At 36.5% G+C, this 144,179-nt stretch overlaps 2 protein-coding genes across 6 annotated transcripts; one reads left to right on the top strand and one right to left on the bottom strand.

Moving 5' to 3' along the window:
• Window positions 1-35,703: 35,703 nt before the first annotated feature.
• On the top strand, window positions 35,704-91,596 carry KLF8 (KLF transcription factor 8; the record flags this gene model as incomplete). 5 transcript variants are annotated; one of them, XM_079124118.1, is made up of 8 exons in its annotated part: window positions 35,704-36,729; window positions 49,702-49,774; window positions 50,441-51,096; window positions 64,704-64,777; window positions 74,196-74,760; window positions 77,630-77,741; window positions 78,398-78,537; window positions 86,120-91,596. In XM_079124118.1, exons 3-8 carry the CDS (start codon window positions 50,820-50,822, stop codon window positions 86,299-86,301), a joined length of 1,350 nt encoding a protein of 449 aa, XP_078980244.1. In that variant the 5' UTR covers window positions 35,704-36,729; window positions 49,702-49,774; window positions 50,441-50,819. The 5 variants fall into 5 exon arrangements, with proteins under 5 accessions (XP_078980244.1, XP_078980247.1, XP_078980248.1 ...); XM_079124120.1 differs by lacking the exons at window positions 35,704-36,729; window positions 49,702-49,774 and adding exons at window positions 58,507-58,531; window positions 62,571-62,595 and having other exon boundaries at window positions 51,017-51,096; XM_079124119.1 differs by lacking the exons at window positions 35,704-36,729; window positions 49,702-49,774 and adding an exon at window positions 58,507-58,531 and having other exon boundaries at window positions 50,978-51,096.
• Window positions 91,597-125,060: 33,464 nt separating this feature from the next.
• On the bottom strand, window positions 125,061-125,385 carry LOC306650746 (microtubule-associated protein 1 light chain 3 beta-like). The gene has a single exon (XM_079122991.1). The coding sequence runs from the start codon at window positions 125,362-125,364 to the stop codon at window positions 125,086-125,088; it is 279 nt and encodes a 92-aa protein (XP_078979117.1). The 5' UTR covers window positions 125,365-125,385; the 3' UTR covers window positions 125,061-125,085.
• Window positions 125,386-144,179: the final 18,794 nt, after the last annotated feature.

Below are 144,179 nucleotides of genomic sequence, written 5' to 3'. Positions count from 1 at the left end.
CATTACCCACTACCCAAGGTTCCCTGCCGATTGTCTGCTGGTAGCCGCAGACTGCCTTCAGACCACCAGTGGATTGCCAACTGCCTGCTGTTGCCTGGAAGTGCACTTTCACAGTGCCCTCAGGTTTGGTTACATGTGGCTGCTGCATTCTGGGACAACAGCCAGGACCTGCGGGACCCCCCTCCACTCTACTGGCCATGCCCACCTCCAGGACACCGCCCCCCCCATGTGACCAACTGTGCCCCACTATATGACTGTTATAGTGTAGATTTTTTTCTCCTTTTTGAAAATTTTCAAGTTTTTATTTCTTTATTTTTCTCACTCTATTTTTCTTTTGTTTATGTGTTTCCTTAGAGTGTCTTTCTCCCTTTTCTAATGCTAACAACCAACTTCTTTTGATTCTGCTTTCGCTCTTCCTATAATCTAGTATTTCTATACACTCTTTTCTTATCCCATTAACAGTTTTGTCCTATGCCCCTCCCCATCCTCTTTGTCCATCGTTAGATATTGTAGACCTCATTACAAATGTATTTGTTATACTGAAGATAATAATTGAACTCAGCCTCTCTGTTTATTATGACAATATTGTTAACATCTTCATAGGGGCTACTTTGTTTAGGACTGCATATTGTCTGTACTGGGTGCTACCAATATTGATCTCCCCGTTAAAGAAGAGGTTTTGGAAACCTGCAGGGTCACTACAAGCCTATAGCAGGAAAACTGCAAAACCCCAGATCTGCACTGCTGGAGGGGAAGATACATGAACAACATGAAAAAACAAGGGAAGAAAGTGCTCCAAGCAAACGAAGATTCTATATTAATAGAATCTAATGACAGCATGGTAGAAGAAATGTCAGAAAAGGAGTTCAGAATATATATAATTAAAATGATTCCTGAAACAAAGGATGAGATAAGAGAGCAAATGCAGGCAATGAATGAGCACTCCAAAAAAACAGTTGAAAGAGCAGCTGCAGGAAGCAAAAGATCATTTCAACAAAGAGATAGAGATTATGATAAAAAAAACAGAAATCCTTGAAATTAAGGAAACAATAAACCAAATAAAAAGCTGTATGGAAAGTATCACCAATAGACTAGATCACTTGGAAGATAGAACCTCAGACAATGAAAATAAAATATTTAATCTTGACCACACAGAGAAGATGGTAAAAAAAATCATGAAAGGAAACTCCAAGAACTATGGGATATCATGAAAAGACCAAACTTAAGAATTATTGGGATTGAGGAAGGCAAAGAGATTAAAAGTCAAAGGAATGAACAACCTATTCAATGAAATAATATCAGAAAATTTCCCAAACCTGAAGAATGAAATGAAAAATCAACTACAAGATGCTTACAGAACACCGAATGCACTAAATTACAACAGATCCACACCAATACACATTATAATGAAAATGCCTAACATCCAAAATAAAGATAGAATTTTAAAGGCTGCGAGAGAATAGCATCAGATTACATATAGGGGAAAACCAATACGGTTATCAGCAGATTTCTCAGCCCAGACCCTAAAAGCTAGAAGGGTCTGGAACAAAATATTTCAAGCTCTGAAAAAAAAAATGGATGCCAACCAAGAATCTTATGCCCAACAAAACTAGCCTTCATATTTGAAGATGAAATAAAATCCTTCCATGATAAACAAAAGTTAAAAGAATTTATAAATAGAAAGCCTGCGCTACAGAACATTTTCAACAGAATATTCCATGAGGAGGAAATGAAAAACAACAATGTAGTTCAGCAAAGGGAATAACTGCCTTAAAGGAAAAGTCAATCAAAGGAGAAACCAAGTCAAATTAAAAACCAAAAATAAGCCAAAATGACTGGGAATACAAATCATATCTCAATAATAACCCTGAATGTTAATGGCCTAAACTCATCAATCAAAAGACATAGACTGGCAGATTGGATTAAAAAGAAAGACTCAACAATATGCTTCTTTCAAGAGACTCATCTCATAGAAAAAGATAACCACAGACTAAAGGTGAAAGGATGGGGAAAAAAATACCATGCACATGGACTCAGTAAAAAAGCTGGGGTTTCCATCTTCATATCAGATAGAATGAACTTCAAGCCAAAGTTAGTCAGAAGGGATAAAGAAGGACATTTCATACTGCTTAAGGGAACCATAAGTCAGGAAGACATACAATCATAAATATTTATATCCCCAAAAATGGCACATCCATGTACGTCAAACAAATCCTTCTCAATTCCAGGAATCAAATAGACCACGACACAAATTCTGGGTGACTTTGACACAGAATGTATGAGAAAATGCTTTCCCCTCCAGAGTCTTATCAATAGAGTATGTTAGCTAACTTTGGATTTTTGCCAATGGAGAGAGAGAAAAGGGTCTTTCATCCATAGTTTTAATTTACATTTCTCTTTTTTAATGAGTGAAGTTAACTGTCTTGTTGTTTGTTAATAGCAAATTTTACTTCCTTTTTCTATGTTTCAAAAGGGTTACAATTTTGTTAATTTACCTGGTAGGAAGGACAGCTCTTTGTCATATGAGCTTTAAATGACTCCCATAGTGGTCTTTTTTAAAAGTTTGTTTATGATGCTTCTTTCCATAAAACGTTGATTTTTATGTAATAAAAAGTACCAGTGAAATAATTAATGACGTGGGGATTTTGTCATGAAAAGTTAGATGATTCTTGCTAACTCCAGATTTGTAAAGAAAAAAACTTCAAGTTTTTTTAATTATTTAATGGTTTGTTATTTAAAAAATATCTTTGGTACATATGGAATTTATCATTGTATATGAGGTAAGGCAAGGATAGTACTTTACTTATCCCTGTAACATTTATTGACTACTTCTTTTTCCCAGTGATTTGAGATGATGTCCTCTTTATACAGTCAATTTCTATATGTATCTGAGTGTACTTACTTCTGGACCTTCTGTTTTGCTAATAGACCAGTATGATACTCTTAAGTTATTTAGGCCTTTAAAAATGCTTTAATGTGTTTTAGTGCTGGTCCCACTTCTATGTTTATTTTTTTCACTAAATTTAACCTCAGGTGATATAACTTAAAACTATTAAGTTTTCATTGTGATTTTGTTAAATTTACAAATTAATTTACACAATAATATGGTCCTTCTATTTGTGGAAAGGCTATTTTTTGCCTTCAATGGTATTTTAATTTTTGTTTTTAATGTCTCACATTTTTATTGACAAACAATATATTTTTGTTACTGTTATATATGAAATCTTTTCTTCCATTAAATCTTCCAAAAGATTGTTTAAATATATGTAAACTACTGATTTTTATATGTTGATTTTGTACTTGACAATCTAATTGAGTTATCTTACTGTTTGTAGTAGCTGTTAATAAAATATCTTGAATCTTCAAAAGAAAAAAACATATAGTTTCAGTAAATACAGAAAAAGTCTTAAATAAAATTTAACATCCTTCCCAATAAAAGCCCTGAATAATTTAGTTATAGAAGGATCATATTTCTATATAATAAAGTCTATATATAACAATGTCTCTATATAATAAAGTCTATATATATATATATATATATATATATTCACCATCATTGTGAATGAGTAAAAATTGAAAGTGCTTCTGAAATCAGGAATGAGACAAGTATGTTCACCACTCTTATTCAATATAGTACTTAAAATTTTAGCCCAAGCAGAGAAAGAAATGAATGGGATATGATTAGGAAAGGAAGAAGTTAAATTTACCCTGTTTGCAGATCACAGAATCTATGTCACACATACACACACACACACACACGCGTGTGCGTGCAGAAAATGTATGGAACCAGAGGAAAATGTTAAGAGAGATAAGTCATATACCAAAAGACCAGTGTCACATATTTTCTCTCCTAAGTTTTTGTTTGTTTCTCTTCTAAGAAACACAAAGATGACCTGAAAGTAGAAGAGGAACTATTAGGGAAGTGCAGAGTACAGAGGTGTGCAATAAGAGAAAGGAGGGCAAGAAAGGACAGAAGGGAGGATGGACAGGATCCAAGCACAATATATGCATGTATGGAAATGTCACAGTTGAAACCCATTAATTTGTACAATTAGCATGCATTAATAATTATAATTTTTAAAAAAGCATCTTGACTCATGTTGAACATTTTTAGTTCACATTCATCTAAGCTAGTCATTGACTTTACAAAGCCTTGATGAAAAACAGAAAGTGATATTTTCAAAACTTTTGAGGTAACCAAAACAGTCACCTTATTAGCAATTCCTCAAATTGAATAAACGAAACCATCTTTATGGCCATCTGTTAGAAACTCATTGTTATATGATGTTAAGAACCTCTCATATTTCATGATGTCATTAGTTTAAGCAATCCTAAAATTTTTGAAATATTTTAATGTATCTCCAAACTTTATTAAAAAAGAAAATATAAAGGAAGAATACTGACATAGTCCAGAAAGAGAATAAATATTAGTAAACTAGGCAAACCAGAACAAACAGCATTCCAAAAAGAGGGAACATCATGTTTGGAGCAAGAAGTAATATGGCAAATTATAAACTGAAAGAAGTCAAGGATGGTTGTTGCTGAGAGAATAAAGAGAAGAGAAACAAGTTGGGACTGAGGATGCAGAGGAAGAGTCAGACCATGAGGGGCTTGTACACCTTGGTAAAGACAATATATTTTCTTCTAAGAGTAAAGAGAAGGCCTATTAGAAAGTTTGGAGTAAGAAAGGGATATGGTCTGTTTTTCCACTTAATAGAATCACTCTGGCTGTTTATGGTGAAAATGACTTCAAGGGTACAGGTGGGGGCCATAGGAGAACAGTTGAGGCCACTATGAGCCCAGATAGTAGTAGTATATTGGAATAAGGTAGTAAAAGTAGGGAAGAAGAGAAGTGCACAGCTTTGAGAAAGATTTTTTGAGTACAATTAACAGTATATGGTGATGGAATGGGTATGGGTAGGAGGAGATATTGGAGAAATGAGTGTCCAAGATACTTCTTATTATTTTGTCTTGTTTAACTTAATGTATGATGGTACCCACACAAAGATAAGTATCAATGGAAAACTACACAATGAAGTCAGGGTATCACATAGAGATGTGGGAATTATGAGTTCTTTTTTGAATCCATTCAGCTTTAAAGGCATTTGAAACAGCCAAGTAAATAATAGTTTAAATGGGTATGAAAATGGATGAGATATTTGAATTGGAGATATAAATGTGAATGTACTATTTTTACATATTTTAGAATTTAATTTCTAGGCATCGATGAACATTTAATTAGACTACTGAAAATATAAAAAGGTCTAGAATTTATCCACAACAAACTTTGGCATTTAATGATTCACTTTGCTAAAGCATAAAGGAAATAGATAATTTTAATCTCTATTATGGCATACAAAACCCCAAATAATTCATAATTTCAACTTGAATTTTTTTCTTTCCCCCAATAATTTTGTTCTAAATTATGTTTACTCCTTTTCTTGTTCTTTTATGTCTTTTCATGGTTAATTTAGAGCTTCATTGTGTAGTTAGAGAATATGGTTTGTGTAATTTCTAATATTTAGGAATGTGTAGGGATTTTCTGTTTTTTTTTTTTTTACTTCATGGATTTTTCTGAGTAATGCTGATGATATATTTCTTTTTTTTTTACTTTTTTTATTGTAAACAAATGGGATACATGTTGTTTCTCTGTTTGTACATGGAGTAAAGGCATACCATTTGTGTAATCATAAATTTACATAGGGTAACGTTGTTTGATTCATTCTGTTGTTTTTTCCCTTCCCCCCACCCCTCCTACCCCTCTTTTCCCTCTATACAGTCCTTCTGTCCTCCATTCTTGCCCCCCTCCCTAACCCTAATCCTAACACTAACCCCTCCCACTCCCCCATTATGTGTCATCATCCGCTTACCAGTGAGATCATTCATCCTTTGGTTTATTGAGATTGGCGTATCTCACTTAGCATGATGTTCTCCAGTTTCATCCACTTGCCTGCAAATGCCATAATTTTATCATTCTTTATGGCTGAGTAATATTCCATTGTGTGTATGTGTGTGTGTGCTACTGAGGATTGCTTTAGCTATTTTGGGTTTCTTATTCTTCCAGATGAATTTCATAATTGCTTGCTCTATTTCTGTAAGGTACATCATTGGGATTTTAATTGCAATTGCATTGAATCTGTATAGCACTTTTGGTAGTATGACCATTTTGACAATATTAATTCTGCCTATCCAAGAACATGGGAGATCTTTCCATCTTCTAAGGTTTTCTTTAATTTCTTTCATTAGTGTTCTGTAGTTCTCATTGTAGAGGTCTTTCACCTCTTTTGTGAGATTGATTCCCAAGTATTTTATTTTTTTTGAAGCTATTGTGAATGGGGTAGTTTTTCTAACTTCTCTTTCTGAAGATTCATCACTTATGTATAAAAATGCATTGGATTTATGAGCATTGATCTTGTAACCTGCTACTTTGCTAAATTCACTTATGAGTTCTAAAAGTTTTCTGCTGGAATTTCTGGGTTCCTCTAAATATATAATCATGTCATCAGTGAACAGGGATAGTTTGAGTTCTTCTTTTCCTATTCGTATCCCTTTAATTTCTTTGGTTTGTCTAATTGCTCTGGCTAGAGTCTCAAGGACAATGTTGAATAGAAGTGATGAAAGAGGGCATCCTGTAGGGATTTTCTTTATAGCTAAATCACAGTGAGTTTTTATTTAAATGTTCTATAGGTATTCAAAAGGACTACATATACTCTATCTTCCTTTTCTTTATTTTTATTTCTTACTTGTTGTCTAATTGAAAGGATTCAGGAAAGTTCTTACCTCAAACTTGTTGAATCAGATTATTAAAGTTAAGTGTATTATGTGACCAGAGTATGTGGCAGATGGTATCTCAGCATAAGATGTACTTTAGAAGGTGGGTATTAGATATTAGGGACATGGAGAGGGCCTGAGGCTAGGGCTTTGTAGACAAATGGGTCCCTTTTGATGTTCCGCTTGCATGATCAAAGAGAGTACCTTTGTCAGAACATATTGACTCCTTCAAGACCTTCAAAAAAGAGGTTAACTAAGCATTGTAGGCCCAGATATTTTTTCTGCACATAAGACTAAGGTAGGAGTAAGGGGGGGGATGGCAAATATAATATCTTAATGTGGCATTTTCTCAATGTATTTAAAGGTAATATGTTAACATGACAAGTTGGAGGAAGCTGTGTGGAAACATGTGAAACAAGGAATGTGATGGCAGGAGGGTAGGGGAATCAAAGGTAGTGCTTCATTTGTTTGTTTCCTCCTTGGATCCACCTAAAGTGGAGGCCCCATCATGAATTCTACATTCCTCAGATATTGAACTGGTCTATGCCCCTTAAAGATATTGTTAATGTGTGTTATAAAATTTTGGGATTTTATTAATACAGTCAATCCTCATTATGATCCAGTAAGCATTATAATCTTTTCCATCTTACAGATAAGAAAATAAGCCCAGAGAGGTTAATAAATTTGAATGAGATCAAAATGAATCTAGCATCATAATAATTCCTCAGGTTGTTGAATGGTAGTTCTCAAACTTTGGTCTCAAGAGTTATACATTTAAAAATTATTAGAGACTGAAGAATTTATGTGGATTATATATATCAATATTTATCATAGTAGAAATAAAAATGAGAAAATTTGGGAATATTTATTTATTAATTTTAATATGACATAAGTTCACATAAATAACATTTTATGAAAAATAGCTTTTATGTTCCAACAGAAATTAGTTTTCAGCATTGCAGTTTTATATTATAGCAGGTTTCTTTAATGTCTAGTTTAAAAGAAGACAGATACAGTTTACAAAGTCAACATAAAAAGATCAATAACTTTCCTATGTGTCAATAATGAATTACTAAGAAAGGAATCAGGCAAACAATTCTATTCATAATAGCCTTAAAATAAAATAAAATGCCTCAGAATAAATCTAATCAAGGAGGTGAAAGACCTGTACAATGTAAACTAAAGATCAGTGAAGAAAAAGTTAAAAATACCTCAGGAAATGGAAAAGAAAAATATCCCATATTCATGAACAGCCAGAATCAATATTGTTAAAATGGCCATATGACCAAAATCAGTATACCAATTCAGTACAATTCCCATCAAAATAACAATGGCATTCTTCATAGAACTAGATAGAAAAGTCCTAATATTTATTTGGAAGAATAAAAGACACAATGTCCAAAGCAATTCTAAGCCTAAAAAGCAGTGCTGGAGGCATCACAAACCTGACTTCAAATTATACTACAGAGTTATAGTAATAAAAACTACAAGGTGCTGGCATAAAAACAGACATATAGACCAATGGTACAGAATAGAAGACAGAGACAAACCCACACATCTATAGCCATCTGATCTTTGACAAAGTCACCAAAAGCATATATTGAGAAATGACAACTTTTTAAACAAATGGTGTTGGAAACTGCTTATCCATATGTGAAAGAATAAAACTAGATGCTTATCTGTCACCCTACACTAAAATCAACTCAAAATGGATCAAAGACCTAGGAGGAACTAGACCGAAATTATGCAGCTCCTTGAACAAAATGTAACAACTTTCTCATTACGATCCCTAAAGCTCAGGAAATAATGCCAAGAGTTAACAAATGTGATGGCATCAGTTAAAAATCTTCTGCAAGCAAAGGAAACAATAAAGAATGTGAAGAGAGAACCTACAGAATGGTAGAAAATCTTTGCTAGCTCTTCTTCTGACAGATGATTAATATCAAGAATATCTAAAGAATTCAAAAAACATAACAAAAATCCCCAAATAACTAATAAATGAATTAAGCAGACACTTCACAAAAGAAGAAATAAAAATGGCCATCAAATATATGAGGAAATGATCAACATCATTAGCAATTAGGGAAGTGCAAATCAAAACTACCCTGAGATATTCACTCTAGTCTGAATGGCAGTCATCAAGAATACAAAAACTAATAAATGCTGGAAAGGCTGTGGAGAAAAAGGAACACTTTTACACTGTTGGAGTTGTTGTAAATTAGTATGACCCCAATGGAAATTAGTATGGAGTTTCCTCAAAATACTAGGAATGGAGCCACCATATAACCCGGCTATACAATTCCTTGATATTTATCCTAAGTTAAAGTCATTATACTATAGTTATACATGCATACCCATGTTTATAGTAGCACAATTCACAATAGCCAAACTATGGAGCCAGCCTAGGTATCCATAAATGGATGAATGGATAAAGAAAATGTGGTATACATACAAAATGGAGTTTTATATGGTGATGAAAAGTTGAGACCATTATGTTAAGCCAAATAAACCAAACTCAAAAAGTCAAGTGTGGTATATTTCTCTCATATGTGGAAGCTAGAGTGGAAAAGGAAAAGAAAGGTGGGAGGAAGGGATCTCATGAAAATCAAAGGGAGGTTAGTAGAGGAAAGGGACCAAGGGAGTTGGAGGCAGGGAGGGAAGAAGGAGAAATTGGCCAAATTATATTGTAACATTGTGTGAATGTATGAATATGTAACAACAAATCACATCGTCGTATACAACTATAATGCACTAATAAAAATATGAAAAGAAAATAATAAAAGAAGACATAAATTTTCATAACTGCTTCTACATTCAATTTGTAGTAATACATTGTTTTGACTCAAATATATGAAGAAAATATAATGATTTAAATTTAGAAAAAGATAGTTATAACCTTTTCAAATAATCGTGTATATTCTTTGATTAGAATTTCTCAAGTGGTAAAACCTTGGTTGGATTGTGGAATTTGAAACCATATTAATGAACTTCTCATTTAATCATCTTTTCATACTCTTTTGCATTAAAATCCATTGAACTATGTTATATTTTGAAAGAATCTTTTACCTGTGCATCATTTTATGATATCATCATGTTGGTCACTAAATGTTATTATGTTTATTATATTTCCTTGTACAGTATCAAACAATTGCATACATTAATATTACCATTAATCTCAACAGAGATGACTTCAAGTATTAAAAAGTTGTTAAGCTGTTAAGCTCATAGAGACAGATACATGTCTTCAAATTTCTAATTTTTGCTTAAAAAAACAAATTTTACTTTTGGTAAAATATCAGACTTGAGTCTTAATGATCAGAGTTTGTTGGACAGTTGTTCTTTCAAGTAAAAATAGTGTTGGATGAAAATTGCAGCTGGTTCCATTAATACCTATCATACAAGTGCTTTTCCTTGAGACAACCATTATACCAAAGTGTATAGCAGAAGTGCTTTGGCCACACAGAAGAAAGAAACTCATACCTAAAGATTGAGAAAGATAATTTTATAACTTAATCAAAGTGTTATTTTTTAAAGTATATTATCTGTTTGTTGAAAAGTGAAACAGTTACAAGAAAAAGGAAAAAATCAATCTCAATAATGTTAGTAGACAAATGTAAGCCTGTTAATATTAGGTATATTTTTCTGTATACTCACATATTCCAAAATTATGGAATTTAGTATAATACATTCATACATGCACACGGCATAATTTGGACAATTTCATTCACATTTCTTACCCTCATCTATATCTTCTTTCTCCCCTGATCCCCTTCCTCTATTCCACTGTTCTCCCTTCTCTTTTGATGAGATCACCTTTTAAAAATTCCTTATATCTCTCTACCTTCCACAAATGAGAGATAACATTTGAGCCTTGGCTTTCTGAGTCTGGCTTATTTCACTTAGCATCCATTCAGCAGCAAAGGCCATAATTTCATAATTTATTGGTGAGTAAAACTCCATTGTGTATGTATGCCACATTATCTTTATCCATTGCTCTCTTGATGGACACGTAGGCTGATTCCATAACTGGGCTATAAACATTGATGTTCCTATATGACTGTATTATGCTGATTTTAGTGCTTTTGTGTAAATACCAAGGAGAGGAATAGGTCGGTCATAATGTGATTGCTTTGCTAGTCTTTTCAGGAATCTCCATACTGCTTTTCATAGTGGTTGTACTAATTTTCAGTCCCCAAAACTATGTATGAGTGTACTTTTACCTCACATCTTTGCCAGCACTTATTATTATTTCTATTCTTGATGACTGCCATTCTAACTGGAGTGAGATAAAAATCTCAATTTTTTGGCATAAAAAACAGACAAGTGGAATAGAATGGAAAACACGGAGATAAATTCACATAGATACAGTCATCTGCTCCTTTACAAAAATGCCAAAACTTATGTTGGAGAAAAGACAGGCTTTTTAACAGATCATGCTAGCAAATTGGGTATCTATATGTGGAAAAATGAAGGAATGAGAGACAGATCCCTGTCTCTCACCCTGCACAAAAATGATCTCAAAGTGGATCAAAAACCTAGGAATTACAACAGCAGCACTGCAACTGCTAGAGGAAACATAGGCTCAATACTCCAACATATCAACATACCCACTGGCTTCCTTATTAAGACTCTTAAAACTCAAGAAATAAATCCAAGAATTAATAAATGGAATGGCTTCAATTTAAAAAGCTTCTGCATAGCAAATAAAAAATGAGTGTGAAGAAAGCCTACAGGAGAAAATCTTTGCCAGCTACTCCTCCAACAGGGGATTAACATCCAGATTATATAAGAACTGAAAAAATTATCCAAAAAATTAAATAGGGCTGGGGTTATAGCTCAGTGGTACAGCACTTGCCTTCCACGTGTGAGGTGCTGGGTTTGATCCTCAGCACCACATAAAAACAAATAAATAAAATAAAAGTATTCTGTCCATATACAACTAAAAATATTTTTTTAAAAATTAAATAACCCAGTCAATAAATAGGCATAGGAACTGAACAGTCATTGCTCAAAGGAAGAAATACAAATGGTCAACAAATATAGGAAAATTTTTCATCAAGATATTCATAAGTGAAACTGTAATTTTTAAATCTACAAATATTTAATATTATTTAACATAATAGCTACTAGTTTATTTTACTGCTGCTGCCTTGATTTGTATTAAAGTGCCAGTAATTTAATGTAACATTACTTTTGTACCATCACAGAAAATATGAACACAGTGCAAATGAAGTCTTCATACATTATCAAAATATTTTGGCTTCATGAATCCTCTGAAAATGTCATGAGGCCCCTGAGATATTTGCAGATCATACATTAAGAAGCACTGTTATAGAGATACAGAATGAATGGAACCCAAGCTGCAAAACCAGCATGTATAGGTCACATTTCCATTATTCAGTATTCTTTAGTGCCCCCAAATTTCCTGATCACTAGCACAGGGGTAGACAGAAAGACTGTGCAGTCCGACTCTTACCAGCTAGTAAAAGCACTAGATGTTTCCTGGGGGTACGATTTGTTTATTCATTTGGTATAGAGGATGGAACCAGAGGCACTTAACCACTGAGCCACATCCCCAGCCCTTTTTATTTTTTATTTTGAAACAGGGTCTTGCTAAATTTCTTAGGGCCTCACTAAGTTACTGAGGCTGGATTTGAACTTGAGACCCTCCTGCCTCAGCCACTCCAGTCTCTGGGATTACAGATTTGTGCTACCACATCAAGCTCCTGGGGGTATGATTTATTTCTGAAGAGGAAGCATTTGTGTTCTGGCTGAAGCCTTTTATAGAGATGCTCCAGATGTGACAAATGTTAGGCTTTGATGAATACAGTCAATTAAGAAGCTGAGAGGTCTGTCTGAGGCCTCCATTCCTATAATCAAGTTTCTACAAGTTCTGGTTCATGTTTGGGAACATGTGTTGCAATGGCCATATGTGCTGAATTTCTAGCCACTCTAAAAGGAAGTGAATGAATTCTTCAGGGACTAGAGAAACAGCTGAGAAAGGCATTAGGTTTGCCACATGTGAGTCACAAAATTTTAATCTTGGGTTTTTTTCCAGTTTTGCCCAGTAGGAGAAAACTGGGGTGTAAATTGACACTAGAGTATTGGCTAGAAGAGCCCATTATTGTTGACCTTCCTTCATGACTCTTGGTTTCAAGACAGCCACCTAGTAAATTCCCCAAGACTGAAATTATGAACCTGTGAGCTCATGTCAAAGGACGGTTGGGCAGTGACATTATTTTCAAAATCTAGTTTAAGAACAATAGTTTGTAACAATAACTGAGCATTTACCATGCCAGGCACTAAACTGAGCACTTACTATGCATTATCTCATTTAATTCTCACAGTAATTATGTGAGTTAGGTACTATCACCATTCCTACTTTACAGAAAGTGACATCTAAGTATAAGGAGGTTAAGTGACTCATCCAAAATCATACTCCAGTAAACGACAGAGATAATATTCTAGTGCAGGCAATCTTGATTTTAAACACATATTTTAAAAGGTAATACTTCTTCCCTATATATGAAATTATTAAGGAAAAATCAAATTGTTATTTCATAGAAGTTGTGAAAAACAAAATAGATCAATGATTGACTCCATATTCAGTTATTCTCAATGCTGAATTTTCATAAAATATATGACAAGAGAGCCATGATATGAGGTATATCTCAACACAATTTTGGCCAGGTGATATATTATCACTTTGAAATCCTACTCTAAGGGCCTTTAAAAGACAGTGGTCTGAGGAGTCTTAGAACAGGTGATGAAAGTCATACATTTCATGAGAATATTTGTGATCCTACATGATATTATAGTTTAAGGCAAACTTTCATAGGCTTACAAATAGACTCCTCAAAAAATTGTTAGAAATTATAAATGAATTCAGCAATGTTGCAGGATATGAAACCAACATACAAAAATCAATTGTGTATCAATACACTAACAATGAACTATTTGAAAAAGAAATTATGAAAATGTCCCCTTTTGTAATTGCATCAGAAAGAACAAAATAGTTACAAATAAATTTAACCAGGGAGTTGAAAGATCTGTTTACCAAAGTCTCTAAGATATTGATAGAAGAAATTTAAATGACACAAAAAAGTAGAAAGATAACCCATGTTAATGTATTAGAAATAGTAATACATTTAAAATGTCCATACTACCCAAAGTATGCCATGCAGTCTCTGTCAAAAGGCTAACGACATTTTACATGAAATAGAAAAAAAATAGTAAAATTAGTATAGTTCCACAAAAGACCCAAATAGCCAAAACAGTCTGGAGCAAGAAGTGTAATGTGGAGGCATCACACTTCATGATTTCAAACCATATTACAAACTGTAATCCCAGTGACTCAGAAACCTGAGGCAGGAGGATCACAAGTTTGAGGCCTCAGCAATTTAGCAAGACCCTGTCTTGAAAAGAAAAATAAAAAACACTGTGAATGTAGGTCAGTAGTAAAGCACAGTTGGGTTTACTCCCCAGTACCAAAAAATGTATGTTAACCAGCATAAAAATGGACATGCAAACCAATGGAATTGAATAGAGAGCCCAGAAATAAAATCACAACCAATCTTTGACAGATGCACCAAGAACACACAATGGGAAAGGATATTCTCTTCAATAAATGATGGTGGGAATATTGGATCCTTATACCATGTTTAAAAATTACCTCAAAATGAATTAAAGTCATAAATATTGATCTGAAACCATAAAACTAGACTAAAACATAAAGAAAAGGATCTGTAGTATTCATTTTAGCAATGATGTTTTTGGGGTGTGAACCCAAAAGCACAGGCGAGAAAAGCAAAAAATAGACAACTGGAACTACATCAAACTAAACAGATTCTGCACAGCAAATTAAAACTATACTGAGATTTCATCTCACTCCAGTCAGAATGAAAACAATGAAGAATATAAGTAACAATAAATGCTGCCGAGGATGTGGGGAAACAGGTACACTCATACATTGCTGGTGGGACTGAAAATTAGTGCAACCACTCTGGAAAGCAGTATGGAGATTCCTTAGAAAACTTGAAATGGAACCATTTGACCCAGCAATCCCACTCCTTGGTTTATACCCAAAGTGACGCAGCCACATCAATGTTTATAGCAGCTCAATTCACAATAACTAAGCTATGGAACAAACCTAGACACCTTTCAATAGATTAATGGATAAAGAAACTGTGGTATATATACACAATGGAATATTATAAAATTATGGCATTTACAGGTAAATGGATGGAGATGGAAAATACCATGCTAAGCAAAATAAGCCAATCCCAGAAAACCAAAGGCTAAATGTTTTCTCTGATATGTGGATGCTGATTCATAAAGGGGGGGCTAGGGAAGAATAAGATACATTCCATGTTTATATAAATATGTCAAAATATTCACTCTACTGTCATTTATGACTGAAAAGAACAAATAAAACAAGTAAAAATACAACCTATGGAATGGGAGAAAATAATTACAAACCACGTATTTGATAAAGGCTTAACATCCAAAATAAGTATCACCAAAACTCAATAACAGAATAATATTAACAATAACAATCACATGATTAAAATAGGTAAAAGACCTGAATAGACATTTTTTCCAAAGAGTATATACAAATGGTGAAAATCCATGTTAAAAAGTATTCAGTATCATGAATCATCAGGGAAATTCAAATAGGAACTGTGAGATATCACCTCACAAGTGTTAGGATGGTTATTATTTTTTTAAAAAAATAGCAAATCTTGGTATAGATGTAGAGAAAAGGGAACCTTTGCACACTGTTGGTGGGAAGGTACATTGGGACAGCCTTTGGCAAAAACAATATGAAATGTTCCTCAAAAATAAAAATAAAGCTACCACCACAAGTAAAGAAAAATAAAACTACCAGATGATCTAGAAATTCTACTTCTAGTTATGTATCCAAAGGAATTGAAACAATATCTTGAAGCACTCCCTGTATTCCCATGTTCATTGGGACATTATTCCCAATGGCCAAGATAAAGAAACAAGCATCTGCCAAAGAATGAATGGATAAAGAAACTGTGATATAGATACATATAAATATAGATATAGATATATCAATGATGAAATATTGTTCTACCCTTAAAAAAACAGAAATCCTATTATTTGTGACAACATGGATGAGTCTAGAGGACAAGACGCTATGTGAAGTAAGCCAAGCACAGAAAGACAAATGCTGTATGGTTTATGATGTACATAAAACAATAAAATTAATAGAAGTACAAAATAGAATGGTGGTTGCCAGGGGGTGGGGGTGAGGAAATAGGAAGATGATGGTTAAAGGGGAAAACTTTCAATTATGCCTGGAGATGACTATGTTAAGTAAAATAAGCCAGGCCCAGAAAAACAAGTACTACATGATCTTACTCATATGTGGAATTTAAAAATGTTCATCTCCTAGAAGTTGAGAGTAGAATGGTGGTTACCAGAGGCTGGACAGAGTAGAGGTGGGGGAAGGAAGGGGAAGTGTTGATCAATAGGTAGTTACACTTAGATAGGAGCAAGAAGCTATGGCATGATATTGCCCAATAGGGTAACTATAGATAATAATGTACTGTACATTTCAAAAAGCTGAAAGAAAGGATTTTGAAAACTTTCACCATAAATTGTAGGGAGCCATCCATGTCTAGCAGAATCAGACTTGGCTGAGCCATGAGATACAGAGGTCTGACTCCCAGGAACTGACAGTCATGGGAGACTGTTTCAGACAGCCAGGGAGTAAGTGGCTCACCTTCTGAGGATATGCTAACTCCCTAAGCAAATGACTTCCCTAACTCCACCCATCCTGTTCCTGACAGAAGAAGCCCCTACCATCTGGGCCCCTTTACCTATGCAGCTATAAATAAAGGTGAAGGTAATAAAGGTGGGGTTCTCCATCTTGTTCTTGGAGGCCAGATCTGGTATGGCCAGATCCGCCACACCCCCTTCCAACTGAAAAGATTATTGGCTCTTGTGTGTTTATTGATTAGATAAGCTCATTAGTTAATTAATCGATTTATTGCAGGCAGCATTGTCCTCCAACAGAAATTCTTCCTTATCCACATGAGATGTGGAAAACCCCCCAAAATAAATGATAAATTTTTAAGGAGATATGCTTAATCTAATGAAAATATTACACAATTTATACATGTATCAACACATTACATAGTACCCCACTAATATGTAGTTTTTATGCTTTATATGTCAGTCAAAAATTATGTTTTAATTATGAAGGATGAATAAGTTCTGGAGATCTAATGTACAGCATAGTGCCTATAGCTCACAATAGTACATTGTATACTTAAAATTTGCTTAAAGGGTATGTCTTATATTGTGTTTACCACAATAAAAATGGTAATAATGAGGAGGTTGGGAGGAAAAACTGGGAAGTGATGGGTATATCAATGGCCTTGATGGCAATAATGGTTTCAATTTTTTTGAGCTGTATACATAAAATTGTACAGATTTTTACATTTTTACATGCCAATAATATCTCAATAAAATGATTTCAATACATACACCATTCTGTATAATTAATATGCTCCCATAAAAATTAATAATTAGAAGTTCCTCAGAAATCCAGTAGGCTAAACGTGGCTCACCTAAACCATTCCCTAGCAAATTTTCATTTTTATGGATTTAAATAATATATATGTATACAATTTATCAAGTAGAACAACATTGAGCCAAGAAAATGTTGATCATTAAAACCTGATTAATGCCATATCAAATACGGAGAATAAAGAACATTCTTGGGAGTTATGTCAGTAACTCCTCCCTTACTGCCAATGCTTTAAGATTCCAGTTGCAAGTATCAGAGCACAGTAGAGAGGAAAAGAATACCCATCACTAGAGAGAGAGCATGAAAATGAATGAAAATTTCTAATAATCTTCCAGGTGGGCTACTGGGGTTTTTATGAGAAAAGAGGTATAAATAGAGTTTTGAGACCCCAAGTGTTTTGCCACATTGTTTGGCCAAGTCTTTTATTCTCAGTAACACTGTTGTTAGCCTGGGCAACCTTAAGGTATTATTATAATTGGTTGATAAAACTATATATAAGTAATTGCTTTCACATATCAGAGTTGCACAGAAAGTAAGATTCTGGCACTGATGCATGAAATAATAAGGTATATCTGAAAATAATTCTGTGATAGTCAGTTTCAGACTATTACCTAGTCAACTGGTGATGCCTTATGATAGACTTTGGGATCAGTGTAAGGTATATTGGAATCCTGGCTCTACTACTACTACTTGTATGACCTTGAGTTTAAGTGTCCTCATCTTTAAAAAATGACCTACTTCAAGTTGGGTGCAGTGACACATACTAGTAATCCCAGCTACTCAGGACACTCAGGCAGGAGGATCACAAGTTTGAGGCCAGCCTAGGCAACTTAATGAGACCCTGTCTCAAAAAAGATTTATAAGATGGGCTGCAGGAAGGAAACAGTGGGAAGGGAGGAAGGGAGGGGGAGGGGAAGTACTGGGGAGTGAATTAGAACAATCCATATTCCATGATTTTTTGGGGGTGGGTACTGGGGATTAAACTCAGGGGCACATAACCACTGAGCCACATCCTCAGCCCTATTTTGTATTTTATTTAGAGACAGGGTCTCACTGAGTTGCTTAGTGCTTTGGTTTGACTGAGGCTGGCTTTGAACTCATGATCCTCCTGCCTCAAACTCTGGAGTCGATGGGATCACAGGCATCTGCCACCACGCCCTGCTCTATATTCCATGCTTTTATAATTGCATCAAAATGAATCCTATTGTCTTGTGTAACTAAGGTGAACCAATTTTAAAAAAGATCAGGAGGAAGGAGTAGGGGAGGGAAAGAGAAGGGACTGGGGAATGAGATTGATCAAATTATGTTATGTGCACATACAAATATGGCACAACTAATCCCACTATTATGCACTAATAAACATGTTAAATATTTTTTAATTGTCTGGGAATATAACTCAGTGATAGAATACTTGCCTAGCATGAATGAGGCCCTCAATATAATCCCAGTGCTGGAAAAAAAAATTACCTACTTCATATAGATATGTATAAACATTAAATTAGATAATAGACACTTTCATAGTTAACATGGAGTGTGTGTGCTGTGTTCCAAGAACAGTTTTAAGCACTTTATGGATTATCTCTTTTAATATTTACAATGATCCTATGATCTACTGTTATGAGCTGAATTATGTCACTGCATCCTCAAATTTATATGTTGGAGTCCTAATGCCCAGTAGTCAGAATATGACCTTATTTAGAACTAGGGTCATCACAAAAGTAATTAGTTAAAATGGGGTCATTAGGGTGAGCCTAATGACTTCAGTCAATCCAGTATTACTAATGTCCTTATAAAAAGTGGAAATTTGAGCATAGAAGCATACATCATAGAAGAAAGGTGATATGAATAGATATAAGAAGACAGTCATCAACAAGCCATGGAGAAAGGCCTGGATTAGAACTTTGCCTTATACCTTGTGAATGAAGGAACCTTGTGAACACCTTGATTTTGGACTTCTAGCTTCCAGACTGTAAGACAATAAATTTCTGTTGTTTAAACCAATTAGCTATTGTATTTTGTTATGGTAGCCCTAGAAAATTAACACACAAAGGTACTACTATTAGCCTCATTCTACAGTGGAAGAAACTGAGGCACAGAAAATTTAAATAATTTACCCAGTATCACGAGCCAGGATTGAAACCTAGGAGTCTAATTCTGAAGTCTGCACTCTTAACCACTACCCTATACTGCCTTCCACTCAAACACATGCTTATTTCATATTGAGCAAACAATAGATACTCAAAATGTATCAGTGACCTATCAATCTAACTACTGATACAGAGCAGAGGTAGGTGGCCAAAATGATTGGTAAACTTTGAGTCTTCTTCTGACAGTGGCCAAGTCCTAATTCATTTTGGTATCTCCAGAACCCATCAAATAAGACACACCACCTCTTAGATGCTCAGTAACTATTTTTATTATTCTTGTTCTATGAAGGAAATGTAACTGAAAATTTGAAGCTACCATGATTACATTGATGATTTGTATAATAAGTGAGCCAGTCCTCACTATTGATGAGATGCCTAATTAATTCAATAAGTTAGAAAGTTCAACAGACAATTTGTTTCAACAAAAGAAAAAAAATGTTTGTCTTCATACTAAACAAGTCTCTTATTATTAATTCTAAAATACTTTCAGAAGAGAGGTCCAAGTGGAGGCTTGGGAAAATGTCCACTTAGAGAGTAAAACAAGACCTGAGGTTTGTTGAAATAAGGTTATCAACAAAGGTTTAAATTCTCCACAGTGCACATGCAGCTCCTCATAAATTCATATAACCAGCTGCTTATTTGGCATTCCCTAAAAAAATCTTAAAATTCTTAAAATCTACACATCTAAAACCAGTCATGATTTTCTCTCCCCAAACCTTTCCATTGTTTCTCATTGAATGATACCACTATTCATCCATTTGCTCAAGTTACAACTCTAAGAGTCATCCTAGATACTTCCTTCTCCATCACCTCCAGCATTCAGTCACCAAATTCTGTTGGTAGGGCTTCCTAAATTGCTCTAAAGTCAGTCTACATCTCTGAATCTTCATTGCCCTTCTCTAGGATAACCTACAATCCTTTATTTCTAAACTCCTGTACCAGCCTCCTGATTAGTTTCCGCAAAATTACAACATCACCCTCCAATCAGTACTCATAATATAAGCAAAGATATATTATCAAAATGCATATATGATATGTTACTCCTTTGTTTAAAATTTTGGTTCCTCTTTGAATAAAAACAAAACTCTAGGATATCTAAAAACTTGTATAATCTGGCCTCTTTTTCTCAACCCCCAACTTACACTACATGTCCTTTTGCTCACTTTCCTCCAACCTCTCTGTCTTATCATTAATGATCTCCATTTCCATTCATGTTGTTGCAAATGGCAGAATTTCAGTGTGTGTGTGTGTGTGTGTTTGGTACTGGGGATTGAAACCAGGGGCACTTAACTACTGAGTCTTATCCCCCAAACCTTTTTATTTTTTATTTTGAAACAGGGTATTGCTAAGTTGCTTGGGGCCTCACTAAATTGCTGAGAGTTTTTCTGAGTTTCTGAGGTTGGCCTCAGCCTCCTAGGTCAATGGGATTACAAGTGGGAACCACACACCCATCTCAGGATTTTGTTCTTTTATGGTTAATAATATTGTATTGGGTATGTATACCACATTTTCTTTATCCATTCATCAGGTGATGGATACTTAGGTTGTTTCCATTTATTGGTAATTATGAATAGTGTTACAGTGAATATTGGAATGCAGATATGCAGATTTCATTTCTTTTGTTTACATACCCAGTAGAGGAATTGCTGAATTATATGCTAGTTCAATTTTTAATTTTTTGAGGTAACTCCATATGGTTTTCAATAATGTCATTTCTAATTTGCATTTCACCAACAGTTGCAAGGGTTCCCTTTTCCCTATATCCTCAACAAAACTTGTTATTATTAGTCTTTTCGATAATACTAATTTTTCTGGCATGAGGCAATATTTCATGGTACTCTTGATTTGCATTTTCCTGTTGACTGGTGATTTTCAGCAATTTTTCCATATACCTATTGGTCATTTGTATGTCTTCTTTTGAGAAATATCTATTTAGGTATATAGTCCATTTTTAAAATCAAGTTATTTACTTTTTGTTATTTATTAAATCAGTTTTTGTTTTATTGCTCTTTTTTATTGTTTTTACTTTAAGTCCATACTAAATTTGGCTTTAGGTTGTTTTCCTTTTTTTCTAATTCCTTGAAATGCAGTGATAGGTTGTTTATCTGAGATCTTTCTACTTTTTAATATAGGTATTAATTGCTATAAACTTCCATCTTTCATTGTATTCCATAGACTTTGGTTTGTTGTATCTCCATTTTCATTTGTTCCAAAATTTTTGAAAATTTTCTTCTTGATTTCTTCCTTAATTCACTGAATGTTCAAAGGTAAGTTTTTTAAATTTCCATGTGTTTTTATAGTTTCCAAATCTTTTCATGTTATTGATTTCTAGTTTTATTTCATCATGGTCAGAAAAGATACTTGATATGACTTAAACTTTTTAAAATTCACTGAAACTTGTTTTGTGACCCATTCCATGATCTATTCTGTAAAATGTTCCATGTGCTAATCAGAAAAAATGTGCATGCAGCATCTTTTAAGTGTAATGTTCCGTATATATCTGTTACATATATTTCATCTGGGATACAATTTAACTCTGCTCTTTCTTTATTCATTTTCTGTCTGAGATATCTGCCCATTGTGGAAAGTGGGGCATTAAAGTCCCCAGATATTATTGTAGTGTAACCTGTCTCTCCCTTTATATCTATTAGTACTTGATTTATGTTTTTGGCTGCTCCAGTGTTGGGTGTATATACATTTAGAATTGCTATTTGCTCTTGCCAAATTGACCTCTTTATCATTATACATTGACCTTCCTTGTCTCATTTTACTGTTTTAAATTTATAGTCCACTTACTCTGATACCAGTGTTGCTACTCCTTTTTTCTGTTGGCTTCCATTTGCATGGAATATCATATTCCATCCATTCACTTTAAGTCTGTGTGTGTCCTTAGAGGTAAAGTGAGTTTCTTTTAAGGAGCATATAGTTGGTCTTTTCTTATCCATTCCATCACTCTATCTTTTCATTGGAAAATTTAATACATTAACATTCAAGATAATTTTCAGAAGGTAAGGTCTAACTCTTGTCATTATGTGACTTGTTTTCTAGTTTTCTTGTAGTCTCAGTCTTCATTTCTTATAATCTTCCCTGATGATTAAGTGAATTATTCTAGTAGTGTGTTCTAATTCCTTATTATTTTTGGTTTGTCCATTATAGGTTTTTGCTTTACGGTTAAGCTAACCTCACAAAGAACATATTTTTATTATAAGGAGCTAATTTCCTTAGTTCTTGTACTGGTAGTTTTGTCTGTATATAGCTGTTCGACTTATTGTGTCTGTGGGGAAAGCTTGATGGAGAATCTTACTCAGGCTGCCATCTTGCTCTGCCTTCTCTCTGTCTCATATCATATAGTATGTGCCAAACACATTTCTGTTAAGTAATTAGATACGTTTCAAGAAAGGAAGATCTTCTCAATGCTCAAAATCTGGTTCTGCTGGCCTATGGTATCTGGAAATGGCAAATTGTGCATGACTCTTTTCAGAACGGTAATGTGAATATGTGTTACTTATTTGGACAGCATACCTAATAGGAAAAATTTGTACCCTTTGAATTCTTGACTTGGAGATATACTCAAGGGTAGTGAGCCACATCTTGATAATGCCTTCAAATGTAGTATGCATTAGACACCAGAACTTTCCCCTTTTAACTCCAGTGGTATAAGAAAGAATCCATTATTTATATTGGTATCTATAAAGAACCTATTGAAACTAAATTAAACACTAATTACTTCAGGTTTTATGTAATTAGAATTGTGGAGTCCAAAATTCTTCTGTGCCATTCTCAATTGTATCTTTAAAAGACTAATGATAGAGCTAGGCATAGTGGTATAGCCATTAATCCCAGCTACTTGGGAGACTGAGGAAGGAGGATCACAAGTTTGAGGCCAACCTGGGAAATACAGTAAGGCCCCCAACTACAGGGAAACAATTTAAAAATTTAAAATAAAAAGCTGAACATATTGGGTGGACCCAAGAGTCAGGGTAGAATTCCCTAGGTGTATAATAAGTCCTGCACCATTATTCTACTAAACACTGCTTCTAGGGAGTATATTGAAGTTTCTGAACAGAGAGAAGTATGCCTTTGAGATAAGAAAGTAACATGGAGAGTTAGCAGATATTCCAATAGGTAGAATATTGAAATGAAAAAGTAAATTAATATCTGGAATATAGGTAGAAGACAACAATAAAGGGGTCATGCACTGAAGAGGTGTGACAGAAAATCCAAGTTTCTACTCCCCTAATACTATCTAAGGTTACTTGTTGCACACCAGGTGGGAGCGGGTTGACTACTGGTGGAAATGACAGAATCTCAGCAACTAATCTGGTCAGAGATAGGACTACTGAGTGGCCATTGCAGTGGTGGCAATAGTAAAAGGTGGAATAATTTGACTTGCTCCACATACCAAGAGCAGAGAGGAAAACCTATACTAATGCTTATATCTTTGTCCCACCTCTACTCACTGCTTAACAGTCACTTGAAAATGTTTTCCATCACCATGGTAATTCTGGTTCTTGTGAGACTCACCACCACCCATGGGTCAAGTGATTTGGGTGACTTTTCCCCACAGTCTCTAGGTCAGGTAAAACTCAACCTCCATCTGTATTCCACAGGTTTCCACAAGTCAGTTTTATTTGCTGCACTTCTCTCTCTCTCTCTCTCTCTCTCTCTCTCTCTGTCTGTCTGTCTCTCATTCTCTCTCTCCCTCCCTCCCTCCCTCTCGCTGTGCTCCCTCTCCCTTCCGCTGTGGGCTCTTGGTACTGACGACTCCACCTACACTTCCTCCTCATCCTTCTCCTTTTCCACAGCCATCACCAAAGCCACTGCATCTCCAATGTATTATTTTATTATGTTCAAAGTTTTCAACTTTCTGTGTTTCTATTATTATTTTACTGTCCAATGTTGAATTTCAGTGAATTCCCTTAATCACTCACCTTTCTGAGGTGCATTCTTCCTGCTGTTGAAATCTTGTGTTGAAGAACTGCTGGGCAGTCTACCCTTTCTCTAATCTGTCATATTCAGACCTCCATAAATATTTTTGCTTCTGCATAAATAGCCCTTTTCACAGAAAATCAGGGTTGTGCTTTCTGGGTCCACATAAGTTCTTTTAAATTTTGCTAGAACTTTTAAGAAGAAATACCAGATTAGACTTTTAAAAACCTCTTAAGATTAGGAAGCCAAATCAAGAACTAACCATTAGGCTGTATCTGTAAAGACTTATATATTTGTACTCTTTCCTTTCTTCTTGAGGTTACCAAAATATTCTAAGTTTTCCTATACGTGACAAAAAGTGACATCCTTTACATGTAAGTATGATGCTATAGTTAGACTGTTGAATGTCTCCAAAGTGTCATGTACTAAATGCTTATTCCCCAGGGTAGCACTATTGGGAGATTCTGTGGTATTTTAGGAAGAGGGGCCTTATGAGTGGTCCTTGGGTCATTGAAAACATTCCCTCAAAGGGAACTATAAGAATTCCCTTCTTTTCCTCTTCCCCTTTCATTTTATGGCTGATGAGGTGAGCATTTTTTCTCTGCCATGTGCTTCCACCATGATGTGCAGCCTTGCCACAGGCACAAAGCAATGGAGCCAATTGATCATTCATAAGGATTATAATAATATTCTTATGTATAAATGTAAAATTACATAGTATACTATAGAAGGTGTGGTCCAATTATGACTCCAAATTTGAATTTGTATGATGAAATACTCTTTCAATGTTGTGATTTGGCAATAAGGGTAGAAGTTTAGACTAGATATCCTTAGGGAATGTGAGGCCTTGACCAAATGATTTTCAGGCTCCCCTGTGAGAGGCCTTGGGAAAAAAACTCTTGTAATCCTTTCTGAGAAATTTAATATTGTTAAACATATATAGTAGCTAATTATCACAGTTTCCCTAGCAAGTTTTCTAGGTATTCTATAGAGACATACAGATTATTAAAAGCAAGAGGCTCTAAGCCCTAGACAACTGAGAATGAACTGTTGCTAAAGATATCAGTCTCACTTTTTACCTCATACTAAGAAAAATCTTCCTAAATTAAAATAAAAAAGATCCTTAACTAAAATGAGGCTGGAATCCAGGAATATTCAGATGGGGACAAATGCTGGAGAAGCCCACTGATCTCCAGCCTCTGCCCAGCATCTCCACTCCTCCCCCTCTTGTCCACTTCCTCTTCCATCTAATTTAAAACTGGTGAAATGTTGAGAATGACTCAGTATTAGGAGGCAGTAGAAATGAAGCACCTATACAAACTGGTATGTACTTGGGTATAAAACAGGGATAATAACTCTGAGGGTGGTTTCATGGATTAAATAAGACCAATATCATGCTTAGCATAATGCTTCATTAATGTTAGCCCATTGTCATCATTGTTGTTCTCCAATTGTGTCCCTCAGAACCAAATTTGTCTTCCCTCATTTATCACTGGAAATTCAGGATAAAATAGGAATCTCAGGGTAATGAGGTATAAATGAAGTAATATATATAAAGTGTCAACATAGTAATCATTATTATTAGCTGTTACAATGAAATGGATTTTTAAAATTAATGGGAGAAAGTATTCTTTTCTCTGAAGAGCAACAAAAAGTACATGCTGGGGATCTGTCAACTATTGGTTTCTAATATCTGTAGAGAAATAACAGATTAGCAGGATGTATATTCTCATTCCCTAAAGAGTAAGAACTAGACCATTAATTCACCAACTGTGGTCCCTGAAATAGCAACATCACTATTACATGAGAACTTCTTAGAAAAGAAAGTTCTTGGCCCAACCTACGGTCTACCATATCAGAAAATCTGGGTGTAGATACCTGTAATCTGTGTTTTTAACAAGACCTCCAGATGACTCTGACACATGCTTAAGTGTGAGATCCGTGACATACTACAGTTTTAAGGGCTGTGACAGAATCTGAGTTCTGTGTGAGGTGCATCTTCTTCAAAGAAGACAATCTAGTCACATAAGCTTTTTATCTTATTTAATTTATTCTTGTTTCTCTGACAAATGTGTATTACAGAATACTCTTATGCACCTATTGTGTGCTTTGTAACATTTTAAATAATTATCTGAATAAAGCATCTGACATTTTTGGCTTCCATTTTTAATACAATAATTGTATTTTTGGCAAACAAATGTAAGTTAAATTATACTTTCTTACTTGCACATAATAAAACATATTGATTATTTTATACACAAAAAAACCCAGGCCTTTCTGTCATACTAAAATGGGAATAAGTGATACTGGTTGGAATTGTCAGGACTAGTTCTAAAGCAAGCTCTAAATATACAAGTAATTCTATAGCAAGTGATCTGTTTTAAATTTCTTAATAAAAACCCTAAAGAACAGAAGGGGTTGGAAAAATGTATTTCAAATCCTGAAAGAAAATAACTGTAACTCAATGTGGTGGCACACACCTGTAATTCCAGTGACTTGGGAAGCTGAGGCAGAAGAATCATAAGTTCAAGACCAGCCTTAGCAATTTAGCAAGTCCCTAAGAAATGTAGCAAGACCCTGACTCAAAATGAAAACTAAAAAGGACTGGGAATATAGCTCAGTGGTAAAGCACCCCTGGGTTCTATTTCTAGTACCAAATAAATAAATAACTGCAAAGCTAGTTTGCCATATCCACAAAAGCTATCTTTCAGAATTGAAGAAGAAATAAAAGCTTTCCAAGGTAATCATAAACTAAAGGAATACATGACCACTAAACAATTACAGAAAGCAGTGAAAAGAAGCCTACACACAGAAGATAAATATAAAAACAACCAAATGATCTCTGGAAGGAATAAATCTCATTAGAATATTAAACAGTCAAATGAGGTTAGGACCAAATCAAACATTAAAATTAAAATGAAATGCCAGGAAATAATACATACTCCTTACAATGACTATTCTCCAATTAAAAGGCATATACTGGCAGACTGGATTTAAAAATACACCCAAGTATGTATTACAAAGAAACATACGTCATTGGAAAAGACACCTATAAAGTGAAATGGTACTGAAATGGAATGGAAATTGTATTCCTTGTAAATGAAATCTTAAAGCAAACAGGAGTATCTACTTTCATATTCAACAAATCAAACTTTAAGCCAAAATTAATAAGAAGAAACAAAGAAAATCACTTTATAGTGGTAAATGAAGATACCACAATAAGAAGATATCAAAATTGTAAATATTTATGCCCCAAAAGTTGGTGCTCCTCATTTCAGCAATAATAATGGGTGATTTCAATACAGCTCTCTAACTAACAGGTTGATCAACCATACATAATATCAACCAAGAAATCGCAGAGTTAAACTATACTATAGATAGAGTGAATTTTGACAGACATCTACAGAACATTTAATCAACAACTGAATACATTTTCTTTTCAGGCTCTCATGGAATTTTCCATGAAGTAGATAATATTTTAGTGAACAAGGCAAGTGTTAGCAAATACAAAATAGTTAAAATAATTCCTTGAACAGATCATAGAGGAATAAAAGTAGAAGTCAATAGCAATAAAACTACGGAAATTATAAAACACATAGAGATTAAATTAAACCACTTTGAAAGATGATTGGGGCAATCCAAGATGGCGGACTAGAGGGTGACTGCACCTCCAGTCGCTCCAGAACCCAGGATGCAAGAAGGGGAGGCATTGAGAGACTCGGACTAAAATAGAACCACGGGGTGAGTCTCCCCCACACGGTGAAACTCAGCTGGGCAGCAGGCCCAGATTCGGGCAGCTTATTAGAGTAGGGCAGGGCAGATAGAGTCTCCCCCAGGCGGCCCTGAGCACTCTGGCCGTGGGCTCCTACCACAGGGCCAGATTCTCCAGCTTCACGGAGCAGGCCCCCCAGTGAGAGACTTTCTGCACAGAACCAGCACGCAGCCAGCTCCAGCCCACCCCACAGGTTCCTTCAAAGACCAGGACAGGGCAGCCAGGGAATTCCCCAAGCAGCCTGGCTCCCGCAAGTGGGAAGCACCTTTCTAGGGTAGCTTCTCGGAGCACACCGCCCAGTGAGAGCCTTTTGACACAGAGCCAGCCACAAGTCCCCAAGACAGCGGAGACCTCCAAACCACAAGCAGCCTCTACGACCAGGGTAGGGCAGCCAGCGAACTCTCCAGGTCTCTCTCCCTGGAGCCAGTAGCGGGCTAGGGGCAGCGTTCTTCGGAAGCACTGCATTATCAAGTTACTCCAAGATTTCAGGCTACTGAAGGATGGGAGGTGATACACTGGAAATCTACAGGGACACTATAAGCCAATAGAGGAAATCTGCAATATCACAGAGTCCCACTGACATCTGACCATTATGAGAAAACAAGGGAAGAAAATGTCCCAAATAAACCTAGATACTATATCAATAAAACCCAATGACAGCACAGCAGAAGAAATGTCAGAAAGGGAGTTCAGAAATTACATAATTAAAACAATCAGGGAAGCAAACGAAGAGATGAAAGAGCAAATGCAGGCATTAAAAGATCGCACCAATCAACAGTTAAAAGATCAAATATGGGAAGCAAAAGATCATTTCAATAAAGAGTTAGAGATACTGAAAAAAAAAAACCAAACAGAAATCCTTGAAATGAAGGAAACAATAAACCAAGTTAAAAACTCCATAGAAAGCATAATCAATAGGATAGAACACCTGGAAGACAGAACCTCAGATATTGAAGAAAAAATATTTAATCTTGAAAACAAAGTTGACCAAACAGAAAAGATGGTAAGAAATCATGAACAGAATCTACAAGAATTATGGGATATCATGAAAAAGCCAAATTTAAGAATTATTGGGATAGAGGAAGGCTTAGAGAAACAAACCAAAGGAATGAACAATCTATTCAATGAAATAATATCAGAAAATTTCCCAAATCTGAAGAATGAAATGGAAAACCAAGTACAAGAGGCTTATAGGACTCCAAATATACAAAATTACAACAGACCCACACCAAGGCACATTATTATGAAAATACCTAACATACAAAATAAAGACAGAATTGTAAAGGCCACGCGAGAAAAGAATCAGATACAATTCAGGGGAAAACCAATAAGAATATCAGCAGATTTTTCAATCCAGACCCTAAAAGCTAGAAGGGCCTGGAACAACATTTACCAAGCCTTGAAAGAAAATGGATGCCAACCAAGAATCTTATACCCAGCAAAACTTAATTTCAGATTTGACGATGAGATAAGATCCTCCCATGATAAACAAAAGCTAAAGGAATTTACAAAAAGAAAGCCAGCATAACAGAACATTCTCAGCAAAATATTCCATGAGGAAGAGATGAAAAACAACGATGCAAATCAGCAATGGGAGGAACTAGCCTAAAGGAATAGCCAAATAAAGGAGAAACCAAATCATGTCAAAAAACAAAAATGAGTCAAATGACTGGGAATACAAATCATATCACAATAATAACCCTGAATGTTAATGGCCTGAACTCATCAATCAAAAGACATAGATTGGCAGATTGGATTAAAAAGAAAAATCCAACAATATGCTGCCTGCAAGAGACTCATCTCATAGAAAGAGATACCCACAGACTAAAGGTGAAAGGATGGGAAAAAATATACCATGCACATGGACACAGCAAAAAAGCTGGAGTATCCATCCTCATTTCAGATAATGTGGACTTCAAGCCAAAACTAGTCAGAAGGGATAAAGAAGGACATTACATACTGCTTAAGGGAAGCATAAATCAGCAAGACATAACAATCATAAATATCTATGAGCCGAACATTGGCTCATCCATGTACGTCTAACAAATCCTTCTTAATTCCAGAAATAAAATAGACCACAACACAATAATACTAGGCGATTTTAACACACCTCTCTCACCGCTGGATAGATCGTCCAAACAAAAATTGAATAAAGAAACCATAGATCTCAATAACACAATCAACTATTTAGACTTAACCGACTTATATAGAATATACCATCCAACAAAGAACAAATACACTTTCTTCTCAGCAGCACATGGATCCTTCTCTAAAATAGACCATGTTTTATGCCACAAAGCTACTGTTAGCAAATACAAGAAGATAGAGATACTACCTTGTACTCTATCAGATCATAATTGACTGAAATTAGAAATAAATGACAGAATAAAAAACAGAAACTTCTCCAATACCTGGAGATTAAATAATACATTATTATATGATGAATGGATAACAGAAGACATCAGGAGGGAAATAAAAAAATTCTTAGAAGTAAACGAGAACAAAGACACATCATATCAAAATCTCTGGGACACTATGAAAGCAGTACTTAGAGGAAGATTTATTTCATGGGGCGCATTCAACAAAAGAAGTAGAAATCAACAAAATAATGACATAACACTACAGCTCAAAGCCCTAGAAAAAGAAGAGCAGCCCAACACAGCCCAAAGTAGTAGAAGACAGGAAATAGTTAAAATCAGAGCCATTATCAATGAAATTGAAACAAAAGAAACAATCAGAAAAATTAACAAAATAAATAGTTGGTTCTTTGAAAAAATAAACAAAATTGATAAACCCTTGCCCACACTAACAAAGAGAAAGAGGGAGAAAACTCAAATTACTAAAATTCGGAATGAACGAGGAAATATCACAACAGACACGAGTGAAATACAAAACATAATTAGAAGCTATTTTGAAAATCTATACTCCAACAAAACAGAAAACCTCGAAGACATCAACAAGTTTCAAGAGACATATGAATTACCTAAACTGAACAAGGAGGACATACACAAATTAAATAAATCAATTTCAAGCAATGAAATAGAAGAGGTCATCAAAAGCCTACCAACAAAGAAAAGTCTGGGACCAGATGGGTTCTCAGCCGAGTTCTACAAAACCTTTAAAGAAGAGCTCAGTCCAATACTCCTCAAAGTATTCCATGAAATAGAAGAGGAGGGAACCCTCCCAAACTCATTCTATGAAGCCAATTATCACCCTGATACCTAAACCAGACAGAGACACATCGAGGAAAGGAAATTTCAGACCAATATCCTTAATGAACATCGACACAAAAATTCTCAACAAAATTTTAGCAAATCGCATACAAAAATATATTATAAAGATAGTGTACCATGATCAAATGAGTTTTATCCCAGGGATGCAAGGTTGGTTCAACATGCGGAAATCAATAAATGTCATTCACCATATCAACAGACTAAAAGTTAAGAATCACATGATTATTTCAATAGATGCAGAAAAAGCATTCGATAAAATACAGCATCCCTTCAAGCTCAAAACACTAGAAAAAATTGGGGTAGTGGGGACATTCCTTAACATCGTGAAGGCCATCTACGCTAAGCCCATGGCCAATATCATTCTAAATGGTGAAAAACTGAAAGCATTCCCCCTAAAAACTGGAACAAGTAAGGGATGCCCTCTTTCACCACTTCTATTCAACATCATTCTTGAGACTAGCCAGAGCAATTAGACAAACCAAAGAAATTAAAGGGATACTAATTGGAAAAGAAGAACTCAAACTATCCCTGTTGGCTGATGACATGATTATATATTGAGAGGAACCTGGAAATTCCACCAGAAAACTCTTAGAACTTATGAGTGAATTCAGTAAAGTAGTAGGTTACAAGATCAATGCTCATAAATCCAATGCATTCTTATACATAAGTGATGAATCTTCAGAAAGAGAAATTAGGAAAACTACCCCATTCACAATAGCATCGAAAAAAAATAAAATACTTGGGAATCAATCTCACAAAAGAGGTGAAAGACCTCTACAATGAGAACTACAGAACACTAAAGAAAGAAATTAAAGAAAACCTTAGAAGATGGAAAGATCTCCCATGTTCATGGATAGGAAGAATTAATATTGTCAAAATGGCCATACTACCAAAAGTGCTATACAGATTCAATGCAATTCCAATTAAAATCCCAATGATGTAACTTACAGAAATAGAGCAAGCCATTATGAAATTCATGTGGAAGAGTAAGAAACCCAGAATAGCTAAAGCAATCCTCAGTAGAAAGAGTGAAGCAGGGGGTATCACAATACCAGAGCATCAACTCTATTACAAAGCAATAGTAACAAAAACGGCATGGTATTGGTACCAAAATAGAAAGGTAGATCAATGGTACAGAATAGAGGACATGGACACAAACCCAAATAAATACAATTTTCTCATACTAGACAAAGGGGCCAAAAATATGCAATGGAGAAAAGATAGCCTCTTCAACAAATGGTGCTGGGAAAACTGGAAATCCATATGCAACAGAATGAAATTAAACCCCTATCTCTCACCCTGCACAAAACTCAACTCAAAATGGATCAAGGACCTCAGAATCAGACCGGAGACCCTTCATCTTATAGAAGAAAATGTAGGTCCAAACCTTCAAATTGTTGGCTTAGGATCAGACTTCCTTAAGAGGACTCCCATAGCCCAAGAAATAAAAGCAAGAATCAACAACTGGGATAGATTCAAACTAAAAAGCTTTCTCTCAGCAAAGGAAACTATCAGTAATGCGAAGAGAGAGCCTACAGAGTGGGAGAATATCTTTGCCACTCATACTTCAGACAGAGCGCTAATTTCCAGAATCTATAAAGAACTCAAAAAACTCTACACCAAGTTAACAAATAATCCAATCAACAAATGGGCTAAGGAAATGAATAGACACTTCACAGAAGAAGATGTGCAAGCAATCAACAGATATATGGAAAATGTTCAACATCTCTAGTAATAAGAGAAATGCAAATCAAAACTACCATAAGATTTCATCTCACCCCAATTAGAATGGTGATTATCAAGAACACAAGCAACAATTGGTGTTGGCAAGGATGTGGGGAAAAAGGTACACTCATACATTGCTGGTGTGGTTGCAAATTAGTGCAGCCACTCTGGAAAGCAGTATGGAGATTCCTCAGAAAGCTTGGAATGGAACCACCATTTGACCCAGCTATCCCACTCCTTGGCCTATATCCAGAGGACTTAAAATCAGCATACTACAGAGATACAGCCACATCAATGTTCATAGCTGCTCAATTCACCATAGCCAGATTGTGGAACCAACCTAGATGCCCTTCAGTTGATGAATGGATAAAGAAACCGTGGCATATATATACAATGGAATATTACTGCACCATGAAGAATGATAAAATTATGGCATTTGCAGGCAAATGGATGAAATTGGAGGATATCATGCTAAGTGAGATAAGCCAATCTCAAAAAGTAAAGGACGAACGATCTCGCTGATAAGCAGAAGAGGACATATAGTGGTGGGTAGGAGGGGTTAGCGTTAGGGTTAGGGTTAGGTTTAAGTTTAGGGATAAAGAGGGTGGTAAGAATGGAGGAAAGAAGGACTGTATAGAGGGAAAAGAGGGGTGGGAGGGGTGGGGGGAAGGGAAAAAATAACAGAATGAATCAAAGAACATTGCCCTATGTAAATTTATGATTTTTAATTTTAAAAAATGGGGAAAAAAAAAGAAAGACGATTGGGTCATCAAAGAAATGATATTTTAAAATTTCCTAATATTGAATAAGAATAGAAATACAGCATACAAGAACCTATGGAATACACTGAAGGCAGTCTTTTTAAAAAAAAACAAAATTCACATTATATTTAGATTGAAATAAACTATACAAAATTCATTTTATTCACTAAAAATAACAGCAATACTTTATTATTTCTAGGTAAACAGCAGAACATTTATTTTGGAGGTTTTCCAAATTTTGCTTATAAATCAAGATGAGGCAATAGATATAGTCATGAAAAAAAGAAAACAGGCAAGTTGTCCATGTGAGTGGCCTCTGATTCTGTCTTGAGCATGAAGTAGAAGTGTTCAATATTTACCTGCTTAATTGAAGGTGTAGGCTTATAAAATGTAGACTCAACAAAGGAATGTAAACCGCAACAACCAGATGTGGAACAATAATGGCAGGCTCTTCTCAAACTTTACTGTAACTCGTTCTTTAAGTTCATTTGATAAAGACAAAATCTATACTGAAATCTGTTTAGTGTGCTCACAAATCTGGTTAATTTCCTTAACTGTCCATTACAGATTTTTAACACATTAAAACTCCTAATAGTCAAAGGTCAATAGTAAGCTTCATTGTAACATATCATTAGATGCATTCTTTTTTTTTATACCTCCTCAATATTTATTTCTTCAAAATTGATAACAATACCTGACAACTGGATCCACAGTAATAATACATTATATATCTAAAAGATTTAACTAAAACAATTCCAGAGTGATTAGCAGAGGTCACACAGACATGAAATGTGGTACTTCCAATGCTGACTTCTGGAAGAACCGACAAGTTTTCAAATCATGAGAGTGGGCTGGGGATATAGCTCAGTTGGTAGAGTGCTTGCCTCGCAAGCATAAGGACCTGGGTTCAAATCCCCAGCACCGCAAAAAAAATGAATAAATAAAAGCGTGAGAGCTCAAACAGGTGCCCTGCATATAGGCAGATTACCAATGGCTAATGTATTCATGAGAAGCCTTTAGGCAAAGATATTCAATGATTAAGTGACCTATACACACCTTATGGCTTTTCTTCCAAATATCAAATATAAGAGAAAGCCCATTTTTAAAATCTATTACGTATTTTCAACAGTTTCTGCATTATCTGTAAGAAGCTCTGACTTAGTTATATATAGTTTGACATATGTGTCTACACCATTAAATCCAGATCATAATTTATATCAAAATTTATGTTAAGCAAAGCCAAGTTACTTGGCCTTTGGCCTGTCAAAGTGTTCCTCAACTATGCTTTGAGACCCTTTCATCCATTTTCATATCATTCATTCTCAACCTTCATCGCAGGAAGAATATACAGGATCTTCTATATAGGAAAAAACTTGATATCAGGCAGATGGAAGGCTTCATAAATGGTGGCTGGAAGATTGATATCTTTCCCTATGTGTTTCCATTTGATTCTCTAACAGTGAGACTCGGCTGAAAGCATGTAGGGATTAGGGAAGTCACTTCTATACATGTCAGTATGGTGCTCCTCTGATGTACTGAATTTGAGCTGTTCCATGACTGAGGGTACCAGAGATAAGTGTTTAAGTGCTTTGAGGTGCTGTTCTGAACATATATCTTTAAGTTCCTGAATGATATGCTCCACTGTTAGAATACTTAGGGTTTCTTTATAGTAACTTTCAGAGGTTAGTTAAGATTCTAGGTTATCCTGCTGAGCCCTACAAAATTTCCCAGGGAGTTTTATCTGAATATCAAGTTTAGTTAACAAATTTGTTGCTTCCTCATGATAAACATCAATATTTTCCATTACTTCATTGAGTGAATGGAGCACTGCAGTCAAGCTACTGGTGGCAAAGGAGATATCAGTAGTTTGTACCTGGAGATTTTTCCCAAAGGCTCTTGTAAAAGACAAGACATTTTTAAGAACAACAATGGTAACAATTAAATCAAAATATGTTACTACACTACAGAGTACAAATGTTTCACCAGTTATACAGTAATTCCATCCAATATTTGTGTCACTATTTATACCATCTAAACATAAAACAAGTGCTTGCAGGAGATCCACCAAAATTTCAAAAGCGTCATGCCTCCCTGTCCACTGAGAATGGCAAATTTCCCTCAGTTCTTTATCCCTTTCTTCACTGATCTGAAAAAGGACAGAAATTACATTGTCAGGTTCTAATAGCAGTTGTGGTTATTGGAAAAAGAGAACAAACTTCCTCAATTGTTCCTAATGCAACAGACACCCCCATCACAGGCACTGATTTTGCCAACCACATGTTTAAGGCACAGGAAGAGCAAAGTGTGTAGATAGCTTGGGGATATTTCTCTAAAAGTCCAGAAGCAACAACTTTCATTTTGGAAGAGAATCTGCTAGACACAATGTAAGCCTGGCCATAACAATACTCCATATTTAATCCCCACTTCCAAGTAATTATAGTGTGAAATTTTACAGCCAAAATTTCTGCATCAGCTTCATAAGGCAGGAAGCCCAAAAATTCCTCTCTCAGGTTATGAGATTCATATAGAAACCTCACCAACACTGGAAGGTGTTCTTCCCCCACTATGTCCACCATATTGTCAGTGATAATGGAAAAGAAGTGTGAATCTCTCACTTCCCTGAGGATTTCTTCCCGAATGCAGCTCTGGCAGATCTCTAGCATCTGTTTCTGCTGTGTTTTTGAACAGAACAATGTGTTAACTGCTGTGGTCTCAAAGCGTTTTCTCAGGACCTCTTCACCAGAATTTATCCGGCACTCCAACAGGTTCTGAAAGTTCTCAGGAGTGAAGAGACCTTCTGGGACTTCATCAGTCTCATGCCCATACAGAGGTATGTTTTGTTTTCCAGTAAGAATCAAAATTTCAAATAAAGACTGTAAGTATTCTTTGTTTTCCTTCTCTTCAAGGGTTAAAGTTAAAATATCTTCATCCTTCTCATCACCCTCTTCTTCTGCACTGGGGTTCTGAGCATTGCTATTGTTTGTTTATGTTTTCGGAAGTTTTGTCAATGTTTTTCTGTTTCAATGTCCTGATTTCATCTTCACTCAATTCTTTTGTTCATTTCCTGTGTCTACTATGTGGATTGTTCAGATGACTGGTAAGATCAAATATTGTTGGTATTGCATTATCTCAAAGAACTGTCCTATACGGACTCTCTCAATGACTTCACAAGTATCTGCTCCAATTAATTTTGAGAAATAAAATAACCCAATCATTCTTTAGTTTTCTGATGCCTCTGCAAAATGTATAATTCTACAAATCATAGCAGTCTCGAAGTGTTTGGCACATAATTGGTAATGTTACTTAGTCAATCAAGTGTTTTATCTTCCAAGTCAATTCTCCTACAATTTTCTACCCATTTCTGGCATCTAGCTAGATCCCTTGGGAACCTGAAGAAGGCCAGGTGGGACAGCGCGCTCTTCCACTTGCAGTTAGGGGCAGCACAGAAGTTCAGCTTGTCACTGGCCTGCAGGCCTGCATCCAGCCCTCCCCTCCTGGCCTCCTTAGGGCAACCACCTGCCAGTAGAGGCCAGGCTGGGAGGGAAACCAGTCCCACTGGCCAGCTCCAAAGGGTTGAAGGCAAATCTAAGAACAAGTATGTAGCTATAAGTACCTACCTAGTAAGAATCAGAAAGGTCACAACTAAGTAGCCTAGTGATTTATCTTAAGAGTCTTAGAAAAAGAGAACAAATGAATCCCCAAAGCAGTGTAGGGAACAAATAATAAAGATCACAGCTGAAATCAATGAAAAATTATTGAAAAAGTAAAAAGGATCAGTGAAGCAAAGAATTGGTTCTTTTAAAGATAAGATTCAGAAACTCCTAGCCAAATTAACTAAAAGAAAGAAGACCCAAATTAATAAAAATGGCATTGAACAATAGAAGATCATTAGGGACTATTTTGAAAATTTATATTCCAATAAATTGGAAAGCCTAGAAGAAATGGATAAATTTCTAGACACATGAAATCTACCAAAATTGAAAAAGTAGATATAGAAAACCTAAGTGATGAGATGGAGATAGTAAGAAAACGCCTCCCAAAATAGAAAAGCCCAGGAACAAATGGATTCACAGCTGAATTTTATCAGATCTTTAAAGAATAAATAATACCAATGCTCCTCAAATTATTCCATGAAATAGGAAGGTAGATAATGCTTCCAAACTCATTCTACAAGTTCAGTATCATTCTGTACCCCCTAAAAAACAGAAAAAGACACATCAAGAAAAGAAATTATATACCAACATCCTTGTTAAACATTGATGCAAAAATTCTGAGTAAAATACTTGCAAATCAAATTCAGCAACACATCAAAAAGATCATACATTGTGATCTACTTGGTCTCGTTCCAACAATTCAGGATGGTTCAACATTCAAAAATCAATAAATTTAATAGACCACATAAATAGAATCGAGGACAAAAACTAAGTGATCATTATAATAGATGTAAAATCTTTTGCCACAAGTCAACAACCCTTCATGATAGAAACCCTGAAGAAATTAGGGGTAGAAGAAATTTATCCCAACATAAGAAAAATTATGTATGACCAACACAAAGCCAATATCGTATAGAATGGGGAAAAATGAAACCATTTCCCCTGAAATCAAGAACAAGACAAGGATGTGCACTCTCACTACTCCTATTTAATTTAGTACTTGAAATTTTAGTGCAATTAGGCAGGAGTAGGAAATTACAGGGATGCATATAAAAAGGAAGAAGTCAAATTATCCCATTTGCTGGTGATATGATCTATACATAGAATATCTTAAAAACTCCAGCAGAAGACATCTAGATCTGATAAATTCAGCAAAGTAGCATGCTACACCATCAACAAACAAATATCAATCATTTTTTAAAATTTTTTTCATTTGTTTTAAATAGGTTTTTACACACAAATAATTAACCCACTAAGAAAGAAAACAGGAAAATAATTCCATTCACAGTGCCCTCAAAACACCTAGAATAAATTTCACCAAGGAGGAGAAAGATCTCTATAAGGAAAATTACAGAACATTGAAAAAGAAATGAAAGGAGATGCTAGAAAATAGAAAGACATCCCATGTTAATGGATAGTCAGAAGTATTATGGTTAAAATGGTCATATTAGTAAATGTGATTTACAGTTTCAATGGAATTCCAACAAAATACCAATGACATTCTTCACAGAACTAGAAAAAAATAATCCTAAAATTCACAGAGAAGAACAAAAGACCTAGAACAGACAAAGCAATTCTGAGCAAAAAGGGCAATGCTGAAGGCATTGCAATACCCTATTTCAAATTATACTACAGTGTTATAGTAACAAAAAATACTGCATCATACTGGCATAAAAACAGACATGTAGACCGATGGAATAGAACAGAATAAACAGAGACAAACATGCAGATACTGATATCTTATTTTTGCCAAACATGCCAAAAACATATATTGGAGAAAAGACAGGATATACATATATAGCAGAAAGCAGATCCCTATTTTCACCTCACTTAAAATTCAGCCCAAACTATCAATGAACTAGTAATTAGATCAGGAACTTTGCATGGTAAACGTATGTAAAGAAAAACATAGAGGAAACACTCCAACATATAGATGCAAGCAACAACTTCCTCAACAGGACTCCCGTGGCTTAGGAAATAATACCAAAAATACATGAATAGAATTGCATCAAATTAAAATGCTTCTGCATAGCAGAGAAAACAACAGCATAAAGAAAGAACCTACAGAATGGAAGAAAATCTTTGCTGGTTTTTCTTCTGACAGTAGATTAATATCCAGAATATATAAAGACCTAAAAACCTAAACAGCAAAATACAAATAACCTATTTGATAACTGGGCAAATGTACAAAATTGACGCTTCTCAAAAAAGGTGCAAATGACTAACAATTATGTGAAAAATGGTTCAACAGCCTTAGCAAATCAAATCAAAATTTTACTGAGTTCTATCTCACTCCAGTCAGAATGGCAGTCATCAAGAACACAAATAACAATAAATGCTGTCAAGAATGTGGGGGAAATGGAACACTTATATGCTGTTAGTGTGAATATAAATTAGTATAGCCACTATGAAATCAGTGCAGAGGTTCCTCAAAAAAACTAAAATTTGAACAACCAAATGACCTAGCTCTACCACTCCTAAGTATTTATCCAAAAGATTAAAAAACAGCATACTTGCACACTATAAAGATACATGCATTCCCATGTTTATAGCAGCACAACTCATAATAGCCAAGTTATGGAACCAGCCTAGGTATATGTCAACAAATGAATGGATAAATTGTGGTACATATTCACAATTTTTATTCAGTCATAAAGAAGAATGAAATTATGTCATTTGCAGGAAAATGGATGGAATTGGAGAGGAGCATGTTAAGCAAAATAAGACAGACTCAGAAAGAAAAACGTCATGTTTTCTCTTATATCTGGAAGCTAGAGGGGAAAAAAGGATCATGAAAATAGAAGATAGACTAGTACAGTAAAGAAAAAAGATCAGAGGGAGGGAGTCGGGAGGGGAAGAGGTGGTACTAGGGAACAAAATTGATCAAATTATGCTATGTGCATTAAATTATGTGACACAATGAAACCCACTATTCTGTATAATTAATATGCACTAATAGATTTTTAATGGCCTTTTCTGTCACCATGGAAACGTACCTCTTGCTTTGTTGCTACTCGTGCCAACACTAGAGGAACCACCCCTGTTATTTCAATACAGCATGTCTAAGGACAGGTGTGAGCCTGCAAAAAGGATTGTCATTTGCAAAAACTCACACAAGTTTAAAATAATCCCTTATTCGGACCTAAAGTTTCTATTTTTGAGGTTCCTGTGGTATGTCCTGTATTCTTTGAGTCCAGATTCAATCAGGACAAATGAAAAGGCCAATATGTTGTGTGAACTTGATGAAATTACTTAACTTCTCTCTGTTTCTATTTTCTTTTCTGTAAAATGGAGATAATAATGCTTATAAGGTTATGGAAATTAAACATCTTACTATATGTAAACTGCTTAGAACAGAACTGGCACATAGCAGGTATTCCATTCATGTTTATTCTTGTCATAGAAATGTATATGTATTTCAACCCCACATTCTCACTCCAATTCTCATTCATGAGAGAAAAAAACTACTACAACCTACCCTACTCCCATCATTGTAACCCATTGCCATCTAAAAACTTTCAGGAGCTTGTAAATCTAAGAAGTCAAAGATGAATACTTAAAACCAATGAGAATTATTATTCAGTTAGCCTGGCAATGAAGTTAACCAATATTTTTTAGAAAGTTCTCTTTCAAGTGAGTAAAGTTGACCTGGATTCTGCCTACACAAAAAGAGGTCTAGTTGGAGAGATGGGCATAAAACAAATAATTATACACATGCATAGCATATCTAATTACAGACTGTGATTATTGCTACTAAGGAAAATAATTCTGCTGAATATGTAAGTGAGGAGCAACATTCATCCAAGATTTGTGACTTTGGCTTGCAAAGCATTGTCTGGAATAGGTGGCAAATCTTCACTGAGGAGATGAGACTAGGGAGTGTTATTTTCAAAGGCCTTTCTTGCAGTTCATACTGGAAATTTAAATTTTTGTCTTAACAGTAATGAGTCACTTTTCAGAACTTTCTGATTTAGAATGGTCGATCCTAGTTGTAGTTCAAGAGGACAAATATGGTCAGTGAGATCAATTAGGAGGTTGTTTTGATAATCTAAGAAATTATATGATTGCTCCCATTAATAGTGTTATATGCTCATGCTCCTTTGATATCCTCTTCTGAAGCTGATATGACTCAGGTAAGTGAGGATTACGCTATGATGATGCTTTACAAATAATCATCTTATTTTTTGTTCTAATTATATAAATGAAACCAGGCATGGTGGCATGTACCTGTAATCCCAGCATCCTGGGAGGCCGAGGCAGGGTTGAAAACTCAAGGTTGGCCTCAATAACTTAGCAAAGCCCTAAGAAACTTAGAAAGACCCTGTCTCAAAATAAAAAGGGCTGGGGATGTGACTCAGTGGCTAAGCACCCCTGGGCTTGATCACCAGTAGCCCCCGTCAAAATACTAAATACTACTACATAAATGATACAAATCAGGGATACACTTTCTTAGTAGGCAACCACTTTCTTTGTAGGACTCCTACCTCAGAAAATAATATGAAGAATAAATAAATAGGATGGTAACAAATTAAAATGTGTCTTCTGTAATATTTGTTTCCTTATAAGGGCTGTTTTATGTTTCCAAGATGGTGTCTTATTGCTGTGTCCTACAGTGGTATTAACATTGACTTTATATGGCACAAGGGATGGAAGGGGGAAAAGGGACAAACCCTTTCCTTAAAGCCATTTATAAGGGCACTAATCCTATTCATGAGAGTGGAGCCTTCATGGCCTAATCATCTCCCATAAGAGGTACCTCTTATTACCATCACCTTGGGAATTAATATTTCAACATATGAATTTAGGGGAGGGGGCACATATATTCAGATCATAGCACTGTATTTTATAGATGTACTATAATTTACCTACCCAATGTATTATTGCTGAACATTTAGGTTCTTTTCAATTTTTCATTACATTTAAATATGGGGTGATCTTCCTTTTTCTTCATTTCTGTTTTTATGTTAATAGAAACATTTATTCTCACTCTTGCACTTGTTTACCTGGTAAACAATATAGTAAAGCATCTTAGGCTGAGATGGCATCCCTGCCCCAGGAGGTTTTAATTATCTTTCTCTAACCAACCAGGATAACAGGTGGTAAGGGATATGGAAACTGTGTTATATAAGAGGTGGATTAAGCAATCTGGGATGTTCATAGCAGAAAAAGGAAGATGAGCTATTTCAGGGATCATGACATGGGAAGAGTAGACTTGCTCTATACTTCTCCAGAGTTGAGTTCCCAGAGCAATTAGTAGAAATTTCTAAAAGACATAATTCATTGCAATATAATATAGGTTGAATATCCCTTATCCAAAATGCTTGGGACCCAGGGTATTTTGGATTTCAAACTTTTATCAGATTTTGGAATATTTGCATACATACATAATGAGATACCTTGAAGGTGGGACCCAAGTCTAGACAAAAAATTCATTTATGTTACATATCCAGCTTATACAAATAGCTTGGAGGTAATTACATGCAATATATTCAGTGGAACTTTATTTTGACTGCCACTCATCGCATGAGGTCAGGTATGGAATTTTTCATTTGATGGTGTCATGTCAGCCCTGGAAATGTTTCAGACTTTGAATCATTTTGGATTTTGGATTTTCAGATGAGGAATACTCAACCTTGTAATAGAAAAAACTGTACATACTGCTTACTCTGTGCCACGTCCTGTTATAATCATGGTACATGTATACATATTAAATTACACAATCCTCTCAATGTCCTATGTAGTAGTTACTGTCATAATCTCTATTTTATAAATGAGAAAACCAATACCCAAGTATATTATATAATTTGTCCAAAGTCAACAGTTAGTAAATAGTGATGCCAGAATTAACATCCAGGCATCTCTAGCTCTAAATTATTTCATTCTACAAACTTGTATTGGGTACTTGTCATATGACAGGATTTGTAATAAGATCTGAAAGCATAAAGATGATTGACCTACTGGTGAGTCAACTCCTGACCTGAAGTATCTGACAGTCAAGTGGGTAAAATTGCCACATAAATGGTATATTACAATGTGGTGAGCCCTAAGAGAAGTACCTCACAGTGCTGTAAGAGCCAGAAGAGGGTTCCTTAGCACAAACTGGAGGTTCAAGAAAGAATGGAAGGGTTTACCTAGGCTCAGTGGAAAAATGACATGTTCTGTTAACAATTCTGCTATAGGCACAGGAGTAGGCAGCAAGTTTATGTTGTATTTATTGATTTCAGGTTACCCTTTCCTCTAAATCAAGGTGTCTAATAAAGGAATTTTTAAATTGGGAGGAGAATTGGATTCACACTGTTTTTAATAAAGTTCAATTATTTATGTTTCACTTTCATGATTTAGACCATATCTGTGTACCACCTGCACTATTATTTACTTCATATGCTTCTATAAATGAACTTACTTTACTAAAATAAAATTCATCAAAAATAGCACTACCATAAATGGAAAGCCAGTTTTACTCTCTATAAATAGAAGGTAACCATAAAAATAAATACATACTATTAGAAAATATTTATCTATGTACGACCTAAAATAATCTTTCATACCACTATTGGCATGCATGCCACATGTTGAAAAACACTGCATGAAATAACTTCTTCAGGCCCTTCCTACACCAGAACTCTGTGATTGAGTAAATAACTCTTGCTTACATGTGTGACTCCAATGTTTTATTTTCAACATATTTGTGTATATTCTCTCAATTTGTTTTTCACATAATCCTGATTATTTCAGCACATCTCCACCATGGGTGCATCCCTATGACAAAATAGACTCTCAATCCTGATCAAACAATTTATCTCACTGTAGGAAGTGAATTACTACTGATAATCTGCCTGCTGTACTCTTTTAAATTCACTATTGGCCTGACATGAGAAGGAAGTGTCCTGTCATTGTGGCTCCATGGTAGACTGCTCCAGCTATATTTGTGGTATTAACCTGAGGAGAAAGGACTACAGGTCTCTTTGGACAAACAAAGAACAGGAAATAAAGAACAAAGCTACAATATTTCAATAGGTGTGTTTGCAGAAAGGTTTAAAGAAAGCAACAAAGACCCTCCCTTTCTCTTCTCCCTTTCACTTTCTGAGGGAAGTGATATGACTTCCATGGGCAGAAAAGTAAAGGCCAATCTCCTATTGGTTTGGGGGACAGAGGGAGATGGACACCAGCCCTCTGTTGGGGAAGTGAAAACTGCTTGCAGTAAGTAACATAAGGATGATAAGTATAAGCCTGCCTCTGGGGGCCTGTAGGGCCCTGGCACTTCTCTGGGTTAGCTCAGTGATAAAGGAGTTCCTGTTCTATTTACACATTTCCTTAGACAATCTCGTATTTATTTGTTTAATATTAAAGTGAGAATGCAAGTCTTTTTTTGTACACCCAATAGGATCCTTCCCTGACTCAGGAATATACATTTTGGGAACAAGGCCAAGGATGTCATCCCTTTCCTGCAGGTGAGGCTGAGGCTCCTAGTTTTTCTGGTTTGACTTGGTTGCTGATTATGAAGCCTCTTCCCTCCCCCAATTTATGGGTGTGGTAGCTTTCTAGGGTATAAAATGGTGTGGAAAATTCATGTACACCCAACCCCCTACCCCTATCCCCACATACACAGACACACACACACATGCACACACATACACACACAGCCCTAGTCAAGCTCTTTGCTCATAAAGTTAGCAGCCTGAGGCACAACTAACTTATAGGAGTTATCAGGCCTGCTAGAGCATGTCTAGGATGGTGGTATGCCAGTAGAATTTCAAACCCTGGCCACATGCTCCTGGTCCATTGGCCATTCCTTAAGTGAATTTAATCATGCCTCCAAATGTCTTGAGCAAGCAGTTTAGTTATTAATTTTTATTAATTGGTTTACTTATATGCACAGGGAAAGGGGTTATGTGGATCATGGAATATGTTCTCAATATACTTAGCCAGAGACTCAAAGTTCATAGATTTTATAATGGCCATTGCTAAAAATAATGGTTAACTTTATTGAGAGCTTCCTTTGTGGAAGGCACTGTGCTTTGTAGACTACAATCTGATCAGGCGCTGATCTAGATTTTGTAGGGCCTAAAGTTTGTACAACAATGGGGACCCTTTCTAAGAAAAACACAGGTTCATTCCTTCCAGAGTTTTGGGAAAGGGACTGAAGGCTTAAATTCATTAGTGTCACTGTAAAGCCACCTCTGCATCTTATTTAATCATTTTGACAATTCTGTTAAGTAGGTACTAGCAGTATCTCTGTAAAAGAAATAGGTGAGGAAACATGTTTAGAGATGTGAAGGCACTTGCTTAAGGTTGCACAGTTTATAAATTAAGCCAATTCCTATAATCTTCGAGGTTTTCTCCTCTTAGCTAAATAGATTTCCTCCCCCAAACTATCCTTATCCTTTGCTGGCAGTCACATGAGGAACTTAACACTGGTTCAACATTAGCAGAGGAGCAAAAGGTCTCCTTCTAGCTGATCTTGCAGAGGGAATAGGACCTCTGGGAAACAGCAGAGCAAGAAGAAAAGTGGGTAAGAAGGGCAATTTTGTTCCCACTAGGTCTGAGCCACACACTAGGTTTAGCAACATTTTTGTTGTTCTGTGAACAACAGTGACTTAAGAATGCAAATTTTTCTGTTTATGTACTGCTTGACTTCTATTCCCCTCCCCAGGCCAGCTCGCCCCAGCTGGGCCCCTAATTCCCCTCCCCTTACCCTTCCCTTCCTCACTTCACCCTATTCCGCCCCACCTCAGTCCCAGCTCTTCAAGCATTCTTTTTAAAATTGTTGTTGTTCTACTGGAAGCAGGGAGGGTGGAGTCCTCTTACTGAGGCTTTTCCTCCTCCCCTCCCTCTAGTCCTCAGACTGGGCTCCACCCTGGTAGTTTGTCAGTTGTCTTTCAGGAGGAGAAGCAGCAGCAGGACAGGGGAAAGAGAATAGCATCTTTTGATCCCTGAAACATCGTGTGTCTACATACTTCTCAGCTATCTTTCATTAGGTTGAACACATAATTTAACTCTTATCTCCTCATCCAATTATTTGGGTACACAGAAGAAAGTGCAGGCTGCTTCCTCAAGCAGTGGATTTCCCTCAGGATCTGGGTGGAATGGACAGAACTGAAGATATTTCAGGTTGCTATTTGGTATATTTCTTAAGTCAGCTAAAGAAAGGAGAACCTGTGGTGCTTCCTAGAAGGAAAGGGAAAGTGATCACAACTTTTAGTTCTCCATACCTGCTCCCTCAAAATCTTTCATCAGACATAGGCATCAGTCACATGCTCATTATTAATATCAAGAAACAAAGAATATAAAGAGAAAGTCATGCCTTTACTACTAAATGTGGTCATGGAGTATATAGTTTCCTTTGAGTCACTTTTGACTCCTAATTTAAGTGAGACAGAGGTCATATCTAAAACATTCAAAAGGAAAATGTGGACTAATAGACTAAATATGATAAAACCAGGGATCCTTCACTGGAGCCTCTTGGATAAAATGAAGTCTATCATTTCTGCCTGTAACACCTAGCATGGTTCTTGATACAACCCACATGCTTAATATACTTTTATTTACTAAACAGATGGAAGAATGGATGTGAAAGAATCTGGAGTTTGTTTTCAAAATGTTCAAGAATTTACTCCATGTTTTTCAAAAACTGAATTTGTCATATGAAGTCAAGTTTTCTACACAAGTAAAATTGAGGCAGAAAAATAATAACTAAGGTTAAGATAAATTACTTATTTAGAAAAAAGTTTAATAAAAAAATAGATTGTTTAGCTATCTGCAAGATAGGTTTTTTTTTAAAACCAGGGACTGAATCCAGGGATGCTTAACCACTGATAACATCCCCAGCCCTTTTTATTTTTTTATTTTGAGAGAGGGTCTAAGCTGCTAAGGCTGTCTTTGAACTTGTGATCTTCCTGCCCCAGCCTGCTGAGTCACTGGGATTACAGGTGTGCACTACCATGCCTGGCTGGATAGGTCTTCTTGAGAAGCCTTTCCAGATTGAACAAGGAACTCATGATTACCTTAAGGCATACCCGAACTAGATAGGGAATTCTAGTGGCTACTCTTCAAATTTTTACTATATTTATCTACTGATCTTCATCTCCACATCATAAAAATGCATTTGTGATATAAACAACCTAATATCTTGTCATACATTTGAATCTGAAACTCTTTCCAGTGTTGCTAAAAATAGCCTTGGATGGAGTAGTGAAAATCTTATGTTAAGTAGTACTTCCTAAATTTCATATATTAAGAAACTAAGGCTCCAAATAACAAAGTGATTCTTTTTAAAGAGAGTTGTACTCATGTCTATATGATTCCATGTCAATATATCTTACCTTGTAAGCAGGGAAGGGATGCAGAGAGTGGTGGAGAGATATGGTATGGTGAGATAAGGAGTTATTTATAAACCCATACTATAGGAACATTCATGCAGCAAATACGTATATATGTTCTCTAATCGATGTCCCTCAGTTTCCTCATTTGTAAACTGGTGATAATAATACCTACTCATAGCATTGTCAGAAGAATTCTAATGACTTCATATACATAGAGAGGCTTACAACAGAGTTTGGCACATAGTTAGTGCTCAATAACTATTATCATTGTTAAACATAATAATCCCTGTCAACCATGTTACAGAAATTATAGTTTCTAGTGTCTAACCTTGGAGACTTTATAGTCTAGTAAGGGGAAGCAATTATATCAACAAATATATGTGCAGAGTGGAGAAGGCACAGAGGAAGAAGTTTTGCCTGAAGGAAATAAGGAGTTAAGATGACTTTGAGTTAGTCCTTTTAAGAAGATAGACAGAGCTTAGGCCATTTCAGACAGAGAAAGTAAGGTGACTCCAATAGCCAAGCTAAGGAACCAACCTAGGTGTCAGTCAATAGATGAATGGATAAAGAAAATGTGGTATAGATATACACAATGGAGTGTTACTCAGTCATAAGAAAGAATGAATTTATGACATTTGCCAGTAAATGGGTGGAACTGGAGACCATCATGCTAAGTGAAATAAGGCAGACCCAGAAAGTAAAAATGTTTTCTCTGATATGTGGAAGCTAGTCCAAAATAAGGGGAAAAGAAAATAACTGGGAGAGGAGGATATCATCAAAATAGAAGAAAGATAGTGGAATAGTGGAAAGGGATTGAGGGGGAGGGAGAAGGGATGAGATAAGGCAAGTAGTCAAATGAAACTATCCAAACTTTCCTATGTATGTATATGAATATACCACAGTGGATCTCACCATCATGTGTGTTCACAAGGCAATAATTTAAAAAAGTAAAACAGTAAGGTTGGAAACAGCCCAACATTTTCAGGGATTTGCAATCCAGGTAAAACCCAGGAGAGCAACAAAAGCTCTTGTGCTTGAAAGGTAGACAGGGGCCAGACCACAGCAGGTTAAAGGATTCCAGCCTTGATGATGTCACTTAGGTAGTTGAACTATGGGAGGAAGAACAATGCGTGGGGGGGGGGTGAATAGGAAAAATGAGATGCTTAGATGCATTCAGGCAGACATATTAATTAAGCAAGTGGACCTACTTGTTGGGAAATACTGGGATTTGACTCTCAGTTTCCTTAAATTAAAAAAAGAGACATAGAGAGTACAATAGTACCTACTTTCCAGAGTTGCTACCAGGAATAAATAGGGAAATGATGAATGTTCAAGCACCTGGTCCAGTGACTCGCCCATATTAAGTGCTGAACCCATAGCAGCTCTTATTATTTCTCCTTCCTTGCTGCTCCCTCCCTTCTTCTGCTTTGTTTGTCTCTCTCTTTCCTCCTCTTTAGAAGAATTGTGGTAGGCAAGAGATACTGAAAAGGGGCTGTGGTTGTTTGTTACTTCCTGACCTCCCATTAAAATGAACTAGAGAAGGACTTTCAGGCAAGGGCAAAGAAACCCTGGAAATGTGGCTCCTATCCTGTGGATGCAGCTCTACAGGGATCTTCGCCAATACCTAGCTGAGAGGCGGTCCCAGGGGGCTGAGAACACTATTCTTAGAGATCTGGTATCTGGGAGACTGAGAAAGCCTTTCTTAAGTCTCCCAGCTGGGCCACACAATATTCGCAATTCTTTTTATCCACCCTCTCCTTTACCTTCACCTCCTTCCCTCGTCTCTTGCTTGAATATGCACCCAGAGCCAATCCCCCTTTCTTTTAGCATCCTGCCTGAGAAGACACCGTGACCTCGCTGTCCTTGGTGGTGTCACACGTTACCATGGAGAGCTAGGAGGGTAAATATCGCTTCCAGTTGTCAGCTTTCTTATTTCTCTCCTTTCCCTCTCCCTTTCTTCCTAGGCATCCCCAGCCCCAACCTCTACACCCCTTTTATTCCCCCCCTTGAGAGTTAGCAGAACCCGAGTAGATAAATAACCGAATAGTGTGTTAACAAGCCTCTTTCTGGGACGGATAAGGAACTGAAATTGATTCGAGTTGTACCTGCTGCTGCGGGAGACACAGAGAGGCATCCGCCAGGGGCGAGGCCAGTTCTCTCCGCCCAGGGCCCCGCCCCAACCCCTTCCTTCTCCCTCCGCCTTCTCAGCCCCACCCTTCTCCACCTCCTCCTACTTTGCTCTCTCCTCTAGCGGCCGCTTGTCCCTTTTAAGGAACTCCACCCTAGGTGGAGTCCTCACGATAGTCACACCTCTCTTCTGGGCCTAGCCGGGCGGAGAAAGACGGAATTACTCCACCCACTCAGGTTGCCCAGAGAGCACTTCAGGTTCTGACCCGTATGGGGCTTGAGGTCCCCAGTGGTGCAGCTAGGTGCCTCCAAGAAGCCCCGCCCCAGAAGACCCGCAAGAGTTGCTGCCGTTTTTCGCTGAAGCCCCTTCCCTGGGCTGGTGTTCTCCTATATGTTTCGACCAATCGTCGGCATTTTCTCCTCCCTTCTTTCTTTTTAGGAAGGCGCTGGGGTGTGCGGCGGCAACCGCGGTGGTGAAGGGATCCTCTCGTGGTATCTCCTCGTGGGGAACGTTCCTGTCTTGAATGATTCCTTCTCCGCCTCAACTTTGTGTTCAAGTAGTGTTTTGAGGTTTGGGGTGGTTTTTTTTTTAGCCCCCACTCCCGGCCCTCTCCTTTTCAAGGGTGTGCGGAGTTCAGAGGATGGGTGGAGAGTGGGCTTGGCCGGAACTAAATTGGTGGAGGTAAAAGGGGAACGGAGGATCTTCAGCACTGGCCCTTTCGGCCCAGCGAACCCACTTTATTTTTAGCCGAGGAAAAGCTGCAGGGGGAGGATTCTTTTTAGAAAGTCTGCTTTGCCGGCCCTGATTTTTGGGTTGGATGCTTGAGAGCTTTGTTTCCCTTGTTCTGAGGGTGGCCCAGCTGGGTCTGAATCGACTCCCTCCCTTTTCGCCTTCCTCCCCATTTTCCAGCCAGGAGAAAAAGGGGAGGTGGGGGGCCGAGAAAGAGAAGGCAAGAGCTAGTCGCCTGGCGCGCTGTCAGACAGGGGCGGGTGTGAGGGGAACAGCTGTCTTGCGATCAGCTCAGGGGTATGAACCTCCTGGAGGACGGCATGAGCTCCGGACACTTCAGGAGTCCTCAGCTAGAGACATGGGCGGTAAGTGACTCCGGGATTAGAACCCACCCACTCTCGTCTCCTCCGTCTAGATTCTACCCCTCCCCCCTACACACACCCACTTCTCTTTGGGTTTTAGAAGTGGAGGGGGCGGGGGCGGGAAGCGGAAGGGTAAGAACACTATGTGGAATCAAATGAAACTCAAGGGGAATGACTTTGCCAAAGGGTTGAGGAAAGAGGGGCTAAGAAAGGGAGGAGATACTTTTGGGGGGCTTCGTGGAAGTAGTGAAAGGGGAAAAGAATGGATGGATTTTTCTAGTTTAGTCCATCCTGGCTCAGTGCTCACAATCCTCCTTAAGCGGTAAGGTTTGTCTTTGACTTAACCCCACACAGCCAAAATCGCAGCCAACAAGAACAGTATTCAGAAAGCTAAAGATCCCAGGTAACTCCCCTAAGCACTAGCGGGTTATCTAGAGATGCTTCTAAAAAGAGGGAGGAGGGGGCAGGGGCTAAGTTGGGAGCCTAGGCTATTAGGGACATGAATCGCGAGACCCTGGAAGGAGCCGCAGGGGAGGAGCTGCTTAGGGCGTGCCAGTTCTTTAAGGAGGGGCTGAGCTTGGTTGGAGGAGGAAGCCCAAGCCTAAGGCCCTGCCCGGGCCCTTTAAGACGTGGCCAAGGCGGTTGGTTCGTCTGTGTAGGTGGGAAGATTGGGCCGAATTGCTTTGATTGCTGGAGCTAATGGACTTGCTCGGCCACTTGGTGGAGCTTTCTGTGTGTGTGGGTTTTTGTTTAATTTTGTTGTTTTACCCTAAGAATTTGGGAAAAATAAATCACACCCAAACAGGTAGCCAAAGGAACGATGTCATATTTCTTTTGGTATTGTCTTCATTGTGAAGAGAATCATATACTAAGCACCTCTCTGTCAGCAAGAGTAATAATTGCTGGAAAAGGAGAATAGTCTCCAAATTTGAATTTTAAAACGATAAAAACTATGATGGTTTGGGGGTAACAGAAATATCTGCTTTGAAACCCTAGTACCACCACTAACTAGTTGTGACCCTGGGCATTGCTTTTCTCTATAGAATGCAAATTAATGATTATATCTCAAAAGACATTCAAGTACATTAAATACCATAGTGTATGTGACAGAGACTGCTGCTTGTTTTATCTTAGTTTCACTTTTCTTACTCAATTTGGGACTCTTTCTCTCTAGCACTGCTGATAGAACTAGTACATTGCTGTCCTTAAAATACCTCCTAGGTGAAGTGAAAGGAGACCTAGGAAAATTGAATTAACTTGCTCAAAGCCTAAGGCTAGAAGATAGGTTTTATTTGCTCCTGGTTTAACATTGTTCCCACCGGACTTTATCACCTGTAAGAGAAAAGGCCACTAACCTGCCTTTCCCCTCATTCTTTGGGCAACTTAAGCAGGACAATATAGCCGATAGACCCTTTGGACAACAGAAAACAGTTACTCATAAATGACATCCTACTCTTCAAAGTTTGGGGGAAACCCTTACTGAAAGTTGTTTATCTTTGGTAACAGTTGAAGACACAGAGAATAGGCTGGGAACAGTGTCTTCAGGTTAGCTTAGGGGACAGGCAGGAAGAAAACATAGGAAGGGCAGAAATATAACTTTAAAAGTAAAAGCAACAAATGCATCTATCTAATCAGTTCTCAAGATAAAGCTAATGTCTCTACCTTCATAGCACTAGGAAGCTATAGGCCCCTCTTACTTGGGTGTTCTGGTTACAATAGAAAACACTGAGGAAAAAACATCCAACTAGTTTGTTACCTCCACTCTTATTGTTCTAGTATATGCATTTCAGTGGGGGAAATACTGGGGATTTAACCCAGGTGTTTTACTGCTAAGCTATATTCCCAAACCTTTTTATTTTTTATTTTGAGACAGGGTCTCACTGAGTTGCTGAGGCTGGCCTCCACTTGTAAACCTCCTGCCTCAGCATGCACCACCACACCAGGCTAGTATATGCGTTTTAGAGATGGAGTTCTTAGTGGTTCAGTTATCTGAATTCCTGGAACCAGTCTAGTTATTCATCCTTCCAGATTGTCGGTGGTGATGGGTAATATCAATCATTCATTCTTCCTCTTTCTGGTAGGGTCTTTATTATCATTTGATACACTTATGTGTTCACCTGTGCCGAGTTAGTTACACCATGTGGCCTTATTAAATTGGTTAAATGAAGACAAGATTGACTTTGGATACATAATTAATTTAGTAAATGTATATTGACGTACTATGTGTCAGGCACTGAGAAATTTTTTAAAACTTATTTCCTATTTCTTCTATCTTAAATGTCTTCTTTATACTGCCATCCAAACCTTAATCTTTCCTTAAGTTCTGCTTTTGCCCTGGCCTCCACAGCAAGTCTTTTTTATCTCCTCAACTATTCTTTATATGTCCTTGTCTGTTCTGCTTAGTTAATATCAGAAAAAAAATGCCTTATAATGTACTTATTTTCATGATTTTTCCTGAACAGTAGTTATAGTACTCCTTCCATCATTAATCCCAACCTAAATGCCATTTCTACCATCCTTGCATCTAGAAATGCTCTTTTGAGGTTCTATATCACTTTTCCTGCATTTTCTGGAAACCACATTGCTCTCTGTCCTGCATTACATATCTAAGCCCCTACCCCTTTTTCAGACTGAGAGATGCTCAGTGATGTGTAATATCATTGTATCTTTATAATACTTGCCTAATCACCTTTTCCTTATAAATGCTTCATACATATTTTGTAGATTATCGTCCAAAATTTAGTTCTAAAAATGCCAAGTTTTTTGTAAATGAAGAAAAACTTGATTGAGCTGATTGACCAAAATAATCATCTAGTACAGTCACCATCTAATTGCTAAGTAGAGTGTGAATAAATAAATTGTAGTTTTCAGCTCATTTGTTGACTGAAAAAACATGTGAGACTGTGTGGTTTTCTTTCTGAATTTTATATACTAATGTTTTTGATTTAGGCATTATACCTAGAAGTCAAATTTCCAATCTGTTGATTATCCCCAACTTAGCTTCATCATCTAGTCTGTTTCCTCATCTCTAAAATTATATTGTAATTTGTGATTATAAATAATGTAAGTAAAGCATTGGACCCAGTGCCTGACATCAAATACAAATTTCATAAGTGGAGGGTCTCATCATTTTTGTTTTGTTTTATTTAAATGTTTCTGTGTGTTTGGAAGGGAGGAATGTAGATTGACAGGACAGGAAGTTAGATGTAAATGTTTGAAACACAGATGATGTACGTAATACACTAAAAGATATTATGTGTATTTAAATGAATTAGATGTAATGTGGGCAAATCAAACACTTTTTAAGAAGCAATAACTTAACTCTAGAGCCCAATCTGGACATTTCAAATTGCTCACATTTTGATATTTTTGTTTAACTGTAAACTTGCTATTTCTATGATAGAACCTGTCTTTTTTATTTTGGCTTCCAATGTCCCTCTATTTCAATGAACTAAAACAAATGCAGACTTAAATGTACCTGTAATTTTAAGCTTTCAAAGAAAAAAAGGCAACGCAGACAGTTATGACCAATATTTTTGTATTTCCAAAGTAATTTTCAAATACTTTGCTGGTGGGACTACAGAAAGAACCTGTCTTTGCCCCAGACTCACCCATCCACATTCAAGACTTCTCCTTTCCACTTCCCTGGTTAAGAAACTTACTATTATCATAAGCTTGGTGAACTTACTTAAATTTTGTACTTGTTCTCATCTGTGTTTTGAGAATAATAATAGAAACTAATTTATGGAGTGGTAGTGAGGAATAAATATGTTAATTTTGTTAAACAGAAGAATGCATGAGAAAATGTGGTTGTTATTGTTCTTATAACTGATGCTCAAAATGTTGGCATCAGACTTTTCCCTCTTTCTCCTTTTTCTCATCTGCCAAGGTGCCAAGGCTTTTTTTTCTCTCTGTTTCTGGCATAGTACCTTTCTTTTTCTTCTAAGGCCAGTGGTGCAAAAAAAAAAAAAATTAGTCTATGTATCAAATACAGCTCACATGTGTGTTTCTCCTAAAATTTTAAAACTCTCATTTAAAAATATATTTTATCTGGGCTTGGTGGTGCACGACTGTAATTCCAGCAACTTTGGAGGCTGAGGCAGGAGGATTGCATGTTCAAAGCCTTCCTCAGCAATTTAGTGAGGCCCCAAGCAACCTAGTAAGGCCCTGTTTCAAAATAAAAAATAAAATGGGTTGGGGATGTGGCTCAGTGGTAAAGCGCCCCTTGGTTCAATCTCCACTACCAAAAATAAAAAATTAAAAATGTATTTTAGATTGGTAATGCATTCTGCGGAGCTCAAAATCCAACATATCCAAGATTATTCCTGTCTTCTAGTCACCCGTTTTGCCTCACTAGAGGCAACTACAGTTATCAGTTTACAAGGAATATTTTCAGGGATATTTAATGTATATCAAATAATAAATATGTATACTCCCACTTCCCTTTTATACACAAATGGTAACACATTCTACATATTGTTCTACAATTTGCTCTGTCTATTTAAAAATATACTCCATGTCTTTCCACATATATACATAAAAAATGTCTCTTTCTTTTGTGTGTCTGCATAGTTTTTACTATATGGATGAACCATGATTTATTTAAACAGTTTTGTATAAATTGACAGACTTTTCCAAACTTTTGCAACATTGCGATAGCAATAACAGCTTTGTAATTTGTATATGAGAGGAATACAGCTGCCATAGCAAGATATCACTGACCAGGTTTGCTAAACAACAGAAATTTATTTATTTTTTTTGCCATTCTGGAGTCTAAAAATGGGAAGTCAGGATGCCAGTATGTTCATATATACTTGTGAGGGTTCTTTTCCTTGTAGATGGCTGCCTTCTTGCTACATACTCACATAACCTTTATGCAAGGGGAGAGAGAGAGAAAGCTCTATGGCATTTCTCCTTTAAAGACACTAATTCTACCAGATCACGACCCTACCCTTGTGACCTCATTTAACCTTAATAACTTCCTTAAAGGCCCTGTCTTCAGATACAGTCACACTGGGGGTGAGAGTGTTAATATGAATTGGGGAAGGAACACAATTCAGTCCATAGCAGAATGTCAATTTCCCAGTCTCAGACTTTTAAGAATTTGTTGATTGCCAACATTTCAGAATCAGATTTCACTTAAAATTCTAGAATTCCAGATTTTCCATAATAATCAGAGGATACTAAGCCAGTATTCTCCTGGCAAAAATTGCCTAGAGTTGATGAACTGCTCCCCCTACCCCTTTTAAACAGGATATATATTGTCTGTTCGCTGTGTTCCTCATCTGGCCTAAGTGACTTTAACCTGTCTGGCCACTCTATCTATTGAATTTGTGGCAACTTTGCAAGCTTTTACCATAAAATACATAGAATATTCTACTAGCTTCTAGTTTTGCATTAATTCTTCCTGCTCTCCATTCTCTGAGTATTATTGCCAAGATATTGTCCTTAAAATACATTTTAAAAAAATATTTCTCTTGTGTTTGCCCAGTTACTTTACTAGGCACCTATGCATTCTAGGCATCATGCTAAAAGCCAAGTTTATAGTGGTGAATAATTTTAGATGGGACCCTTTGCCTTCATAGAGTGTATAGTCTATTTTTCCTCTCATTTGAATTCCTTTTCGGACTCTTCTTAGTTCTTCAAGCTATACCTCATGACAAACCATTCTCTAGGGATTTTTTTTTCTGACTATTCCACTCTCAGTAATTTCTCATAGCTTCAAGGGCTCATAACTTCATGTCACAATTCACTATGATGGCATCCATTATCTTCTAATGCATTTTTGTTTTGGTACCTGGGATTGAACCCAGGGGCACTTAACCACTGAGGCACATCCCCAGCCCTTTTTTGTATTTTATTTAGAGACAGGGTCTCAATGAGTTGCTTAGGGCCTCACTAAGTTGCCAAAGCTGCTTTTGAACTCACAATCCTCCTGTCTCAGTCTCCCAAACCCCTAGGAATACAGGCATGTGCCACTGTGCCCAGCTTCTTCTAATGCACTTACTTTTTGTGGTGGTAGGAATATAACCCAGTGGTAGGCAAGCACTCTGCCACTGAGCTACATCCCTAGCCAATTTTTTTTTTTATTTTGAGACAGTCTAAATCGCACAGAATGTCCTGGAACTTGTGATTCTCCTGCCTTAGCCTCCTGAATGGCTGGACTTACACGTGTGTGCCACAGTTCCCAGCCTTTATCTTATAAAATTTGACTACTATTTTTATGCATAGTTTTGTTTTACCACATGAACCAGGAATCTCAAGCTCAAATCTCAGCAATACCTAGTAAAATGAGAGAGGCATACCATGTCTAAAGGAAACATCCACTTATCATCTCCAGCTAATTTTTCTTTTGTGCCCATGTAGACTCCATGTTGTAAGATCTCTCAAATGTTTCAGAAAAGCAAGAAATAGGATTTTATTTTTAAATTAAATTTCCTGTATTTGAACATTTTTCAGCATTTTAATTTATAACATCTTGATGAGAACCAGTCCTGTGACTTCAGTTACTTACCAGTTTATTATGACTTTGAGATTGCTTAGTCTCTTTGAGTTTATTTCCTCATGTGGATAATGAGATCAACAATAGTAGCTATCTCACAGACAATTGAGAAGATTAAGTATATCCCATTAGAAATACCATAGAAATGAAATGTTATGGTTTCTAGGATTTACCTAAAAATATTCATTGAGATGGGGAAAGTAATTTGGAGTACAAATAAAATAAGATTTGCCTTTAACTGGGCAATAGACACATAGGAGTTTGTCTCTACATTTGTATGCATTTTAAATCATCCATAATAATTTTAATGCCATTGGAAGTTTACCTAGTGGCTTGTAGGGAATTTAATTGTTTTTCTTGACATCAGCCTCACTGGTTCAGCACAAACGTGGATGACTATTATGGATTTTCCATCTATGACTTCATCATAGAAACACAGAATAACTGAAAGGGGCCTGAAAAAGGCTAAGTAGTTTCAGTAACATTTTGAGTAACAGGTAACAGTGGAGCCTGGTCAAGAATCCACGTTTCCCAGTTCCTAGTTAAATTATTTTCCCACTGCTGTCTTTATCTAGAGCACTTTTAGTATAAGTTCTTCCAGTGACTTGGTAGGCTGAGGAAGGATTACAAGTTGGAGGCCCTAAAAGCAACTTAAAAATACCCTGTCCCCAAATAAAAAATAAAAAGGGTGGGGATGTTGCTCAGTGGTTAAGCACAGCTGGGTTCAATCCCCAGTAACAACAACAAAAAAAAACCAAATAAATAAAAAATAAAACCTACCAGGGTTTTGCATGGAAAATTGATTCTTATTTAAATATAAATGTATCTTTTGATGGGGATTTGGGGCAGAGGGACTAATTCTAGAAATCTGAGGTTTTATTTCTGCAATATTTTTAAATCTGTTCCTTCAGGTCATCCTCACAAGGATCCTGTGATGTAAGTGCAAATAAGTTATTTTTACATTAAGTGATAGGACTTTCCCAAGGTCACCCAACAATTTGGTGACTAAACTAGAACTAAAACTCATAATGGAGAGTTTATCTTCATTCTCTTTAGCTTTTATCATTTCCAGAATGAGAACTCCTGAGCACATTCCAATGTGATTTATCATACATATTTGTTTTCATTTTTGTAGTAAAGAAAATTGGGCTTAACATCAGCATTTGAGGAGAGGGTAGTGTGTGAAAGCATTAGATGCTATGCGGGTGATACTATAGAATATGAACTCATAGGAAATGGAGATAAATATATCAAAAATAATAAGATAATCATTGTTACTCTAACTGGTTTGGATCTTTAAAATATGACTTTATTTATTTTTGTGCTTTGTTTTGTGATTAGTCTGACATAGAGATCTTACAATTATGTGTTGCTATGATTTATCTTCTTGACAACCAAATGAGAGGATGGGACTAGACTGATGTATTTCCATGTATATTTGCATATGAGAAAACTGAGGCATAGAAAGGTCAAATGACTTGCACAAAATCCTCCAGCTTAGTTCTGGTGTATCTTATCACCTTATCTTTTCATTACCTCACACTACTTTACTACTTCAAACCTGGCTAACTGTTGTAGTGATGGTGTAATATTCAGTTTCATTCCTTTTGTCAGTGAAATTTACATGTGCTATGTGCTGTCAGACTCCACTTATTTTTGTGGTAATATGTTCTCTCCTCTTAAACCTCTGTTTCTTTTAGCATCCCAGTTGCCCCCCCCCACACACACACTTTCTTTTATCTCATTCTAAGTAAGATGGGAATGCAACTTGTAGGAGTTTTTTGTCTTGGAATCACTTCTGAGTACCTGTTGTGTGTTTGGACTAGGTACTTAAGAAATCTTTAGCTTTTGCATATATTGAAATCCTTCTATAGGAAAGTCATAAGGATTTGACCACTGAGATAACAGTTGGGATTTCTTTGAGGTTGAGTTTTCTGTTAATGTCTACAGTGATAGGTATGAATCTGTTTTAAGGAAATAGGATAAATTAGAGGATCTTGCAATATCCTTTTATTGGGTGGTTTGTTTCTAGCAACCATTTACCCTCTGCTATGGGACCTGTTTCAAGCAGAAGTTGGAAATCCACTGGCCTTCAGTTTAAGAATAATTATAACTTTATTATGGCTGTTTTATAGCTCCAGATTGTTGAAATTCAAATGCCCCCTCTGCCATTTCCTAGGTGGGCGATTTGGGGATAAACCACTTCATCTCTCCAGTTTGCTCATTTTTAAAATGGAGAGGATTGGGGTGTACCTCAGTGGTTGAGTGCTGGCCTAGCATGTGTGAGTCCCTGGGATTGACCCCCAGCACTGAAGAAATAAAAAATTAAAAAGGGAAATAATAGTACTCACTATTAGAATTGCAAGGAGTAAATAAGCTAATATTTATTCTTTTCACAGAACAGTACCTGACACATAGTAAGTACTTGGGAAATGCTGACTATTATAGTTCTTTTTATCACCATTCCATTGTTAATGTGTTGATGCAGAGTAGCTTTAACCCTGAAGGTTTTTGTAAAGACCCATTCTAACACTACTTTCTGTTCCCCTGGAAGATATAAAATACAACTGTCTAAAATACATATGTACTCTAGTCCTTTAATTATTTTTTCTAATACTAAAAATATAGCTAGCACTTTTCAAAAAATGATCCATAATCTCAAAACCCTAAAGGTTGGGTTTCATTTTTTAATAGTTTCAACATTTCTTATAGTCAAGTGGATGAAGGTGAATATCTGTACAAAATTCTCCTAAGTGATTACTGTGTTGTCTTTAAACTTGATCTTTTAACTGTTTTTCATGAAAAATATACTCACCAGATTTGAGGTATTTTTTTTAAGTAGTGAGAAGGCACTAAGAGGAAAAAAGTTTCAGTTCTGATTTCAGCACTTCTAAACTGTGTGCCATTGAGCCTCCAAATTAGTAATCTGTGAAACGGGAATTATATGAAAGCTGTCTCTTTCCCTGATGCAGAGCTGTGTAGATACAGATGAGGGATTATTATTTGCATTACCCAAAGGTTCTATTCTTTTAAGGCACTGGGCCCCTTCTTATATTGTGTGTCACTGTTCCTGATGCTATATTTCTTTTTAGTTGTAAGCTCTAATAACCCTGCTTTGCTTAAAGTTCTTATTTCATCTCTAGGTACTTTTTCTTTTCCAAGGTTGGCCAAAGGATAGGATGTGGTCTTAGTGAGCCATCTCTTCATATCCCTTGGAGGCACTGTTTACTTTCATGAAACAAGCAGATCATTACAGGAAATGCCACTTGGGTAACAAAATAAACTTAGGAATATGTCAGAAATTACATAATCTTATCAACTTCTTATATCCATGGTCTTTGAATTATTGTTAATTATGTCCTACATATAGAAGACATTGACCCACTGGAGATGGGGCTCAATTCTCCTTTATTTCCTTTCTCCAATATCCCTGCCCTTAGGAGAAGGACCAGAAAGTCCAGTTCCCAGACACAAAGGCTTGAAGAGTCAAACCAAGCAGAATTTTAGTTACCTAAAGTAATTTTCATTTTCGATGCCCTCCTGCCTGGGTAATTCACATCTGAATGGCCCAGGCCATATGTACTATAACTTCCTTTGCATATTTCCTTACCATCTCCCTCACTGATAGCTTCTGTGCATTTGTCTAGTCTCTCCTAGTTACTTGGAGAAGCAATTCTGAATCTATAAAGAGATTTATAAAGCCCTCTTTTTCAAAAATAGCTTTCTTTAAAACCTTCGGTGGTCCCTAATTCCTTTTTCTTTAAATTTTACCTGACTAAACATTAAAGATACAAAATTTTAAAAAGGGCAGTTTATACACCTTCTCAAAACTCCCTGCAGTCACTCCTACCAAGAGATAGAATGTAGATGAGAATCATTTAATGATTATTCCATTTGAGTGAATGGTCTCCAACCAAAAATGACTGAGACATTCCTACTTGTCATATATCCCCTTTTACGTTTGACTAAAATGTATGTAATATGGGTAGGACAAGAAGTATTTTTAGGCTTCTTGACAATTACTGTTAAAGCTTTTGGAGATAAGCAGCTGTGGTTCTGGATGTAGCTCTAACTTCCCATTCCCATGATCGTATATTCATTCACTCACCGGACATTAGGTCATAGTATGTGAGAGATACTCTGCTAAAAGATAGAGGGAGATATAGAGAGAAACAAAAGTAGGCAACTATGGATTAGCTTACCTGGTATTCAGAGAAAGAGATAATGCTTCTTTTTGCCAGGTACTGTTGTAAACACTGGAACACTTATTAACTTTATAAATCCTCACAACAACTCTATGAACTTGTACTATTATTCCTGTTTTACAGATGAGAAAACACACAGGGAGCTGGGAAACTTAGCCTAATGTCTTATATAAGAAGTCACAGCATCAGAATTTGACCACAGGCACTCTAGAACCCACATATTTTATCTCACTTTGGTTAACAATATGGATTGTACTAGAAAGAGAAGTGACTGGCAAATGATGAAGTACTAGGTTTAAGAGTTATTTCTGGAGTAGAATTTGTTGTGGGTGATGACCAGTTGAAGAGAGAGAGAGAGAGAGAGAGAGAGAGAGGTGTGTCAAAGGTGAGTGAACCTCAGATTTTTAGCTTGATAGATTAAATTGATGGTGATGCTAGAAATAAAATATGTGGAAATAAATGATATGGAGCATTTTGTGAACTCATTGAGTATAAAGGATCTGTTTGATACATAGGAGATACTCTAGGCCAGAGCTCAAGATTCTGACCATCGAAAATAATGAGGGCTAGGAGTTGTAGTTCAGGAGCAGAGTGCTTGCCTAGCATGCACAAGGTCCTGAGTTTGATCCCCAGAACCATAATAAACCATAATGATAGTAAATGGTGATGATGAAAATAGTTATTTGAGGAATATTTTGTATGCCAAGGATTGTTTTGAGTGCATTTATATGTACTTAAAAGGCAATATGATTTTTCCCCCTTCTTGGCAGGTAAAGAAACTGAGCTTCATAGAGGGTAAATAGCTTTTCAGTGTCATTCTTTTTCCTCAGTTCTTCCTTCTCTTAATCCATAGGAATTGAAGAAGACCAGATAGGAGATGGCTCTTGTAAATTGTCCTGGCTAGAAATAATGAGGCCTAGTCAAGGTGCTGTGACTTCAGAGGGACAACTGAATTCTCTCCACACTCCTATAAATTTTTCTGGCAACAACCAAGCAAGTTCCAGCTTTTCTGTTTCCCTCCCACAATGTGGACTATATAAGAGTTATCTGACCTAACACTATTTTTCTATCATAACACTTCATTTTCCCATTCTAGGAATCAGAAAATGCTTTGCTGACCTCTTTGACACCTCTTATTTTGTAGTTAATCATACCACAGGCATCTCTCTTATATACCCTCTCTAATTTTCTTTCATTCTTTTCTACTGTTTTCCAATTCCTGTACTTGAGAAAACATATTTCCTTGCCTCTTTCCTATCACTATCATCAAAGGCATTCAGAGATCTATTGAACACCAAACATGCATCAGGCAATGTTCTAGGTCCTTGGAATGTATCAGTAGAAAAAACAAGGAGCTCAAATTGTTTTGGAAATCAGAATTTTCTGAGTTCTGGACTCAACTTTTCTTATTCTTTGCTATACTTCTTCCTCTATTACGCCATCCCTAAGAAGCTCTATAGAAGCCTTAGGGCTATGCAGAGGATACTTTGAAATCCTTTCATTCTAGACAGATGAATTGAGTCTTAAAAGAGAAAAAGGGGGCTGGGGAGATAGCTCAGTCGGTAGAGTGTCTGCCTTGCAAGCACGAGGCCCTGGGTTCGATCCCCAGCACCGCAGAAAAAAAAAAAAAAAAAAAAAGAGAGAGAGAGAAAAAGGCCTTGCCAAAATTGAAAAATGTTGTTCTTATACATCAGACTATCAGGGAAGGAATTTGCTACATTTTCTAACTTTCCATGTCTGGTTGACCCAGAGCCTAAAACCACAGTAATTTTCCTAGTACAACCTTGAACACGTAGTAACTATGTAATATATGTTTGATCAGTGAATGAATGTTATGCATACAGTTATCATATACTTGGATCAAAGATGTTGTGAATTATGAAATAAAATTGGACATATGGTGCTTTAAAATGTTAGGTTTCCTTGTATGTTTCTGCTCTAATTAGGAATGATTTTCTCAATTCCTGACATTTAACAAATGAAATAATTGTTTTTAGGTTCCTGTTTTACATTTTTGTGTTGCAGTATTATAATTTTGTATCCTTGCTGATTGTGCATTTATTGTATTTTAACCGAATTATGATTTAAATGGCTGTTGTGATGTGACCTTTAAAATTAATACTTCTGTGTATTTGACATCACAGACAATTGAGATTTGTGAACTTTTGAAGTGTAATCAGGTCATAGGTGAGGGAACTAATTGTAATTGACTTGGGGACACTTAATGTGATCTTATATCTCACTGGTCAAGTCATAAGTGAGTTGTGGATTTGGCTTCCGTTCCATGTATTTCTCTCTAGGGAGATTGGACTGTACATGGATCAAAGAAAATTTAGTTGGAGAAATTGATAGGTGATTTAGGAAAAATTGTGATGTTTCAAGGCAGCTGAATGAGGCTACTGACTCATTTCATAAAAGGAACAGATATCTAAAGAAGAAAGAGAAGACTACCACCTTGCTTATAGATTTAAGAGAGATAGACAGATAAAATACTTCTTTGGAGAAATTTGATCCCAATGTGCAGATATGTTTAGTTGGGTCAATGTCCATACAGGAGCTTAGAACTTGGGAGAATAAAAATCAGGAGGAGAAGATTTTGGAAAATATGTAGTTACGCTGATACTCCTTTAAAGTTGGACAGCTGAAGAGGTTGGAAGAAACAGATTACCTGTATGCATAATTTGGAGGAAGTGGGCCTCTAATATGCTGGGGACACATCAGGGCTATCCTGATGAGTGCAATAAATCTAAATGTTTTAATGGCTTCTCCCTCAGTATCTATTAAGTCCTGAAAAAGTGTGTTCTCAGAACACACATAGATGTAACCAAGAATTAGTGGCACACTATGCACAGAGTGGGTTAGATCTTGTTCTAAAAGTTTTCTTTCCCTTGTATTTTTTCCAGATATGGATCAACTCATAAACAACTTGGAAGTCCAGCTTAATTCAGAAGGTGGCTCAATGCAGGTATTCAAACAGGTCAGTTATCAGGTACTAATATTGAGCCATAAGAGTGTTGAGTTCCAGTAATCATTGCAGAGCTGAAGCTCATTTTTCCTTCTAAAAACATGTTTGGGGTCTGAGACAGGAAGAAGGAAGGTAGATTTCCAGGAAGTATCAGAATGCCTGGGGTTCAGTTTCAACTGGAGAGTAGATCTGACCTAAAAGAAACAACCTCTGGGATCAAGGCTATAGGAAAAATATTAGACCTTTGGTAGACCATAGAAACCATTTATCTAGTACTATCACATATTTCAAGTATTATGAAGATTAAATACATTCTCTCATTTAATCTCCATAATAATCCTGTTGAATAGTGTATTAGTCAGGGTTCTCCAGGGAAACAGACAACAAAATGTCTATCTATCTATACAGATAGATAGATAGCTAGACAGATAGATAGATAGATAGATAGATAGATAGATAGATAGATAACTAGTAAGTATATATATAGAGAGAGATTTAAAGAAATTGGCTCACTTGATTACAGAGGTATAGCAAGTCCAGAATGTGATGGGATAGGGCAGCAGATTGGAGATACAGAAAGATTTGCAGTTTGAGTCCAAAAGTGGACTGCTGGCAGCTTCAACTGATTTGAGTCTATCCACATTATGAAGGTTAATGTGCTTTACTCAAAACCAGTGATTTAAATCTTAGTCTCATCAAAACCAAACAATCAGTCCATCAATCAGTCAATCACAGAACCATCTAGACTAATATTTGACCAAATATCTTGTACCAGCTAAGTTGGAACATAAAATTAACCATCAAAACTCTCAGTGTTCCAATTTTACAGAAAAGAAAACTGGCCTTGAACAATTTGAACAAGGATTTAAAACAGATTATTTTTATAGACCAAGCACTCTGTGCTAGATATTGAACTCTCATCTTGCTCAGGTTTGAATTTTAAGTCACTGCATAAGTGAAACCCAAATGCAGTCAAAATTATCTTTGAAAGTTGCCTTTAAATTTGAGTATGCAATTTTGTGTATACAGTACTTATCTGGTTTTTTTTCTCATTCCCAGATAAAATATTTGGATTGCTTTTGGTTTTAGGAGTCATATTTTTCATTTTTTATTATTAAATGTTTGGCCTATGTTGTATAATTGAATTTAAGTTACATGAGTATATTGATGTGACTCCTTTGTAGTGTTTTAGTGATATTAAACTCAATTTAATGTCTTATTTACTTTACTTGTAGCTGTTGCCATTTAGAAACTATTAGCGCATAAAAACTTGCTAATTATTACAAAACATCTGCTAGCTACTGGAGTTTAGTGATAGTTACCATCAAGAGGAAGGTGAGTTTTAGTAGTGTTATATAAAAATCCACTGTATAAATGTTGTCAAGCATGCATAGCTACTTTATTTTACAATCTCAGTATGCTTAACTATGATTCCAGAAATATTTTTCCGTGTATTATTTAAGTAAAGTTCCAGAATTTGAAGTCACTTTAAAATTGTTTCAGTGTATAAAAAATTCTAGATAGTAAGTGATTGAAGCACTTTGTTTGTATTCTGACATTTACTTTTAGTAAATCTAAGATGCCTGCAGTACATGACCACAGAACACCAGCCATATTTTATGGCACTCTATAACCATACAATGCTGGCATCATCCCAGTGGATAAATGCCTCCTGTTTTGGTTCATTATGATTTGCTTATGTCACAAATTATGATCTGTGGTTGAATGCCTTGCTCAGAACATACATGGGGCTCTCTTCTCTGAATTCCTATATCACCATACCATACAAATGAGCACTTGGTTGTCACCTGCTCTTTATTTCTAGTTTCTAATTATTTCCTAGAAGTTGGATTTCTTGATTGAAATGTATGAACAGCTTTAGGGTTATTGTTGTGTCATACCCTTCTATTGTTGTTAACATTTTGGAGCATATTTTTGCTTTGTCTCTCTCTCCCTGCTCTCACTCCCTCCTTTTTCTCTCTCCCCACTTCCTTCCTCCCTCTCTCTTCCTCTCTCTCACATTTGTTTACTTTTGAAAGTAAGCTGCATCAATAAACTTTGCCCCCAAATAATCCAGCATGCATCACCTACAAATAATGACATTCTCCTACATAACTATATGAATACTATTACACCTAAGAAAATGAACACGTTTTCCATAATAAGATCTAATTAAGTCATACATTTCTAAAAGATTCTCAGTGCCAACTTTCTCACACTGATTTTTTTCTGCTGTGACTCTGCCTCAGTCAGCTTAATTTATCAGCCCCTACCACTTCCTTAGGGCTCAAATTCCATTTTTATATTTTCTATAAAACTTTAATTGACAACCCTAACTCTTATACATCTCTAGTGTACTTGCACCTCTGGAATGCTAACTTTTTTGTACTTCAGTGTAGCTCTGCTAGTTACATGTTCTCTATTGTCAACCAATTCATATAAATATCTTACTAGTGATATTTTTCAACTATTAATTTACCACCTTCAACATTTTTATCATTATCTCTTGCCATCAATATTCTTTACTATTAAGAATTGGCTAACTTGTCAAATAAATAAATGCATGCATAAATAAAGACCAATATTAGTTTTGTCCTGAGCAATCTAGAGAATTATACGATTGACATGAGGTATTAGTTTTCTAGAACTGCTGTAGCAAATTACCACAAACTTAAAAACAACAGAAATCCTCACTATCTCAGAGGCCAGAAGTCCAAAGTCAAGGTGTTATCAGTGTTGTAGTCTATCAGAAGTTGCTAGGGGAGACTCTGTTCTTTGTTTCTTCCAGTTTCTCATAGATAGGGCATTTCTTGAATTGTGGCCCCATCACTGCAATGTTTGCTTGTGTCTTTACATCACCTTCTCCTTTTGTCTCTGTCACTCATCTATGTGCTTCTTTTATATACTAGTCATGGAATTTAGATGACTCCCCCCAGATAATCCAGGATGAAGGCCTCAAGATCCCTAATTATATCTACAAAGAAAGCTTTTCCAAATAAGGTAATATTAAAGGTTTCTGGAGATGAGAATGTGGAAAAATCTTTTGTAGGGTTCAGCATTCAACCTACTACAGTATGTCACATTTTTATTAGAATGAAATTGCTTTATCTATATATCACCCCAAAATAATCTTAGATGCTTTGAGAAAGAAAAATTGTTTTATTTTTCATTTTCTATAGTTTTATGCTATTTAGTAATATTTCCATATTTTATGTGAAATACTAAGTAAATACCCAATGAACAAATATATGCATACATGTAAATATATACATGTATATGTATATACATACATATGTACATTTCTGATCTAATTTTTCCTAGATGTGGCTGCTACTATCTTATTCCCTTAAGATTGCCTAGTTATCATTAGTTTATAAAAATTGATGAATTTTTTTGTCCTACAGTGCTTTATTTCCTGATGCTGTTGAGATGGTGGTGATATAAGATTCAGGATTCCTCTTGGTTTAGTTAAGTCTAGCTTTCTAATAATATCCATCTCCATCCACCTCTTTTCTCTAATACTAACATGCATGATGCCCTTATTGTAGAAAGATTGCAGTTTCAGAGGGTTAAACTGATTTTTGACCTAAACAATGAATGTGCACAATATATGTGTGTATACCCACACATGTGCACCCAGGCATGAAAATGATTAGTCTACACCCAGAGCAAAGCTAGGAGAGACCTGTGTACAAAAACAGCATTCATCTTTCTGTTAGGGAGGAGCTTGGGCTTTATCTTGTTACCATGACAACGCTCCTTACTCTCCTTTCCACCTACTGTGCTGTCTGAAGTATTTTGTTCTTTCATTTTCTTTCTAGTCTTGCCTTCCCACTTTAATGATCCATGTCAGGGCTGTTTCAAATAAATGAAAGGTGGGAACTTTGTTTTTAATAGTTGATTTTTCTGACCATTACCTACAGCTTTTCTTAGCTATCTTCATCAAATACTGAAGAGCTTAAATATTTGTGAAATTGACCACCTTTTCTCTGGATTTCTTTCTAGAATTGGGGATTCCTAAGTGCCTTTCTCCATTATCTCTGGTAATATATCAATAAAGAATTTTTTTAAATTTCCAACTCAGATTGGCTTAAAGAAAACTGGATTAGGATTCTGGGAATTTGAGGATAAATACTGTCTGTGTAAATTAAAGCTTCTATTAATTTGCTCCCAAGTTTCTTTTTTCGTTTTAAAGGAGGAACGTTTTATTTGGTGTCATGGCTTCAGAAATTTTATGCCATTGCTTGGCTACAGCAATGGCTCCATTGCTTTTAGGCCTGTAGCAAGGCAGAAACATCATGGCAGGAGGGCATAGCAGAGAAAAGCTCTTTACCCCCATGGCATCCAGGAAGCAGAGAGAAGCAGGGTCCCAGGACAAGATATAGGTCCCAAGGGTACACTCCCAATGACCTACATCTTCCAACTAGCTTCCACTTCCGACAGTTTCTACAACTTCCCAATAGTCCTTTCAGATCAAAAATTCATCCATGGATTAATCCACTGATGAATTGAGTCCTCATGATTCAATCACTTCCCAAAACTTCCACCTCTGAATATTGGGGATCAAGTCTTCAACACATGAGCCTTTGGGGAACAATCTATATCCAAACTATAACAACATTGAAGATGAAAGAAGGTGACTTAGAGTCAAAAATCTGATAGCAGAGTTGTAAATCAATCCTTGGATGAACTTTCAAAGTTGTGCTGATTATATTCATTAAAGAGTGGAATGGGGAGCCAACCTGAGTCATCTTAGTGAGAATTTTTTTGTTGGGGGGGTTACCGGGAATTGAACTCAGGAGCACTCGACCATTGAGCCACATCTTTAGCCCTATATTGTATTTTATCTAGAGACAGAGTCTCACTGAATTGCTTAGTGCCTCGATTTTGCTGAGGCTGGCTTTGAATTCTTGATCCTTCTGCCTCAGCCTCCTGAGCCACTGGGATTTCAGATGTGCACCACTGTGCCTGGCTTAGTGAGAATTCTTAAAGTCACCAAAGTTCTAGGGATGAAAATGTACCTATTCTTTACATGATGTCTTCTTCAGCGTCTTTAAGTATAATGCACTATGTAGAAAGAGAAGATAAAACAGATAGTGTTCTTTTTAACAATAGGGTTGGTTATAATGATAATATAGAATAAATCAGTGTAATTAGGATCCTGTGAAAATCATTTTGATCATATTGAAAAGAGAATCCTGGTGCACACAAAAACTTTTCAGTATGCAACTATATAAATATTGAAAACTTGTTTTTAAGCTACAAATCAAGGAGCAGGAAGAACAACCTTTGAGAGGTGCTTTCAAAAGCAGTTGTTTTGTTGAGGAAGATTACTTGGAGAAGACAGTATTGAAACACAGAAAATACTTGCAAGATTCACTTGGATATAACAGGCACACTTGAAAGTGATATGTACAGAAGGAAAAATGTGATGATATGCTTTGAGGAATTTTACTATTAAAATGCTGAAACCCAAACGACTAGCCTTCTAACATTTCTATCAAAGTCATATGATGATGGCAAGAGAGGAATGATTGAAGTCCTATTGTAGACTGGGTTTTGGTCTGAAAGACCACAAGTCAGACTTAGTTTATAGAGGGCAATTCAGGATGACTTTTTGGAGCAGGATAATAGTATCTCATCAAGGCAATAAGAATAATCTATTTGTTCTTCAGTTTCTATACTTTCATCAGTCAGTTTCCATTTTGGATATTCCTGAATAATATGTTTTCAGCAAAATGAATAACTGTGGGTCAAGTACCAGCTAAGTACCAGGCCTTGAACTAATACCATTATTGTAGGCACCACTCAGCATCTTGGAAATGGTCTTTGTTTGGCAAAAGAGAGAAAAGTTACCAAGATAGTCTTTGCTTTATATATTTAAAGAGTTTCAGCCTCATAAAATAAAATCCAGAAAGTCCCTAAAAATTTGGCTAATCTTTCCTTGATGTTATAATCAGATTGTGTCTATTTATATACCTGCACCCACAATACACATTTTTTTGGTACCAGGGATTGAACTCAGGGGCACTCAACCACTGAGCCACATCCCCAGCCCTATTTTGTATTTTATTTCGAGATAGGGTCTCACTGAGTTGCTTAGCACCTTGCCATTGCTAAGGCTGGCTTTGAACTCATGATCCTCCTGCCTCAGCCTCCTGAGCCAGTGGAATTACAGGCATGCACCACCGTTCCTGGCTCAATACTCATTCTTATAGAAAATAATATTATACCTAACCACTTATGCTTTCTTTTTTAACTCTATTTCTTAATGTCATTGATAGCTATGATAGACTATGGAACCAGATACCATTACTATTCATTTTTAGACATTCCTTGGATTCATTCCCTTTTATCTGGGAATGGAATAAGACAAATGGGAAATGTAGGAAAAATAAGAACTTAAATTGGTTTGGAGGATTCAGCATACTGGGGTTTTTGTGTTCAGCAAAGCCATTCTTGACATTTGCCTCTCCCTTCTCCCCACACCCCACAAATACCACTGCCTACAGGATTCTACTACCTCCCCCTTCCCCAGATCATTAAAGATGGATTATATTAGAAGTATGTGAAACAGTAGGAAGAATCACAGAAATCGTGTCCTGGATGAGTAGATTGAAACAAGGATTTGGATTACAAACAAGGCCTGAGTTGAGTTGGGGGTTTTAAATTAAGAACTCAATAGTGTCTCAGTTTAACAAAGGGTAAAAATAGGCAACACTCTGGTTAAATTCTGAAGATAAAGCATGGATGCTTTTGGAAGCCCTTTACTCATTCCCAGCATGCTCTGGGAATAAAGTTAGAGTAAGAGAACATTACCTCCCCAGACCCTTCACCCTTCTCTGAATTAAGGTCATTATGATCTCACCTAAATTTTAAAATTATTTATGAACATAATATCATTATCACACATTATATTTAATAATAATCCAATATCTGGTCAATATTCAAATTTCTCTAAATGTCTCATAAATATCTCACTAAGATGTTTCTACTTGCTTCTTTTCTGGTCCTTTTGAATCCAGTCTTTCTTTTCTCTAACTCTACCTTCATTGAGGAGCTAGTTAAATCTCACAGAAATAGTTCTGCCATATCGCTCCACTCTTCCAAACAATTACCTTCCATCATTCAACCTTTCCTTGAGCTCAACCTTCCCTCATCTTCCAAATATGTAAAACCAAATGATGGTTCTATTTTATATAAAGGATGCATTCTTGAAACTCTCTCATAATTTAAAACTATTAATATCACAGAGACTTGTTGTGTTTATTGGCTAAAGTGGCAACAATCCAAGGCCATCTTCAAGATCCAGAGTGTTGCTTGGCAATGGAATACATAGTTCACAGTATATTTTGATGTTTCAATTTATAGAATTCTTATAAAGTTTTTAGTTAGGTTGGAGCTCTACATTATTTTATGTGTTACATATACAATGGTGATTTATTAATTTTTTAAAAATACATCTTTACTGACATAAGAACATAAAATTTTACTTAATAATGGGGTACCATATAATGTTTCAACACATGTATATATTATGTTTAAATCAGGTTAAACATATATATCTCCTCAAATATTTATTATTGATTAGTTGGGAAACTTTTTTTTCTTTTTTTGATTCATTGTACACAAACAGAGTACACCTTTTCATTTCTCTGGTTGTACATGAAGTAGAATCACACCATTTGTGTAATCATACATGTATATAAGGTAATGATGTTTGTCTCATTCCACTATCTTTCCTTCCCCCTACCCCTCATTTCACTCTACACAATCCAATGTTCCTCCATTCTTCCCTTTCCCCCCACCCCCCATTATGTATCATCATCCACTTATCAGAGAAGACATTCGGCCTTTGGTTTTGGGGATTGACTTATCTCGCTTAGCATGATATTCTCCAACTCCATTCATTTACCTACAATGCTGTAATTTCATTTCTCTTTATGGCTGAATAATATTCCACTGTGTATATATACCACAGTTTCTTTATCCATTCATCTATTGAAGGGCATCGAGGTTGGTTCCACAATCTAACTATTGTGAATTGAGTTGCTATCCTTTCTTCCAGCTTTTTGAAATGCTTTAGTGCACACCATACTTTGCAATAGTAGCCCAGAGTCTCTTGTTCCTATTAAATGTATATTAAACATTTAATGTATCTTGTTTAATCTTTCCCATCTCTCCCCCACCACTATCCCCCACCTCTAGTAGTCACCATTCTGCTCTGAACTTCTGTGAAAATACATTTCATATATGAATGAAATCATGCAATACTTGTCTCTCTGTGCCTGGCTTATAATCTCCCATTCCATCCATTTTGTTGCAAATGACAGGATTTCATTTCTTTTATGGGTGAATAGTGTCCCATTGCTATATGTACAGCTTTTTCTTTATTCATTCATCAGTTGATGATGGACACTTAGGTTGTTTCCATTTCTGGGCTATTGTGAATAGTGCTGCAGTGCACATGTCTCTCTGATATATATATATATATTTCCTTTAGATATATACCCAATTATATGCATTTGTATTTTTAAAATATTAAACAATTTAGAAGTTTTGCAATTCAATTTTTCATATAATACAACTAACTAAACTGCATTGTTATTCATTAAATATATTGTATACTGTTATATCTCTGCAGACAGAAGCATCTTTCTTTCCCCTGCCTAGAGAAATCCTATTGTCTAAGACTCATCTAAAATGTCACTTCCTCCATGAAACTTTCCCTGTCTAGATAAAATGAATCATTCCCTTTTCTTTTTCCAAAACAACTTGTTTATGTGTCACATCACTGTTTTATGGTATGACTTGTAAGATACTTACATTATTCTATCATTATATTATGTTGTTAATATGAACTTCTTAGCTGTACCTTCTTTATGAATGCTGTCACTGGACTTGGCACAATGCTTATAGTATGTGCACAGAAAGTGTCGACTTTAATTAATATTGCAGGATTATTGTGAAGATTAAATGAAATGATTTCTATCAATTATCTGATATAGTACCAGGTTTTACTAAAGCTTAGTAAACTTTTTGCTCTTTCGTGTATTTGTACCTCATTTCCCCCAACACTATGTGCTATGTGTGCATGTGTGTATGTGTGTGTGTGTGTGTGTGTGTTTGTGCGCACATGCATTTTGTTTTCCTGGGAATTGAACCTAGGGGCACTCTGCTACTAAGCTACATCCCCAGCCCTTTTATTATTTATTTTGAGACAGAGCCTCACTAGTGTTGCTGAGGCTGGCCTGAAATTTGTAATCCTCCTGCCTCAGCCTCCTGACAGACTAGGATTATAGGTGTGTGCCACTGTACCCAGCTATATTTTTTCAGTGAGAATAGAGTTTTTTTTCTTTCATTTCTCACATGTCTCTTTAGAATACTAACAGTGTTTAGCATCTTTCATTTGATTATTTATTTATTTTAGGTCACTGGTCCTGTTCAGATCAGAGATCCCGCTGAGACAGCAGACGGAAGTAATATGGCATCTCCACCACTCCTGGATGCCAGCCCCATGGAGAACCCAGCCCTATTTAATGATATCAAGATTGAGCCCCCAGAAGAACTTCTAGCTAATGATTTCAACCTGCCCCAGGTGGAACCAGTTGACCTCTCCTTTCACAAACCCAAGGCTCCTCTCCAGCCTGCTAGCATGTTGCAAGCTCCAATACGTCCTCCCAAGCCACTGTCTGCTCCCCAGGGCCTTGTGGTGTCCACTTCAACATCTGAAACGAGCACTTCAGCAAACATCCCTACTATTCTGACTCCAGGCTCTATCTTGGCCTCCTCTCAGGGGACTGGTGGCCAGCAGATATTGCATGTGATTCACACCATCCCCTCAGTCAGTCTGCCAAATAAAATGGGTGGACTGAAAACCATACCAGTGGTGGTGCAGTCCCTGCCTATGGTGTATACCAGTTTGCCTACAGATGGGGGCCCTGCTGCCATTACAGTCCCACTCATTGGAGGAGATGGCAAAAATGCTGGATCAGGTGAGCATCAACATTTCCATTTTCCTGGGCCTCATCTTCCTCCATCTGTTCCCTTTTAGAGTCTTTCTATCTCGTCTCTTCACCCCCTCCAATTATTCTTGCACAGTGCTTTAAGGGTAGTCTTTCATAAACACTGTTTTTACAATATTTCTTTAATGCTTAAGAATGTGTAATGAGTGGGGCATGGTGTCACATGCCTGTAATCCCAGCAGCTTGGGAGGCTGAGGCAGGAGATCATGAGTTCAAAACCAATCGCAGCAAAAGTGAGGTGCTAAGAAACTCAGTGAGACCCTGTCTCAAAATAAAAATACAAAATAGGTCTTGGGTTGTGTCTCAGTGGTTGGGTGGCCCTGAGTTCAATCCCCAGTATCCACCTCCCCAAAAAAAGAATGTATAATGAACCAGGTATGGTAGTGGGCACCTATAATCCCAGTGCCTCGGGAGGCTGACGCGGGAGGATCGCACATTCAAGGCCAGCCTCAGCAACTTTGTGAGGCCCTAAGCTACTTAAAGGACTCTCTGGAAAAAAAAGGTGGGGGAACAAATTTTTGAGGACAAAATTTCTACTTCTACCATACTTAGCTAACTTATAGCTTCTGTATCTCTCAATACCATCCCTTTTCTCTTCCCTACAAAATATAGTATCTTTGAAATATTGCTATCTCTCCTGTATTTCATTGGGCATCTATCACCCTTTTACCTTTTTAATTATCTGAATTATAAATTCCTCAAGAATAATACTATTTGTGTGTGTGTGTGTGTGTGTGTGTGTGTGTGTGTGTGTGCCTTTTTCAGAGACCTTAACAGTGTTACATGGTAGTCTTACAACATATAATTTGATGAACAAACAAACAAATATTTGTCCAGAAGAGAAATCATATGCTATAATCTCCCTCCTTATTTAATTTTTAAATTAAGTTTAGAATTCATAAAGGTATAATTTAAGTCTCTTTCACCATTATTCCCCGGCAACCTTGTTCCCCTCCTATGGAGGTATATCTATTTTAGTTTGTAATCAGGAATGATCAAAGAAAATTATATGGCCTCAGAAGTGGTTCAAGATATTTACCTTCACCACATCTGTAGTATTACAATCAGTTTTGTGCATCGTGCCTTAGGAAAGACATTTACAAATTGGGAGGATAATCGGAAGAAAGAAATCAGGATGATAAGAGAATTAAAACCATGTCAATTGTAAAATGATAATAATTAGCATGGATTAAAAAGGTAAAAGGGGAAGAGTTGTGGATAGAAATTACTAGGAACCAGATTTCAGCTCATTATAATAAAGAATTTTCAAGGAATTCTCTTCCTTTGAAATTTAATGTCCTGTGATCATTCCTTAACTAAATGTAGAGGTTAAAAACCAATATGTAAAACATCAAGTTTCTGAGACTCCGTAGTGCTTTGCTGGATAAAAATATTATTATAGGATAGTGATTAATTGTGGTATTGATAAATATTCATAATCATCTTGTTTTTGAGATATATCAGTTTCTGTATAAGAGAGAGGTGCCCAGAAAAAGGAAACAAACAAACTTTCCCTGCATGAAAATTTTCTAAGAAAAGGCAATGAGAGCATCACGGGATAGTTTGAAGAAGCTTTGAATTCTTCCTCACCCCCACTGAAAGTATTCATCAGTCCATCAGAGCCACTTTAAATAAACAAACTAAAATATAAAGGTGTACAATAGAGTTCCAAGCTTAAGGACATTAATTCAGTGGCCTCCAAAATGAGATGCTTAAAACTTAGGGGGGCACACAAAACAATTGGAGGGCAATAACAAATTACCAGAATCTTATTACCCTTTCATGTCACATTGTTTCATAATGTGAACAAACCTTTAAGACACCAGTACATTTATCTCATACATACAGAGACAGAGACATGTACATATACCAAGATGTATGTTTAAAATGTTTTAGTGATTAATAAAGTATAAAGACCCCTGCATAGCCAAATACTTCCTCTCTCCTTATACCCACCCTTAGGTGGGTGTAAATTTTGAGGCTTTCATTGGATCTGGGAGTCTGCTGAGAACCTGACTGAGCTTTGCTAGGAGTTTAAAACAGCAGGGGTTGAAAATAAGAATGTTCAAGGACTTCTCCCAACATTAGCAGAAAAGAAGAGTGCTAATGTGTGTCAAGCATCTACTGGGTGCTAGGTACATGTTTTATCTCACTTATTCATTTTCGTTTAGGAGCACAAAGGCCAAAGGAGATAATGGAACCACTAGAATAATCCTAGGAATTATTTTAGGACATCCAGGGAACCATTCCGAGAGTTCAATTCAAAAAACACATTGAACCTGACTTTTCAGCAGACCCTTTTCTGGAATCTGGAAATGGAGAAATGAATCATACCCAGATCCTATCCTAGAGAAATTCACATTCTGGTGGTACCAGAATAATTCTTACCACTCTTGTTTTAAAGGCATTTCTGTTCTTTGCTATGCTACAGATTATATATGTGTATATATATTATCATCTTTCCACACAAATAAACTTTTTTCAGCTCTCCTCTTTCTTTATTTCTCTATTTTTTTGGGGGGCGGGCATTACTGGGGATTGAACCAAAGGGCACTTAACCACTGAGTCACATCCCCAGCCCTTTTTTATATTTTATTTAAAAATAGGGTCTCACCGAGTTGCTTAGGCCTTGCCTTTGCTGAGGCTGGCTTTGAACTCACAGTCCCTCTCTGCCTCAGCCTCCCTAGCCACTGGGATTATAGGCATATGCCACCATGCCCAGTTTATTTCTCTGTTTTGCTGACATTTCTCAATATTGGTCAGACTGGGAATCCTGAAAATGATTGCAGAGGTACATACATTCATTCTGGCTCATGCTGTTCTTTTTCTTTGTTTTTAGTGAAAGTTGACCCCACCTCCATGTCTCCATTGGAGATTCCAAGTGACAGTGAAGAGAGTGCAATTGAGAGTGGATCCTCAGCCTTACAGAGTCTGCAGGGACTCCAGCAAGAGTGAGTACTTTTGTCTTTACTTCAAGTCTTTGTGTGTGTGTGTGTGTGTGTGTGTGTGTGTGCGCGCGCGCGCATGTGTATGCATAGAGATGGACTTAATTATCAGACATGGGGTAAAAATTTGTCAATATATAGGCAAACAGCTTTCCCAGAGGAGGTATATGAGTTCATGTGCACACATGTGCATGCACATAAAGATTATGGTAAAGTTATGTTCTAATTGTAGATCATTAATTTTACCCTTGAAAAAAAAAATCTCCAAATTCCCCATAAATTCAGCTGTGTACTGTTTTTCTCTGTAAGTTTAAAACAACCTGACCTTCTAATGTTGAAACTAATTGGAAGTAGTTGACTTGTGTTTAGCAACCATGTTGTATGAAAAATGGCACTTATCAAAGTGAAATGTTTGCACTATTTGGGAACACAACCACCTGAGGAAATGTTACCACCTCCCATGCTTTTTCAGGGACCTGAATAGAATGGCCTAGTTGAAAGAATTGCTTGCATTATTCCAATTACTTCTTCACTTGTTGAGCTAATATGAAATTTGCACAAATTAAAAACTGGTATGAGGTGGAACCACTTTAATAAAGTCTGTGCCTTTAGCTTTCACTTTAAAAGTCATTCTTTGACCCTATCTCTCTTTCTTTGCTCAGACCAGCAACAATGGCCCAAATGCAGGGGGAAGAGTCACTTGACTTGAAGAGAAGACGGATTCACCAATGTGACTTTGCAGGATGCAGCAAAGTGTACACCAAAAGCTCTCACCTGAAAGCTCACCGCAGAATCCATACAGGTCTGCCTACCCCCAATTCACCCACAAAACACACACTCACACTTACACACACACACCACAGACATGCACACGAACATGAATCTTTGAGAGCTAAGAAGAAAAGGGAGTCTTGAAACAAAGGTGAATTCATTTATACTCGTGTGCACAGGCCCAACTCATGATTTTTACCCCTATGTCTTATTCATGCAGTAAGGCAACATTTATAAAACCAGCCTAGCAAAACATGAAACATTGTGTCTTCTGAGTAGTAATCATTACTGGTGAGCACCCATGGATCTTTCTAACTGGGAAGCCATAACACTGAAGCAAAGATTAAGGCAGCTAAGGCATTATTATCTCCTTTGCAACTAGGGTTCCAAAAGTTTTAATGAGCATGGAAAAGCACAGAAGAAATTTAAGCTTAGTGATACTGAAGAAAGCTTTTGGAGCTCAGCACCATCCACTAACCTATAATTTATCTTTGTTTACATTTTAAGAAAGATGCATGTAAATAATTAAAGCAGACTGGATGAGAATTGTGTCAAACTGAACTCATGCCTCATTTGAAGGAGAGCTGCCACCCTACTCCAACTGAGTATTAGAAAACCTCCTAAGTTTGAAAGAAAAGCAGAAAAACAAGGTTTTTTATTTGAAGTATCTTAGTTTTGTTTTGTTTTGTTTTTGTTTCTGGTACTGAGGAGTGAATCCAGGGATTCACACTGAGTCACATCCCCAGCCGTTTTTTGTATTTTATTTTGAGACAAGGTCTCACTGAGTTACCTAGGGCCTCGTTAAGTTGCTGAGGCTGGTTTTGAATTCATGATCCTCTTGCCTCAGCCTCCCAGGCCTCTGGGATTACAGGCTTGTGCCACTACGTTCAGTTAAAATGTCTTAGATTTTGAATGTTGACATCTAATTCAAAAATTTTTATTTTATAACTCCAGCAATTCAAAGAGAACTGCCTAGAATCCAGACACAACATGTCAGTAATCAATGTGTGCACTTTGCTTTGGTGACTGCTCCCAGCAACCTCCAGCTCAGAATTGAGAATTGACACCTTCAACAAGGACGATACCCTCCTTTCTTACAATTATCTGTTGTGTTGCATTTGCTGGGTTAGAGTTCATATAGAAGGTCTCGGAGCCCTAGTGACTATATCTTCAGATTGCATTGTTGAAACATTCCTATGACACTATTTTTATTTATTAATGTTTTCTTTGCTTCTTCAGCAGGTAGATACTAACTGCACTGACTACATATATGATATTAAGTATTTAAATCTAAATTTTCAACATTAAAAAGCAGTATAGTTTATTGGACTTCAATGTACCCTTAGTCCAACTTTAAGAATTTTATTACTATGTGGACAATTCTGTTTCTTCTATACGCCCACTGACTCTCCCACTTCCCATTATATTATTTCAAAGCGAATTCCAAACATGCAATTTCAGTCATGAATACTTCAGAATGTATTTTTAACAGACACTTAAAATAAGCACAATAACATTAGCATATAAAATTCCTTAATATCTAATTTCTCTAAATATCTAATAACTATTTTTAAAACATTCAAATCAACATCTAAACAAGGTCATTAATTGAATTTGGTTAACATTTCTCTTAGTTATCTTTCAATTCTTTAATTGTTCTTCCTTTTCTGTTTTATTTGTCGAAGAGCCCAGGTCACTAGTCCAACCCAGTTTTCCATGTTCTGAATTTTTGGTTCCATCTATCATTTTAAAATATTCCTTGTCCCCCATAATTCCTACAAGCTGATAATTATATCAGGAAGATTAATCAGATTTAAGTTCATTTTTTGGCAACAGTATTTCAAAGGGTGCTGTGTACTTTCTATTGCATGACATTTTGGCACATGCTACTTGGTTGTTTCTGTGTGATGTTAAGATTGATCACTGTGGGTTTGGGTCTCTGGCCTATATTTTCTAGAAAGTAATAAAGCTATAAAGCAGATCAGAAAGCAGTTGAATAAATTCATATGAGAGGCAATGTGGTATGGTTTTAGCATACATATATCATCAATTTGTGTAGATAGTAGAATTCAGATGTTCTTTTCCAATTTCAATTTGTTCTTCTACACTTAAAAAGATATCAGATCACTTCAGTTCACATATTCCCCTCTAAACCTTTAAACTGTGCTCCTTGAAGGTATTGAGGCAAAAACAATAAACATGGGGTATAGAATGCCTGAGATCTAAACCTACGTCTCCAACTGAGTCTCTGTGTGATCTGATACAAGTCTTCCTTTCTCTTTGATCAAAGGTTTCCTCAGCTATAAAATGAAGGGGTTGAACTGGATGAGCCAATCTGACTATTTTGCCTGGAACCCTATGGCCTGAATGTCAGTGTGTCCTAGTATTTTCTCTTCTAGAAGATCCCAGGAATTAACATGCAGTCTTTGCCATGGATATATGATCTCAAGGGTAATCTTGAAGGCACATCTCAGAAGCAATTTAATTTGCCCTAACTGCTTAAGTCACAATAGGGTTAGTCATTTTGGAGAATGAGTTGGCAATTTGGTAATTCATCTCCTTCTCTGGACTATTGTAGTAGTACCCTAACTAGTCTTCCTGCCTTAATGCTTTTCTCAATACAATTCATTCTTCACACAGCAGTCAGAGGATTTTCATCTGTTTTTGTTCTATTTAGATTAAATGTAAATCAGTCATATAATTGCTTCTGCTTTTAAAATACTCCACTGATTTCCCATCATACTCTGAAAGAAATTCACATTCCTTATAATATCCTAAAAGGCCCTGTGGAATGTGACCTCTGACTAGTTTCATCTCATGACACTTCTTACCCTTCATATCTCAGTTTAAATGCCTCCTGCTCAAGAAAGTCTTCCCTAAGCAGTATCCCCTCCCAATTATCAATATAGGAATACCCTACTTAATTTCTTGGTAGGAAGGATTTTTCAGTTGAGGAATAACGTAATCAACCTGAGAAGGGGTCAACTGTACACAAAAACTTGAGGAAAGAGTGTTCTTAGCTAGACGGAGTACAAACTCTGCAAGATGGGAATAAGCTTGCATTGTTCAAATAACCGACAGAAGTTCAGCACATCCAGAGCATACTGAGTGCGATGGTGAGTTGGGGAAGTATTGAGGTGCAAGAGTAGAAGGGAGAAGACCATTTAAGAGGCTAACGTAGCAATCCAAGCTAAGGATTAGGACAGTCTGATTAGGATGTCGGCAGTGGAGGTACAGAAAATTAGGTATACCTGATGATTGAGGGAACTCTGATAACTCAGTTTCTCTGGGGCAACTAGGTAGATGGAGGTGCCGGGTAGAAAGATGCATAGTTTGCCAACCATCACATGGCTAGTAAGTGGGAAAACTTCCTTGGAGTGAAAACTTACTAGGTGTCCTTTTCTCTTTGCTAGTATTCCACAGTTTCCTTGAGACTAAGGAAGCTGCAGAAATGCCTGATTCATTGCCCTCCAAAGATTACAATTCAGTCTTTAGTTAGAGTTCTGAATCTCCAGAGGGGAAAATATGACCTTTAAAATCTACATGTTTGGGCCACACTCCAGATCTGTTAAATTAGAACATTTGGGTGTGACCCAAGTGTCAGTAATTTTTAAAACTACCCATGTTCAGTTAAGACTGAGCACCACTGACCTAAGGATTAATTTTACATGTAGAGAAACTGTAGTATAGAATAGAAAAAGCAATAGTGGAGAATAAAATTACCCTGGGTTGAATACCTCCAATTTTCCATTAAAAAGTTAACCAAGTAAAGCTGGGCACAATGGTACATGCCTATAATCCTAGTGACTTGGGAGGCTGAGGCACAAGGATCACAAGTTCGAGGCCATCCTCAGCAACTTAGTGAGACCCTGTCTCAAAATTAAAAATAAAAAGAACTGTGGATGTAGCTCAGTAGTAGAGCACCTGTATTCAATCTCCAAAAAAAAAAAAAAAAAAAAAAAAAAAAGAGAGAGAGATTTCAGTTCATTGCTACTAGATAGTGATATCCCTATTTTTGGTAAAAATTCTTTTAGAAGAAAACCAAGAAGCTCTTACTCATCCGGAAACCTTTCTAGCATGCAATGAAGCCCTCATCTTCTCTAAGCTTATTCTCATACAAAGCAGGAAATACAGATACGAGTCCCATTAAACATACCTTCAAGTCCCATTTTTTAAAATCATAGTATAACCCATTCACCCAGGCTCAAAATTTATCATTGATTTTTTTTTTTTTTTGTACCGAGAATTGAATCCAGGGTTACTTAAACACTGAGCCACATTCCCAGCCCTTTTTAATATTTTATTTAGAGACAAGGTCTTGCTAAATTGCTTAGGGACTAAATTGCTGAGGCTAGCTTTGAACTTGTAATCCTCCTGCCTCAGCCTCCCAAGCTGCTGGGCTTACAGGTTTGTGCCACTGTACCTGGATTATCATTGATTCTTAATATTCTCCTATATACTTAGTTATTTTTCTTAAAGTTCTATTATTTATTGCTTATTGTGAATAGCTTTTTCATTGGGGGATGTAAATACAATGGCCAAGAGCATTTATTGTGAAACTACAGTGTCATATTTGACATCTCTGTCTACTACTAATTGCCAAAAGTTTTTTCATCTCTTTACCTGTTTCCTTATCTGGGAAAAGTAATAGTGTAAAACTCTTAGAATAGTATCTGGCATATAGTAAACACTTGATAAATTTTAGCCATTATTAATATTCTTTTCTTCAGTCCCACTGCCACCCTCTTAGGTTTTTTCTTACATTCATTCTTGATTTCTCTATTTATTCAACAAATCTGATCACTTACTTTATGTGTCAGTAACCTCTTATTCATTACATATCATAGCTAGATAATTTTAATGTACAACTTTGACCAAGTCTCTCTAAAGTTTAAAAAAAATCTTCAGTGTTACCCCAAACATACACCCCATTGCCTTCATGAAGTGGCTTATCAAGAAGGAGGAGATAGTCGGAGCTCTCTCTCTCAGTGGAGAGGAATGACATTGACATGGTTTAAAATTGGTGCATGGTGATAATAAAAGCAGACCAATTTTTAGACTATTTTATTATTGTTTTAAAATCCTATATAGTCAATGCATCTTGATTATAACCTGTATGCAGTGCAGATTGCTCCCACAGCCTGCCTTCCTATGTTATATTACTGCTTTTTATACTTAAGCCCAAATTCTTTTTTAATCCAAGATTTTTGACCTGGCTTTTATAATAGGGATCATCTTATAGTACTTCTGTAAAGATGCCTCATGCTCCAGGATGGCTGACCTTATGTACCATTCATTGCACTGCCTTACCAGAGCTTGCACCCAGCTGATTGGGTTGCTTTTTGCCTTCTTCACCACTCATATGAAACCTACCCTTCCATCTCAGTGACTTAATACTAGACCAGAGGTTATTATATCTAGCCTTGAAACTTATATCACATTATCTTTGTCACATTGTATGTAAGCTTTATAATTTTGAATTTGTTTTCCCTATATGTTGTTTTGTTCATCAATTCACATAATAAGTTGATGGAGGTTTTTGGGTTGTGTCCTATGAAGTTAGCTCAAACAGAATCTTGTTCAATGATAATAAAAGGTAATCACTTTTGAAATAGTAAGATTCCTATACTATATGTGTTCTAGCAATGATCCCAGTTGCCACAGGGTGTCACTGCTTTACAAGTTAAATTTTCTTCATTTGGATTTAATTAAAATAGGAATTCTCAGGAGAAATTCTTGAGAGATCACAAAAATATGTATAGGTAACAATGAGACTGTTTGGAGTTGTGGAGATGTACGAAATCATATAGAACAAAAAGTGAAAATCACATTTACATACTCTGCATACTCTGAAATCTCATTCCCTTTCCTGCTCTTAATACTTCTGTATAGCTTTCCACATATTTTCCTTTTGTCTAGTGTTTGTGTGTGTGTGTATGTGTGTGTGTGGTCATTCAGTAGCTTTTTCTTTTCATTTGATAACATTACATTGATCATCTTTTGGTCTCAATACATCTAGCTCTATTTCATTTTTCTTACTTGCTAATACAATTCTGAATATTGAAATGATCAGTAATGAACAACTTCAGTCATCAAAATGATTGGCTGTGTAGAGTCCAAACCTGTGAGTCAGGATGGATGTCATTTTGTTGTCCATTATCTGAAAACCATAAAGTTAGTTAGTGAACACTTGAGAGGGCTAGTGGATGGTAAGCAGTAAATTGAAAAACAGTATGTGCATACCAGATTGGCACCAAAAGTTAAAGTAGCAAAAAGGCAGATACCCTGGAAATTTTATAAGGATGAATGGAAGAGAAGGAGAAATATTGAAAAACAGAATTTTAAAACAATGTGTCTATATTATCACTTGTTTCCGATTATAAAATAATACATGCTCATTGTAGCAGATAGGACAGAGAGACATATTGAGAAGAAAGCAAGTATTACCATTATCACATGACCCAGATTTTACCACAATGAGTATATATTTGTGCTCACATAGCTCTTTCACTTTTTTATTATAAAGTTTTTATAAGATACATTATGATTTTAAAGCACTCACACAGTACAGAAAGATAGTATTTAAAAAGGAAAAATCCTATTCCTACCAGTCCTCATTCTCAGTGTTAAAAATTTCTCTAATAACTTACATTTAAGTGTATTGGTGTTGGTATTGCCTTTATTCTGAGTATACAAATGTATACTATCATGTAGTGTGTGACCTATACATATAATGAGGACATACTGTGTTAATGTTTTTATACTTCTTTTTTTCACTTGGCTTTCTATCCTGAGAATATTACATATATAACCTAAATGCAACCAGAGGACTCTAAACATAGAGATATTTCAAGAAGTTTTACCTGAGCCCTCTCCCAATGCTACTTCATGCACTTGAATTTCTAATCCTACATAAAAGAAGGTCTGTAGCTTTAGCTGAGGACCGTTTCTACTGAGTCACACATTCTTCTTGAGTATGGCTCTATTTTAGACTATTCAGTGGGAGATATTCAAGGAGATGTGGTTACTATCATGTAGTAGAATGTAAAGTATCAATAAAGATCTGGGTTTGGATCCCAGTTTTATTATTTACTAGCTAATATTAAAAGGAAAAGTTCTGAACAACAGTGTAAGAATTTTTTGCTCCCATTTAAGGATGAGATAACAGATTCAATCAGGGAATAGTGATTTTTTTTAAGATCACACAGTTAGTATGGTAGAGCCAGGATTCAAAAAAGGGCCTCCTTGAGTCAGAGTCTATGTCTTTTCCACCCTACCATCTTGACCTTGTTTTAGAACTTCTGTAAATAACAATATGTTGTATTGTTGAAAATTGATGGCCGTAAATGTTAAGGGTTCTCACCACAAAAAAAAAAAAAAAAGTATGTGAGGTAGTGCAATCAGCCAATCCACAATCTATACACATTTTGAAACCTCATGTTGTGTGTAATAAGTATAGGTATTTGTCTAATTAATTAATAAGGTGAACCAGAGCATGCCTTCAAAGTGATTGCCTTGCTTTTTGACTAAATCTTTGGTTAAAAAAATTTATTATCTTTCTAGGAACCAAGCATCTCTCTGATTCCCATTGTTTTGGCACATTTCTTTTTTAGGAGAGAAGCCTTATAAATGCACCTGGGATGGCTGCTCCTGGAAATTTGCTCGCTCAGATGAGCTCACCCGCCATTTCCGGAAGCACACAGGCATCAAGCCCTTCAGGTGTACAGACTGCAACAGAAGCTTTTCTCGCTCTGACCACCTGTCCCTGCACCGCCGGCGCCATGATACCATGTGAACTCCATAGGCCACAGTAGAGGAGCTGCACTGGTTTCTTTCCTGTGTGTATGCTGAGGTCAAGACCATATCTTCCTCTTTGACTTCAACTTGCCTCTGTGATGGGGTTGGAGGATCCTACTGAGCCAGGTTGAGGAGACTGGAGAGAAAAATAGCTGGTCTCCCATAGGGCTCTTCATATTCCACTTTCACCTCTCCACTGTCCAGACTTCAGTTTTTTCAACCTCCGCATGGGTTGAATTCCAGTGCGGCACCCATGGCTGCCCCTGCCCCAATACCCCTTCCCTGAAATAGACATTTTTCCTACAATACCAGAACAGGAATCAAACTCAAGGCTGTGAACAAACATACGCTGCTTTTCCCTCTATTTTTTCTCTTGTTTTCTATAACTTTTATCCATATCCATATATATATATGCATATATATGTGTGTGTATGTGTATACATATACACACACACATATATATTTTTAATCAGTACTTAAAGGCATTTGGTGGTGTCCTAAAATGACTTTTCTCAAGTACCTAGATGGGGGGGCATAAGAATGTAGTGGATTGGTAAGATTTACAGGAATTTTGGTCCTAAGTATAGGGCACATTCTCAGTAAATAAGGTGAATCTCATACCAAAAGTAAAAGTTTTATAAATCCAATTCAATTTCTTCTTACAGTTTGGTTTTCAGAGAGTCCTGGTGCTTCTTAAGTCCATCAAAAGGAATGAAGAGATCTTCTTGTCCTTTCCTCTTTTTCCTCCTGCTCCTTTAAAATTCAAGATTTTGTGGCACAGTTATATTCTTTGTTAGGTTAAATTTGGACAAATATTCAAAGCACACAAAGACAGGTCAGTAGGGAGAAAAGTGTTCCAGGAAAAAATGTTGGGCAGTGACAGGAACAAGAAGTCCTGGGACAATCCTGAAAACAAATAGAAGGTGACTTTAATTTGGAAAGAATATTAAAAGTGCTGTCAATCACAAACCTCATTCAAATGCCAGCCTGTTGAGACAGTGTCTTGAGGGGCTTCACTGTACTGTTTATTCTTTTGTTTACATAAAGCAACTATTCAGTATAATACATGATGAGAAATCACACTGAGGCCATGTTATACAGAGGTGAGGGGTTGGAAGAAAGGAATTGTGTTCACTTCATGGCATTATTGACATTCATTCCTGTGTTTTGAATGGAATATAAGGGGCTTTTGTGAAAACTAACATACAAAAAGCAATTTGACGTTTTATGACTGCATGACCACCTAAGCCATTTCTTTTGGCCCATTACAGCAGGTTGCAAAATTCACATTTGATTGCCCAATCAGACTGTTTCATGATATTCTCTGGGGCATGAAACCCCCTGTTCCTGGCCCTGGACCTCAAATCTACCTCCACATAGCATATTTCCTCTCCCAGAATGAGGGGAAGAGGGCTTTGTATCAATTGAATTGGTCTCAGCCTCTCTCCTAAAGGTTATCTTCATTTTGAACCCTTTTTCCTTGGCAGATATTCAACCAGTCCCTGCCTGAATACTTTAGGTTACTACCTCCTGAGGCTGTTCATACTAAGTCAGATTTCTAGCATCAAGAAGGGATCCTTTTAGCTATCCAGTCCTACCCATCCCTCGTATTTTACAGATAAGACAAATACGGGTCAGATTTTTTTCTCCAGATGTTTCCTTGAGGCCTTATAGACCTGCACACTCATTCTCCCAGGGATCACATTATTAAACCAAATTAAAGACAGTTTTATGTGGTTGGTTGCAATATTTGTCCAATTTTATATGTTATACTTCAAAAAATCTTTACGCCACTCCAAAATAATTTATAGTTGATGACATAGTAAGTAAAATGTGCTTGTGGTCCTTGCCATATAACATTAGGCTCACAGTTTTTCTATTGTAGCACTTTTATAATATCTAGATTTTATTTACCTCATTTCAACTTGCAATGTCTTTCTAGACCATAAACTCTCCATAAATTTAAGACTGCTTGTATTTTTCAAAATGACATGTAGGTTTTTACTATTATCATTCTTATTTTGATATGGGCTTTTTCCTGACTTTCAGTGTGCAAGTTCCAAACTATATATTAATTACTAAAGCACTAGGAAATATCTAGAGCCAGTCTGTTCATGGAGACGTCTATGTAGCTGTAAAACAGGTTGGCAGGGGTAGATTACCATCATACATAGATTTAAGCTTATGATTGAGTAGTTGGTACAGTATTTCACAGTAGAGCCCAAGGGCATATTCATTTTCTCCACAGTTTGGATCCTAAGATTCCTTTTCCAGAGTTTAGACCTGACCTGTACCCTTTAGACCTCAGGATCATTTGCATTGGGACATTTGGTTTGTTTCTAAATAAAGTCTATCAAACATAGGATGATCAAATTAGGATCCCAAATATTGGTGTCCCTGACATCCCTGAGACTATTCTAAAATTTTTCTGAAAGTAATGAGAGATTTTGTTAATTGTCTTTACTCAAGAAGCAAATTTAACCCTATTCTCATTGCTCTTTCTTCTCAAAAAAATGGAATAAAATATTTCCAATTACATAAGCTTTAAGAAATGTGTCAAGATTCATGAAAGGAATTTTCATAGAGTACATGTGTTCAAATACACTACACAACAGAGTTACTGCACCAAAAGCTCATAAAACTTTGCTAAGTAGACAGTGAGGTGGAAAGGAACTAAAATGTATCTCTCTTGGGTAGTATTTGGGGTTTAATTGAATTTGATGTGCTTATACCAGCTAAGCACTGTTAGTGTGACAGTTACCTAGGACATGGAAATAACTTTATCTGATAGTTGGATAATATCCTGGAATTTGTTACAGTGGAATTCCTCCATCTGTATAAGATTGGCAGGTAAACATAACTTTTGATAATTATGATTATAAAATTTAGGGAAAAGTATGAGGAATATGAACTGGTTGGACCAATTAGGTGAAGTGGGTTATAGGTAGAAACTTTTTAAAAATAAATTTTCCATTTTGGAATATTTTCAGATTTATAGAAAAGTTGTGAAAATAGAGTTCCCTATACTACACATCTAATTTCCTCAGTTACTAATATCTTGCATTAGTATTGTACATTTGCTACAATTAATGAAAAAATTACATTAATATTAACTGAAGTTTATACTATATTTGGATTTCCTTCATTTTTAACTACTATTCTCCTGTTTCAGCATCCCATTCAAAATACCATATTGCATTTAATAATCATAACTCCTTAGGTTTCCTCTTGGTTGCGACAGTTTCTCAGATTTACCCTTCAAGGTCATTTTTAGTGTCCTTGGCAATTTTGAAGAGTATGTTCTTCAATTGGGATTTATTTGATGTTTTTCTCCTGAAGAGATGGGGATAATGCATTTTAAGAGGAAGATCACAAAGGCGAAGTGCTATTTTCATCACATGATATTTACATGACATGACTCTTAACCTTGATGAACTGGCTGAGATTGTATTTATCAGGTTTCTCCCATATACTTTTTACTCCCTTCCGTACTTTACTCTTTGAAAGGAAGTCACTATGTGTAGCCCGTACTTACAGAGTGGTGAGTTATGTACCACATCCTTTAGAACAAGTATCTACATAAATTATTTAGAATTCTTTTGCATGGGTGATTTGTCTCTTCATTTATTTATTTATACAATCATTTATTTATATCAGCATGGACTTGGATATTTATCTTATACTTTTACATAATAATCCAATGCTAGTTTATTTATTTTGTAACTCAAATTGTTCTGACTTTGGCCATTGGGAGGTCTTTTGGGTTGACTCCCAAGTCCTTTTGACATATGCCCATCACTTTTTAAGAATGTCCTTACTTTCTGGCACTGCAAGATATTCCAGTCTCATTTTGCATATTTTTAGGTCTACTCCTGTAATCAGCCATTTCATCAAGGAATCCTGGTTCCTTTTACTATTCAATTGTATTAGAAACCCAGATCTGGGCATTAGGTATGCTTGCTGCTACTAGGGTATTATTGCTTCGAGGCCTTCTCAGCTGACAGAGCAAGGAAATATATGTGTGTATACTATCCTATGTATATACACATCTACAAATATTTCTGGATGTAATTATCCTTATATGTTTAGCTCTAAGTTGATATTGATGTCTGCAACCCTAATCCATTATTACATGAATTAATCCAGCTTTTTTCCCTTACTTATCTGTAGCCTCTCATTCTAACAGTGAAAAACATGGCTTCCAACTTATGCCCTCTATTTACTTAATTGTTCAATTTCAGCATATACACATATAACATTATCTGAATTCTTAACCTAGACACCCATGGGAAACACCATTATCAACTAGAACCCAGTGCTTATATACATAATAGTAACATTTTCAGCATTCCAACAATTCTTTGAAACAAAGTAGTCTGCAACATTCTGAAATTAGAGATTTCTGTGATCAGAGTTCTAAGAATCTGGAGTCTCTCCTGTCCCCAGAAAGTTTTCTAATGTACTTTGGTAAAAGAAATTCCATTGGGAATTGACCTAACCTTGAATAAACCAAGGGAATTTAATGATCTTTCATAGTGTGCTAATTCCTACATGAGGTACTATAGAGAGATGGACACAAAAGAAACTGGGTGGGCACAACTTAAAGAAACCACACTATCTTTTCTCATAGCTAAATATGGCTCTCTGATAATGAGGTGCTACCCTAAGTTGCCTCTCCATATTTTTTCCCACTCTCTTACATGGTTGACCTTAGGCAAGTGACATCACCTCTGTGCCTCAGTTAACCCATCTGCAAAATGGGAATCCAAGTATCTACCTCACAGGAATGTTGTGAGGCTTCTCCTTAATAGATGTTGGCAAAAATGATGAGATATCTCTAAATGAACAACTCAGTATTATAAGCATTACTATAATGATAATTATTGTACCCTATATTTACCCTATGAAAAGATCTTCTAGGTGATAAAGAACTAAATTTGATTCAGTAAGAAAGATAATTGAAGAGTAACCACTAGAAGCAATATTATTTCTTGTTCTTACTGTCCCTATATTTTCTTGGTTACTAACTATAAGATTATCAATTGTTTCTAGAATTGAAACATAATAGATATAATAGGTATATTCCATTATTTCAAAGCTATTTTTTCCCCCTTTTTTATTCTGCCTGGACTATATTACATGTCACCCTGTCAGAAGCACAAAGGCAGTTTCTCAAAGCCTTTCCCTCAGTCTTTGGTCAGTTCATTTTCACTAATTACATTTTTCTCTTTCTCCACTTACTGTATTCTATAAACAGTAAAGGTAGGAGGGATGTGGGGTGGGGTGTTTGGGGCGGGAATGGGATGGGAAAGGATGAAATTCATATCAGTGGCAGGATATTTCTGTGTTTTTCAAACACTGGTTTCACTTTCCATGGTGGGCTGGGGTCAGGGGAAGAGATACTATTTTGTTAACTGTTAAGCTCTCCTTCCCTTCTATAGATGTTTCCTAGGGTCAGTACAAGTAGCTTTGTTGGACATTACTTTATGACTATGTTGTATGCAGTGCTGTTTTCATTGTATTCCTGAAAAAAAAGATGAAGAGAGTCCCTAGTGGTGTTTATCCCTGTTTTTTGACAGGAAGTCACAGCTGGAGAGCAGTGCCAGAAATGGACTCACATTTGTGTTGGGGAAAGGAGCCTGCAGTGAAGGGATTGATTGAATTTTTGTCATTGTTAGCTTGTTTAGAGAAATTATAAGACAATATATTAAGCTTTAACTCTTTATGTTTTTGCCTCTTTTAGTGCTTTAGAGCAGCATCCTATTTTTCCTGTATTTTATACTAGTTCCTGCTCCTGAAGCATGGCTTTGAGCAATCTCTCATGTAAAATCTGTCATGCACCTCAAGATCCTCAAGAATTGCTTCAGTTAGCATGGCCACTTAGAGGTTACTCTGTTCTACCTTAATGGGACTCTCCAGTTGTGACATCCAGGCAGGGTGTGAGCTTGGGTACTAAGCAATCTTGCTCAGTTCTATTGTACTTTTTTTATTAATAAAAATATTTTAAACTTCAGCAACCGTGGCTATTATCTTGAATTTGTCTCCAAATTGTGTTTCTTCAACATGGGATGAGTAAATTATTTTATTTCCCTCTAGTTGAGTAAAGTTCTGATGAAATTACTATTTAGTAGCATGGGGCAACAAAGGAATTCCGACAGGCTCTAACATAATAATCTGTTTAAGCCCATGAGGCGCTACACATTCTTGGTAATACATTCATCATGTCCATGAATGGGGCTCCATGAAGACTGTATGCTTTTTTGGCATAATTTCTGTATGGGATTCCACAAGAGTTGGTGGAATTTAGGGATATGGGCTCAGTTGATTAGATTTCTCTACCCAGCCCTGTTCTCACCATTTTATTTTTTCCGAGGAAGTAAAGAGGGATAGGAAAATATTGGGAAAACTTAAACTCTAAAGATAGCTTAATACAACTATTAGCTCTGAGTAGGGATGTGGGAAGTTGGCTCATTGGAAGCTTTTGTCTACCTTAATGGAAACACTGGGAGAAAAGAAAGGGGAATTCTGTGAAGGAGATGGAGGTCAAACACTGGAAGGACAAATTGAAAAGTAATGGTTCCCAGGGTTGACAGAATGGGATTTTCACTACAAATGATAAAAATAATGAACATCAGATTTTGTGGATTCTCAGAAATATTTCTTTTGTGAAAATAAAAGGAAAATTATGATGAAAGCAACATTAAAAGGACTTTCTAAAATGGAGTTGGGAGGCCATTAAGAAAGCAAGACTTATGCACAATTTAAACTGCTGCCTAGGAACATGAGCCTTGGTCTCTTCCCTACTTTGACCATAGGCATCGAGAATGACTAGAAGAACTGAACAATTATGTTGTACCCAGCGGCACAAGATATGTATCAAAAAGTTATCAGACTATTATTTTATGGACATCTCCATTCTGTGTGTAAATTATCTTCTAACAGTCATATAGCTCCTGTTCCTTCTCAACATCCAATAGCACATATAAGCTCCCACTTTTACTGCTTTCCTTGGAACTCTGACTCAGAGCTATGTGATATTTGTCTCCCAAGTTTCAATTTCTGAGATTAAATAAAGTCTTTTTACTTTCATAGTTTCTGAGTTTGGGTTGATTGTCATTACATTGTGTCAGGAGTGAGATCAAAAGTGACTCATCTCTACCTCCAGTATTGCCAGGCATGAGTAAAGGTACCTACAGAAGCCCTTTTATGCTTTACCATCTCCCTGGCAGCTTCTGGTCGTAGGAGTAAGTGGTTTCAGTTTCAGTCATAGGGGTAAGTTATTTCAGATTCTGAACCTCCCATTTCTTTGGTTGAGGTTCCAAAAATTTATGTGGGTAGTCCTTGTTGTTGGATGCCTGGGAGGGAAATCCTTTATTTAGGTGTTTAGAAACAACATTTTCTATTTGAAATGGGTATTCAAATTTTTAGGGAAGGCAAATAATGCATGTATCTACAGCTAAATGAATAACAATAGCATAAACCTACATGTATTCACTAGGATTGAGAAAAAGACATTTATTGTTCAGACCTCCAGAAGCATCTAGGTACCACTCCCTCATTAAAGGTAACCACTATATTATTTTCAGTGATGATAATCTCCTTCCATTATTTTAAAAATGTATCTTTCCAGCTGATGAATACAAACCTAAATAATAGTTTAGCCTATTTTTGAACGTTAAATAAGTGGAATGCTGTTTTATGATTTATTGTGCCTTGATTCTTTTACTCAAGAGTTATTCCTGTGAGGTTCAATCATGTAGAAATGTGTTAATGTAGTACTTTTGTTTTTATTGCTGTAAGATATTCCATTATATAAATAAATGTATTTATCCCTCTAAGCTTTGAAGTTCCCTAACAGTGCTTCAGATTTAGAGGTAATGATGCTTAGAGAAACAAAACTAAAATGAATGTTTTTGGTGTACATGTGTAAAATTTTCTCTAAAGAAAATATCTAGTGGCACAATTGTACATGCCCAGAGCATTTGCTTTTAAAAGTTATAATCTTAGCTGTATAATGCAAAATGTTTTTAATACAGTTTTATGAATTTACATTTCCACCAGTAACATATAAGGATTTTAATTACCTACATAAGTGATAAAATATGGTACAATCTAGGACTTTTTTTTTTAGGTACTGGAGATCAAACCCTGGGTCTCACAATATCTACCACTGAGATACATGATCAGATAAATATATTTTTAAAATATTTTAATTAATTTTATTGCTACATTTTACATAGGAAACTGGGTTTCATTGTGGCATATTCATACATACATACAGAAAAATTTGATCAATTTCACTCTCCAATAACTTCATTTACCCTGTACTCCTCCCTTCCCCAATAAACTTCCTTTACCCTAATGGTCTTCATTCTTCATCTTATCACTTTTTTTTCCCCTTTGGTTTCCATGTATGAGAGGAAACATATGACACTTGTCTTTCTGAGCTTGGTTTATTTCACTTAACATAATCCTCTCCAGTTCCATCTACTTTCCTGCAAATGACATAATTTCATTCTTCTTTATGGCTGAGTAAAACTCCACTGTGTATATATACCACATTTTCCTTACTCATTCATCTTTTGATGGGCATCTGGGTTCATTCCACAACTTGGGTGCTATAAAATGTGCTACAATAAGCATGGGTATTCATGTTTATCTAAAGTATGCTTAAATAAATTGTTTTGGATTAATACCAAGGAGTGGTATCGCTGAACCATAGAGTACTTCAATTTTTAATTTTTTTAGGAAACTCCATGCTGACTTCCATTGGGTCTGTATTAATTTACATTCCCACCAAGAATGTATAAGGGTTCCTTTTTCCCTGAATTCTGACCAGCATTTATTATTAATTTTCTTCTTATGATTGCCATTCTAGTGGAGTGAAAAGAAATCTTAATGTAGTTTGTTGTTTTTGTTGTTGTTGTTTAGGTACCACAGAGTAATGCAGGGGTGCTTAACAACTCAGCCACAACCTCACCTTTTTTATTTTATTTTATTTATTTTTGGCGGTACTGGGGATCGAACCCAGGGCCTTGTGCTTGCAAGGCAAGCACTCTACTGACTGAGTTATCTCCCCAGCCCCCACCTTTTTTATTTTTTATTGTGAAACAGGTTCTCACTAAGTTGCTTAGGGCCTTGCTAAGTTGCTGAGGCTGGACTCGGACTTGCAATTCTCCAGATTCAGCCTCCTGAGTCACTGGGATTACATGCATGCTCTGCTGCACCTGCCTTCAATATAGTTTTTGTTTGCTTATTTGTATTGTTGAGTAATAATTACAAAATAATGGGTTTCATTGTGGCTTATTAATGCATGCACACAACATAATCTCATCAATTTAAGTCACCACTACCTTCTCTTGTCATTCCCTCATTTCTCCCCTTGCCCCCTTCCTTTACCCTTCTGGTCACCTTCTATATTAATGAGATTTCCTTTTTCTTTTTGCTTTCATCTCTCTAACTTTCACATATGACCCTTGACTTTCTGAAGGGCTTATTTTGCTTAAAATGATGCTCCCCACTTTCATTTTCCTGTAAATGACATGCATTCATTTTTCCTTATGGCTGAGTAAAATTCCAGTGTGTGTATTATATGGATGGACACCTAGGCCAGCTCCATAACTTGGCTATTGTGAATTGAACTTCTAATGAACATGGATTTGAATGTACCTCTATAACTTGCTGACTTTAATTTTTTTTTGGTAAACACCCAGGAGTATTTTTATTTTAATGCCCAGGAGTTGTATAGATGCATCATATGGTGTTTCCATGCTTTGTCTTTTGAGGAACTTCTTTACTGATTTCCATAGTATCTGCACTAATATATATTCCCACCAATAGTCTATAAGAGTTCCTTTTACTCCATGTACTTGCCAGAATTTATTTTTATTCTTGATAATTGCCATTCTAACAGGAGTGAGATGAAATTTCAGTGTAATTTTGATTTTCAACTTTCTGATGACTAGAAATATTGAACATTTTTTCATATAGTTGTTGGACATTTGTACTTCTGCTTTTTTATTGTTTGTTCTATTTAGTTATACATGACAACAGTATGCATTTTGATTCACTGTACACAAATGAGGTACAACTTTTCATTTCTCTCGTTGTACACAATGTAGAGTCACACCGTTTGTGTAATCACACATGTACATAGGGGAATGATGTTTGTTTCATTCCATCATCTTTCCTTCCCCCACCCCCTCCCCACCCCTCAATTCCCTCTGCACAATCCATCATTTCTCCATTCTTCCCTTACCACTCCCCCCCCCACCGCATTATGTATCATCATTCACTTTTCAGAGAAAACATTTGGTATTTGGCTTTTTGAAATTGGCTTATCTCACTTAGCATAATATTCTCCAACTCCATCCATTTGTACTTCTGCTTTTGAGAACTGCTTGTTTAGCATGTTAGCCCATTTATTGAATGGATTGTTTTCTTGGTGTTAAGTTTTGTGAATTTATATGTTCAAGACATTGATCAGCACTAGGAAAGGTAGCTGGCAAAGATGCCCCTGTACATTAGGTCCTCTCTTCTTGCTATTGATTGTTTCCTTTGCTGTGTAAAAGTTTTTTGTTTGTTGGTGTCCCATTTAATCATTCTTGGTATTATTTCCTGAGCTATTAAGGAAGTTGCTGCCTATATCCGTATGTTGTAATGTTTCCCCTATGTTGTATTCTAGATGTTGCAAAGTTTCAAGTCTTCCTTCTAGATCTTTGATCCATTTTGAGTTGACTTACATGCAGAGTGAGAAATAGGGATCTAGTTTCAATCTGTAATATATAGATATCCAGTTATCCATTTGTTAAAAAGACTGTCTTTTCTTCAACCTATGTTGCTGGCATTTTGTCAAGAATCAGATGACTATCTGTGTGGGTATTTTTCCATTCTTCTTCACTGGCTTACATGTCCATTTTTATGCTAGTACCAAGCTGTTTTTATTACTAAGGCTCTGTATTATTATTTGAAGTTAGATATTATGATACCTCCAGCTTTCCTCCTTTTGCTCAGAATAGCTCTATTTTGAGTCTTTTGTACTTCCATAGAAATTTTGGTACTTTTATTCTAGTTCTTGGAAGACTATAATTGGTATTTTGATGTTGACTTCATTGAATCTATAGATTGCTTTATTTGGTATTGTCAACTGAACATGGGAATTTTTTCTATCTTCTAATGTCTTCTTCGATTCCTTTTGTCAGTGTTCTGTACTTTTCTGAGCAGAGGTCCTTCATTGGTTATATTTATTTTTAAATATTTTTTACCCTATTGTGAATGGAATTGTTTGTCTGATTTCTTTCTTAACAGATTCATATTGGCATATAGAAAAACTATTGATATTTGTATGTTGATTTTTATATCCTATAACTTTGCTGAATTTGTATATTGGAAGTCTACCGGTATAGCTTTTAGGATTTTCTAAATATAAGCTCATATCATTTGCAATCAGAAACCATCCTTTCCTATTTGCATCCCTTTTTATTTCCTTCTCTTGTCTAATTCTCTGTCTAAAGTTTCAAGGACTGTATTGAATAAGAGAACAGAAAATGTACATCCTTGCCTTGTTCCTGACTTTAGAGGAAATGCTTTCAAATTTTCCCAGGTTAGTATAATGTTGGCTTTAGGTTTCTTGTATATGGCCAACTTTCCCTAGTTTATTCAAGATTTTTTTAAACATAAATACATGTTGAATTTTGTCAGATGATTTTACTGCATCTATTGAGATGCTTTTGTCTTTGATTCTATTTTATGATTTATTATATTCATTGATTAGCATATATTAAAATGTCTTGCATCTCTGGAATTGATCATGACCTACAAGCTTCTTAATGTATTGTTGAATTTGATTTGCTAATATTTTATTAAAGATTGCTGCAAGTATGCTCACAAAGGATGTGGGTGTTTCATACTTTTTCCTTGAAAAGTCCTTATCAGGTTTTGGAATCAGGGTAATACTGGCTTTGTAGAATGAATTTGAAAGTGTTCCCTTTATATTTTACTTTATGTAGTAATTTGAAGAACATTGGCATTAGTTAATCTTTAAAGGTCTGATAGAAAGCAGCTGTAAATCCATCCATCTGGTCCTGGATTCTTATTGTTAGAAGTCTTTTCATTACTACTTCAATCTCATTTCTTTTTTCTTTTTTTATGTTTTTATTAGTGCATTATAATTTTACTATTATGATTCAGGCATTAGGTGTCCCCCAAAAAAGCTTGTATGTGAGAAAATCCAAGAAATTTAGAGGTGAAATGATTGGCTTATGAGAGCCTTTACCTAATCAGTACATTAGTCCCCTGATAGGTATAGGTATTAACTGGTTGGTAAGTGTAGGCAGGTTGGATGTGGCTGGAGGAGGTGGGTCATTGGAGGTGTGACTTTGGAACATATTTTTTGTCCCTGGAGACTAAAACTCTCTCTCTCTCTCTCTCTCTCTCTCTCTCTCTCTCTCCCCCCTTCTTACTACCATGTCCTGAACTGATTTCCTCCACCACATTCTTCCACTATGATTTCCTATCTTATCTCAGGCTTTGAGGACTAGAGTAAGTCATCTATGGACTGAGACCTCTGAAACTCTGAGCCCCAAATAAACTTTTCCTCCTCTAAAATTGTTCTTGTCAGGTCTATTGCTCATAGCATTAAAAAGCTAACTAAAATAGAGTTCATTGGGAACTCATATTCATATATGCACATACTATAATTTGCTCCACTTTGATCCTCCCTGTTCTGTTCTATTCTCCCTCCTTGGTCCATCTCTATGCTGCTGTTCTCCCTTCTAATAACTTAGTTTTTTGATACTTATTATTGTACACATAAGTGGGATTCATCGTGCTATACATGAATATACATAATGTTATACATTGTGTTCATACATGCACATAGCATAATTTGGTTGATTTCACTTCCCAGTACCTCCCCTTTCTCTCTCCTTCTCCCTCCACTCTATCCTTTTCCCCTTCTCTACTATTCCCTCTTGTACTTTTGGGAGATAAGGTTTTTTTTCTCATTAGCTTCCACATATGAGAGGAAACATTTGACCCTTGTCTTTCTGAGTTTGACTTATTTCATTTAATATGATGCTCAACAGTTTCATCCATTTTCCTGAAAATGCCATAATTTTATTCTTCTTTATGCCAAATAAACCTCCACTGTGTGTATATACCACATTTTATTCATCCATTCATCTATTGACTGGCAGCTAGGCTAGTTCCATGACTTGGTTACTATGGATTGTGGTGCTATCCACATTGGCATGTAGGTGTTTTAGTCAATATTTGTCACTGTGAACAAAGGATCTGACAAGAAAAATTAGAGGAGGAAATTTTTATTTAAAAGTTATTAAAATCTCCTCTGAAACTTAAGGCTTAAGATCCAGTGTGAGCCCCTGCAAAGATCAAAAGCAAGTTGCATATACCCAATATTCCAGCTGGCATCTCTAAATTTCAAAATTTCACTTCCCTCAAACCAGCTCCAAAGGCTTCTGAAACACATGGTTAAGTTAGTCACTGCAACAACCCCATTTCTTGGTACCAACTTCTCTTTCAGTTAGCTTATTTTTGTCACTGTGACCGAAAGAAGAAGAAGGAGAAGGAGAAGGAGAAGAGGAGGAGGAGGAGGAGGAGGAGGAGGAGGAGGAGGGGAAATAGGGAGCACTATGCTCACAAGGGACAAAATATAAACCCTCCTTGAGCCACACATTACCTGCCTAACAGTTACAACCAAGTTAATTCATATCACTGATCATTTAACCTCTGAATGTTCTGGCATTGTTTCGTACATGAACTTTTTTGGGACACCTCATATCTAAACCATAAGACTAAAGATAACTATGATATACTGATTTTAATTCTTTGGGACAAATACCAAGAAATAAGATATCCGAGTCACATGTTTGGTCAATTTTTAGACTTTTGAGATATCTCAATACTGATTTTCATAATGGTTGTACTAATTTTCAGTTCTGTTAGCAATGTATAAGTTTTCTTTCACCCCATATCCTTGACAGCATTTATTATTTTTTGTATTCTTGAATGATTGCCATTCTGATGCAAGTGAGATGAAATCTCAGGGTAGTTTTTATTTGCATTTCTCCAATTGCTAAAGATGTTGAAAAAATTTTAATATGTTTGTTAGCCATTTGGATTTATTTTCTTTTTTGCTTTATTTATTCATTTTTGTTAGCGCACTATAGTTATACATAATAATGGCCCTCATTTTGACATAATTATAAAAGCATGAAATAAAATTTGCTCCAATTCAGTCCCAAGTACTTTCCTTTTCCTCCCCCACCTCCATCCCCCTGTTCCCTTCCCTCTACTGATCTATCTTCTACTTTTTTATAGTTATTTTAAATTCATGCATTTTGTATATTCATAAAGGTGAAATTCACTGTAGTAGATTCATATGCACATAGAAAACTAGTCAGATTCATTATACTCTTCCTCCATTTTTTCATTTCTCCACCCTCCCCATCAACCTCCTCCCCCTACTCCACCAATCTCTGCTATTTTCATAAGATTCAGTCACTCTTCCTTTTCCCCTTATTTTGTTCTAGCTTCCACATTAAAGAGAAAACACTCATCCTTTGACTTTCTTGGTATCTCAACTAGCATGTTATTCTCCAATTCCATCCATTGACTAACAAATGCAATAATTTCATTTTTATGGCTCATTAAAACACGATTGCTCATATATACATTTTCTTAATCTATTCATCTGTTGATAGGCATCTGGTCTGGTTCCATAGATGGACTGTTGTGAGTTGTGTTACTATAAGCATTGGTGTGGTTGTATGCCTATAGTGTGCAGATTTCATATCATTTGCATACAGGTCAAGTAGTGAGATAGCTGGGTCATATGGTGGTTCCATTCCTAGTTTTTTGAGGAATCTCCACAATGTTTTCCAAAATGGTTATACTAATTTTTAGTCCCACCAATATATGAATGTACCTTTCCCTCCACATCTTCACCAATATTTTTTATTATTTATATTGTCAATAGTTGCCATTCTGATAGTGTGAAATAAAATCTCAATGGAGTTTTGATTTGAATTTCCCTGATTGCTACAGATATTGAACATTTTTTATATATTTGTTGTCTGTGTATACTTCTTTTTTTGAGAAGGGTCTCTTTAGTTATTAATTGGGTTATTTACTTATGTATTAGTTAAGTGTTTTGAGTTCTTTATATATTCTGGATATTAATCCCCTGTTGTAGGAACAAGTAGTAAAGATCTCTCACTGTGTAGACGCTCTTCACACTCTTGTTTTTTTTTTTTTTTTTTTTTTTTTTTTGCTGTGCTGAAGATTTTTAATTCAATGTTGTCCCACTTACTGATTCTTGGTTTTATTTCTTTTCTTTCTTTTTTTGGTGGTACTGGGGATTGAACCCAGGGCCTTGTGCTTGCAAGGCAAGCACTCTACCAACTGAGTTATATCCCCAGCCCTTATTTCTTGATCTTTAGGAGCCTTGTTAAGGCAATCAGAGTCAGTGCCAATACGTTGAAGTGTTAAACCTACATTTTCTTCTATCAGTTGCAGAGTTTCTGGTCTAATTTCTAGGTCTTTGATATACTTTGAATTAACTTTTCTGCATGGTGTGAGATAGGAATGAAATTTAATTCTTCCACAAATGAATATCCAGGATATTTTTTTTCCAACATGTTTTTGAAACCTTTGTCAAGTATCAGAAGACTGTATCTATATGGATTTGTCTGTGTCCTCTATTGCATTCTATCAGTCTTCTTGTATGTTTTGATGGTAATACCATACTCTTTTTCTTACTACAGTTTTGTAGTATAATTTGAGGGTTGGTATTGTGAGATCTCCAGCATTGTTCAGGATTGCCTTGGTTATCTGGGTCTTTTATTATTACAAATAAATTTTATAACTGCTTTTTTCTAGTTCTGAGAAGAATGTTATTGATATTTTGATGGTGATTGCATTGAATTTGTATAATGCTTTTGGTACATGACCATTTTTACAGTGTTAATTATACATCTCCAAGAGCATGAGAAGTCTTTCTATCTTCTAAAGCCTTTTTCAATTTCTTTCTTCAGTGATCTACAGTTTTTGTGGTAAAGGTTTTTTACCTCCATGCTTAGATGGATTCCTAAGTATATATTTTTAATTTTTGTATTTGTTCTTTTTAGTCTAAGTATTTTTTTTAGATTATTGCCAATGGGATAATTTTCTGAATTACTTTTTCAGCAGATTCATTATTGGAATATAGTATATTAATCTTGTATCCTGCTATTTTGCTTAATATGCTTATTAGTTCTAGAAGTATAGAGGAGTTTTTTGGGTCTTTTAAATATAGGATAATATCATCAGCAAACAGAGATCATTTGAGCTCTTATTTTCCTATTTCCAGAGACACAAGTCACTGCTCATTCTTTCCAGACACAAGCCCAACAATCTTTAACCTGTGCACTCCCTGGAAATGCAGAGCCACTGCATTCAGACCACAGTATTAGACTGCCACACCACACAAACTCCAACACATTTCTTCTATCATGCAGTCACTGGATTCTATTAATATAGAATCTGATTTGTTTGGATCATTTTCTTCCCTTGTTTTTTCATGTTGTTCATGTATCTTCCCATCTAGCAGTGTAGATCTGGCGTATTGTAATTTCCCCCCTATAGGCTTATAGTGACCCTATAGGTTTCCAAAACCTTTTCCTTAAGGGGGAGATCAATATTAGCAGTGCCCAGTTCAGACAGTATGCAATCCTAGACCAAATAGCCCCTATGAGGACATTAACAATATTATCATAATAAACAGAATGAGTTCAATTATTATCTTCAGTATAACAAACAGGTTTGCAATAAGGTCTGCAGTTTCTAATGAAGGACGAAGAGGGTGCGGAGGGGTGTAGGATGTAGCTGTTAATGGGATAAGAAAAATATATATAGAAGATCTAGATAATAGAAAGATTGAGAGTGTAATCAAAAGAAGTTGGTTGTTAGCATGTGAAAAGGGAGAAAGAGACTCTGAGGGAACAGGCAAACAAAAGGAAAAGAGAGCAAGAAAAGTAAGAAATAAAAACTTAAAATTTTTTCAATAAGGAGAAAAAAAAGAAAATCTACACTATAACAGTCATAATAATGAAACCTCCCAGTCTTCAGTAGCCTGATGCATGAGAGGTACCTGACAATGAGCTTCAAGTCTCCAGCAGGCATCTCAGGATGGGATTTGCCCCACCTAAGGATAGGAGCTACAGCTTCCAGGATTATCCAAGATGGCCACTCTGGCTTCGAAATGTGTTGGCAAATGAGGAGCTGCAGTTTGGGGTGTGGGCGTGGTCGACTGGAGGTCCTGGAGTGCAACCTGGGCACGGTTGGTCAGGCAGGGGTCCTGGACCGTGGGGTGTGGTCAGTCTGGTTGCAGGATCCTAGAGATGGGATGCAATCAGTTGGTCTGGGAGTCCTGGTGATAGGGCACAGTCAGTTGGTCTGGGGGTCCTGGTGATAGGGCACAGTCAGTCAGTCTGGGGGTCCTGGTGGTGGGGAGCAGTCAGTCTATGTGAGGATCCCAGAGGCAGGGAGTGATTGGTTAGGCTGAGGGATCCTGGAGACAGGGCTCAGTCAGTCTGGCCAGGGGTCCTATGGGGACTGGCTGTTGTCTCAAAATGGTGGCAGCAATGTGTAACCAAACCTGCAGGTACTGTGACAGTGAACTTCCAGGCAACAGCAGGTAGCTGGAGCTCCACTGGCAGTCTGTGGTCAGTTTCCTAACTGCTGTCAGATGATCAGGAGGTGAACCTTGGGTGGTGGGTGATAGATAGGTGTAAGGCAGCTGATGGACAGGCAAGAGGCAGGCAAATGGCGAATGATAGGCGCCTGACAGTGAGCAATCTGCACTCAAAAAAGGTGTCGATATGCTGGCAGATTGCAGGTGATCACAGTGGACAAATGGGGTAAACAACAGGGGCTCGATAAGCAGAAAAAACTGCCTCACCAAGAAACAGATATCCTCTGCTTGAAACCCAAGTTACAGAGTGACAAGGAATACAGCCTCCCTCTAGTTCACCATCTTGGATTCTCCACAAACTCCAAAACATATACAGGGGAGCTGATATTGGATTGGACAGTGTTGTATACATAGAACTTTTCTTCAGGAGGACTTAAAACTACAACCCCTGATAAAGAATAACTTGACTTCTAAGTCACAGGCAATTAAGGAACATCTCCTCTGAACCAACAGAAAGCTAGTAGGTATGTAGACACATCAAAGATCAAAGATATATATTATTCAAAGCCCTCCTGACTCTTAGAGTTTGGGCTAAGATATCAGAGGAAGTCTAATTGACTTGCTTCTAAAGGTGAGTTGCCACATTTTCTCTTTGGCTTTAAAACTTCTGTCTTTGTTCTGCACATTAAACATTTAATTATAATGTGTCATGGACAGGATGTTATTTATCTTGTCTATTTGGGGTTCTAAATAACTCTTGTATTTTGATCTCTAACTCATTCCTAAGGTTTGGAGATTTTTTTAACATTGAGATTTTTTGATATTATTTTGTTGAAAGAATTATGCATTTCTTTAGCCTTTATCTCAGTGCCATCTTTTATGCCAATGATTCTTAGATTTGTTCTCAATGTTATCCTGGATTTCTTGAATATTCTGGTCATGAATTCTTAACATATTTTCTTTCTTATCATTATGTCTTTACTGTTATTATAGGCCATGCTTTTTTCTTTATTTTCTCTCTCTCTCTCTCTTTTTTCGTGCTGGGGATTGACCCCAGGGCCCTGTGCTTGTGAACCAAGCACTCTACCAACTGAGCTATATCCCCAATCCTTCTTTATTTTCAAGATTACATACTTTGTCTCTTCAAAACTTGACAGTCTTTCTTCTGTGTGGTCTAATCTATTGGCAATGCTTTCAACTGATTTATTGAATCTTTAATTGGATTAATTGAGTCTTCAATTCTAGGATTTCTGTTTGATTTAGTGTGAGGCACTGAGTTCGATCCTCAGCACCACCTACAAATAAACAGGTAAAATAAAGGTATTGTGTTCATCTACAACTAAAAAAAATGTTTTAAAAAGTTCACATTGTATAAAAAGAACAGTGGGTTGAGGTTGTAGGTCAGTGGTAGAGCACTTGCCTGGCATGTATGAATCACTGGGCTCAATCCTCAGCACCACATATAAATAAATAAATAAAATAAAGTTATTATGTTTGTCTACAACTAAATAAATTTTAAAAAGAGCAGCAAGTATAAACTCAAGCTAGGAAAATAAAGACAGAAAGAATGATTGTAGTTAAAACATAAGAAATATGATCATTTATATGAGGACTGCAAAGTCAAATAATAAGGGAACATATACTGATTCAATACAAAATGTAACATCTAAGATCAAAGCTGAAATAAAAGCTACTTAAGATATACCTTGCTGAGATATCTGAGGTGGGGTGATTTCTTAATGAGTCTTCCTTATTTGGATTTTATTAGGATTTGGGACCTTTAGAAAATGCCCAACATGTCATGTCTTACCTGGGTGTGGACAATGTGATCCCACCAACTCACCTCTGATAGAAGACTAGGAGGGCCCCATCCAGTAGGTCAGGTAAATGTGTTGTATACAGTTGGACATATGGAGTACTGTGGGATTGATCTTCTATCCTTGACAACTCTGTATATTCTGAAATAGTATGGGATTGATCTAGGTTGAGGGCCCTGACAGGTGCGGTGTGCACAACAGTTGTGTTATTTCTTTTTGCTGTTGCTGTGGGAAAGGATGTCTATTAATGAAGCCTAAATCACCTCCCTATCCACTCCTACTTAGGGCCTGGTTATTGGTTTGAGGCTTTTCTCCCCATATTTTTTGTGTTGAAGTATTGCTAAAGTTTGAATGTGGTTAGGTTGTGTGTGCAAAAATGTGCACTATCTCTTATCAAGGTTGGAGTGTAGATCAACAGCAGAGTACCTATCCTATGAACTTGTAGTGTCACACTAGATTCAAAGAAACTCACCAAAAAGAGGAAAATAATTACATCAACAATGGCAGTAAAAATATATAGAATTAAGTTAAATACCAAATGCTTTCTATCTCATCTAGAGCACTGATAACCACAAAAACCAAAATCATGGGGTCAGAAAATTTAACATCAGCAACAAAAAAGCCATGAACTAGATATAGTATTGTAGTATGCATCAGTTGTCAACTATGACCTCCATAGTACTTAAAATGACAACATGATTGATGAGGCAGAAATTTTATAAAATAGTTTCAAAGATCATAAACATACAGGTCATTAAAAGGAAATAAAATGTGGTAGGAAAGCAAAAGGAAGTTTAGGATATTCAAAGGTAAAGAAGAGGAGGCAGAAGAGAGGTAGAAATTAAAGGAAAAAAATGAAGGAGAAGAGAAAAAAACAACACAGTGAAGCTGGGAAAGAGAGGAGAATTTGGTTGTTAGAGGGAGAAGAAAAGAATGAATAACGAAAGAAACAAAATCAAAGAAAAAAATAAGCCCAACACCAACCCTCAAAAACAAAACAAAATAACAAAAGGATGATAAACAGGAAAAATTATAAAAATAGAAACATAGACACACACACAAACCAATTAGCAAATACTTTTCTTAATGAAAAGTAAAAATTATTTCGACTTAGGTGGCCAAATCTGTGGACAAGGATGGATATTTACTGCCTTTGCCAGGTGGTCCTTTCTATTTATTCTTGAGCTGTGCACCCCTTGGAGAGAGAAAGGTCTGGGGATTACTAAGCCATTACTCCTTTCGTGTTGCTCACCAAGGTGCAGACTGGTGTGGCCTGTTGCCAAAGGTGATTGAAATGGCTCTCAACTTCCCTGCTCACAAGTGCAAGGTAAAATGGAATGGGAAGTAGTTCTATTGTAGTTATGTACAGAGAGACTAGATTTGTGCACTCCCAAGGTAGGGCTGATGCAGAGTTTTAAATGGGAAGTTGTAATGACTGGGATCTGATTGGAAGTTCAGAATTTTGTCAGGTGGTATCTACTCTGGAGTGATTAGGTCAACACACAATACACCCCAAGCACTGGGCAACTGCTGATCATTGCTGGGCATCTGGATATCAGAGTCCTCCCAAGAATTCCATTCATAGGGTGGGGTAACCAACAACCTTGGGTGGAGGCAGTAGGGTAGTTCTTGTTCAAGCTACCATCCACAAATATGGTTGTCTGAGGTTCTGAATGTAATCATGCCCTCCTCTTCAGTTTCATGACCCTTTTCAGTTACAAGCCACCATACTGAAAGGGAAAGTGAGTTATATTACCCTCCATATCTCTGTTCTGACCCCTCCCTGCATGATACAATCTTCTGTGTTTCCCTTTTAATTGCTTTCTGCCAGCTGTACCCTGAACCACACAGTAGACACTGGCTGGGAGAGTGTGGCAATATTTGCTACATGCTCTTGGCTTTCCCCAGCAAGTTCGGAGAGACCTCCGCAAGATGGCTCCCTGAGCACTCTTCTCACAATTTGAGAAACAAAGCACTTATTGAACACCACCAGCTAACTGTGCTGCCTCTGAATCAGCAAAATTCAGACTGTCTTTTTAATCTACCATTATTCCCATGCCAAATTTGCCCTCTTTGTTTCTTTCTTTCCCTTTTCGTTGCACCTCCCTTCTGTAGTGGCCAGGTGTTGCTGTTGCCACCAGCTTGGCTCTTATGTATTCTTATTTGTCCTCTGTTCAAATCATCAGAATTTCTGGGTCTCTCTTTTTTTTTGTTTTGGTGGTGCTGAGGGTTGAACTCAGGGCCTTTTTTACACTATGCAAGCACTCTACCAACTGAGCTACACCCCCAGCCCCTGCCTGCTGGGTCTCTTTATGTCATGGTCTAATACTGAATTTCAGTGAATTCCTTAAGTCACCCACAACACTGACAAACAGTATCCTGCTGCTTCAGTTCCAAGTCATGGAGCAAATGGAAAGTGCAGACTTCCTCAACTCTGCCATCTTTGCTCTCCCACTCCTCTTTTTTTTGTCAAAGTATATTTCACCAGATATAAATATACTACTTCTGCTTACTTCAGATTTCCATTTGCCTAGAATATCATTTTACATTCTTTCATTTCCAGTCTGTGTGTGCTTTTACTGGCAAGGTGAGTTTTTTATTGGCAGAAAATCTGTTAGTCTAATGGGAATACCTTCAAATATGATTTGGCTCTCTTTTGAAGAGTTTATGATTCTTTCTTGTCTTGTACTATTTTGCGGTGCGGGGGATTGATCCCAGTCCTTCTGCTTGACAGGCAAGCACTCTACAAACTGAGCTATGTCCCCAGCCCATGTCTTGTAGTTTTAATAGTAGGCTAATTATAATATGCCATAGTGAAGATCTTTTCTGGTCATGTCCTATAAGCTTCCTGTATACAGATGTCCATATCTTTCCCAATATTAGGGAATTCTTCTGTTACTTCATTAAATAACTTTTCCATGTCATCACTTCTTTTCTCCTTGTCTTCAGTTATTACAAAAATGGAGATTTGTTCAATTAATGGTGTATCAGAGAACTTGAATGCTCTCTTTATTCTTTCTTTTTTTTTCTTTTTTTTTTTTTTTCTGCCTAACTGGGATATTTCAAAAGACTGTCTTCAACTTCAGACATTCTTTCTTCTCCTGTTCTTATCCCTCATTGGGACTTTCAGGTGTACTATTTATTTGACCTTTTGAGCCCTTAATTGCCAAGAAACCAATTTGCTTCTTTTTCAAAATCTCTTATCACTTTGCTGAATTTCTCATTCATAACATGCATTGTCTTCCAAGTTACATTTAATTGTTTTCCTTCATTCTCTTGAGTCTCACTGAGCTTTTTCATAATCATTCTTTTTCCCACATTTTTATTGGTGCATTATACTTGTACATAATGATGGGATTTGTTGTTACATGTTCATACATGCATACAATATAACAATGTAATTTGGGCATTATCATTTCCCAATATTTCCCTTTTCCATTACATCCAACCTCACTGTGTCTCTTTCTTCTAGTCTACTAATCTCCCTTTGATTTTCATGAGATCCCTCTACCTTTATTTTCCTTTTGTCTCTCTAGTTTCCACATATGAGAGAAAACATATGACCCTTGACCTTCTGAATTTGGCTTCTTTTGCCTAGCATAATGTTCTCAAGTTTCCTTCTTTTACCTGGAAATGATATAATCTTATTTCTCTTTGTGGCTGAATAAAACTATTGTATATATACATACATTTTCCTCATCCATTCATTCAGTTATTAATGGACACCTAGGCTGGTTTCATAGTTTAGTTATTGTGGATTGTGCTGCTATAAACATTGGGATGCATCTATCACCATAGTATAATGACTATAGTCCTTTAGGATAAATACCAGGGATTGGTAGAGCTGAATCATATTGTAGTTCCATTCCTCATCTTTTGAAGAACCTTCAAACTGATTTTTGTAGTGAGTGTACTAATTTATAATCTCACCAACAGTGTAAAAGTGTTCCTTTTTCTACATATTCTTTCAGCATTTATTATTGTTTGATTACAGCTATTCTGACAGTTGTGAGATGAAATATCAGTGTAATTTTGAACTTCATTTCCCTAATTGGTAATGATGCTGAACAATTTTTACTCATATTTGCCATTTGCATTTGCCATTTTAAAAAGTGTCTAATTCATTTGCCCTTTAATTGGGTTATTTGATTTTTTTGGTGTTAAATATTTTAAGTTCTTTATAAATTATGTGTATATTATAAATATTATATATATATATATATCTTCTGTCAGAAGAGTAGCTAGCAAATATTTTCTCACAGTCTGTAGGTTCTCTGTTTACAGTCTTTGCTGCTTCCTTTGCTGTACAGAAGTTTTTAAATTTGATATCATTCCATAATATTAACTCTTGGCATTATTTCCTGAACTTTAGGGGTCCTATTGAGTAAGTTGTTGCCTTGCCTGTATTTTGGAGTGTTTTTAACCCTACATTTTCTTCCAGGAGTTGCAGAGTTTCTGGTCTAATTCCGAATTCTTTGATCCATTTTAATTTAATGTTTTTTCAGGGTGTGGAATAAGGGTCTAATCTCATTCTTCTACACATGGATAACCAGTTTTCCTAGCACCATTTGTTACAAAGATTGTCTTTTCTCCAATGTATGTTTTTGGTACCTTTGCCAGGATCGGAAGATTGTAAATATGTGGGTTTTTCTCTCTATGTACCATTGGTCTATGTGTATGTTTTTATGTCAGTACCATATAGTTCTTGTTACTATTGCTCTGTAGCATAATTTGAAATAAATATTGTGATGCATCTAGCATTGCTTTTTTTGGCCTAGAACTGTTTTGGCTATTCTGGGTTTTTTATTGTTCCAAATGAATTTTAGGACTATTTTTCCAAGTCTGTAAAAACCATCATTGGCATTTTTGAGTAGAATCTGTATATTGCTTTTGGTAGTATGGCTATTTTAACAAAATTAATTCTGTCTATGAACATGGGAGGTATTTCTATCTTTTGAGGTCTTCTGCAATTTCTTCAGTGTTCTACAGTGTTCATTGTAGAGTTTTTTTTAACCTCCTTTGTTAGATTTATTCTTAGTTCTTCTTTTCTTTCTTTTTTTGAAGCTATTTTGAGTAGATAATTTTCCTGATATCTTTCTCAGCAGATTCAGTGTTGGGATATATGAAAGCAATTGATTTTGAATGTTGATTTTGTAACCTGCTACATTGCTGAATTTGTTTATTGGCTCTATCAGACTTTTGAGGGGTAGATCTTCTAAGTAGAGGATCATATCATCTACAGTGATAATTTGAGTTCTTCCTTTCCCTTTCTTATTCCTTTATTTTCCATCTCTTCTCTAATTGCTCTAGCTAGAATTTCTAGTACTATATTAAATAGAAGCAGTGACAGTGGACATCCTTGTCTTATTCTAGATTTTAAAGAAAATGTTTTCAGTATTTCCCCATTACTACAAGGTTGTTTTTGGGTTTTCATATATAGCCTTTATTATGTGAGATAGGTTTCTTCTTACTCTTAGTGGTTTTATCATGAGTGGATCCTGAACTTTTGTTGAAGGCCTTCACTGCATCTATTGAGATGACCAAGCAGTTTTTGTTATTAATTTTATTTACGTGCTGAGTTACCTTTATTTATTTGTGTATGTTAAACCATCCTTGCATATCTGGGCTAAAACCAATTTTGTCATGTCTTATTATGTTGTTGAATATTATATGCAAATTAGTTTTTTGCATCTAAGTTCATCAGGAATATTTGTGATTTTTTTCCTTGAGGTGTCCTTATCTGTTGTGAGTGTGATACTGGCTTCATGGAATGAATTTGGAAGTGTTCCACGCCTTTCTATTTCATAGAATAATATTAGGAGCATTGGAACTGGTTCTTCTTTGAAGGTCTGATAGAATTCAATTAAGAATCCTTCAGATCCTGGGCTTTCCTTTATTTTGAGCTTTTTTATTACTGCTTCTGCTTTATTGATCTGTTTAGTTTTTTATGATCTTTCTTCAGGACATATGTGTCTAGAAATGTGTCCATTTCTTCTTGGTTTTCCAATTTATTGGATTATACAATTTCAAAATAGTCCTCTGGATTTCTGAGGTGATCTCTCCTTTTTCATCTCTAATTTTATTAAATGGGAAGAGAAGTCTCTCTCTCTCTCTCTCTCTCTCTCTCTCTCTCTCTCTCTCTCTCTCTCTCTCTCTCTCTCTCTCTCTCCCTTCCTCCCTCAATTAATTTGGCTAAGGGCTTATCATTCTTCCTTATCTTTTCAAAAAACCAAATTTTCATTTCATTGACCCCTTGTATTTTTTATTCTTAATTTCATAGATTTCAGCTCTGATATTATTTTCTTCCCTCTACTGGTTTTTGAACTGGTTTGTTCATCTTTATCAAGAGCCCTGAGATGCATCATTAGGTTATTTATTTGGGATCTTTCTGATTTTCTTATGTAAGCACTCATAGCTATAAACCTTCCTCATCAAATTGCCTTCACAGTGTCCCAGAGTTTCTGTTATGTTGTACCACTATTCTCATTTGGTTATAGGTCTTTTATAATTTCTATCCTGATTCTTCTGTTATTCATTCATCACTCAAAAGTGTATTGTTCAATTTCTATGGGTTTTTATAGTTTCCGAAAGGTTTTTTGGTGTTTCTAATTACCTTCTCTTATGATCTGATAAGATACAAGAAATTATGTCAATTTTTTGTATTTGCTAAGAGTTCCTTTATGGCCTAGAATACGGTCTATTTTGGGAAAGGTTTCATGAGCCACTGAGAAGGAAATATGTTCAGCTCTTGTTGAATAAAATACTCTATAGACTTCTGTTAAATCCATTTAATTTAAAATATTTTTGTGTCCAAAGTGTCTTTACCTAGTTTATGTCTGGATGATCTATCTGTTGGTGAGAGAGTTGTGTTGAAATCACCCAATTTTATTATACTGAGGTCTGAGAATTCAGTTAGTGTCTGTTTTATGTAATTGGTTGCACCAACATTTGGGGTATAAACATTTATTATTGTTATATTTTCCTGTTGGATTTTTCCCTTTACCATTATGAAGTGACCTTCTTTGTTTCTTCTAATTTTGGCTTGAAATCTGCTTTATCAGATATGAAAGTAGGTATTTCTGCTTGTTTTGTGCTCTATTTGCATGGTATATCAATTTCCATCCTTTCAAGTTCAGTCAGTGGCTCTCTTTACCTATAAAGTGAGTCTCTTGCAAACATACAGTTGGGTCTTGTTTTTTAATCCATTCTGCCAGGGTTTATCTTTTAATTGGAGAGGTGAGACCATTTACATTCAATGTTATCATAAAGAGATGTTTAATTCCTGCCATTTTGATTTATTTGTAATGCTTAATTTGGTCCTGTTTCTCATTTGCTTAGCTGCTCTTCAAATGAGATTTATTCACTTATGATCTCTGGGGTTTGTTTTTCATTTCTTCTATGTGGTGTATTTAAGAAAATTCTGTAGTGCTAATTTAGTAGTGAGGAATTCTTTTAGTTTAGTTATCTTGGGTGGTTTTTATTTTTTCATTAATTTTAAAGGATATCTCTGCTGGATATAGCAATGTTGGTTGACATTTTTTTCCAGGACTTAGAGCACATAATTCCAAGCCTTCCTGGCTGTTAGAGTTTGTACTAAGAAGGCAGAAGTAATTCTGATTGGTTTACCTCTAAATGTGACCTAACGTTTTTCTCTCAAAATTTAAAAATTCTATCCTTTTTCTATAGGTTAGGCATTTTGATCAAAATCTGTTGTGGACAGGTTCTTTTTAAATCTTGTCTATTTGGAGTTCTGAATGCATCCTATATCTGGATGTCCATCTCATTTTGTAGGTTTGGGAATTTTTCTGTTATAATTTATCTGAAGTGGTTATACCTTTCCATTAGCCTGCATCTCACAACCCTCCTCAATTCCACTCTTAGTGTTATCCCAGAGTTCTTGTATATTCTGATCATGGTTACTTATTTTCTTTTCTTTAATACTTTCTGAATATTCAAGACTGGCCAACTCGTCTTCCAATTCAAAGATTCTTCAGTATGGTCTACTCTATTAAAGGGACTTTAAACTACATATTTTATTTGATTTAATGTATAATTCATTTTCAAAATTTCTGTTTGGTTCTTTTTCATTAGCACTATCTCCTAATTGAATTTCTCATTCATAGACTGTACTGACTTCCTTAATTCATTGAGTTTTCCTGTGTTCTCTTGGAATTCATTGGTCACTTTCATAATCATTCTTTTAAATTATGTATTTGATATTTCATCTACTTCAGTATCTTTGGGGTTAGTTGCTGGTGAATTACGAACTTTAGGAGGCATCATGTGATCTTATGTTTTAATAGTTCTTATATTCTTGTGTTGGATTTTATGCATCATTCGAGATGCATTACTCCTATGTGTGGGCTCTGTATGGCACAACCTTCTTTTGCAAATTGTTCTCTAGGAGTGACCTAGAGTGATCTCATATGAGTGGTTTCCATGACCACCATGTTAATTCTTTCTTTTTTGCTGTAGCAGCGGATGCCCATGAATGGGAACTGAGGTCCATTCCTACTTGGGGCCTGGTCAAAAGTTGGGGATTTTGTCTTTGTATTAATGTATAGCTGAAGTATGAGAGTCACTAATTTGTTCTGGAGCAAAGTACTCTGTCTTTTGGTTTAGTTTAGTTCACCAGCAGAGTCTTTACCATGTGAACTTGTAGAGTTCAACAAATGGTGCTGCATCCATATGCAGCAAAATGAAATTGAACCCCTCTCATCCTGCACAAAATTCAACTCAAAATGCATCAAGGACTTAGGAATTAGACCAGAGACCCTACATCAAATAGAAGAAAAAGTAGGCCCAAATCTTCATCATGTTGGCTTAGGACCAGAATTCCTTAACAAGATGCCAAAGTGCAAGAAATAAAAGCAAGAATCAATAAATGGGATAGATTTAAACTAAAAAGCTTTTTTTCAGCAAAGGAAACAATAAATAATGTGAATAGAGAGCCTACAGAGAAAATCTTTACTGCACACACTTCAGATAAAGCACTAATCTCCAGAATTTGTAAAAAACTCAAAAAACTTTACACCAAAAATACAAATAACCCAATCTATAAATGGGCTAAGGAACTGAGCAGACACTTCACAGAAGAAGATATACAATTGATCAACAAATATATGAAATAAACGTTCAACATCTCTAGTAATTAAAGAAATGCAAATGAAATCCACCCTAAAATTTCATCTCACTCCAATTAGAATGGCTATTATCAAGAATACAAGCAACAATAGGTGTTGGTGAGGATTTGGGGAAAAGGTACACTCATATATTGCTGATGGGATTGCAAATTGGTGCAGCCACTCTGGAAAGCAGTAAAAAGATTCCTTAGAAAACTTGGAATGGAACTACCATTTGACCCAGATATTCCACTCCTTAGCCTATACCCAAAGGACTTAAAATCATACTACATACTACAGTGATGCAACCATATCAATGTTTATAGCAGCTCAATTCACAATAGCTTGATTGTGTAACCAATGTAGATGCCCTTCAATAGATGAATGGACCAAGAAACTGTGATATATATATATGTATATATATATATATACATACACACACACACACACACACACACACACACACACACAGTGGAGTATCACTCAGCCATAAAGAAGAATAAAAATATGGCATTTGCAGGTAAATGGATGGAGTTGAAGACTATCATGCTAAGTGAAATAAGCCAATCCCAAAAAAACAAAGGCTGAACGTTCTCTCTGAAAAGTGGATGCTGACACATAATGGGGGGTGGGGGTGGAATGGGAAGAGGTAAGAGAGGAATATTGGATTATATAGACGGAAATGAGGGGAGGGGAGGGGACAGGGAGAGGAAAGATGATGGAATAAGACAAACATCATTACCCTATGTACGTGTATGCTTACACGAATGGTGTGACTCTACATTGTGTACAACCAGAGAAATGAAAAGTTGTACTCCATTTGTGTATAATGAATCAAAATGCGTTCTGCTGTCATGTATAACTAAATAGAACAAACAGTAAAATATAAAAATGTTAAAAATAAGAAAAAAGAAGTAAATATATGTGTATATGTTCACAAACAAGAATATGTGTGTATATGTATTATACTGGTGGGGGCTGGGGAGCCAATCCTCCATCCACTCTGCTGCACATAAACACAACCTTCTCAGGCTTAGTCCCTGAGTATATTCACACCTTCCTATTCAGATTTCAGCTCTCTTCATCTGGTCACATGAGCCATCAGACAAAAAAAGTAAAAACAAGTTGGGCTCCCCTTCATTTTTCAAACTTGAATCCCCCTGGGTACAATCTTCTCTGTGTCTATTTTACTCACATTTGCTAGGTAAACCTAGGCCACACAGTAGGTGATTGCCGGAGAGTGGCAATTTTTGCTATGATCTCCTGGATGACCTCATCAAAATGGCTCCTACCTCAGCTCTCTCTTTGCCAATTGAGAAATACTAAGCACTTTCCAAAAGCCAGCTCACAGTACCGTCTCTAGATCAGCTAAATGCAGGTTACTTTTCTGATTTACAGATTTTTCTGTACCAAATCTGTCCATTGTGTTTCTTTCTGTGTCATCCCTCCCTCTGTGGTACATTAGCACTGCTGCCACTGCTACAGCTAACTTGGCTCCAATGCACTCTATCTTCTTTGTTCAGTGCACCTGAATTTCTAAGTCTTTAAGATACTTTTACTGTCCAATATTGTTTTAGTGAAATCCCTTCCACCCAACTCACTGAGAATTAGTACTCCCACTGCTTGAATCCTTAGCCAGAGAGCAACTAGGAATATAGCCTTCCTTTAATCCACCAACTTGAATCTCCCTTCATTATCTTTCTTGTAATTTTTAATAGAAAATTATATTTTATTATCTTACCATAGGAAAAAATAATTGTAGTAAATGGACATATCTAAAAAGTATAGTCCTAATGATTTTTCTGTTTTACTTTCCACTTATACACTTTCTTTTTTATTATTTGTTCTTTTTAGAAAGACATGACAGTAGAGTGTATTTTGGCAGATTGTACATACATGGAATATTACTTATTCTAATTAGGATCTTATTCTGGTGGTTGTACGTGATGTGGGGTTACCCTGGTCGTGTGTTCATATACAAGGATAGAAAAGTTATGTCTGATTAATTCTACTGTCTTTCTTATTCCCCTCCCTCTTCCCTTCATTCCCCTCTAATCCAATGGACTTCTATTCTTCCCCTCCCCACCCTGTGGGTTAGCATCCACATATCAGAGAGAACATTCAGCCTTTGTTTTTTTAGGAATGGCTTATTTCACTGAGCGTGATATTTCATTGTGTATATATACCACATTTGCTTTATCCATTCATCTGTTGAAGGACACCTAGGTTGATTCCATAGCTTGGCTATTGTGAATTGAGCTGCTAAAAACATTGGTGTGGCTGAGTCACTGTAGTATGCTGATTTTAAGTCCTTTGGGAATAATCTGAGGAGTGGGATAACTGGATCCAATGGTGGTTCCATCCCAAATTTTCTAAGAACTCTCCATACTGCTTTCCAGAGTGGTTACACCAATTTGTAGTCCAACCCGCAATGTATGAGTGTACCTTTTTCCCCACATCCTTGCCAACATTTATTGTTGCTTGTATTCTTGATCATTGCCATTGTGACTAGAGTGAGATGGATTCTCAGTGTAGGTTTAATTTGCATTTCTCTAATTGCTAAAGATGTTGAATATTTTTTGTGTATTTTTGAACATTCATATTACTTCCTCAGTTAAGGACTTGTTCAGTTCCTTTGCCCGTTTATTGATTGGGTTATTTGATTTTTTGGTGTTAAGGTTTTTGAGTTCTTTCTATATCCTAGAGATTAATGCTCTATCTGAGGTGTAGGTTTCTCAAAACTTTTTAAATCAGGAATTTCATCTATATCAATTTCTTTGGGATCTATTGCTAGAGAATTATGTTCTTTTGGAAGTATCATACTACATCATTTTTTTTCATATTTCTTGTGTTCATACACTGAAATTAATGCCTGTGGTGGAACAGGCATATTGACCACCTTCATGGCCTAGCCTTCTTCTTCTTCTTCTTCTTTTTTTTTTTTTTTTAGGATGCAAAGTATTTTATTTTTAAACTTCTAAAATTTGAAAACAAGATGCCTAGGTTAAGAGGTTTTCAAGATGGCGGCCTAGAGGGTGGCTGCATTTCGTGTTGCTCCAGGACTCAGGATTCAAGAGAGGAGATATTGGGACGCTTGGGACCAACTCAAAGTAGCCGGGTGACTCTCACCCCCTGGGGGGGCATCCCGGATGGGACGGGGGTCCCGGAACGCAGGAAACTTTGTGAAGTAGAACTGCCGGCGAGACGCCCCTCCCCCCGCTGGAGCAGTGAACTCGGATAGCTGGGAGCGCCGTAGAGGAGGCCGCTCGGCACAGCGTTGGGACTCAGAGCAGCCACTGGGGCTCCGGCGGCTGCCCGGGGGAGGAGTGGCGGGGAGAACTGTGTGGACTCAGGACACCGGGGCCTGCCCTGAGGAGGAGGAGAGGAGCGTGGCCACTTGGATTTGGAGACACTGCACCAGAGCTGCAGGCAGTTGCCAGAGGAGAAGCTGCGTGGCGAGCTGTTTGGAATCAGAACGACGCTTCTGAACCCCGGGGCCTGCCCGGAGGAGTAGGAGAAGGAGGAGAAGGAGCGCGGCGGGTCCTTTGGACTCGCAGTGACTGCATTAGCGCTCCAGGCGGCTGCTCAGAGGAGAAGGCGAGTGGTGAGTTGTTTGGTCTTAAAGTGACAGCTCCTGAACACAGGGGGGCTGCCTGGAGGAGAAGCGTGGTGGGACGCTTGGTCTTGAGGGACCACACCAGAGCTCCGGGCGGTTGCCCAGAGGACCCGTGCAGCGGGTCATGTGGATTCAGAGCCACTCAGAGGGACTGCTCCTGAACACCCGGGGGGTTATCTGGAGAAGGAGGAGGAACGGGCAGGGTCACTTCGACTCGGAGTGATTGATTGCCCCGGGCTACGGGTGGTTGGTGGGAGGAGGAGGCACGAAGTGTGTTTCTTGGACTCCTAGTGACCGCACCGGCATACTGGGCGGCTGTCTGGAGGAAGAGGCCTGTGGCGGGTCTCTGGGACTCAGAGCGATTGTTCGGGGCCACAGGTGGCTGCTCAGAGGAGGGGCCACACAGCCAGGCGATTAGGTGCAGAACAGGGTCCCAGGATCTAGGAGGCTTCTGGGTGGAAGAGCCGCACAGAGACAGGCTTAGGGCGGAGCGAAGGTTCCAGGCCTATGGGCAAATTCTCTGAGGAGGGGCAGCCTAAGGAGATTCATCTGCGAAGGGTGAGGCTCCCAGGACCAGGAGGTAGGGCCGGGCCCCTGGAAACTTTGCAGAGGAAGGCAGCCCAGCCCAGGCAGTAGCTGTAAATTGAGGGGAACCTCTAGGAGGAAACTGACCAGCGAGACGTCCCCACCGGGTGAGTCTTCCCTGCTGGGTGAGGTTTCCCACAAGGACGGTAAAACCAGAGACTCAGGCCCAAACAGGCCTTGCCTCAGCCCACAGCCTAGGTCCCCTTTGGATGACCATTGGTCAACAAGTGGAGGCACCTCTGCCCACTAGCAGGGAATATACCCCACCTGAAGGCCACCACTCCTAGAGAGGCAGCTTCCTTGTGGAGCACCGCATTATCAACCTCCTCCAAGACTTCAGCCTACTGAAGGCTAAGAGGGGATATATATAGAAATCTTCAGGGTCATTGTAAATCAACAGAGGAAATCTGCAATATCTCAGCGGTCCACTGATATCTGAACAACATGAGAAAACAAGGAAAGAAAATGCTGCAAACAAATCTAGATGTTACATCAATAAAACCCAATGACAGCATGGCAGAAGAAATGACAGAAAAGGAGTTCAGAATGTACATAATTAAAATGATCAGAGAAGCAAACGAGGAGATGAAAGAGCAAATGCAAGCATTGAATGATGAGATGAAAGAGCAAATGCAAGCATTGATTGATCGCACCAATCGACAGTTAAAAGAGCAAATACAGGAAGCAAAAGATCATTTCAATAAAGAGTTAGAGATATTGAAAAAAAACCAAACAGAAATCCTTGACATGAAGGAAACAATAAACCAAATTAAGAACTCCATAGAAAGCATATCCAATAGGATAGAACACCTGGAAGACAGAACCTCAGACATTGAAGACAAAATGTTTGACCTTGAAAACAGAGTTGAACAAACAGAGAAGATGGTAGGAAATCATGAACAGAATCTACAAGAACTATGGGATATCATGAAAAGGCCAAATTTAAGAATTATTGGGATTGAGGAAGGCCTAGAGAAACAAGCCAAAGGAATGAACAACCTATTCAATGAAATAATATCAGAAAATTTCCCAAATCTGAAGAATGAAATGGAAAATCAAGTTCAAGAGGCTTACAGGACTCCAAATACACAAAACTACAACAGACCCACACCAAGGCACATTATAATGAAAATACCTAACATACAAAATAAAGACAGAATTTTAAAGGCTGTGAGAGAAAAGAACCAAATTACATTCAGGGGGAAACCAATACGCATATCAGCAGATTTTTCAATCCAGACCCTAAAAGCTAGAAGGTCCTGGAACAACATTTTTCAAGCCCTGAAAGAAAATGGATGCCAACCAAGAATCTTATACCCAGCAAAACTTACCTTCAAATTTGACGATGAAATAAAATCCTTCCATGATAAACAAAAGCTAAAAGAATTTACAAAAAGAAAGCCAGCATTACAGAACATTCTCAACAAAATATTCCATGAGGAAGAGATGAAAAACAAAGAAGCAAATCAGCAAAGGGAGGAATTATCCTAAAGGAATTGTCAAATAAAGGAGGAAACAAGTTGTGTCAAACAAATAAATAAACAAAATTTTAAAAATGAACCAAATGACCGGGAAACCAAATCATTTCTCTATAATAACCCTGAATGTTAATGGCCTGAATTCATCAATCAAAAGACATAGACTGGCAGACTGGATTAAAAAGAAAGATCCAACAATATGTTGCCTGCAAGAGACTCACCTCATAGAAAAAGATACCCATAGATTAAAGGTGAAAGGATGGGGAAAAACATACCATGCACATGGACTCAGCAAAAAAGCTGGAGTATCCATCCTCATTTCCGATAATGTGGACTTCAAGCCAAAGTTAGTCAGAAGGGATAAAGAAGGTCATTTCATACTGCTTAAGGGAAGCATAAATCAGCAAGATATAACAATCATAAACATCTATGCCCCAAACAGTGGCTCATCCATGTATGTCAAACAAATCCTTCTCAATTTCAGAAACCAAATAGACCACAACACAATAATACTAGGTGATTTTAACACGCCTCTCTCACCACTGGACAGATCTTCCAGACAAAAATTGAACAAAGAAACCATAGATCTCAACAACACAATCAATAATTTAGACTTAACGGACATTTATAGAATATTCCATCCAACCAAGAGTGAATACACTTTCTTCTCAGCAGCACATGGATCCTTCTCTAAAATAGACCATATATTATGCCACAAAGCTAATGTTAGCAAATACAAGAAGATAGAGACACTAGCATGTATTCTATCAGATCATAATGGATTGAAGTTAGAAATAAATGAAAGAGTAAAACACAGAAACTATTCCAACATCTGGAGATTAAACAATATGCTATTACATGATGAATGGATAACAGAAGATATTAGGAAGGAAATTAAAAAATTCTTAGAGGTAAATGAGAACAAAGAAACATCATATCAAAATCTCTGGGACACTATGAAAGCAGTACTTAGAGGGAAATTTATTTCATGGAGCGCTTTTAATAAAAGAAGTAAAACTCAACAAATAAACGACCTAACACTACAGCTCAAAGCCTTAGAAAAAGAAGAAAAGAACAGCACCAAAAGTAGTAGAAGACAGGAAATAGTTAAACTCAGAGCTGAAATCAATGAAATTGAAACAAAAGAAACAATACAAAAAATTGACAAAATAAATAGTTGGTTCTTCGAAAAAATAAACAAAATTGATAAACCTTTAGCCACACTAACAAAGAGAAGACGAGAGAAAACCCAAATCACTAAAATTCGGAATGAACAAGGAAATATCACAACAGACAGGATGGAAATACAAAACATAATTAGAAGCTATTTTGAAAATCTATACTCCAACAAAATAGAAAATTTCGAAGACATCAACAGGTTTCTAGAGACATATGAATTGCCTAAACTAAATGAGGAGGACATAAACAATTTAAATAGACCAATTTCAAGTACTGAAATCGAAGAAGTCATCAAAAGCCTACCAACAAAGAAAAGTCCGGGACCAGATGGGTTCTCAGCCGAGTTCTACAAAACCTTTAAGGAAGAGCTCATTCCAATACTTCTCAAAGTATTCCAGAAAATAGAAGAGGAGGGAACCCTCCCAAACTCATTCTATGAAGCCAATATCACACTGATACCTAAACCAGACAGAGACTCATCAAGGAAAGAAAATTTCAGACCAATATCCTTAATGAACATCGACGCAAAAATTCTCAACAAAATTTTAGCAAATCGCATACAAAAACATATTAAAAAGATAGTGCACCATGATCAAGTGGGTTTCATCCCAGGGATGCAAGGTTGGTTCAACATCAGGAAATCAATAAACGTAATTCACCATATTAATAGACTTAAAGTCAAGAATCACATGATTATTTCAATAGATGCAGAAAAAGCATTTGATAAAATACAGCACCCCTTCATGCTCAAAACACTAGAAAAAATAGGGATAGTGGGAACATTCCTTAACATTGTAAAGGCCATTTATGCTAAGCCCATGGCTAATATCATTCTAAATGGTGAGAAACTGAAAGTATTCCCCCTAAAAACTGGAACAAGGCAGGGATGCCCTCTTTCACCACTTCTATTCAACATCGTTCTTGAGACTCTGGCCAGAGCAATTAGACAAACCAAAGAAATTAAAGGGATACGAATTGGAAAAGAAGAACTCAAACTATCCCTGTTCGCTGATGACATGATTATATATTTAGAGGAACCTGGAAATTCCACCAGAAAACTCTTAGAACTCATAAGTGATTTCAGTAAAGTAGCAGGTTACAAGATCAATGCCCATAAATCCAACGTATTTTTATACATAAGTGATGAATCTTCAGAAAGAGAAATTAGGAAAACTACCCCATTCACAATAGCCTCGAAAAAAATAAAATACTTGGGAATCAATCTCACAAAAGAGGTGAAAGACCTCTACAATGAGAACTATACAACACTAAAGAAAGAAATTAAAGAACACCTTAGAAGATGGAACGATCTTCCATGTTCTTGGATAGGAAGAATTAATATTGTCAAAATGGCCATACTACCTAAAGTGCTATACAAATTCAATGCAATTCCAATTAAAATCCCAATTGTGTACCTTACAGAAATAGAGCAAGCAATTATGAAATTCATCTGGAAGAATAAGAAACCCAGAATAGCTAAAGCAATCCTTAGCAGGAAGAGTGAAACAGGGGGTATTGCAATACCAGATCTTCAACTCTACTACAAAGCAATAGTAACAAAAACGGCATGGTATTGGTACCAAAATAGAAAGGTAGATCAATGGTACAGAATAGAGGACACGGACACAAACCCAAATAAATACAATTTTCTCATACTAGACAAAGGGGCCAAAAATATGCAATGGAGAAAAGATAGCCTCTTCAACAAATGGTGCTGGGAGAATTGGAAATCCATATGCAACAGAATGAAACTAAACCCATATCTCTCACCATGCACGAAACTAAACTCAAAATGGATTAAGGACCTCGGAATCAGACCAGAGACCCTGCAGATTATAGAAGAAAAAGTAGGTCCAAATCTTCACCTTGTTGGTCTAGGACCAGACTTCCTTAACAGGACTCCCATAGCACAAGAAATAAAAGCTAGAATCAACCACTGGGATAGATTCAAACTAAAAAGCTTTCTCTCAGCAAAGGAAACTATCAGCAATGCGAAGAAAGAGCCTACAGAGTGGGAGAATATCTTTGCCAATCATACTTCAGATAGAGCACTAATCTCCAGAATCTATAAAGAACTCAAAAAACTCTACTCCAAGAATTCAAATAGTCCAGTCAACAAATGGGCTAAGGAAATGAATAGACACTTCACAGAAGAAGATCTACAAGCAATCAACAAACATATGGAGAAATGTTCAACATCTCTAGTAATAAGAGAAATGCAAATCAAAACCACCCTAAGATTCCATCTCACCCCAATTAGAATGGCGATTATCAAGAATACGAGCAACAACAGGTGTTGGCGAGGATGTGGGGAGAAAGGTACACTCATACACTGCTGGTGGGGCTGCAAATTAGTGCAGCCACTCTGGAAAGCAGTGTGGAGATTCCTTAGAAAACTTGGAATGGAACCACCATTTGACCCAGCTATCCCACTCCTTGGCCTATACCCAAAGGACTTAAAATCTGCATACTACAGAAATACAGCCACATCAATGTTCATAGCTGCTCAATTCACAATAGCCAGACTGTGGAACCAACCTAGATGCCCTTCAATTGATGAGTGGATAAAGAAACTGTGGTATATATATACTATGGAATATTACTCAGCCATAAAGAATGATAAAATTATGGCATTTGCAGGCAAATGGATGAAATTGGAGAATATCATGCTAAGTGAGATAAGCCAATCTCAAAAAGCCAAAGGACGAATGATATCGCTAATAAGTGGAGGATGACACATAATGGGGGGGAGGGAAGGGTTAGAGTTAGGGTTAGGGAGGGGGGCAAGTATGGAGGAAGGAAGTACTGTATAGAGGGTAAAGAGGGGTGGGAGGGGTGGGGGGAAGGGAAAAAATAACAGAATGAATCAAACAACATTGCTCTATGTAAATTTATGATTACACAAATGGTATGCCTTTACTCCATGTACAGAGAAACAACATGTATCCCATTTGTTTACAATAAAAAAAAAAAAAAAAAAAAAAAGATGCCTAGGTTAAATAATATAGTTTCCAAAGCTGAGCGTGCTCATTTGGAGCTCCATTTTTCTGCTTGAAATACAAAAACAACTCCTAAAGCTCCTAGGTGGAACGGAACTGCTCTGATGGCCTGTGACTAGATGAACTTAGCAGTCTCAGTTGGTGACATCCCTTTTTTTTTTCCTTGGCGAGGGCTTAGAAAGCTGACACAGGGCCCTAGTCTTACAGTGCCCACCCGCTTCTGAAAGTTTCCTGGGAGGCGGTACACCATGTACAGGAAGCCGCTCATCCTTCTCACTCTCCTACACCTCAGACTCAGGTATGGACATGCTCACCATGCTGTGGCCGTTCACCAAGAGGAAGAAGGCCTGGTTTGCGTTGAGCTGCAAGCGCCTTCTGATTATCTTGAGCTCGCTCATTGACGTGGTCTGGCACGAGGAACTTGGTCTTATCCAGGATGGTCAGCTGCTTCTCGCCCTTGTATCTTTCTATTATCTCTGGGTTCTTGGTGGGATACTGCTCTCGGATGAGGCGCACGTCTTCTAGTCTTTGTTCGAAGGTGCGGTGCTGCTTGAAGGTCTTCTCCAAAGGCATGGCGCTGGAGGCTCCGGGCTCGGCGGCAGAGGGTCCCACTCCGGCAACGGTGATTTCTCTTGTGTCTCCTCGGTCCGCAGCTGGCTGGCCTTCTTAATAAGCAACTTTCTCCTGAAGATGTGTCTCGGAGTGTTAATTTGTTATACAGTGTTTGCTTTATTTTTAACTGGGCACAATAGCGTAGTCTCCCTGTAACTTTCTTAGCTATAGGGCCAAGGGCTTTGATTTCAGGCACAGTCTATACTGTAACAGATACAGAAAAACCCTCTGACTTTAAGGGACATGCAGGCTGAGGGACACTGTAGTAGTTTGAGGAGATGTGGTGCAGAGAGCAGTGGGTGTGGGACATTCAGTGTGTGAGTATAACTACAGTGTTAATGGTAGCTCCTATCAGATGATGGGTGTTTTCAAAGGCAATGTTGATGCTGGCTGTGCTAACAAGGGTCTCTGGCAGTGGCAGCACCAACAGTGGTGAGATTTCTGAAGCATTTTTTGCTCTAAAAAGTAGTGGTGCAGTCCCAGATGTTGCATGGAAAAAAACAGTGGCTGGAACTGCAGCACACCTCTGTGGTGCTCACATGTGGTCCTGAGAGCAGTGCATAGTCATAAAAGTTATAGTGGTATGGTGGCAATGGAAACCTCATAGGTGGAGTGACAGCAGGAATGTATAGTGTGCCTGTCTGCTAGTGGCAGTGCAGGACCAGTGAGGTAGTATAGCTGACACCCAGAAGATTTCCTCTTAGATCTCTTTGGTCATGCATACACAGAAGTAGGGTAATAGTTGATTCCTTCAGCTGTAGTGCTTGCCAGATAGTGGGTGACAGGTGAACCCACAGAAAAGCTCAAGGGCCCTTCAGCATGCTGTTGTGGGTGGGGTAGCATTGAGAATTTGGTGCTCCCTCTTTGCTCTATTAGTAACAAGTTCCTGAGTATGATATGAGACGGAGGGTGAATGGGAAACATGTGAACACCTGCCTACAGTCCTTTCACAGGTGCAACTCCTCACATGGCTGGCTTCACCCTTGGTCTCAAAGAACAAGTGCCCTGATCCAGTTCCTGACTGTGGTGCACTCCATTCCCTTCTATCACAACATCTATTGCATGGTACCCTGGGTGCTTACATCATAGTCACTCCCTGGGCCAAGTTTGGTTCATGAGGCAGCTACCCCAAAAGCCGTGCAGTGCAATGTCTGTGGAGTCCATAGGATGTGTATATGCAGTGGTTTCTGAGCCGTAACACAGCCCAAATTCAGACAATATCTCACTTCTCAAGATGGTTTGTGACTACAACATCCTGGGTGTTCAATCGGAAGACAATATAAGATTGTATTCCAAATCAAGGTTACTTTGCAAATTTCACATTATTTATTTAAGTGGGTTGAAAGCCTGTGAGGATCTTGAAATTTTTCTTTAGATAGGATTTCCAGTATTTGAACTGATAGAGTTTGTTTGGACTCTATTTCACTCTACAAAGGGGAGACTCCCCCTCCTCTGGCTATAGATCCAGAATGACTGATTCTGGGGTGTTTTATTTCTCTTACTATGTTATTTTCTCAATTCTCCAAATCTAACAAGGTTTTAGTCTCGCTCTTTTTTGATGTCCCATGTTCTCCATGGTCACACCTCAAAATGCAGATATAAACTTGTTACAATGGCTCTTCTTTGTGGATAGGGAAGCAAATGTTGGGTGCCTCGACAGCTATTTTGGATCTCATGTAATTGAATCATTACCCATGAGCCAGTGTGTAAACTTTCAATACAAGACCAGAAGTAGGGAAAAATCAGATTTACCCAAGAAGCAGTTAGCACCATGAGTAATTTGAAGATGGTAAAAGTGTCTATTCATAGGGAGCTGATTTCTCTCTTTAAATGTTTTTTTTCTACCAATTATATCTGACTTCTAAATTGTTTTTCTTTTAATTTATCTGTAGTTGTCAGAAAAGAACAAGGATTTAGAGAATGAAAGAAACCTCTTTTTAATTATCTAATGAAGTAAATATAGACCAAATTGGCCCTTGGTTAAGCCTCTGCTGCTCCTAGGCTGAGAACACCTATTCTATTGCATTCTTCCAGAGTGAAGTATTAGGCCTGCAAGTTGGTGAGACAGTGGGAGAATGGTAATGGAAAAGGGATCAAAGTATCTCTAGATTTAAAAGTCTGAAAAAATATTTATTTTCCAAATTTGGCAAACACGAATTGTTGAGGCCCCTCTATATCTGTGGTACTCGTTAAGATGTTGTTATGTTACAAATGAATAAAAAGGCAGGGAGGGAAATTAAGCATCTTACAAAGAAGACATTTTTTTAAGTTTCAGAATGTAGCCCCTACTTTTTTCTCTCTTCTAGAAAAACACCCCTAAGATTAGAGTGGCAAAGCCTAATTGCAATTTAACACCTGCCCCTACTTTCCTGTGGTTTCAGTTATTCTAAACACTATCATATTCTGGCTGTCAAATTAGTAGATCTAACACCTGCCTAATGGGCTTATTTGAGGAACTAGCTCTTATAAGAGTCTTTGTTTGCATATTTCCACCTATGAGTTATTTGAGCTGGCTGCCAAGACTGAAGGCAAATGAAAATCATGTGGAAACCATCTGAAGAAATAATGTTACATTCAAATCTCATTAATTTGGACTCCCTGATTAAAAATCTGAATAATCATGCACAGGACTGGAATGAATTTAATTGCTATATTACATGCGATAAAATATACTAAGCAAATGCATACTGTAAATGATCCTGCAAAAGTAGATATTTAACCAACTTTGGAGAAGACATATTTCTCAAGTCTTTAGAAGCAATTATGTAGAAACAAAATTGATGTGTTGGGTAATTGGGTATAAATGATTTTCTGTCAGAACTCAATGTATCTCTATAAACCAATTCTTTTTTATATCCACTTTATTTTGTTTCCTCGAAAGAATTACACTTACATCTCTTTAAAATATCAGATTTATCCCTAGTTCAAACTGCTTTTTATTCCTTTGTTAAAATTAGGGAGATTCAACTATTTCAAGTAATCAAAAAGTCTGCTTTAGTTTATAAGAACAGCCAATTTTAACAATGCTCCAGCACTTTCCTCTCATAAGCACACTTCAGTATCTCCAATATGACCCCATCCTTTTAATATAGATGGAGAACATGACATATTGACAAAGATGAAATAGTTACTGAAATTGCATTCAAAACTTCATCATCTCTGTTAATCATAATTACTTTTAGTATTCAGGAGCCAGGTGCTCATGCCTTGAAGAGAGGCTTAGAAAGGTACATCAAAAGGCATACTCATCAGGGTCCCAGCTCTTAGCAGGAGGCTTCTTGCCAAGCTAGCTAATGACTACAATTTAATCTTGAATCACCCTCCTGATTTGGACAATAAGAAAGATTCAAGAAAAAGTGTCTTAAGGGTCAAGAAAACAGACTTAATTTTTACTAATTTCAATGAATAGTTCAAATAGTATAGTAGATCACACTATTTTCATTTTTAAAAACAGTACATTATTTGAATTTGGTTTTTAAAATTTGTATCTAATTAGGTTAAATTTAAAAATAAGGGTCATGAATGCCATAAAGTGACATTGGTCACTTTGGTCTAATAACAATCCTATGCACAACATACAGTAAATCCTTTATTCTGAGAAATCAAAACCATTCTGCAATTCATTCAACCTTTTCCTAGAACTGATTTTCTCTCTTGCTATTCTACTTCCTGAGTTGAGCACATTTTTGTCTTTTCCTTTTGTGATATCACTAATGTAGTAAAAGTCTAACATTGTCCCAGTGTGCACAGGGGATCCAGATCTGGGTCATAGGAGGAGGGTGTGATAACAACTAAAATGACTATCCTTCTTTTTATAAATTAAAAAATAGGAGGTAGTGAAAAGTAAAAAAGAGTAACATGAGAAGTCAATAAAAAGGCAAAAATATTCAAGTAAATCCTTTGTGTTTGTTATACTAATATGCAAATGATTTTTTAAAACTTATCAAAAGGAAAGGCAATAAATATGTAAAAGATACACCTACACCCCCACATTCACTGAAGTATTATTCACAGTATCCAATATATGTAATCAATGTAAGTGTCCTGAATGGATAAAAACAATGAAGTACATACACACAATGGAATATTTTCACTCATAGAAAAGAAGGAAATTCTTTTTTTTAACAACATGGATGAATTTGGAGGATGTTAAGGGACATAAACCAGACAGAGAAAGACAAATACCACATGATCTTACTTAAGTTGAAACTAAAATCGTTAAACTCATAGAAATAGAGAGTATAATGGAGTACGAAGAAATGGACTCATGGAAGAGAAGTGGGGAGATTTAGCCCAAAGGACATAAAATGTTAGGTAGGAATAAGGTCAAGAGATTTATTTACAACATGGTGAATATAGTTAACATTATACTTTTGAAAACCGCAGAAAGTAAATGTAAAGCGTTCTTACCACAAAAATAAATATGAGGAAGAGGATATGTTAATTAGCTAGATTTAGTTTTTTCACAATGTGTATATACCTCAAGACAGCCTATTGTACACAGTAAATATTACAATTGTGGCTATCAATTTTTTAAAAAATTTAAACTCCTTCAATTTTTCCAAATTTTTAAAAATGGCATCAAAATAATGGAACAAATAATTGTGTGTGGTGTAATATATTCTTCCATATGACATTAGGCAATAGCTTTGAGCTTATCAGGGAAAAAGGTATCAATTTATGAAGAAAACCTGTACATTTATTGAAAGAACTAGTTCCACATATTGCTATTTTGAGTATCTAATATTTCATGAGCTCCAAATATGTGACAGATTTAGTGTTAGGTATTTTACATGTATTATCTTGCTTGCATATCAAAAGTAATGTGTGGTCTCTTATTACCATTTTATAGATGAGGAAACAGTGGATGATAGATGCAAATATGGGAACTTGAATGTATACTTTGCACTGTGACCTAGGAAATTCACAAAATTTCTAAAGATTTTTAATTATATATCAAAGTGGTCCTTCATGCCTCAAAAGTAGCAGTGTCCAAATAACCAACTTCAAATTATACTACAGAGTCATATTACACAAACAGTTTGGCACTGGCATTAAAATGCACATGTGGAACAGTGGAACAGAATAGAGACACAGAGACAAACCCACACAGATACAGCTATATAATTCTTGACAAAGGTGACAAAAACTTATGCTGGAGAAAAGAAAGCCTCTTTAACAAATAGTGCTGTGAAAGCTGGCTATCCATATATAAAAGATTGAAATTAGATGCCTCTCTCTCACCTTGCACAAAAGTCAACTCAAAATGAATTAAAGACCTAGGAATAAGACCTGAAACTTTGCACTTGCTAGAAGAGAACATTGCATATTGTTGTAGGCAGCAACTTCCTCAATAAGACTCCTACAGCTCAGGAAATAATACCAAGAATTAATAAATGAATGACATCAAACTGAAAAGCTTAAACGCAGCAGAGGAAATGATTAATAGTGTGAAGAGAGAATCTACAGAAATGGGAGAAAATCTTTGCCAGTTACTCTTCTGACAGATAATTAATATCTAGAATATAAAAAGAATTTTTAAAAACCCCAAAAAACAAAAACCCCCAAAACCTCAACAACAAAAACAAATAACCCATTCAATAAATGGTCAAATGAGCTGAACAGATATTTCCCCAAAGAAGAAATACGAATGGTCAATAATTGCAATGAAAAATATTCAACATCTTTAGTTGTCAGGGAAATGCAAATCAAAGCTACACTGAAATGTGATCTAACTCCATTTAGAAGGGCAAGCAACAAGAGTGCAAATAACACTAAATACTGGTGAGGGTGTAGGAAAAAGGAAATTTTAAATTTTCAGCACTGGGGATTGTAGCCAGGGATACTCTACCACTATCACTGAGCTATAGCCCCATCCCTTTTTATTTTTTATTTCCAGACTGAGTTTCACTAAGTTGCTGAGGCTGACCCTTGTGGTACTCCTACTTTAGGCTTCTGAGTAGCTGGGATTACAGGCATGTGCCACTACACACCTAAGCAAAAACTCTTAAACATTGTTAGTTGGAATGTAAATCAGTACAACCATGATGAAAATCAGCATGGAGGTTCCTCAAAAGACTAGAAATGAATCCACCATATGATTCCTCAGTATTTAGCCAAAGAAATTAAGCTCAGCACACTATGGAGATACATGTATACTCATATTTGCAGCAGCACAATACACAATAGCAAAGTCATGGAACCAAACTAGGCATCTATCAACAGATCAACAGATAAAGAAAATGTGGTATATATTTATACAGTGGAGTTTTACTCAGCCATAAGAACAAAATTATGTCATTTATAGGAAAATGAATGGAATGAGAGAGCATCATATTAAGGAACACAAACCAGACTCAGAAAGTCAAGGGTCATATGTTTTCTCTCATACATGGTAGGTGAGAAAAAAAAGGAAGAAAAGAGATCTCATAAGAATAGAAAGGGAGGATGAAAAGAAGGAAGGAGGGGATGGCAAGGGGAGGTACTAGGGATTGAAATTGATCATGTTGTGTTATGTGTATGTATGAATATGCCACAATGAAATCCATTATTCTATATAATTATTAGGCACCAATACATTTTTAAAAAGAAAAATAGTGATATTCAAAATTATAAGTCATGTATCCCACTCAATCAAAAAATTGGGAATTCATTCAACATATACTTACTAAGAACCCAGTATGACATGAGGATTTAATGCTGGCAAAAAAAGACACAGTTTTTGCATTCAAAAATTTGGTATTATAATGGTAAAAAACAGTCAATAAGCTTATAAATTAAATATAATATATAAATGTGATATGAATGAAATAAATTGGGGTTAGGGATTAAAGAATATTTAGAACTGCTATAACATATAGGGTGATCAAAGATTTTTCTGAAAAAGGTTTCATGTGAGCAGAGGCCTAAAAGAGGTAGGTCAATGATCCTTAAGATCTAGAAAATATCTATTTCAAAAAAAAAAAAAAAAAACAGACAAAACAGTAAATATGACAGCTCTTGGGCAGGAATATGTTTATTGTGCCTGATAAGATAGCGTGGCTACAGCTGAGTGAGTGAAGGAAAGAGTGATAAGCTGCATATATCTCAAATATGTTTATTTATGTATAAGTTATGTAAGGCACTATAGTAAACTTACATATATTATTAACCATTCACAAATATATAACATTAAAATATTGTAATTAAAACAGAAAATTTAATATTTTCTTCACACAACGCAATAAGTCATCTTGTGCCCCCACTCCTCTAGGGTGCACACACTCTACATTGGAGACCATTGTTTTAAACATTGGGAAATAGAGGTATGACTTATAACCATGCAGTTGTAGCAAAAAAACATATACAAATAGCTTCTTCTCAGCTGAAATCCTGCCTTAGTATAGCCTGAGCATGAGTCATTTTTCTACGTTAGCATCAGCACTGACTATACCATTTAACGTTCTATCAGAAATATATGAGAGATTCATTTTCTCTACATCTTTGCCAACATTTGTTATTATTACTACTTTTTATGTTTTTATTACTACATTATAGTTACACATATTATTGGGGTTCATTTTGACATAATCATACAAGCATGGAATATAATTTACTCCACTTCAGTCCCTAGTACTTCCCCTTGCCTTCTCCTTCTTTCCTTCCCCTGTTCCCCTTCCTCTCCTCTGGTCTTCCTTCTATATGTTTATAGTTTTTTTTAATTAGTGATATATATTAGTGAAATATATATATATGAAATCCACAGTGGTATATTCATTTGTGTAAATGGCATAATTGATTAATTTCATTCCACTCTTCCTCTTTCCCACTCCACCCCCATCTCCTTCTTTTCCTCCACTAGTCTCCCTTCTATTTTCATGGGATTTACCCCCACCCCTTTATTTTTCCTTTATTTTGGTCTAGCTTCTGCATATGAGAGAAAATATTCAACACTTGACTTTCTGGATCCAGCTTCTTTCATTTAGCATGATGTTCTCTAGTTCTATCCATGTACCAGCAAAGGCTATAATTTCATTCCTTTTTATGTCTGAGTAAAAATCTTATTCTAATAATTTTATGTGCTATCTTATGATAGTTTTAATTGGCATTTCCCTAATAGCTATCAGTGCTGTATGTCTTTTTTTAAATTCATTTTTATTGTAAACAAATCTTGTTTCTCTGTTTGTACATGAAGTAGAGGCATATCATTTGTGTAATCATACATTTACCTAGGGTAATAGTTTTTGATTCATTCTGTTATTTTTTTCTCCCCGCCACCCCTCCCACCACTCTTATCCCTCTATACAGTCCCTCCTTCCTCCATTCCTGCCCCCTTCCCACCCCCCATTATGTGTCATCATTCGCTTATCAGTGAGATCATTCATCCTTTGGTTTTTTTGAGATTGGCTTATCTCACTTAGCATGATATTCTCCAATTTCATCCATTTGCCTGCAAATGCCATAATTTTTATTATTTTTTATGGCTGAGTAATAGTCCATTGTATATATATATACCACATTTGCTTTATCCATTCATCAATTGAAGGGCACCTAGGTTGGTTCCACAATCTGGCTATTGTGAATTGAGCAGCTATGAACATTGATGTGGCTGTATCTCTGTAGTATGCTGATTTTAAGTCCTTTGGGTATAGGCCGAGGAGTGGGATAGCTGGGTCAAATGGTGGTTCCATTCCAAGTTTTCTAAGGAATCTCCACACTACTTTCCAGAGTGGCTGAACTAATTTGCAGCCCCACCAGCAATGTATGAGTGTATATTTTACCCCACATCCTCGCCAACACCTATTGTTGCTAGTGTTGTATGTCTTTCAACGTTTCTTGTCATCATTATATCATTCAGTGGAATGTCTCTTATCCATGTTTATTTTCAGACACACTACATTCGTTTATGGTCATTTGTTATAGAATTTAAAAATTTTTAAATTATATTCTAGATAGTGCTATAATAGTCTTTTGTGTGATAAGTGTTTTGTAAATATTTCCTTCTAGTCTGCACTTATCATTTCATCCTTTCAATAGGATCTTTCACAGGGCAAACTTTGGTTTTTTTCATTTTGATGAAGTGCAAAACTTTGTCAAGTTTTTTTTTTTTATTTCTATGAACTGTATGTCAAGTATTGAATCTAAGAAATCTTCACCATGCTCTATGCCTCAAAGATTTTTTCTCCAGTGTCTTCTAGATATTTTCTGGGTTTACCTTTTACATTTAAGGCTACCATCCCTTGTGAGTTAATTTTTTTAGAAGTACGCAGTCAAGGATGGATTCACTTTTTTACTTTTGGATATTCAATTGCTCTAACACCATTTGTTAAAAAGCCTCTTTCCTGAATTGAATTGTATTTGTATCATTGTAAAAAGTTAGTTGGGCATATCTGAATAGGCCTATTTCTGGATTCTCTAACTTGTTTTATTCACAAAATACCATGCAGTCTTATATGCTATTTAAGTCATAAAATGGGGAGTACAGATAGAGCATTCATCTCCAGGATACATAAACTACTTAAAAAAACCTAATACCAAATAAACAACCCAATCAACAAATGTGCTAAGGAACTTAACAGATACTTCACAGAAGAAGAAATATGAATGGTGGACAAATATTTGAAAAAATGTTCAACATCTCAGCAATTAAAACTACACTGAGATTCCATCTGACTCCAATTAGAATATCTATTATCAAGAACACAAGTAATAATAGGTGTTGGTATGGATGTTGGGAAAAAGGTACACTCATACATTGCTGGTAGAGATGCAAATTGGTGTAGCCACTCTGGAAAGCTGTATGGAGATTCCTTAGAAAACTTAGAATGGAACCACCATTTGACCCAGCTATCCCACTTCTTGGCCTATACCCAAAGGACTTAAAATCAGCATAGTACAGAGATACAGCCACATCAATGTTTATAGCTACTCAATTCAAAATAGCTAAACTATGGAACCAACCTAGATACCCTTCAACAGATGAATGGATAAAGCAAATGTGGTATATATACACAAAGGAATATTACTCCACCTTAAAGAAGAATGAAATTATGGCATTTGCCGGTAAATGGATGGAACTGGAGAATATTATGTATGCTAAGCAAAATAAGCCAATTCCCAAAAACCAAAGCCCGAATGTTTTCTCTGATATGCGAATGCTAATTCACAATAAGGGGAGGGAAGGGAGAATAGAGGTACTTTGGACTAGATGGAGGGGAGTGAAGGGAGGGGAGGGGCATGAGGGTAGGAAGGATAGTAGAAGGAGTCAGACATTACTACCCTATGTGCATATATGATTATATGATCTTTGTAACTCTATGTCATGTACAATCAGAAGAATGAGAAGTTATATTCCATTTATGTATGATGTATCAAAATGCATTCTACTGTCATGTATAACTAATTAGAACAAATAAGAGTTTTAAAATAACATGTTTTAAGAGGAAAATAAAATGGGATGAGTGATTCCTCCCACTTTTTTCTTCTTTTTCAAAATTGCATTAGGTCTTCTGAATATATCTGCTAATATTCAAATACAGGTGTTGTTTTATATGTGTTACTTTCCTGAGGTTGTCATATCAAAGTACTGCAAACTAGATGTTTTGAACAGCAGAAATTTATTGTCTCACAATTCTGGAGGATCAATGTCTGATATCAAGGTGTTTTAAGGACTGTCTCCTGAAAGCCTTGTAAGAAACTGTGTCCTACACCTCTGTCTTATCTTCTGCTGGCCTTAAGTATTCCTTGGATTATAGATGGTACTGTCCCTTTGTCTTCATGTTACCTTCCTTCTGTAGGTGTCCATCTTTGTGTCTAAATTTTGTAAGGACACCAGTCAGATTAGATTAGGTTCCATCCTAACTTACCTAATTTTAACTTGGTTACCTCAGTCTAGAACCTATATCAAAATGAGTTTATATTCTGAAATACAGAGGATTAAGACTTCAACGTATCTTTTTTTGGGTGGGGGCAATTCAGTACATGACATTGTAAAAATCTTAAAATAGAAAATGGAAAAAATAGAAGTATCCTTCATATGAATTTGTGAGTGAAAATAAATAATAATATTCCAAGGAAATAAAGGAAGAACTTCACCTTTGGGGATAATGTAAGAGGTGACAGGAAAGCTATAAAGAACAGGAAAGCAGAAAAGCAACTCAAATAAAAGGCTCCTTGTTGGAAGTGAAATCCAACACTGCAAATACAAGCTAAGCCACAAGAGTACAGGCATCCCCAAAGATGAACCAATGAACCCCACAGTCCTAGCCAGAGGAGAAATCAATGGTCTTGTGCACTTTAAATCCAGTGTGGAGAGTTGGGCTAAAAATGACACCTTCTACATGGCAGACTAGCTTTGGAGAAGTAAATCATTGCATTGATCTCCTTTTCTCAGAGTGCTATAACCAGAAACCATTTGCTTTTTTATTGGTTCTTTTTAGCTATACAAGACAGCAGAATTCATTTTGATATGATTATACAAGCATGAATATATCTTATTCTAGTTAGAGTCCCATTCTTATGGATATACATGGTGGTGGGAATTCACTGTGTAGTTTTCATATATGTACATGGGGAAATTATGTCAGCTACATTCCACTGCTTTTCCTTTGCTTATCCCTCCTCCCTTCCCTCCATTCCCCATTGTCTAATATATTAATATTCTTCCTTTCACCCCACCCACACCCAACTTACTCTACATTAGCTTTTGCATGTCAGAGAAAACATTCAACCTTTGGCTTTTTGGGACTGGCTTACTTCACTTAGCATGATAGTCTCAAGATTCATCCATTTGATGACAAATGTCATAAAGTCATTTTTATGGCTTAGTAATATTCCATTGTGTATATATACCCCATTTTCTTTATCCATGCATCTATTGAAGGGAACCTAGGCTGGTTCCATAGTTTAGCTATTGTGAATTGAGCTTTTATAATGGGTTTGTTATATATTGCTTTTACAGTGTTGAGGTATGTTCCTTGTATCCCTAGTTTTTCCAGTGTTCTAAACATGAATAGATGCTGTATTTTTTAAATACCTGGACTAGGGTTGTAGTTCAGTGGTAGAGCCCTTGCCTATCATGCTTCAGGCAATGGGTTTGATCCTTGGCACCACATATAAATAACTGAAATAAAGGTATTTTTGTCCATCAAATATTATCTCAACATCTATTGAGATAATCATGTGGTTCTTTTCTTTAAGTTCATTTATATGGTGAATTACATTTATTGATTTCCGTATGTTAAACCAACCTTGTACCCCTGGGATGAAACCCACTGGGTCATGATGCACTGTTTTAAATGTGTTTTTCTATGCAATTTTCCAGTATTTTATTGAGAATTTTTGTATTTATGTTCATCAGGAATATTGGTCTGAAGTTTTCTTTGCTTGATGTGTCTTTGTCTGGTTTTGGTGTCAAGGTAATATTGGCTTCAAAGAATTAGTTTGGAAGAGTTCCCTCCTTTACTGTTTTGTGGAATAATTTGAGGAGGATTGGTACTAGTTTTTCTTTAAAAGTTTGGTAGAACTCCACTGAGAATCTATCTGATCCTGGGCTTTTCTTTTGTGGTAGGCTCCTGATGACTTCTTCAATTTTATTACTTGAATTTGACTTGTTTAAATTTTCTAGATCCTCCTGGTTCAATTTGGGTAGGTCATATGGCTCTAGGAATTTACTGATGTCTTCAAGATTTTCTAGCTTATTGGAGTACAGATTTTCAAAAAAAGCTTTTGATTATCCTCTACATTTCAGAAGCATCTGTGATGATATTTCCATTTCCATCATGGATTTTAGTAATTCGGTTTTTTTCTTCTTTTCTCTTGGTTAGCATGGTTAAGAGATTATCAATTTTATTTTTTCAAAGAGCCAATATTTTTTCTTATATCTCCTCAAAATTTATTTCTTCAAAATTGATAACAATACCTGGCAATGAATCCATGATAAAAATACATCTTATATATAAAAGACTTAACTAAAACAATTCCAGAATGCTATTAGCAGAGGTCACACAGAGGTTAAATGTGGTACTGCCAATGCTGTCTTCTGGAAGAACAGACAAGTTTTCAAAGCATGAGAGCTCAAACAAGTGCCATATATTTAGGCAGATTACCAATGGCTAATGTATTCATGAAAGGTCTGTAGGCAGATTTTCATTGATTAAGTGATCTTACATACACCTTACGACTTTTCTTCCAAATACCAAATATAAGAGAAAGCCCATTTCAAAAGTCTTTTGGGTATTTTCAACAGTTTCTGAATCATCTGTAGGAAGCTCTGACTTACTTGTACATAGCTCCATATATGTCTGCCATTAAATCCAGATAATGTTTTATATCAAAGTTTATGTTAAGCAAAGCCAAGTTACTTGGCCTTTGGTCTGTCAAAGTGTTCCTCAACTATGCTTTGAGACCCTTTCATCCATTTTCATACCGTTCATTCTCAACCTTCATCGCAGAAAGAATATACAGGATCTTCTATATAGGAAAAAACTTGATATCAGGCAGATGGAGGGCTTCATAAATGGTGGCTGGAAGATTGATATCTTTCCCTATGTGTTTCCATTTGATTCTCTAACAGTGAGACTCGGCTGAAAGCATGTAGGGATTAGGGAAGTCACTTCTATACATGTCAGTATGGTGCTCCTCTGATGTACTGAATTTGAGCTGTTCCATGACTGAGGGTACCAAAGATAAGTGTTTAATGGATATCAAGTTTGGTTGCCAAATTTGTTGCTTCCTCAAACCAAAACTTATAAAAAACTTCAATATTTTCCATTACTTCAATTGAGTGAATGCGGCACAGTGGTCAAGCTACTGGCAGCAAAGGAGACATCAGAAGTTTGTCCCTGGAGATTTTTCCCAAAGGCTCTTGTAAAAGACAAGACATTTTTAAGAACAACAATGGTAACAATTAAATCAAAATATGTTACTACACTACAGAGTACAAATGTTTCACCAGTTATACAGTAATTCCATCTAATATTTGTGTCACTATTTATACCACCTAAACATAAAACAAGTGCTTGCAGGAGATCCACCAAAATTTCAAAAGCATCATGCCTGCCTGTCCACTGAGAATGGCAAATTTCCTTCAGTTCTTTACCCCTTTCTTCACTGTTCTGAGGGTTTCTTCCCGAATGCAGCTCTGGCAGATCTCTAGCATCTGTTTCTGCTGTGTTTTTGAACAGAACAATGTGTTAACTGCTGTGGTCTCAAAGTGTTTTCTCAGGACCTCTTCACCAGAATTTATCTGGCACTCCAACAGGTTCTGAAAGTTCTCAGGAGTGAAGAGACCTTCTGGGACTTCATCAGTCTCATGCCCATACAGAGGTATGTTTTGTTTTCCAGTAAGAATCAAAATTTCAAATAAAGACTGTAAGTATTCTTTGTTTTCCTTCTCTTCAAGGGTTAAAGTTAAAATATCTTCATCCTTCTCATCACCCTCTTCTTCTGTACTGGGGTTCTGAGCATTGCTGTTGTTTGTTTCTTTATGTTTTTGTTCCTTTTCGGAAGTTTTGTCAATGTTTTTCTGTTTCAATGTCCTGATTTCATCTTCACTCAATTCTTTTGTTCATTTCCTGTGTCTACTATGTGGATTGTTCAGATGACTGGTAAGATCAAATATTGTTGGTATTGCATTATCTCAAAGAACTGTCCTATACGGACTCTCTCAATGACTTCACAAGTATCTGCTCCAATTAATTTTGAGAAATAAAATAACCCAATCATTCTTTAGTTTTCTGATGCCTCTGCAAAATGTATAGTTCTACAAATCATAGTGGTCTCGAAGTGTTTGGCACATAATCAATAATGTTTATTGAGTTGATTGGGTGTTTTATCTTCCAAGTCAGCTCTCCTATAATTCTCCACCCACTTCTGGCATCTGGCAGGATCCCACCGTAACCTGGAGAAGGCCAGGTTGGACTGCCTGCTCTTCCGCATGCAGTTGGGGGCAGTGCAGGAGTTTCTCCTTTGCTACTAAAGCAATAAAACTTCTTTTTTCCTTTTTATCAAAAAAAAAAAAGAAATATGCTATATATACCTGTTAAGTCTAAGTTATTAATTGTATTTTTTAGTTCTATAGCCTTTTAATTTATTTTCTTTTGGATGATCTTTGTAGTGATGACAGAGGCATGTTAAAGTCACCCAGTATTATTGTGTTGTGCTCTATTTGATGCTTGATACTTTTAAAATTTTTTTCATTGTAGAGGAACACAATACCTTTATTTATTATTTTAATGTGGTGCTTAGGACCAAACTCAGTGCCTCATGCATACTAGGCAAGCACTCTACTACTGAGCTACAACCACATCCCTTTTAGCTTGATATTGAGAAGGGTTTGTTTGATGTACATAGATGCTCCATTGTTTGAGGCATAGATATTTACAATGGTTATTTCTTGTTGTTATATGATTCCCTTAAGCATTATGAAATGGTCTTTATAGAAACCCCTGCTTGCTTATGAGATCCACGTGAATGATAGGTTTATTCCCATCCTTTCACCTTCAGTTTGCGGATATCTTTGCCTATATGGCGAGTCTCTTGGAGACAGCATATTTTTGGGTCTGTGTTTTAATCCAATATATGAGCCTATGTCTTTTGATTGATGAGTAGAGGCCATTAACATTCAGTGTTATTATTGAGAAATGATTCTCATTTATCATCATTTTGATTTATTTCTAGTTTTTTAAGTTGAATTAGATTCTCCTTCCATATACTATGTTTCTAGCACATTTTCACCCTCTGCCAGTGTTCATTTGTATTCTCCATTTCTTCTTCATGAAATATTTTATTGAGTATGTTTGTGCTACTAGCTTTCTAGTTGTGAATTTTTTTTACCTTTTGTTTATTATGGAAGGTTTTTACCTCATCTTCAAATCTGAAGCTTAATTTTGCTGGATATAGTATTCCTGGTTGGCATTCATTCTCATTCAGAGCTTGGTGTATATTATTCCAAGACCTCCTATGTTTTAAGGTCTGAATTGAAAAATAAGCTAAGATCTGCATTGGTTTACTTCTAAATGTGACCAGGCATTTTTCTCTAGCCATTTTTAAAATTCTATCCTTATTCAATGTTATGGTTTAGTTTTGTCCCCCAAAAACTCACGTGTGAGACAATGTAAGAAGGTTTGGAGGAGAAATGATAGGGTTATAACATTAACCTAATTGGTGAGTTACTGAGTGGTAACTGGAGGCAGGGGGTGTGGCTGGAGAAAGTGGTTCATTGGGGGCATGGCTATGGGTATATATTTTGTATATGGAGAGTAATCTCTCTCTCTCTCTGCTTTCTGATTGTCATGTAAGCTGGTTCCCTCTGCCACACTTCTGCTATGATGTCCTGCCTCACCTTGCGCACTGAGGAATGGAGTCTGCTGACGGTAGATTGAGATCCCTGAAATTGTGAGCCATCAAATAAACTTGTCTTCCCCTATAATTGTTCTGGTCAGACCTTTTAGTCACAGCAGTGAAAAAGCTGACTAAAATATTCTGCATGTTAGGCATTTTTATAATAATGTGCCTAGGAATGTGTCTGATGTAATGTTGTATATTTGGGGTCCTGTATGCCCCCTGTATTTGATTTTCCATTTCATTCTTAATATTTGGGAAATTTCCAGTAATTTTCTGTTATTATTTCACTGACAATATTGTGCATGTCTTTGGTTTGTATCTCTGAGCCTTCATCTACCCTATGAATCTTAGCTTTGGCCTTTTACAGTTATCCCATATTTCTTGAAAATTCTGTTCATGGTCTCTTAATATCTTTTCTCCATGATCAATTATTTTTGATATTATGTACTTTTGTCTTTGTAGCCTGAAAATCTATCTTCCAAGTGGTCTACTGGTGATGCTTTCCATTAAATTTTTAACTTGGTTTAATGATTTATTCATTTTGAGAATTTCTGATTGATTTGTTTCAGAATTTCTACTTCCTTACTGAAGTCATCTTTCACTTCTTGTATCTTCTCTCTGATTTCACTCTTTACATCATCTTTCATCTTGTAGATCTGTTGAACTATAAACTTTCTAAATTCCTTCTCTGACATTTCATCCACCACAGTGTTGTTGGAGTGTACTATTGAATCATTTTGGTTTGTTTGAATTGGTTTGTTCCCTTGCTTCTTCATATTTTTGTGTGTCTGTCCATTTATTCAAATGGATCTGAAGCAGTCCTGTAGGTTTCCTGTGCTTCACAGATTGGGGGTAGCCAAATAATTGCCACAAACTCTGCATACAATATATAGCATTACATTAAGTACTTAATTCCTATTTTGACACATACAAAGTTAATTGACACAATAAACAGCAATGGTAGGCTCAGCAATTTCTATCAGCACAGACAAGTAAGTAATTATGAATTACATCTGGCTTGAAAACAAACAAAATGTTTTCTGTGACTTCTGTTGTATTAATTGTTGCTATAGCATTAGTGATGGAGTCTGGCATTTTATAAACCAGTTAGTGTTAGGAGAAGTTAAGGATAGAGTTCATTAAAAGGAAAGAAGAGATGGGGGTAAAAAAGGGGTTGTAGTTTCAATAGGTAAGTAGGGCAAATACAGAGGCAATGTAGGATGTATTTTTTATGAAGGGGAAGGAGAAAATAAAAGCAAAAGAACTAAAGGAAGAGTGAAAGAGAGAACAGTAGAGTTTGGCTGTTGGCAAGAGATAAGAGAAATAGAAACAAGGGAAACAGAGTTGTAAAACAGACGATACAAAATCAATCTAAAATATGTTAACCCCAAAACCTCACCATCAAAAAACAGAGTAAAGAAAAAAAACTACCTTCAGGTAATTCTAGAAATGAGAAAGCAGAAATAAATATGTATGTGTAAAAATGTACAAATGTCCATTATGTATCAATCAGTACACATTCAAAAAAGTAAAATAAAATAAAATTTTAAAAAATTGAAACAAACAAAGAATAGTCAAAGAGAGTATATGCTTGTACTCTGTGCCCAACTATCTTTTCATTTCTCAGCTTCCCTTCTCAGTGGGATGGTATGGGGAGCTGCGGAAGATGTTGTCACTCCACTCCCAGGACATAAATGCCACTGGGTTCTATGAGATGAGTTTCTCATGGAGAAGAGATTAGTTCTAGAATTGCCCCAGGTGTTTTATTGTGTGGGGAGTTATTGGGCATTAATGAATCAATGTACCACTAGGACAATAGCCCATTAGTTTCCCCATGGCTCCACTTGTGGGAAGGGGCAGTCAGTCCTTCACCACTTCTGATGTTCACAGATACTGCACCCTTTGGCTTCCAAGTTCTGCTCCCAAGTGCTGATCTTCGTCACTCCTGCCCATTGAGCTCTTGAACTGCCATCACTGGTCCTGCACACTGCTGGATTCAAGGGAGGGGAAGTGGGTGGGTTTTCTCTGGCCTCTGATTTGCTGCTGGGCAAAATGCTCTCCTTGCCAGAAATTCTCCATACCAGAAATTCTCCTGATTTGCCAAGTCTCAGTTGAGATCACAAGGCTGGTGTCTGCTGGATTCATGTGTTGGACTCATGGATCCAAGTTCTAGGTCACTGTTGGTGCTGCTGCAGCAAGGACATCCCCAAATATCTCCAACTTGGGATCCCTGTGCACAGCAGACAAACCTGGGGTGACTTTGGTGCACCAGTTTAATGAGTCAATAGCTTCCAGGTGAGTCAAAGTAGGATGTCCCTCCAATCCCAGGATTCTTCATGCTGACTGCCCATATCATTTTTCAGTCCTTCTCAACCTTGCATACTAATTTTCCCCACTCCTGCTAGAAGCTCAGCTCCAATTTCGTTCCTTATCCTTGTCTGATAAACCCCAAA

Source organism: Sciurus vulgaris (genome assembly GCF_902686455.1).
Source record: "Sciurus vulgaris genome assembly, chromosome: X".
Taxonomy (NCBI): Eukaryota; Metazoa; Chordata; class Mammalia; order Rodentia; family Sciuridae; genus Sciurus; species Sciurus vulgaris.
This window is presented reverse-complemented; position numbering and strand designations above follow the sequence as displayed.

Coding starts and splice junctions, on each gene's coding strand:
- LOC306650746 (XM_079122991.1), bottom strand. CDS start 125,364: ATGCCTTTGGAGAAGACCTTCAAGCAGCACCGCACCTTCGAACAAAGA.